Source organism: Ochotona princeps, chromosome 2 (assembly GCF_030435755.1).
Source record: "Ochotona princeps isolate mOchPri1 chromosome 2, mOchPri1.hap1, whole genome shotgun sequence".
Taxonomy (NCBI): Eukaryota; Metazoa; Chordata; class Mammalia; order Lagomorpha; family Ochotonidae; genus Ochotona; species Ochotona princeps.
In genome coordinates, this window is record NC_080833.1 from 23,152,227 (window position 1) to 23,274,122 (window position 121,896).

Sequence of the window (121,896 nt, forward strand, 5' to 3'; positions counted from 1 at the left end):
CTGGAACCTCTTCCGGGTCTCCCATGCGGGTGCAGTGTCCCAATGCATTGGGCCGTCCTCACCTGCTTTCCCAGGCCACAAGCAGGGAGCTGGATGGGAAGTGGAGCTTCCGGGATTAGAACCGGCGCCCATGTGGAATCCCAACGCATTCAAGGCGAGGACTTCAGCCGCTAGGCCACGCCGCCGGGCCCCTTGACACTCTTTAAGACCCAAATCAATATCCTCCTTTCTGAGGTCTACCTTAAACATTATCTCCAATTTTGTTTCATTTATTCTACATATTAAGTTGCCTAGGGAGTAGACCAAATTACCAATTTTTAATAACTAAAGTGAGGGAACATCCCAGATGCAGGTAATTGCTTAGATTGCTTTGTTCCTAGGCAAGTGTTACACAGCTGGGAGAAAAGCAGCCAAGGCTGGTGGGCATTCTGGGTCTGGTTAATGCCAGTTCTGTGTTAACAACATCAGTGTGCCAGCATAGTTGCTTATTCTATTTCATGTTTCTTTTTTCAAACATATATGGGGAAGGCAGGGAACACCAGCCAGAACATGCCACCCTAAAACCGAGACAGGGGGGCTACACATGGCTTGGGGAATGAGGTCTGGGATTTGTTGGAGTGGGAGCAGTTAAGAACATGTTTGACAGGGGAGGAATGACTTCTGGGGTCTTCCATGAACCTGGTCACTCACAGGTAGCTAAGACAAGCTGCTAAGCATAAAATCTGGGGCTGGGAGAAGACCTGGTAGGGAAACTGTGGGTACTCCTCTACTAGGCAACTGCTCCTGCTGGTGAGCACAAGAGCCATGCAAAACAGACCTGGCTAGGCTGCAGCACGTGCAGGTACATGCCCAAACTGAGGCTGGGAGCAGGCCTGCTGAGGGAGTCATCGGAGGTTGCTCCAACTAGGTCATAGCACCTGCTGATGTGCATGAAGACCAGGCTTTGGAAGGCTGGGCTGGGCTAGGCCACAGCACCCATCAATTAGCTTGAGAGATGGAGCTAGGAACAGAACTGACCAGGAAGCTGCATTCACCACTATGTGCATTGATTTTTGCAGGTTATGGAGCAAAACTGACCATGCACACAAGAGTCAAATCCATGCACACAAGAGTCAAATCCAAGGTCACCCCAGGTGAAGTTTCTTTGGAACTCTCCCCATTGATTGCTGAACTTAAACCCCGGCCACAGAAAAAAATCACAACATTTGGAGTCTGTCCTTGGAGTGCATGTAACAGGACTAGGTCTCCTCAGTTGCTGATTTCTGTGCAATATTCAGCATGACCAGATGCATGGGGGTGACATGACAGCCAGCTCATCTAGGCCAGCAGAGGACACTGAGTGCCTTGTCAAAGGATGGAAAGCAGAACAGGTTTGATCACTCTCCTGGCCAAGCTTTGCATCAAGTGTCTGGGAGTGTAGATATACTAAGGTGGACTTGCTCAGTCAATAGACCTTGCAAAGATTTTCTCAACCCTGGTGCAATAAAGTCAGACATCTCAGAACTGTCAAAACTACTCCAGTAATAGCCTTGGAGCATTCTGCACACATCTGGGTCTCTAAAGTGTCATTGAAGGACCAGCCCCCATCCCTGGGTGCTGATATAGTTTGATGGCAAAGAGAGGCTCCCTCCCCTTCCCTCCACTGCAGACACAGGAGGAAAAAAAAATCAGAAACTTTTGTCCCACCCACCTTCCTCCATACCTGATCCTCCCTGCTGTAGTTGGAGACCCACATGGACGTGCATCCCTCTCAATTATATAAACAATGTTAAAAATAAAATATAATTTAGAACTAAGGGCCAGTGCAGTGGCTCAACAGCCTAATCCTCCATCTGCAATCACCATCATGCCATATGTGTGCTGGTTCATGTCCTGGCTGCTCTACCTCCCATCCAGCTCGCTGTTTATGGCCTGGGAAGCAGCGAAGGATATCCCAAATCTTTGAGACCCTGCAGCCATGTGGGAGACCTGCAAGTAACACCTGGCTTTGGATTCACTCAATTTTGGCAACTGCAACCCCTGGGGAGTAAACCAGCAGATGGAAGGTTTTTCTCTGTCTCTCTGCCTATCAAATAAAAACAAACAATATATATTTTTATAAAAAAAAACTAGAAAAGTAAAATATTATGGAAAGAAATAAGGGAATATGAAATTTTTTTCCTCTTATTCCCACTTCTCAAAGGTAACCACTAGGGACACTTCGGCAAGTTTCCCCAAGATCTTCTCTTATACCAGGAATTAATATCCTGTACTCAGAAGGAATATGAAAATAATCTTTTAAAAATAATTGTGTTTCTGCTAGATTTTATGTGTCCCAAAATGGCCATTTTCTGCAGATGAGATAAACTATAATTAATCTAAGATGTGAAATAAATGAGTAAATTTCACATTTTCGTCTAATGATAACTATTAGATAATGTTTATCACACAGAGCAGTTTATATACACAACTATCTCCCTTGTACACCAGGCAGCAACTGACATTAATTTTTATAATGCCAATATCTAATTTGCACAGAGTAAGTACTCAATGTAGTAAGACTTGACTGAACCCAACGCAATAGCCTAGTGGCTAAATTCCCACTTTACATCCGCTGGGATCCCATATAGATGCCAGTTCGTACCCTGGCTGCTCTGCTTCCCATCCAGCTCCCTGCTTGTGGCCTAGGAAAGCAGTAGAGGATGGTCCAGCATTAGGACCCTGCACCCGCATGGGAGACCCAGAAGAAGTTTTTAGTTCCTGGCTTCAGATCAGCTCAGTACCGACCACTGTGGACACTTGGGGTGTGAACCAGAGGACAAAAGATCTTTCTGTCTCTGTATCTCCTTTTCTCTGTAGATTTGCCTTTCCAATAAAAATAAATAACTCTTAAAAAAATGGCTTGGCTGCCTTCTCCTGCTCTCATCACCGCCCCTCTCAGCACCCATATTAGAGTCGGACGTGTGCAAGGTGAGGGCTTTGGCCACTAGGTTATTGTGCCTGACACTCTCCTTCCCTTCTTAATACATCTTATGACTTTATCATTTAATCTAAATAATAAAATCAGATTTATTTTTTAGGGTTTTAAAAAATTTAATTAATTACATTGCATTATGTGACACAGTTTTATAGGTACTGGGATTCCCTCCACACCTCACCAAACTCTCCCCCATGGTGGGTTCCTCCACCTGTTGCATTACCACAGTTCAAGTTCACATGAGATTCTTTCATTGCGAGCATATACCAAGCATAGAGTCCAGCATCCTATTGTCCAGACAAGTTCAACGGCTTGTTGGGGAGACCATCTCTGGTCTGAAGGTATAGCCGGCTGAGTATCATCCCTATCAATTAAAAGCCCTGACATAACATCAGCAACAATTTATAATGTTATGGAATTAATTGACACAGCATTGAGTAACTAACATGTTAAAAAAAATGCAAGTTCTTTACCACATCCTGTGACACCTTCATTGACATTTTCAATTTTAGTTTATACACGACCGGGTTCTATACACCTTAAAATGGCTATAGATTACTATTCAGCTGTCTCGTGTCTATTTTCATTATAGTATTTAGCATTTAATATAGTGTTAAAGCATAATTTTGCTGAACTTGGCTTTTGTTTTTCAGGTAGTCTAGACTGGCTTATAACTCTAACAAGACATATGTCAACAATTGAGGTGCAGAACAGTTTTAGGAGGGGTGTACAGAGAAATCTTCAATACCCTAGTTACTTTAAAAAAAAAAGATTTATTCATTTTATTACAGCCAGATATACACAGAGGAGGAGAGACAGAGGGGAAGATCTTCCGTCCGATGATGCACTCCCCAAGTGAGCTGCAACGGGCCAATGCGCGCCAATCCGAAGCCGGGAACCTGGAACCTCTTCCAGGTCTCCCACATGGGTGCAGTGTCCCAATGCATTGGGCCGTCCTCAACTGCTTTCCCAGGCCACAAGCAGGGAGCTGGATGGGAAGTGGAGCTTCCGGGATTAGAACCGGCGCCCATGTGGGATCCCGGGGCGTTCAAGGCAAGGACTTCAGCCGCTAGGCCACACCGCCGGGCCCCCTAGTCACCTTTAATTGGTCACAGTCTCAGCAGGAAAGAGAACTCAGCTAATTCAAGAAATTGCACATATAACCAGTGAGAGTAGCAATATGTCAAAAAGTGTTAAATTAAAACTGAAAAAAAAACCCTGCCTCTTTAATGCTTTTTTTTTTTAAATATTCATTCATTTTTTTAATTGAAAGGTTGTTTTACAGCGAGGAGAGACAGAACGATTCCATCAGTTAGTTCACTCACTAAACGATCATGACCACTGGAACTGAGCTGAGCTGAAGCTTGAAGTCTCCTCCAGGTCTCCCACGCAGGTGCAGAGTCCCAAGACCTAAGGCCATCCTCTGCTGCTTTCCTAGGGCGTAAGCAGGAAGCTACATGGGAAGTAGAGCAGCCATGACATGACCCAACACCCACACAGGATGCTGGCACAAGATTAGCTTGCCATGGCATCAGTCCCATGATTTTTTTTTTTTAATAATTAGCTATTTGGGGCCTGGCGGTGTGGCCTAGCAGCTAAAGTCCTTGCCTTGCACGTGCTGGGATCCCATATGGGCGCCGGCTCTAATCCCGGCAGCTCCACTTCCCATCCAGCTTCCTACTTGTAGCCTAGGAAAGCAGTCAAAGACGTCCCAAAGCCTTGGGACTCTGCACCTGTGTGGGAGACCCAGAAGAGCTCCTGGCTCCTGGCTCTGGATCGGCACAGCACTGGCTGTTGCAGTCACTTAGGCAGTGAATCATTGGACGGAAGATCTTCCTCTGTGTCTCTTCTCCTCCTCTCTGTATGTCTGACTTTGCAATAAAAATAAATAAATCTTAAATAAATAAATATTTATTTGAAAAGCAGAATAGAGTGGCAGAGAGGGAGAAGGAGAGACAGGGAAAGATTTCTCAACTGCTAGTTCATGCCCCAAATGTCTGCAATAGCCAGAGCTGGGCCAGATCATAATCAGGATCCAGGGGACTTTTCTGAGTCTTCCACATGAGTACAGGAGCCAAGGGCTTAAGTCACCCTCCCCTGCTTTCCTAGATCCTTAACGGGGAGCTGGATCAGAAGTGAAGCAGCCAGGACTTGAAGAAGCACCCATACGGGATGCCAACACCACACATGGAGGCTCTAGCCACTATGCCACAGAACTAGCCCTCATACATTAAAAAAAAAAAAAGAAAAGAAAAGAAACTTTACAAGAAGTATGAACAGGATTAAGGAGATGAAAATGGGAAGTTGGAGCTAACCACAGCTAATAATAGCAAGAAGCTATTGCCATGCCTACTAGAGAAGGAAATAGAACAAAATCAAGTTCCTGAACCCTGTGAGATATCACCCACCCCTCCCCTGGCCGTGGAAGAGCTTCCAACAAGCACTGTTGTCTTGAAAGCAGTAAATGTAAAAAATCCATCCCCCAACAGGGGAAACACCCAAACTCTCTTTCCTCCTACACATTAATCTCTTATTCCTGACAGCCCAGGAGATGCAGCCCTGGGGGTCAGCCTCATGGGGCATGGGGGATTCAAAGTCAGAGCGTGAATCGGTTAGCCAGCCCAGTGGAGGCCCCTCGTCCATCAGTGAGCAGCCACATCATTGCCAGGGGATGCTGCTTCACTTACTCTTCTGTCTGGGACATAAACTGCAAAACTAGTCATTGGCATTTTCTGTATGAAGTTGGCAAAAAGCAGTTACAGTAAATGACTACAAAGCATCCCTGGTTCTCACAGAGCCTGCCTCCATAGATGGTCCTGAGGCTGCATTGGCACAACCATCTTCCACCGACTAGTCCGTGTTCCTTAATCTACTGTCAACATGTTTGCTATGGTGAATTCTTTGTTTGATGGGGTGGCTCAAACTTGCATTTGCATAGGATGTTCAAGTCATGAATGGTTCTGTCTTTATTGCTCTGTTTGTTATATTTGTTTACACTTATGGCTACTGGGTGTGGAGAGTACTAAGGGATACCCTGAGGAATCTTTTAGGAAGACATGCAATCCTCCTCACCTCTAGTCCATTCTGTAAACTCCTTTTCTAACATGGCTCAGTAGCATCCACCAGGGATCCCCAAATCGTTAGAAGGGGCTCAATGCCTTGTTTCCTGGAGAAGCATTCCTGTCTTTGGAAATATGACTTAAATCCACTGAACCCTATGTTGCAGGGATAGACAAGTTCAACGGCTTGTTGGGGAGACCATCTCTGGTCTGAAGGTATAGCCGGCTGAGTATCATCCCTATCAGTTAAAAGCCCCAACCTAATATCAGCAACAATTTATAATGTTATGGAATTAATTGACATAGTATTGAGTAACAGACATGTTTAAAAAATTTAAAAATGCAAGTTCTTTACCACATCCTGTGACACCTTCATTGACATTTCAATTTTAGTTTATACACGACCGGGTTCTATACACCTTAAAATGGCTATAGATTACTATTCAGCTGTCTCATGTCTATTTTCATTATAGTATTTAGCATTTAATGTCAAATTTTTCAGGTTCCTGTTTTCTATGTGACCCTCCCAGCTGGTTGTGATTTCCCAAGCTATTTTCTTTCTTTCTTTTTTTTTTTAAAGATTTATTTATTTTTATTGCAAAGTTAGATATACAGAGAGGAGGAGACACAGAGAGAAATATCTTCCATACGATGATTCACTCCCTAAGTGAGCCGCAACAGCCAATGCTGCGCCAATCGGAAGCCAGGAGCCCAAATCCTCTTCCGTGTCTCCCACACGGGTGCAGGATCCCAAGGCTTTGACCTGTCTTTGACTGCTTTCCCAGGCCACAAGCAGGGAGCTGGATGGGAAGTGGAGCTGCCGGGACTAGAACCAGAACCCATATGGGATCCCGGCATGTTCAAGGTGAGGACTTTAGCCGCCAGGCCATGGCGCCAGGCCCTCCCAAGGTATTTTCATTCCATCCAGACAGTTTAGGGTTGCATTATCACCTCTCTGTAAAAAGTATCCAAGGGATATTTTAACTGTTTGAGAGCATTTTGCATTTTCCTTACCAAAAACCAAGCCAAGACAATGGTAAGGATTCTTTTTCTGTGCTTTGCTGTTTTGGCTCCACAGGCAGACCCCTCCCTAGGACACACGGTGGTTGCTGCATGAGGTGATGTCTAATTGTCACTCACATCTCTGCTCTCGTTGCCTCACCCTGTGCCACAGCCAACATGTTCACTTTGCCTATTTCAGCAGTTTGCACCAAGATGCTTTCAATCTGCTATTAGGAGCAACTGCTGTAATGACAACCTGGTAATTGTTTCTGCAGTATCATAAAGTGTGATATGCTCTGTAGCACAGCAACAAAATCTCAAGTGGGTTTCACATTGAAGTCAAGAAAAAAGATAATGGTCCTCTAATGCTTCCCATTTCATATTTTGATCTGATATCTTAGATTAAACTGAGGGGCAGTTTGGGATGAAAGACAGAGTCCAACTTGGTGTTCAGAACTGTGAAAGAAATACTCTCATTATAATAATCACCCTCATGTATCTAGATAAGTACCTCTTCCTTAGAGCAAATTTCGACAACTATTTGTGCTCTAATGGCTTAGGTTCCGCGCCTCATTTTGTCACTTGGACAGATTACATAATCTCTTTGAACTGCAGTTTCCTGTTCTCTGAAAAGTGGGTATCGTCTTTCTCCTTTCTCCTAGACTTGAAGCCTTAATACATCCTGGAACACACTCCCAAAAGTTAATAATTATAATTTGGGCGGCTGGCATGTGGCATAGTAGGTTATCTCACTACCTGTGATGTTGGCTTCCTATAGGGCATTAGTTCAAGCCTGGTTGTTTCACTTCTGATCCAGCTGCCTGTTGATGTGTGTGGGGAAAAAAGCAAAGGATGGGCCAAATCCTTGGGACTCTGCATCAGCATAGGAGATCCATATGGGATTCTGACTTTTGGCCTGGCTCAGCCCAGGTTGTTGTCATTGGGGAATGAAACAGTGGGTAGAAGTTGTGTGTGTGTCTTTCAAAAAATAGAGAGATATAGATACTCTACCGCCCCTCCAAAGCCAGGATCCTGGAATTTCATCTAGGTCTCCCACACGGGTGGCAGGGAACATCAGGCACATAGATTAGATGTAGAGCAGCCAGGACATGAACCATCCCTCAGATGGAATGCTAGCATTATGGTGGCAATTTAGTCTATTATGCCACAATGCTGGCCCCATAAATAAATCTTTAAAAAGAACACATATAGCCAGCCGTAGGCAAGTGTCTAGATTGTCTTGTACCAAGACAAGTTACACTGCTAGGAGAAAAGCAGCCAATAGCTGGAGGGCATTCTGGGCCTGGTTAATGCCAGTTCCGTGTTAACAACATCAGTGTGCCAGCATAGTTGCCTGTTCTGTTTTTCTTTTCAAGATAGGCAGAGAACTCTGTAGACAACTTCTGTGCGACATGGCAGAAGGCAGGGAACAATGGGCTGGGACACATGTGCCATATGGCAGAGGTGTTGCAGATTACTCAAGGAAGAGTGTATGAGGTATATTGGAGTGGGGACTGCTAAGAGCGTGTTTGATGGAGAGAAATGACTTCTAGGGGTTTCCACGAACTGGGCCATTTGCACTCACAGGTAGGCAAGGGAGCTGAGATACGGAGGTTTAGAGGGGATAAATCAGAGGGTCTGTTTGCATCAGGCTAAGGCATCTGCCCACAAGGGAGACCTGAGCTTGGCTAAGTAGCATCACCTGATACCCACCGATGAATGCCAAGGCTGGTGCTAGGGAGCATACGTGGCTGGGCTAGGTCACAGTGCTTCCTGCAAGTATGAGGGCAGGGGGTGGGCCACACCAGGTTGGACTATAGTATCCACCAGATTGTGGGAAAGCAAGATCTGGAGCAGATTCTGTAGATTTGTGAGCTTGCCTCTGTAGGACTGAAGCACCTGCTGGTTTTCACAGAGCTGGGAGTGGTTATGGGCTAAGCCAGGCTAGACTGCAAAAATCACCAACAATCACAGGAGCCAGGGCTGAGAGGAGGCCAGGTGTGGCCAGGCTACAGCACCTGCCAGCACATGTGTAGGTCAGGACTGAGGGCAGACCATACAAAGCAGGGCTGTGACACCCACTAGCCTTCATGAGATCTGAGGCTGGGAGTGGATCTGGTAAGGAAGCTTGGGGAACACCTCTGCTAAGCTTCAGCTCCCACTAGGGAGCATGAAAGCCAGGGCCAGAGGCAGGCTGGGGGTATGCTGGGCTGGGCCAGGCCTTAGTAACTGCTGGCACACATGAGAGCCAGAATGGGATGCGCTGCACCAGGCTGGGTTAAGCTGCAACACCTACTGGTGAGATCCAAGATTGGGGCCTGGTAATGCCAGGCTGGGTCAAAGCACCAACCAGCATGCACAAGATTTAGGGCTGGGATAGAGGAATGTGAAACCCTCTTTTCTAAGTCCCAGAGTAGTGTGCTGACTTTACGAGTACCTTATCTTACAGTGCAACCTTATATATTGCACAGCAGTGATTTAACCTTTGGATTGGTTTCTCAGTATAGTGTTGGAACAGTTTCATTTTAGATAATCTAATTGCTAGGAAAAAAATTAAAGACATAAAAATTAAAAAGCAGCTTGAGATCTAAAAATTATGTCTTCTCTTTTAAAAGGTTTGGCATTAACCAAGCCCAGAAAGCCTGCCAGCTATTGGCTACTTTTCTCTCAGTAGTATGAGACTTGCCTAGGTACAAGGCAACATAGGCTGTTGCCTACAGCTGGGGGAGCTCACTCATCTTAAATCTCCCTGAGGCATGAAAAAGTTAAATGTGGGCTTGGCCCAGTACGGTAGCATTTGTCTTGTTAAAAATGCCAGATTTGATCTCAGGTCAACACGTTCTGTTTTTGTCTTCTTTCCAAACCTAAACAAAATTTCTGCTGGTAGAAGAGGGATGCTAGGTTCTGAAGATTACCCCCTCCCAGCCATACATCAGGGAAGAGTGGGTTAGCCTGCTATGATGACATCCCATATGGACCCTGGTTCAAGTCACAGCTGCTTCACTTGCAATCCAATTCCCTCCTGAGACACCTGGGAAGGTCCAAGTACTCAAGGCCCTGCCACTCATGTGGGGATCCCCAGATGAAGCTACTGATTCCTGATCATTTGGGAAGTGAGCCAGCAGCTGGAAGATCTCTGCCTCTCTGCCTTTCAAAATAAATATATTTTTTTTGTCCAGCCTATTAGGAGAAGAAACTGGGATATGATGCAAACCAAGACCCAGACAGGGTGCAGGTGTCGCAGGCTTTACCAGCTATGCCACAACAAAGACCCCAAGAAATAAGCCTTAAAAAGACAAAGAAAAACTAAAAGTTTTTTTTTTGACAAATTGTGGGGGCGGGGGGCAGGAATTCACTGTTTATATGCTGACAACCAAATAGCTGTCTCTCTTTTTGAATTGGGTAAGCTGATTAAAACACATGCACTGGCCAGTTACGGGCCTGCTCAACTCTCTGTCACTTTCTGAGTCATTTCACTCAATCACTGACATTGGATTTCCCCACCCAAGTGCCAAGATCCAGACTACCTTTTGGTTTCATCGATCTTCCATGCGCCACTCCCATCCACCCCAGTCAGGGTCACACTTCACTGCTTGCCACTCACAGGGACCCCTACTAAATTTGCTAATGTTTTAGTGTCTCCACACACAAGTCATTGAGCCAACAAATGGTTATCAGTCTAGCCCTGTTAGGGATGTGGGGGGAAGCAGGGAGACCCCTCTCCTCCCCCGAGGAAAAAGTTCATCCTGCCTTCATAGAGAAAGCTGCAGAGATGCAGGCCCCTCAGCGCATCACCACAAAGCAACTCAAAACATCACCCATTGGGAAGGAGCCATGATGGGGCTGGTGCAGTGGGTTAAGCCACCACGAGGATCCCCTAGCATCCTATATCAGAGTGCTGGTTCTTCAAGGCCCTGGAGGCCACAGACGATGGCCCAAGCCCTGGGGCTCCTGACACCTCTGTGGGAAACCTGCATGGGGTTCCCAGATTCTGGGCTCAGCCTGGCCCAACTCTGATCATTTTGAACAACTAGGGAGTAAATCAGCAAATGAAAGATTATCTATTTCTCTTCTCCCTGTCTCTGTATATCTCTGTCACTTCTTTGAAATAAATAAACGAAACATAACAAAAAAAGAGCTGCCCCAGAAGAGCTGCAAAGTCTCCCCAGAAGGATGATGTGCCTATCTAAAAGATACATAGGGGTCACAGTGCCTGAAGAACAGAGCAGAGAAACGCTGGCCTTGGGAGAAGTAAGCAGGGATGGGAGTTTTAGGTTAACCAACCAGAACTGTGGTCTGGGGAGGGGTAGGGATGGTGGTGGCAGGCATCTGGTTTATTTGAGGAACTGGAGAAGGCCAGGGCTGCTTAGCAAGGAAATTACTGAGGAGTGATTGAGATAAAGTAAGAAAGCCAGGTGGGACTGTCACGCAGGCAGAGACCATCGGATCTGGCAAGAATTCTGGTCTTTAGCCTAAGGGCAATGGGAAACCATTAAAAAGGTTAGATGAGGGTGAGAGGGAGAGAGAGAGACAGAGAGGTGGGGGCAGAGGGAGTCAAGGTGAGACCGCATCAGATTGTCATTTTTGAAACTATGCTGCATTCTGCTTTGGGCATGGAAAGGAATATAGGAATGAGAAAAGGGAGCCTGTTCTGAGATGACAGGAATGCAGGTGAGGCCCTGTGGCATCTCTGATTGAAGCAGGGACAATGGAGACAGAGAAACATGACTGGGACTTGGAGCAGCCATGAGGTACCCAGTAGGACTTACCAGTCGTTCGCATATGGCAGAAGCAGGGTACTGAGGCTGAGAGAAGTTAGGACAAGTCTCAGACTGTCACCTTGTGCAGGGAGTGAGGGTGCTGTGACCTATGCGGGGACCCTGACAAGGAGCAGACACGGTAACTGTTCTGCATCCGTGCAGTCAGCTCACCATCCATTCCCAAATAAATGCCCACTCTGGGAGGCTTCAAGGGACTTTTCACCTGTGGCTGTCACTCAAAGCTGTGAGGGGGCATGTCAGCCCCTACCCATTGCCCATTCCAAAGGTACCTCCTGTGGGAATGCTAAGGGTAGGATTACAAGGAGGCAGGCAAGGAGCAGCCCCCACCCCTGCCACCGACAGCAGGGTCCTCCGGACAGACGTGTGGCTGATTCCAAGGCTCAAGCTCAGCAAGGTCAGTCGGTCCTGCAGCAGCTGTTCTGGTGCCTATGCTTGGAGTTCTATTGGGAACACACGGGTGAGAGGGCCCTCCCAGACATCCAAATGAGGCTATTGGGGATGCAGCTGTCTGGCTGAATTTGGAACTCAGGCGTTTGAGTTAGAGGTCTAAATTGGAGCGCTTTGAACATGGAGGAGGGAGTAGATGCTACAGAACAAGCTCTGCTGAACTCTCACCCATGTGAGTGTCCTGGCCCCACTCCACCTGCGACTTCCCAGCTCATCTTGTGGTCTGTCCCTCTTTCCTGTGTATTTCCTTGCTCTTCCTATAGTGCTCCATCAACATTCATCAAACCAAATGGGGACTTGCTTTACATTCTGGCTCCTTCAGCAAACAGTAAGCGTGGATGAGGCGCAGAAAGAAAGAGATGGACCACTAGGATTCCATGATGATAGTGGACTATGCAATAAAGCCGTCCGCTTTATTTAAGCAGAATCAGTCAAACTCTGGCTCAGACTTTCCATGTCATGGTCAAGTGGGTGTTTCTAAGGACAACCCTGCCACCTGCTTTACCCAAAAACAATAGAAGTTCCTGCTACAATTCTTTTTTTTTTTTTTTAAAGATTTATTCATTTTGGGCCCGGCGGCGTGGCCTAGCGGCTAAAGTCCTCGCCTTGAAAGCCCCTGGATCCCATATGGGCGCCGGTTCTAATCCCGGCAGCTCCACTTCCCATCCAGCTCCCTGCTTGTGGCCTGGGAAAGCAGTTGAGGACGGCCCAATGCATTGGGACCCTGCACCCATGTGGGAGACCCGGAAGAGGTTCCAGGTTCCCGGCTTCGGATCGGCGCGCATCGGCCCGTTGCAGCTCACTTGGGGAGTGAATCATCGGACGGAAGATCTTCCTCTCTGTCTCTCCTCCTCTGTGTATATCTGGCTGTAATAAAAAATGAATAAATCTTTTTTTTTTAAAGTCAGAGGACTTTAGCCGTTAGGCCACGCCGGCCCCCTGCTACAATTCTTATTCTACAACTTAATCTTGTATCACAAAGAAAAGGAGAAACTAAAGATTAAGGAAAGAATGAAACCCTAAATACAGGTCCCTTGATTAGCATAAGGTGAATGGGGACAGCCAAGACAGTAGGAATAATAGAAGGCCCTTTTGTAAGACATTATTGTTGACATTAACCTCCAAGCTCACATTGTGTAAAAAGCCAGTCTCACAGCAGCAAAAATGCCTGGACAGATTAGAATTCTTCCGCAGGGTGGTCCCGTATCCGTGCAAAGGAAGGTGGGAGCTGCATCCAGGTGGCTGTAGATATCCGCCGGGCCCTGCCTCAGCAGGAGGTTCCTTGCGGCCCTGCCAGCAATGGAACAATGTCTTCACACCCTCGTGTCCCCCACATCCACTGCACGGACCCCAACAGTATCCCAACCCTGGAGACTCCCGGATCCTCACCAAGGAGTATCAGTACAGACACCAAGGACTACATCCCAATTGCCAAGGAGACCACAGGGAACTGGAGTGCCTTCAGAGGCCGAGAACTCTGAAGTCATCCACTCCCACTTGAATCTCCCACATGGGATGGAAGAAGCCCAAATCCTTCCTCGCAGGACCCAATGTCATCGGAACAACAGCCAGGAGCCCTGAGCGGTCTGCAGAAACAGAAGGACTAGGGAGAGGAGCTTTCTCTGGTCCTTACTTAGTTCCTACTTTGGATCCCCACCCTCTCCTGCAATGACCATCAGGGTCGCCCCGGAGCCCCCCTAAAAACAAAACAAAACAAACAGCAACAACAACAAAAATCAGAATAGATAGAGAACAACAAAGAAACCTTAAAACCAGACAGGAAACAGTAAGCGGGGACTCACATATACCTCACTAGGTAGGACACGAAAATAAGTTGCTTCTCACTGGGGAATTGAAGATTTCTCTGCACACCCCTCCTAAAACTGTTCTGTGCCTCAACTGTTGACATATGCCTTATTAAAGTTATAAGCCAGTTTGGACTATCTGCCAAGTTCAGTAAAAATTAGCTTCAATACAATAAACTGCTAAATACAAAAATGAAAATAGACATGAGACAGCTGAATAGTATCCTATAGTCATTTTAAGGTGGATAGAAGCCGGTTGTATATAAACTAAAATTGAAATGTCAGTGAAGTAGTCACAGGATGTGGTTAAGAACTTGTATTTTCTAACATATCAGTCACTCAATACCATGGCAATGAACTCCATAATGTTGTAAACTGTTATCAATGTTATGTTATGTCTTTTAATTGGTCGGGACGATATTCTGCCAGCTCTGCTTTTAGACCAGAGATGGTCTCCTCAAGAAACTGTTGAATTTATCTGGACAATAAGATGTTGGACTCTATACATGGTACATGCTTGCAATGAAAGAAGCATGACTAGATTTGATCTGTAATACTGCAACAAGGTGGAGGAATCCACCATGAGGGGAGGGAAAGGGGAGGGGTTGGGGAAACCTCAGAGCCTATGAAACGATGTCATAAAATGAAATGCAATGAAAATTAATTAATTAATTAATTAATTAAAAATGTGTATTATAAGGCCCAGCGTGGTAGCTCAGCAGCCAAAGTCCTTGCCTTGCATGCTCCAGGATCCCATATGGGTGCCGGTTCTACTCCTGGCGACCCTACTTTCCATCCAGCTCCCTGCTTGTGGCCTGGGAAAGCATTCAAGGATGGCCCAATGCCTTGGGACCCTGCACCCATGTGGGAGACCTGGAGGAAGCTCCAGGCTCTTGGCTTTGGATTGGCTCAGCTCTGGTCGTTGTGGCTACTTGGGGAGTAAATCATGAGATGGAAAATCTTCCTCTCTGTCTCTCCTCCTCTGTGTATATCTGACTTTTTAATAAAAATAAATCTTTTTTAAAATGCATATTATGGGCCTGGTGTGATAGTGCAATGGTTAAGGTCCTCACCTTGAACGTGCCAGGTTCCCATATCGGTGCATTGGTGCCGGTTCTAATCCCAGCAGCTCCACTTCCCATCCAGCTCCTTGCTTGTGGCCTGGCAAAGCAGTCGAGGATGGCCCAAGGCCTTGGGACCCTGCACTTGTGTGGGAGACCTGGAAGAAATTCCTGGCTCCTGGCCCCGGATCGGCGCAGCACCGGCCTTTGGGGACATTTGGGGCGTGAATCATGAGACGAAAGATCTTCCTCTCTGTCTTTCCTCCTCTCTATACATCTGCCTTTCCAATAAAGTAAATAAATCTTTAAAAAATGCATATTATGAAAAAAAAGTTCTGCATGGATTTCGAAAGTGTTTATACTCAAATTTATCTTTGAATTCCATTTTTCCATGAATCTTTTGAAGTATCCTTGCATTTGCCACCAAACACATGACTGAATGGAAGAACTACACCTTAGAAAGGGAGAAATACCCAGGCTGGGCACCTTTCCCTCCTGAGAAGTGGGTTGGAGGCAGGCGGCTTGTGGAATCCAGTCTTCGGTTGGAACTTGCACAGGTCAGGCAACTAGCTGCAGGTAAACTTCAGTCCTCTCAGTCCATCAGGTTAGGGACTCACATGAAACTGAAAGTACTCAATAAAAATGGCGGCTTATCAAGCACCTGGTAATTGCCCTTCACCTTAACTCTAACAGCCCTGAGGCAGCTATTGTTATCAGCTACTTTATAAGTCTACTTGGCCACTCAACAGGTAAGAGTCCCAGCCTGACCCCACCAGAATGAATGCTTTCCCATAGTGAAGCCCTATCTTCTTCCTAATCCCACATCTAGAAACTGTATTAAGGAAAGAAATAAGGTAGAAGAAACCATCTTTTTGGAACTCTCCCCTTCCAAAACAGTCTAGCCAAAGTCACAGGCACAGTGATAAATAACAGAGAGCCAACATAAAGCACCCCCAAATCTTCATTAAACACTCCGGGGCATAATAGTAAGGATTACTTCCACTTGTAGGCCCTATTGTGAGGAGGCTGACACTGGGATTTGTTGACGTCCATGACAAGCCTGCAAGGTAGTCATCATGAGCCCCACTACGTGGAAGAGGAAACAAACGCATAGCCACATGGTGAGGAGCAGACATTGCTGCGTTTGAAAATGACTTTCCACCCGACTGTTTCTCGGTCATGATGAACCTGGAGCACCCTACTGTGGTTGACATAAGAAGGGTTCCAGACCCCTGGGCTCCCAGGCTGGGAGCTACTCCTCCCTACCTCCGGAAAGGCCCCCAGGGGAGGCACTTAATCTGGTGGGCACTTGGCAGCCTATGCCACTCTTTCTCACCAAGAAGAGCTCGTCCCTCCCCTCACCTGAAAAGACCTTTATTTTTAAAAAAATTGTATATAGATATATATGTATATACAGAGATTTATTAAAAGGTAGTGTGAAAGAGAAAGAGACAGATCTTCCATCATTTACTGGTTCACTCCCCAATGGCCATAATAGCCAGGTCACAGGCTGAAGGCAATGCCTGGAACTCCATCCAGATCTCCCATGATGACGTCAGAGGGACATGTCTTGGGACATCTTCTGCTTCTTTCCCAGGCCATCAGCAGATAACTGGAAGAAGAGTAACAGGACCTGAACTGATGCTCTAACATGGAATGTGGGTGTTGCGAATGGCAACTTACCCATTGCACCAAAACATAAGCTTCTAAAAATTGTATATTTTTTAAATAATTATTTTTATCTGAGACGCAGATTACAGAAAGAGGAGAGACAGAGATATTCTGTCCATTGGTTCACTCCTTAAATGGCCACAAAGGCCAGAGCTCAGCCAGAATCCAGAAGCTTTGTCGGTGCAGGGTCTCAAAGGCCTTGGACCATCCTCTGCTGCTTTCCAGGGCCACAGGCAGGGAGCTAGGTCAGAAATGGAACAACCAGGACTCTGGGACTCAAACATAGGGGATGCTGGTGCAATAGGCAAAGGATTAGCTTGCTGAATCATCACACCAGCCCCCAAATTACACATTTTTAAGATGCATGACAAGGTGTGTTGATATACACCTGAAATGACTACAGATTCTATTCTAGAAAACCCAAAAATAACACTCCCAGCTCCTGGGACATGTCTTCACCAGTTTTATTAGGCTCCGTTCAAGGTACTTCTGTCTGGGTATCTCATTACCAAGCAAGGACATTTCAGTCATTTGTAACACCACCATCCAAGCAGTCATCAAGGACAGAGCACAAATGAGCTGCAGGGGAGCTATAAATCATCTAGACCCTCTCTCCTCCGTCAACAGCCCTGCTCTCACACCCACTCCCAACCTGCCGTCTAGTCCTTCATGGTGTCAGCATGCATTCCTCCTATTTCTAAAATGCCACTCTTACAGTTTCATTTCTGCCCATTTGTTCATCCATCCTTTAGCCTGGAGTTCTTATGCCTCCCTGACCAACGTCTATCTTCTGCTTTGAACCCCAGTAGAATTTAATTTCACTTATCTTTTGGCAATAGTCATATTCTATTCTTGTTTATAATTTTAAAAAGAAATATTTTGGAGGGAATCATTCTATTTATGAAATGAATCACAAATCAATGTTGAGATCTTGATAACTGAATTTGCTCTAATGTTGTCTCTTGACAATTCTGGTGACCAATGAAGGGAACCAAAACTAGTCACTGCTTCTGAGATCCCCTGAGGGCCACGGGAGAGGCACCTCTGAACCTGTTGGCAGCACCCCTCTTCCTCATGGAACCCCTGGGGCTGTAAGTCTCTCATTCAGGCCAGATTCTGCTCCTTGCACCTTAAGTCCTCCTACTTTTTCTCCCAAATCCAGGGTTAGTGTGGGCTGTGGACAAACAAAGGAACTTTGGGGGTATATGGCTGCAACAGAAACATGAGTAGGTTCAGAGGCAACGCCTTTTATGGGCCTGACTGGACCAAACAGAAATTGACGGTAAGTGGCAGCTACGACAGGGGAAGTAAATTTGGCCTTTGGAAGTTTATATGAATATGTGTTCTATTTTATTCATTTCATTTTCTTGCATCCTTAGAGAAAAGCATTGGCTGCACTGGTCAAGTAGATCTCAGGGCCAAAGCCACAGCAACCTGAACTTAATAGTAGGTGCCACTATTAAGAAGCTAATACAGAGGTCTGGCGCCATAGCCTAGCAGATATAGTCCTCACCTTGAATGCACCAGGATCCCATATGGATGCTGGTTCTACTCCTGGCAGCCCCACTTCCCATCCAGCTCCATGCTTGTGGCCTGGGAAAGTAGTCAAGGATGGCCCAATATCTTGGGACCCTGCAACCATGTGGGAGACCCAGAAGAAGCTCCTGGCTCCTGGCTTCAGATTGGTTTAGCTCTGGTTATTGCGGCCAATTGGGGAGTAAATCAGTGGACGGAAGATCTTCCTCTCTGTCTCTCCTCCTGTCTGTATACCTGACTTTACAACAAAAATAAGTCTGTTTTTTTTAAGAAGCTAATAGAGGATTTGCCACAAATAATGATCTAAACAGGCTGGCACTTTGGTGCTGTGGGTTAGACTACCACTTGCTTCACTGGCATTCCAAATCAGAGTTTTAAGAGTCCAAGCATCTCTAGCTGTGATCCTGCTAATGGTTCTGGATCAGAAGGCAGCCTTTTCCAGGTCTCCCACATGGGTACAGGGTCCCAAGGCTTTGGGCCATTCTCCACTGCTTTCCTAGGCCACAAGCAGGGAGCTGGATGGGGCCACCAGGATTAGAACCAGTATCCCTATGAGTTCCTAGCTCATGGAAGGTGAGGACTTTGGCCATTAGGCTACTGCACCGGGCCCAAGAAATGATGTTTTTTTTGAAGGTTCTGTCTTTGGATAGATTAAGGGGTTCAGGAAATCTTCCTCTGCTTACTTATTGGTAATCAACATATCAAAGAAACATGCATTTCTTTTGGGGCAACATATTTTTAAGGTGGTACCTTCAATGGCTAGCTCTGCTTACTAAGCAATTCAAGCAAAATTATTAGCAATGATGCATATAGAGATAATGATGCATAGAGGGACAGAAGTTTAGTACGTGAGCTTGTCATAGTTTTAGTGACTTGAAATCCTAAAGTCACATTATATTAAGTAGCATGTGCTTATGCCGTGTCTGAGTCACATCTAAGTAAGTTAAAATGCTGAACCATCACTTGCTGAACATAAATTTAATTATTTGGCCTCTTGTTTGTGTATGGAATAGAGAGGCTAACTATATCTGGAATAATTCTCACGAAGAAGCATGTTCCTGAAAATGGTAAAATATGCTCACCTGCAAAATGCTGATATAAAACAGTCCAAAAGTGCCTAGATCCTGGGTTTTCCATAGAGATTAAGGTTAGTAAAAATTGTAAATTATACTTAGTATATGGTAATTAAAATAGAAGACAATAAACAACTCCTTACTAAAGAACAGTAAGACATGTTTTTGTTAAACCATATGAAAAGTGTGTTTTATCAGAGGGGGAAAGAAAGTGATTTTTTGGTCATAAAATAGAATGCCTGGTTCCTAAATGAGAAGTAGAAAAAAATAGAATAAAATCTTAATGGAGAAGAAACTATAGAAGGTTTCTAGAACCTGGTGCATTTTATGTGTGATCAGGCTGGCTAAAATCAGAAGAGGATTTAAGTCTTTCTAAAAACTGGGCTTGGGCCTGGTGCCGTGGCCTAGAGGCTAAAGTCCTCTCCTTGAACGTGCCAGGATCCCACATGGGCACTGGTCCTAATCCTGGCAGCCCCGCTTCCCATCCAGCTCCCTGCTTGTGGCCTGGGAAAACAGTCATCAAGAACGGCCCAGCGCCTTTGGACCCTGCACCCGCGTGGGAGATCCGGAGGAAGTCTCTGACTCCTGGCTTTGGATTGACTCAGCTCCAGCTGTTACAGCCACTTGGGGAACGAATCATTGGACAAAAGATCTTCCTGTCTGTCTCTCCTCCTCTCTATATATCTGACTTTGCAATTAAAAAAAATAAAAAAATAAAAACTGCACTTTACTATCAAAAGTACACTGAAGGCAAAACTCTAATTTAGTCTTCTCTGTTAAGACAACAAGGTTTACATGGATATCGATCTTCCGTTATTTGGGAAAAAAAGGGGGGGCTTACCTTTTAGGTAATTGACCTAAGAAACAATGATAATGTTTGTGTATGCTTTATTTTTTAAGACTTAGTTTTATTGGAAAGACAGATTTACAGAAAGAAGGAAAGACAGAAAGATCTTCCATCAGCAGGTTCCCTCCCCAAGTGACTACAACAGCTGGAGCTGAACTGATACAAAGCCAGGAACCAGGAACTTCTTCCAGGTCTCTCATGCTGGAAGGGAAGTGGAACCTCCAGGACACAAACCAGTGCCCATATGGGTTCCTAGCTCATGCAAGGCAAGGATTTAGCCACTGAGCCATCACACCAGCAATTGTGTATGCTTTTAAAATTTTTATTTGAAAAGCCAAGGCAGAACAGAGACAAAGATAGGGAAGGTAAAGACAGAGTGTGCACACAAAAGCCAAGCTCAGTTCAGGACCTGTAAATTCCATGCAGTTTCCCACGTAGACCCAACTACCTGAGCCATCACCTAGGGCTTCCAAGGGCGCCCAGCAGCAGAAAGCTGGAGTCAGGGAAAAGGACTCAAACCCAGGCCTGGGCTGGGGACATCCCAGTTGGTGCTTTAACCATTAGTCAAACACCAACCCTTCAGTGCATGTTTTATCAAGATAATTTCTTGTGCATTATGCTATCATATACAAGTCCTTTATTAATTAAGAAAAATTAGTGTTTTCAATATTTTTTAAAAAGCCAAGCTTTTGTTCACAACTGTGACCTTCTGCATTTGCCTTTTGAAATCTTCAAGTGTCCTGTGACCCCATTTTGGAGAAATGTTTTAAACCTTTGACTTTTAAAAAAGGATCTTTTGGGCCTGGCGGCATGGCCTAGTGGCTAAAGTCCTCGCCTTGAACACACTGGGATCCCATATGGGCGCCGATTCTAATCCTGGCAGCTCCACTTCCCTTCCAGCTCCCTGCTTGTGGCCTGGCCTGGGAAAGCAGTTGAGGACGGCCCAAAGCCTTGGGACCCTGCATCCGCGTGGGAGACCTGGAAGAGGTTCCAGGTTCCCGGGTTCCGATCGGCACAGCACCAACCGTGGCGGCTCACTTGGGGAGTGAAACGCCGGATGGAAGATCTTCCTCTCTGTCTCTCCTCCTCTCTGTATATCTGACTTTGTAATAAAATAAATAAATCTTTAGAAAAAAGAAAGAATCTTTTTTATTTGAAAGGCAGGGAAGAGAAACACACACCCCATCTTCTGCGTCACTCCTCCAATGTCAGCAACAGCCATTGCTGGGACAAGCCAAAGCCAGGAGCTAGTCCCCCTTGTGGGTGGGAAGGACTCAATTATTTGAGCTATCACTAACAACTGCTGGGATACACCAGGAGGTGAAGCCTGGACCAAAGCCCGGTGCTCTAACAAGAGATGCAGCTAACCCACTGGGCAGAATGCTTGACCCCATTATGAGGTTTTTTTTTCAAACTTCTCCAAAGCAAATCCTAAATTAAGTCTTTGTTGATCTCCAATAAACTTGGGATTTTCTAGTAGAGCCCCAGAAAAACTTCAAAGTACATGATGTGTCTCACACTGTAAATCAGATACATTTGAGCAATTAAATAATTTATTCAATGTGTTAAATTATATGGGAAGCATTGTCAAATATTGATATTTAACTTAGGTTTATGGGTATGTTATTGATGCAAGTGTTCCAAAAATTGTATGAAACTCATAGAAAATTGATGTTATTATTTGCAGGTTTTCTTGTTTTTGTTGATGCTATATGTCACAGCAATAACAATAAGAAACCATTTTCTTCCTAATGTAAACTAAGAACCTGAGGACCAGAGTAGTTTAAATGGACTCAATATACACCAGACATACAACACAAACACACACACACACAACCACCATCACCACCTCCACCTCATGTTACCTTTTAAAAAATATTTTATTTGAAAGGCATTTTAAAAAATTATTTTTAACGGAAAGGCCGATTTAGAGAGAGAGAGAGGTCGATCTTCCAGCTGCTGGTTCACTCCCCAAATTGCCTCAAAGAGTGGAGCTGAGCCATTCTAAAGCCAGGGGCAAGTAGTCTCTTTCAGGTCTCCCAAGGACTTGTGCCATCATCTGCTCCTTTCCTAGACCTTATGCAGGAAGTTGGGTGCGAAGTGGAGCAGCCAGGACTTGAACCAGTGCCTATATGTGAAACCAGTGCTCTAAGCAGAGACTTAGCCTATTACACAGGATGCCAGTCCCCCTCCCCCGATTTTTGAAGACATATTTTTATTGAAAGGAAGATTTATTTTGTTCTTCTTCTTCTTCTTTAGAAAGGTAGATTTATAGAGATAACACAGAAAGATCTTGCATTCACTGGTTCACTCCCCAAATGGGCACAGTTGCCAGAGCTGAGCCAATCTGAAGCCAGGAGATTCTGGATCTCCCACATGGGTACAGGGTCCTAAGGCCAGAGCTAAGCTACTCTAAAGCCAGGATCCAAAGATCTCTTTCAGATTCACCACTTGGTACAGGGGCCCAAGGACTTGAACCACCCTCTGCTGCTTTCCCAGGCCACAGGCATGGAGCTAAAATGGAAGTGGAACAGTCAGGACACAAACCAGTACCCAGCTGGGATCCTGGTACTTGAAGATGAAGGATTAGCCAATTGAGCCACAACACCAACCCCTAAAATTTTTTTTTGAAAGACAGTTACACAGAAGAAACAAAAACCATCATAGTTTTTTAAAGATGAAGGAAAATAAGAGTTAAAATTTACCTGTGCAAAAAAAAACCTTGAACCCATACATATAAAGGATCTTCAAAAAAATACACCAAAAGCGACTATTATGAAGAAACTACATAAGAATTTCAGAAGGGCTTGGTGCCGTGGCCTAGCAGCCAAAGTCCTTGCCTTGAACACGCCAGGATCCCTTATGGGCGCTGGTTCTAATTCCGACAGCCCCACTTCCATTCCAGCTCCCTGCTTGTGGCCTGAGAAAGCAGTCAAGGACAGCCCGAAGCCTTGGGACCCTACACCCAAGTGAGAGACCTGTAAGAGGCTCCTGGCTCCTGGTTCCTGGCTCCTGGCTGGATCAGCTCAGCTCCAGCTGTTGCAGTCACTTGGGGAGTGAACTATCGCACAGAAGATCTTCCTCTCTGTCTCTCCTACTTTCACTATGTCTGACTTTTCAATAAAAATAATTTTTTTTAAAGATTTATTCATTTTATTACAGCCAGATATACAGAGAGGAGGAGAGACAGGGAGGAAGATCTTCCATCCGATGTTTCACTCCCCAAGTGAGCCGCAACGGGCCGGTACGCACCAATCCGAAGCCGGGACCAGGAACCTCTTCCGGGTCTCCCACGCGGGTGCAGGGTCCCAAAGCTTTGGGCCATCCTCAACTGCTTTCCCAGGCCACGAGCAGGGAGCTGAATGGGAAGTGGAGCTTCCGGGATTAGAACCGGCACCCATATGGGATCCCGGTGTGTTCAAGGCGAGGACTTAAGCTGCTAGGCCACGCCGCCGGGCCCAAAAATAAATTTTTTAAAAACATGTTCCATCTTTTATTTTTCACTTTCTGACATAACCTCAAGTACATTTCTTACATATAACCCATAATATGTAAATATGTAACAATAAATTTTATGTATTTCTGTACCTTATGATGGTTGCTGCAGGTGCAGGTGGGGGGCTGGGCTTACTTCAGACCCGACTGGTCACTCCAGCCTCAGTCCGGAACTGGAAAGGGCTGCATGGGCCAGACACATCATGGGACTAGCAGGGCTCCAGCCAGACTATGATGAGCCTAGGTTGACCCTGCTTACTAATTAGGACTTAAACAGAGTCTGTGCCAGCTTCCATGTTGGAAGGGGTATAAACTCCTCTCACATGTCCTTCTGCCTGCCTTTGTTCCCTTGCAGTTCGTCAGACCCTGCTCTCTGCCTTCTCTTTCCCACTGTGTGGGGTAAAGGCCCAAGGGCATATCTCAAATAAAAGCCTCTGTGCATCTTTTTTACAACTGGCCGATATTTTCTTTTCACAGATGGTCAGCAAATCTAACATTATGGTGTCGAAAACAGGGCAGGGTCATCAGGCCGTCTCCACCTGTGGGGCCAAGGCCTCCCCCTCAACCTCCGAACAGCTGACCTCCCAGGACCCATGCCTGCCACAAAACAACAGACATGAGAAAGTAAGCCCCTCCACCTAGCCCCTCCTGTTCTGAAAGTCCTTTCCATTCCATTCCAGACTGCAGGATCATGAGCACACCAATCCTCCAATTTTTGGACCTTCTGAAAGGTGGGAGACATCCCTCGTGCTGGTCCTCTGTCTCTGGAGCCCTCAATGATTCGGGAGACGTCCCTTTCATTGACCTGCCCACCTAATTTGGGAACCAGGTCAGGTTTCCTTCTAGCTCGGACTCCGAGGTGGGAAAGTACTATCCGAACTTGTCATATCTGAACTAGTAGTGAAGCACTTGATTGGGACAGGATGAGTCCCAAGCCTATGCTCCCCAGACGCCCTTGGGGTGTCTATTGGCTAATTTCAAAAATTTGGGACTAGGCTAGGACTTATGCCAAAAATGACTTATCTTTTATTCCACCGAAGCTTGGTCACAGTACCCCTTACACAATGATTCAAAGTTACCGGTAGAGGACACATTTTTATTTCAATGTCCTCACATATTTGGACAATTTCTGTTGCTGCAACAGCAAGTGGTTTAAAGTGCTATATGTACACACTTTTAGAGATCTGTTCTCACCCCACCCTGTGCTCCTCTTGCTCCATTCCTCATGTCCTCCTTACCCTAAGTCTGAGAGATCTGTGCTGTCACACCCTCTCCCCTCATTTTCACTGATTCTCTGGAAATCTCTCTTCCCCCTTTCCTCTTCCCGCTCAACTCACTTTCTATCCAGAGGCTGTGCAGCTCCCCGTCCCCAATTTCCTCACTCCGAGATTCTGTGCCTACTCGAAACCAGCCCTTTGATTCTCTGCCATCAACTTCAACCGCCCCTCACTCCCTCCCCCCACAGTGCCATTACCCTGCTTGTTCTGCCACCAGCTCCTTACCAAACAGAAACTTCTCCAACAACTCTGACTACTCCTCCACCCTCCTATCGCCTCCTTCTGCTGTCTTGCCATCTGTGGCCTTGGATCCCAGGCCTGCATCGCCTCAGACAGTAATTACTCCTCCTTCAGTCATGCTTGCCTCCTGGCACTAACTGGACCCTCTTCCTCCTCCTGTCACTCTCTCGAAGAAAAACTTCATAGCCTCTGAATGATTGCTGACACAATATAGTACTTCAGTCAGATTAACAGTGGCCTGCTACTCGCTGTGGGTGGCAGATGACTGTAACTTCTTCCCCTTCCAACAGGTTCCTTTGCACACATCAGTTCTCAAACTTCACCCTCCACATACATCTGAAGTTGCACTAATCTTACCACCTTCGGCTCTGAGCATTCCAAACAGGCTGGAAAGTTCAAGCCCCCACAGAGTTGCCACTTGCCTGCCTTCCCGCCAACACCAAAAAAAAAAAAAAAACAAAAAACAAAAAACAAAAAACTCAGAACCCATACTTCCACATGGCCCTCCTCCCATCAGCAACCTCAGGGTTAAACTCTTTCTCCCACTTCCTCAGCAACGGTCACTATCACTTCTCCTGTCCTCCTCCTTTCTCTGTTAAGCCACTCCACCCACAGCTGCAGTTTTGTTTTTCTTTTCCCCAAGGACATTTTTACTTTTTTCTGCTCTCCTTATCAAGTCCCTCCCCCTGCCAGCCAAGAGAGGCAAAGTATAAGATAAACACACAAACACAATATGTAGCCTCTTGTGCCCTATGGACAATGTTTATATAAAATTAAATATATAACTCTTTTTTAAAAAGATTTATTTTTATTGCAAAGTCAGATATATACTACGGAGAGGAGGAGAGACAGAAATACAGAGAGAAATATCTTCCATCTGATGATTCACTCCCCAAGTGACTGCAACAGCCGGTGCTGAGCCAATCCAAAGCCAGAAGCCCAGATCCTCTTTCATTCTCCCGCACGAGTACAGGGTCCCAAGGCTTTGGGCTGTCCTTGACTGCTTTCCCAGGCCACAAGCAGGGAGCTGGAATGGAAGTGGGGCTGTCGGAATTAGAACCAGCGCCCATAAGGGATCCCAGAGTGTTCAAGGCAAGGACTTTAGTTGCTAGGCCACGGTGCTGGGCCCTGAATATATAATTCTTAAAGTATTCTCTCAAGAATATGTTTATATCAATGATAAACTGATACAAAATTAAAATCTAATCTACTGTTAAATTGTTCCAGAGTGCAATCTACCAATTTTTCTAAATATTTATCACTGATACCTGAATTAAAGTCTGATCCTCTGTTAAAACATTTTGAAATACACGTTATTGTAACATCTCCTTTTAAATGGATTTTAATTAATGAATAAGTTTTGTAGTTACCGCCAGCAAAATTTAAATCTGACGCTATTGACTTGTCCCAGCATATAAGATAAGCCAGTGCACTACCTCTTATCTACAAATATTTTCATATTGAGGTAATCCATGTGTTCTTTGCCTTTCATTAGGTTCTCATTGCTTAAGATCAGCAAAATTATGTACTTGTTTTTATTCTTTTTTGTGTTTCTATTTGTTTTAAAGGTATTTGAGTAATCAGTTTATGTCTAATTAATCTGATCTATATTGTGTCATGTAAAGAGATTCTATTTCAACCAGTTATTTTAAGCCTTCTTGGCATCCTTGACAGGCATCCAAAAACCCCAAAAGTTTCAAAGTTTGGCATTTTGATATTTGCAGTAAGGTCTCCTGACTATGTCGAAGGATTTGTCTCTCATTTTGTAGAGATAACAACTGATTAGGCTATTTGGACCTCATTAACAATATTGTCAAGGTGCAAATCAGTGCAAAATTTTATTGTATTGGAGTACTCCAGCTGCACAGGTCTGGTGATCTTTTGTGTTGTCAGTCATGGTTGTTGTCTCCATTTAAAAAAGATCTAAAAATTACACCTTTTTGTACAATCCTGTATGTGCTTCCTAAGACGAGCAAACAGATACCTCTTGTTCATTATGAATGTTATGCTTCCAGCCTTACCTGTTCGAAAACTTTAAAATCTGTTTAATTATATCAACCAAGCTAATCATGGTCTTCTCGTTGTTTTTGCTGATGTACAATGTAAGTTCATTGTAAACCTGTACTCTTATCTTAAATTTATAGCAGACATCCACGTCATCCTCACTTCCTCACTGACCTGTGAGGAATGGATTCGCATCCTGCAGGCAGTCAAACACTATGCAGACCAACAACGCCTCACTGACATTGAGACCCTCCCACCAGGGGTTTAGGCAGTCCCTGACATGCCCCTAGACTGGGAGTATCAAGATGGCCAACGAGGCCGCCACAACATGGCCCGCATGGTCCAATACCTCCTGGCAGGTATGCACAGTCTCTAATAAGGTGGCCAAGTTTAATAAATTGCAGGAGGTCACACAGGACTCAGACTTGAATAAAATACCTCACACTGTTTCTGGACAGGTTGACTGAGGCTCTTATTAAATATACTAAGTCAGACCTTGAGTCTCCCTCGGGGGCCACAGTTTTGGCAACCCATTTCATTTCCCAGGTTGCCCTAAATATTAAAAAAAAAAAAACCCTCAAACGGGCAGACGAAGACGGGTAAAGAACCAAGAACTGGTAAAAATGGCATTTAGAGTCTACAACACTCATGAGGAAATGGCTGAAAAGCTGAGATAGGCAAAGCTGCAGAAAAAGGTCACTCTCCAGTCCCAGGCATTGGTGGTGGTCCTACACCCAACTGTGCCTCGTGGGACCCAGGCACCACCAGGAGCCTACTTTAAATGCAGGCAGAAGGAACACTGGTCCCCACAATGTCCAAACCGGTGCCCCCGCAAGCCTACAGAGCCATGTACACGCTGTAGGTTGATGGGACACCAGCAATCAATTGCCCAGCGTGGAGAGCTGGTGCTATGCCTCTACAAGGTGCTGCCCCCTCCCACCCCGGGCAGTCCTGCCAACCCAACTGATGCCTGAACCTTTGGGACTGACCAAAGATTAGCAGGGCCTGGGGACAGATACCCCCATCACCCTGATTGAAGCACAGGTCTCAATTAAGATAGCAGGTAACTTCATCTGTTTTCTGGTGGACACGGGGGCTACCTATTCCGTGTTGCCTGCCCATTCTGGCTGTACATATCCTTCCCAGATCTTGATTATGGGTATTGATGGAACTCCTTCCAAACAGTGACAGGCCGCTTGCTGTGCTCCCTCAAGGGAATACCTTTCACACATATTTTTTTTTCTGGTTACCCTGTCCTTCCCCACCCCTCCTTGTTGGGACTTGACATCTTGTCCACATTGGGTGCCTCTCTCAATCTATTCAGGACACAGCCTCTGTTAATGTCACTTCTCCCTCTACTGGAGTATAGCCAGTCAGATGAGTCATGACCTCTACCTTCTTCCAAGGTTGACCCCTCAGGTTTGGGACACCTCCACACCAGTTGTGGCTACCCACCATTAGCCTGTTCAGATATCCCTCAAACCAGATGGCCCCTATCCCTCTAGACCTCAGTTCTATAAGGATTACACCTTCCCTCATGCCATCCTACGTCTGGACCTGGCTGGTCAGGACTTGATTCAACTACCCCATTAAGATCCTCACAGAGCATAATTATGACTTCACTACCACGGCCAAGCAGGAGATTGTGTGTGACATCAAGGAGAGACTGTACTAGGTTACCCTTCGAACAGGAGATAGCCATGGCTGCATCCTCCTCCTTATTGCAAAAGAGCTATGAACTGCTTGACGGTCAGGTCATCATCATCATCGGCAATGAGCGCTTCCACTGCCCTGAAGCGCTCTTCCAGCCCTCCTTCCTGGACACGGAGTCAGTCGTACAACATTCACGAGACAACCTTCAACTCCAGTCCTCTTAGGTTGACCTACTCCCTTGGACTCTAACACATATCAGAGCCGCCTATGGTAAGCCCCTTAGACTAAGCCCCTTTGAACTTATGTATGGCTGACCCTTCTTAGTCACCCACCTCACCAAACCTCCTCCTTTAACTATTTACAGTACCTTACTCTCGTTCATAAGCTTCTCCAAAAACACACAGACCAATGCCTTCTAAACCCTTATCTGAACTCAGTGGGGGACCCTGACATTTCCCCTCTCTGACCAAAAGACTCGGTTAACCTCAGGACTCTTCATCCTGACTCACTCCAGCCATGGTGGACCAGACCTCATACGATAATCCTCACCACACCCACAACAGCCAAACTCCTTGGCCACATCTCTTAATTCATGAAAAAAAAATTTTTTTGTAAAGCCTCACGGGTCACCCTCAAACCCTGCTCCATCCCTACATTCCTTTTTTTTTTTTAAGATTTATTGATTTTTATTACAAAGTCAGATATATAGAGAGGAGGAGACACAGAGAGAAAGACCTTCTGTCCGATGATTCACTCCCCAAGTGACCGCAATGGCCGGTGCTGAGCCAGGAGCCAGGAACTTCCTCCAGGTCTCCCATGTGGGTGCAGGGTCCCAAAGCTTTGGGCCATCTTCAACTGCTTTCCCAGGTCACAAGCAGGGAGCTGGATGGGAAGTGGAGCTGCTGGGATTAGAACTGGCACCCATATAGGATCCCGGGGCATTCAAGGTGAGGACTTTAGCCGCTAGGCCACGCCGCCAGACCCCCATTCCTACATTCCTATACCCACAGGGCCTCCTCCGGACCTTGAATTCGGACTACACCCCTCCTCAACACGACTTTGTTGCCCCTTTTCCTATCATCAAGAGGCCAGAATGATGGCTGCTGCAGCTGCAGGAGGGGGCTGGGCTTACTTCACACCCAACTTGTCACTCCAGCCTCAGTCCGGAACTGGAAAGGGCCGCACGAACCAGACACATCATGGGTCTAGCAGGGCTCCAGCTGGGCAATGATGAGCTTAGGTTGACCCTGCTTATTAATTAGGACTTAAACAGAGTCTGGCTGTCTCCATGTTGGAAGGGGTATAAACCCCTCCCACATGTCCCTCTGCCTGCCTTTTTTCCCTTGCAGTTCCTCAGATCTTCTCTCCCCCTTCTCTTTCGCACTATGGGGGGGGGGGGGGAGGGAAGCCCGAGGACAAATCTCAAATAAAAACCTCTGTGCATCTTTTTTTTACAACTGGCTAATGCTTTCTTTTCATAGGTGGTCTGCAAATCTAACCTTATACATGTAATTCTTGGATATTGGTGTTTCGTTCTCATTTCTTTTAGTAACAAAGGCAGCCAGGCCTTACACTGCCTCATTTTGGGTATCTAAGCTTCTGATCCAGAAATCTCATTTCTAAATCCCCAGAAGATAATTTACAGAGGCGCTGTTCAAAGTCACAAGCTCACTCGGGAAACTGATTCAGGAGGGAAAAGGACAGAAAGGAGAACTTTGAATGGGCAAAGCAAAAGAGAAGAGGAAGAAGTTAGAGACCCTACAGGCTTTTGATGCTCCCTGGGAGAGCCCCAAGGCTAAGGCTTGGGAGGTGGTCCACCGTGGCCTTGGCCTCTCAGAGCAGGGCCCTCACGTTAGCACCGCCGATTAAAGACCTGGCCTCTAACTGAACTAACTACTTAACAAAGCGGAAAGCAGGTGGTGAGCCCAGTTGCAATCCTTCTTGTACGCAGATTTTTCTCAACAACAATGGCTGCCGTTTCAGAACCTATTCTATATCGGAAAGTTTGAGACAGGGCTTGGGGTCCCCTGCTAGACTTCTCAACCTCCCCTCTCGGCTCAAGTCCTCTAAGAAACGGCCTTCGGTCTCCCTTCTTCACTTCTCCATCAAGCGTCCCTTTCTCAGCTCCTGCGTCAGCCTCTCCCTGGGCCGGGCCTGGTCTCTTCCCCTCCTCGCGTTCCCCATTCTCTCACGCCGGCGGGCGGCCGGCGCCCACCCCGCAGGGCACAGCCCCCCGCCTCCCGGGATCAGCCGTTGGAGGGGGCGTGGCCCGCGAGTAACAGGTCTCTGCCCCCCACCCCTCCGCGGGCCCGCTCCCAGACAAAGACATTCCTCTGCCCCCGCCCCCTCCGCGCTCCCGGCCAGAAAGAGGAGGAGACACGTGTCCAGCTAGCGCCGAGTCACGTGGGACAGAAAAAAAAACGAACGGAGCCTACTGCCGCCCGCGCACGCGCACCACGCTCACGCCGGGCGGGCTCCGAGGGAAAAGAGGGGCGGGGAGGCGACGGGTTCGAACGCCACGGCAATGGGCAGGCGCCATGGCCCCACTGGGGACTTTGTTCTTCGCGGAGAAACCCAAAGGCGGTGCCGGTGTTTGATGCGCACGCGCGGCGCCTCACTTCCGGTGCTCGCTCGCTCTCTCGCTGGGTCGCTCGGGTCGGCTTCGGTCGCCGTCGCTTCCGCTCTGCCACCCCCGCCAACTGCCGCTCGGGCCTCGGCCGCTGCCGCGTCAGCCCCTCGCTTGTTTCAGCGTTCCTCTTGCCTGATGCAGCGCCGGGACGACCCCGCCGCGCGCAAGACCCGGTCCTCGGGCCGCAGCGGCTCCATGGACCCTTCAGGTGTCCGCCCCTCGGTGCGTCAGACGCTGTCTCGGCAGCCGCCGCAGCCTCTCCGGCCCCGGGGAGGCGGAGGGGCCAGCCGGGGGGGCGCCCGGGCCAACCCCGCCACGCAGCCGCCACCGTTGCTGCCGCCGTCCGCCACGGGTCCCGACGCGACAGTGGGTGGTCCGGCGCCGACCCCGCTGCTGCCGCCGTCCGCCACGGCCGCGGGCAAGATGGAGCCGGAGAACAAGTACCTGCCCGAACTCATGGCCGAAAAGGACTCGCTCGACCCGTCCTTCACTCACGCGATGCAGCTGCTGACGGAAGGTGAGCGGGCCCCGGGGGCCGTGGGTGGGCAGCGGCTTTTGTTCGCCTCGCATCCCGCCCCTTCCAGGCCCCAGGGCCGCTCGGCGGGTCCTCCCTCCTTCCCTCCCCGGCGCAGGGGTGGAGGGGCGAGGGGGCATTGTTAGCTTGTCTCGGGGAGCCGAGGGCGACTTGGCCATCTCCGCGCGCCGAGCTCCCCGCCCCCAGTCCCTCCCTCCCTCCGTCTCGCCGCTCGGACGGGTCAGATTCTTCCAGAAATGAACCTTTATCTTCCTTCCCCCGCTCTCGCCCCCCGTTCCTCCCAAGGGGGAAGACTCGGGGGTCGCGCGGTGATGCCGAGCGCCTCCACTGGAGACGGCCCGAGCCTGGCGGGCCTGGGGGGAGGCCGCAGGGCCCTGTCCAGCGCGCGGGCCCGGCCGGAACCGGGAGTTAACTTGTGGGAGCGTCAGGAGCGACTTGTGGGATTCGGAGCTTTCCAGGTTTTCGCTGTCAGCTCTCCCCAACCCAGGTGGAGGATAATGAGCACGTCGTGGAGAGACCTGAAGGGGGTTACCTTTTGATTTCGCACCATGCCTTCGCTGTCGTCCCTGGATCGGGGAAGTCAGATTAGGGACCCTGCTGAGACGAGTTGATGGGAGTCGGAAGGGACTGCAGGGTCACTCCCAGGACGATGTCCACCGAGGTGGACAGACGTGGGGAGAAGTTGCCCCACACTTGCCCGTGCAAGGCATGGTCTTTTGTGGTTTTGCTTCTTGCTTTGGTTCTGAATTAGACAAGGAACAGGAGTCTTTGTTCTCCGCAGGCAGAGCCCCGTTCCCCGCCAGCACCGTTCAGTCCCCTGGTCCCCTTGTCCTTCTGACTTCCCACGACAGCCTTCTTTTGACCTCTTCTTGTCATCGTTTTTTTTTTTTTTTGAAAGATTTTTATTGCAAAGTCAGATACACAGGAAGGGAGACAGATAGGAAGATCTTCTGTCCACTGATTCACTCCCCCAGTGGCCATAACGGCCAGAATAGAGCTGATCCGAGCAAGGAGCCAGGAGCCTCTTTCTGGTCTCCCACGCGGGTACAGGGTCCCACGGCTTTGGGAGTTCTTTATTGCTCTCCCAGGCCACAAGCGGGGAGCTGGATGGGAAGTGAGGCTACGGGATTAGAACCGTCATACATATTGGATAACAGCGCATGTAAGGCAAGGACTTTAGCTAGGCTACTGCACTGGGCCAACCAAAAACGTTCTTAAGAAGTGTTTAGTGAGTCTGTTACAGTAACGATTCACAGCCCTCCACACTGACATAGACAAGGTCCTTAGAAGAAATGTTTCATTAAGAACATCTTCTTTCCCTCCCTTTGTTCTCTCCGCCAACACTGGTAAGAAAGCTCTTCTAAATGCAATAAACAAAACGCGCAGTTGGTTGTTGAGAATTAGAAAAATTTGGTCTAACTCAGTGCTATGCTGTCCTATAACTTATTCACGTTGTTAGAAATGTTATTTTTGCTTGTATTTCTCTGACTAGCTGGTTGAGAGCAAGGATTTTTTTCAAATGTTTTTTGTACTGTGTTGTGCGTGACAAGCACCAAGTGTTTGAAAGGACATGTGCCGGAGTCCAGCTCCAGCCCAGGTTCGGAACTCGCGAAGGTTGTGTGGGAGAGGCGCAGAAAGAATAAAGAAAGAGACGGACCACTAGGATTCCATGATGATTGTGGACCATAAAATATTGCTGTCCGCCTTATTTAAGCAGAATCAGTCAAACTCTGGCTGTGGGTATTTCTAAGGACAACCCTGCCACCTGCTTTACCCAAAAAACAATAGAAGTTCCTGCTACAATTCTTATTCTACAACTTAATCTTGTATCACAAAGAAAAGGAGAACTAAAGATTAAAGAAAGAATGAAACCCTAAATACAGGTCCCTTGGTTAGCATAAGGTCAATGGGGACAGCCAAGACAGTAGGAAAAATAGAAGGCCCTTTTGTAAGACATTATTGTTGACATTAACCTCCAAGCTCACATTGAGTAAAATTTTGGCCAACTCCACAGTAGCAAACAATGCCTGGATGGATTAGAATTCTGCAGGGTGGTCCAGGTTCCATGCAAAGTAAGGTGGAGCTGCATTCAGGTGGTTGTAGAGTCATCCGCCCGCGCCCTGCCTTCAATGGAACAATACTCACACCCTCCTGTCCCCCACATCCACTGCCTGGACCCCAACAGAGACGCATACAGATCTGGCTAATTGGTAAAGGTTGATTTGACGGTCTTAGTATTATTCCTTGAAATCTTAAGTCAGTATAGATAAATGCATAAGAATGGAGTGCAGTGTGGAGCCCAGAGGGGCTGACTTACTCTTTGGCAAAGGTGACCCCTAACTAGCTGCCTGCTGTGGGGAAACCATCTGAGCCATGAACCTCACCTCTAAGGTTAGAATGGTCAGTTTGGAGAATTGAATGACCTGTAAAGTCATTTTCTTATAATCATTAGGCAGAGGCTAGTCACATTTTTCTTCTAATTATGAATCCATAGAATTGAAACAAAGTATGAGAGAACGCAAGACACATGTTTTGATCCTTGGTTACCTCTGTTGCCCAGTGACATTCATGATTTTTTTGAGTTGAGAAGCGTGTATGAATGTATGTATTGGAAAGGCAGTTCAAATTTTTGGAGAGAAGGAGAAACACAGAAAGCTCTTACATCTGTTGGTTCACTTCCCAAATAACTGCAATGGGCTGATCCGAAGCCAGGAGCCAGAACCTTCTTCCGAGCCTCCCATGCAGGTTCAGGGTCCCAGGGCTTTGGGCGGTCCTCTGCTTCTTTCCTAGGTCACAGGCAGGGAGCTGGATGGGAAGCGGAGCACTCAGGATATTAACCAGCACCCATGTGGGATCCCAGCATTTACACAGTGAAGATTAAGTCATGGAGGCTTCACACCAGGCCCAGTATTCATCTTTTTTTTTTCCTTTATTTTTGACAATCTTTACGCAGTTGATTAGGGCACAAAGGGTCAAGGACTACAGAGAAGTGGGTAAGACTATTATTTCAACATTTTTTAATTTCTGTAAACGGAGTAAAGGGGGAGATAAGGGAGAAGCCCCACCCGGCCTCCTACCCATCCCAGGTCCCTGATGTGGGGCCGTGCTCTGAGGGTCTTCCTCTCCACGGAAATCTTTAGTAAAAAGCAAAAGATTTATGCGATTTGAAGAGAAACCAAAGTATGCTCCGAGGGTCTTGCTCAACTGGTTTTGATAGTTCAGCAGTTCTTTTTTTTTTTTTTTTTTTTTTAAAGATTTATTTATTTTTGTTACAAAGTCAGATATACAGAGAGAAGAGACAGAAAGATCTTCCATCCGATGATTCACTCCCCAAGTGAGCCGCAATGGCTGGTTCTGCACCGATCCGAAGCTGGGAACCTGGAACCTCTTCCAGGTCTCCCACATGGGTGCAGGGTCCCAAAGCATTGGGCCGTCCTCGACTGCTTTCCCAGGCCACAAGCAGGGAGCTGGATGGGAAGTGGAGCTGCCGGGATTAGAACCGGCACCCATATGGGATCCCAGGGCGTTCAAGACGAGGACTTTAGCCGCTAGGCCACGGTGCTGGGCCCAGTTCAGCAGTTCTGAATTGCTGCCAATCTCACCATCCCAAGCACAATGAAGTCACTGCAGAATCCACTGACTGACATAGTCCACCCTCGAGTCTCCATTTGCCCAGATTCTCACTGCCATTGATTGATTTGTTCTGTCTTCCGTCCTCTGTTGTGGTACCAGGTATCCTCTGCAGGTTCTGATGGACTTCCATATCCTCCATGTGCACCTGGATATGCTGTCCACTGCTCTGTCTGAGCCTCTGAAGAGGCTTGACTCTGACCCTTGCACTCAATGGCAGAAGTATTCATCTTTTTTTTTTTTAATAATCTATTTTATTGTGTTGTTGACAATCTTTACATAGTTAATTACAGTTAAAGAAAGAAAAAGAAAAGAAGAAAAAAAAAAGGTTCAGGGAGATAGGGAAGTGGGTAATACTATTATGTCCATATTGTTTCCATCATGTATCTGAGGTAAAGGGGGATATTGAGGGGGAAGCCCCACCCGGTTTCCCGCCCACCCCGAGTCCCGGATGTGGGGCATGCTCTGAGATATTTGCTCAAGTGGTGTTAATAGTTCTCCGGTTGTGAATCGCTGCCAGTTTCGCTCGATGAGGTCGTCCACTGATTGATATGGTCCATCATAAAATCTCCGTTTGCCCCATATATCGCTGCCAACATATAGCTGAGATGAATGATTGATCTGCTCTGTCTTCTGTCTTTTCTTGATTAGAGTTCTGAGTCCAGCAGTTCGATTAGGGAGAGAAGTATTCATCTTTTAAAGGGTGGTTTTAGGATAACTATTAAGAGTCATTCATTGAGGGCCCGGCGGCGTGGCCTAATGGCTAAAGTCCTTGCCTTGAACACGCCGGGATCCCATATGGGTGCCGGTTTTAATCCGGGCAGCCCAACTTCCCATCCAGCTCCCTGCTTGTGGCCTGGGAAAGCAGTTGAGATCGGCCCAAAGCCTTGGAACCCTGCACCTGCATGGGAGACCTGGAGGAAGTTCCTGGCTGCTGGCTTCTGATTAGCGCAGCACCAGCCATTGCAGTCACCTGGAGAGTGAATCATTGGACAGAAGATCTTCCTGTGTCTCCTCCTCTCTGTATATTTGACTTTGCAATAAAAATAAATAGATCTTTAAAAAAAAAAGAATCATTCATTGATCGGGCCCTGGCATGATGGCTCAGTGACTAAATTTTTGCCTTCTATGCATTGACATCCCATCTGGGTGCTGCTTTGTGTCCTGGCTGCTCCACTTCCCATCAGGCACCCATTGGAAGACCTGGAAGAGGCTCCTGGCTCCTGACTTCGGATCAGCTGAGCTCTAGCCATTGCAGTCACTTGGGGAGTGAACCAGCAGCAGTCGAGATCTTTGTCTCTTCTCTTTACAAATCTGCCTTTCCCATAAAAATAAATTATTTAACAAAAATCGTTGGTCGTTAACTGTTATAGTAGTTGCATTCTTTTACTGTGCCTTAGTTTTTTAAGCAAATGAATGCTAATTTTTTTTAATATATTTTTTTTCATTGGAAAGTCAGATTTACAGAGACAGGAAAATCTTCCATCGAATGATTCACTCTCCCAAATGGCCGCAGTGGCCGGAGCGGAACTGATCCAAAGCCAGGAACTTCTTCCTGGTCTCCCATATGGATGCAGGGTCCCTAGGCTTTGTGCTATCTTTTTTTTTTTTTTTTTAAAGATTTATTATTATTGAAAAGCCGGATATACACAGAGGAGGAGAGACAGAGAGGAAGGTCTTCCGTGCGATGATTCATTCCCCAAGTGAGCCGCAACAGGCCGGTGCTGCACCGAGCCGATGCCGGGAACCAGGAATCTCTTCTGGGTCTCCCACATGGGTGCAGGGTCCCAAAGCTTTGGGCCGTTCTCCACTGTCTTAGGAGGGCCCGGGGTCTTGGGATCCTGCACTTGCTTGAGAGACCTGGTAGAGGCTGCAAGTCAGCCCAGCTCTGGCTGTTGTGGCCATCTGGCCCTGTGGCCACAGGGTGGAAGATGTTTCTCTCTACTTTGTACATCTGCCTTTACAATAAAAACAATTTTTTTTTAGATTTATGTTATTTTTTGGAAAGGCACATACACGAAGATGGAGGAGAGACAGAGAGGACGATCTTCCATCCAATGATTCAACTCCCCAAGTGACTGCAACGGCCAGTGCTGTGCCGATCTGAAGCCAGCAGCCAGGAACCTCTTCCAGGTCTCCCACGTGGGTGCGGATCCCAAGGCATTGGGCCGTCCTCAGCTGCTTTCCCAGGCCACAAGCAGGGAGCTGGATGGGAAGTGGAGCTGCCAGGATTAGAGCTGGCACCCATATGGGATCCCGGCACTTTCAAGGCAAGGATGTTAGCCACTAGGCCACCGCACTGGGTACAAACAAATCTTTAAAGGAAAAATAATAGAACTAAGTAGAAGATATAAAGGAATCTTTAGGCCAGCTAATACAACTATTAGGAAAAAAGAGAGAACAATTATCACTACTTGCTGCACCGACAGGACTGTTTACCTATGTTAGTGGTTAGTATTGTAGTTGATTATGAGATGGATGTATAAATAATTGTTTTCTTACGTAAAAGCAGTAGGCATCTGCAAAGAATTGGCAACTGCCCTCATTTTTAGAATATAAAGTAGCTTGAGAAAAGCAATAAAAATCAATTCAAAGTATTTTTAATTGTTAAACAGAAATAGACATTTACCTTTTGTAGAGCATATGCAGAGTTACGCTACTTGTTTCACACTCATTATCTTCTTCCTCTTGGCCGTTCAGTGACGAAAAGGATTTTTATCTCTGTTAGAGATGAGGAATATGTAATTACTTACGTGTCAGCCAGCATAATATTTTAAATGAAGGTGATAGAGAAAGAGCTGGATAGAAAGAGAAATCTTGCCCTGTCCTTAAGGTAAGAGAGGGAGATGCGATTAAAATTTAGCTCCCTGCTTGTGGCCTGGAAAGCAGTCAAGGATGGCCCAAGGCCTTGGGACCCTGCACCCATGTGGGAGACCTAGAAGAAGCTCCTAGCTCCTGGCTTTGGATTGGCTCAACTCTGTTGTGGTCACTTGCGGAGTGAATCGTCGGATGAAAGATCTTCCCCTCTGTATGTCTGACTTTGTAATAAAAATAAATAAATCTTTAAATATATATATAAAAGAAAAGAAATATATAGCTGCATGTGACAATGTGGAGAACTTTTGGAAGTGTAATGTTAACTGGCTGCTTCACTTCCTAGGCAGCTCTCTGTTAATGGGCCTAAGAAAGCAATGAAGGGGTGGCCAAGTTTTTTGGCCCCTGCCACCCACAGTGGAGATCCTTGTGAAGCTCCTGGCTCGGACTTAGCACATCCTCAGTCTTTGTAGCCATTTGGGAAGAGAAACAGTGGGTGGAAGATAGCTCTCTCTGTGTCTCTGTAATTCTGGCTTTCAGATAAAATCTTAAAAAAAGGAATGTGTGTGTGGGATAAATCCTGTAACTCTGCATGCAGTATAATACTCTTTTTACAGAACAATACTGTCAAGTTAAACAAAATATTATTAAGCAAACTTATAGTTGATAAGTCAGTTTTTTAAACAAAGCAGTGTATTTACTGTACAACTCAGCAATTGCACTCTCTTAGGTGTTTGTGCCAAAAATAAAAACGCAGGTTCATATAAAACCTATACTATACGTGAATGTTTACAGAATTTTTCTGCATAATAGCTCAAACTGGAAACAATCCAAATACAGTAATTGGATAAACTATTTCATTTATGCTGTGGAGTACTACTTGGCAATCAAGAGAAGTAAGCTGTCAATGGATGCATTGACTTGGATCTCAGGAAGATTTTACTGGGTAAAAAAACAAACCTAGGAAATGTCATGGGGGAGCAGCCGTTTGGCACAGTGATTAAGGTGCTGTCTGGAAAACCCGATTGTCATATCGGAGTGCTTGGATTCCAGTCCTCGCTCTGCCTATGAAGCCTGCTTCCTGTTAATTTATATCCTGGGAAATAGAGGTGATAGCTTTGTCCTTGAGTTCATACTACCCGAGTGTGATACATTAATTTTTAGCTCCTGGCTTGCCTGGTGCAGCCCCAGCCTCAACTGTTGTGTGCTGTGGGGCCCCAGCTGTTAACAGGCACTTGGTTAACAGACAGTAGATCTCTTTCTGTATGTGTCTGTTTTTTCTGCTCCCCCTCCCTCCTTTTTTAATTAAAAAGGTTTGGGCTGAGCCTAGTGTGCTAGCCTAGAGGCTAAAGTCCTGGCCTTGCACACAGAGGGATCCCACATGGGCACTGATTCTAATCCCGGCGGCCCCACTTCCCACCCAGCTGCCCGTTTATGGCCTGGGAAAACAGTCAAGGACTGCCCAAAGCTTTGGGACCCTGCGCCTGCGTGGGAGACCCAGAAGAAGCGCCTGACTTCATATTTATTTTTTTTTTTTAAGATTTATTCATTTCATTACAGCCAGATATACACAGAGGAGGAGAGACAGACAGGAAGATCTTCCGTCCGATGATTCACTCCCCAAGTGAGCCGCCGATCCGAAGCCGGGAACCTGGAACCTCTTCCGGGTCTCCCATGCGGGTGCAGGGTCCCAATGCATTGGGCCATCCTCAACTGCTTTCCCAGGCCACAAGCAGGGAGCTGGATGGGAAGTGGAGCTGCCGGGATTAGAACCAGCGCCCATATGGGATCCCAGGGCTTTCAAGGCAAGGACTTTAGCCGCTAGGCCATGCCGCCGGGCCCGGCAAAGCGCCTGACTTTAAATTGGCTCAGCTCTGGCCATTTTGCAGTCGCTTGGGGAGTGAATTAATGGACGGAAGATCTTCCTCTCTGTATATCTGATTTTGCAATAAAAATTTAAACTAAAGTTGGGGCTGGCAACATGGCATAGCATGTTAAGCCTTTGTGTGCAGCACTGGCATCTCCTGTGGGCACCAGTTTGAGTCCCAGCTACTCCACTTTGGATTCAAATCCCTGCCAGTGACTTAAGACAACAGCAGAAGATGGCTCATCCTTGAGAGCTTGTAGTCTCAAATATGACAACCTACAGGGGGTAAAAGAGAGTAAAGATAATACCACCCAGTTAGTTGGGGTAACTCTAGCTGGCTTAGAACAGAGGTCAGAACAAATCAATCAGCTACCCCAGCAATATGTTGGCAGTGGAAATCTGGGCAAACAGAGACTCTAAGGTGGACTATGTCAGTTCGTGGATTCTTCAGTGACCTCATCGTGCTTGGAATGGCGAGATTGGCAATAATTCAGAATTGTTGAACTATCAGAACCACTTGAGCAAGACCCTTGGAGCATGCTCCACATCAGGGACCTGGGATGGGTGGGAGACTGGGTGGGGCTTCTCCCTTTATCTCCCTCCTTTACCCCAGATACAGGAAAAAAAAAGTGTGGAAATAATAGAATTACCACTTTCCTGTAACCCTTGACCCTTTTTGCCCTGATTAACTACGTAAAAATTGTCAAAACAAGGGAAAAAATGGGGAAAAAAAGTGACTTGCAATTGAAAGTGTACTATATCAATAGCTGATTTTATGGTCTGCTATAATTTATGTAGCTTATGAGCACAGATTTCTTCATCTGTTAAATGAGGATAATACTAACTATAAAGATGAAATGATATAAAAATATAAAACTCAAGGCACTGGGTAAGATGTGGCAACTCTTAAGTGTCTTCCAGGAAAGAAATCGGTCATCTCTCTTGTTTATACCTCAGCTTTGCTGTCTTTGGCCTTTGGGACATACAAGGTCTCCAGAGACCGAGATGAAGATCATTTAAAAAAGAGTTGGTTTCAGAAACATTGTCTAGAAAGTGCTTTTACCTCAGGGTAAGACACTTTTACAAAGCTTCTTAAATTTTTTTTTTTCCTTCCTGTTACAGCCGACTCTAGCTAAGGGACAGGAGGCCAAGGAGAGAAATGCAGAGTTGAGAAAGAAAAGGAAAGCAGGGTCGTGAGAGCCCAGAGCTGAGGCCCCGGCCCTGCCGTGGACTTCAGGCTGCAGGACAGTGTCTGAGGATGGACATTGGGCTCCCCAATTTTATAAAATCTTTGTTAAATTACGTGTCCCACACATCATTGAGAAGCAAAAGGTGAGAGGAAGCTGGGTATTAATCTATGTTCTGGTACTTCAGCAACTTGGTGACCTGGAGACCGTTATACAAGCAACCTCTGGGTTTGTTTCCTCAGTTGTGAAATGAAGCAAGGACCAACTACTTCACTGAATTGTTTGGGGGAATAAATGAGATAATATTTCAACAGTTTGATAAATGATTCATTGGTTCCACCACCTCCCAAGTGTGTATACCCCTCCTTGACGTTTCCGGTTACTTAGTCTTTTGCTTTCTAAGTTAGACCCTTCTGGTCTGTGTGATTCCCTCCACCCTATTTCATTCCTGCTTTGTTAGAATAATCATACTTCTCTGAATTTTCTTTTTTTTTTTTTTTTTTTTTAATATTTATTTTCATCCAGAGACAGTTACATAGTGCTGGTTCACTCCCAAAGTGCTGCAACTGCCAGAGCTGCCCTGTAGCAATGGCCCCTTCTGTGAATTTTCTAAAAATAGTTTTGGAGCCTGTGTTGTGGGACAGCAAGTTAAAGCACCGTTTAGGATGCCGGCATCTTCATCAGATTCCTTGTTTGGATCCCAGGTGCTCTGCTTCCAATCCAGCTCCCTGCATATGCGCCTGGGAGAGCAGCGGATGATGACCCAAACACTTGGGGGCCCTGCCACCCATGTGGGAGAGCAGGATGGTAATCCAGGCTCCAGGCTTTGGCCTGGACCAACCCTGGCTGTGGAGGCCATTGAGGGTAGAGTAACCAGCAGATGAAAAATTATCTATCACTCTGCTCTTCAAACAAATCTTTTTTTTTTTTTTAAGATTTTTTATTTTTATTGGTAAGTCACATATGCAAAGAGGCGAACAGAGAGGAAGATCGTCTGTCCGTTAATTCATTCCCCAAGCAGCTGTAATGGCCGGAGCTGCAACAATCAGAAGCCAGGGGCTTGGAGCTGCCTCCGGGTCCCATGTGGGTGCAGAGACCCTGGCTTTGTACTGTGCTCAACTGCCTTCCCAGGTCACAAGCAGGGAGTTGGCTGGGAGATGGGGCTGCTGGGGTTAGAACCGGCGCCCATATGGGATCCCCGTGTTTCAAGGCTAGGACTTCAGCCACTAGGCTACCACACCAGGCCCAAATCTTTTAAAAATTACTTTGATTTTCTTTTAAAAATCAGGAAATAAATGGCAAAGGAATTCCAACTGTGTGTGTTTAAAGATTAGAGACCTTTAACAGGGAGCTGGACTGGAAATGGAGCAGTGAGAACTTGAATTGGTGCCCGTATGGGATGCCAGCATAGTACACATAGACTTACTCAACTATGCTATAATTCCAGCCCTTGTAAATATTCTTAACTGAAGTGTTCCCCACACTCCTGTTTTTCACTATTTGGGAAAGAAAGCAAATATGATTTTATAACCAGCAGGCTAAACGCTTCGTTCACCACCTACTTGTTTACTGTTTTGCTGGTGGTAGATTCTGGTCTCCACCCCTTCCACATACTGCTAATGTTAATTTTCCCTGGTTACTCTTTTTGAACCTACCATATCACTCTACAGCTTTTTTGAGTTTTTAGATTGTAAGACTAGGTACTCAGCCCTCAGAAATACTCTAGAAGGGCACAGAAGCCACAAACCCTACCTGAAAACATCAATAAGAAGCTTACAAAAAAGTACAGGATGGTCAAAGTCCTTGGCCCTATCCCTGCACCAATATGGGAGACCTGGAAGAAGCTCCTAGCTCCAGATGAGTCCAGCTCTGGCTGTTGTGCCCATATGGGGGAGTGAAGCAGTAGATGAGTATCTCTCTGTGTGTCTCTCCTCTTGTGACTGCCTATCAAATAAATTAATGTGTAAATTTGCCGTTAGGGGCTGGTCTTGTGCATCAGATTAAACACTGCCTATTAGACTGATATTCCATATCCAAGACCAGTTTCAGCCCTTACTTCCTCATTTGCATCAGCTGTGTGCTAATGCACTAGGAAAGCAGCAGAAATTGGCCCATGCGCTTGGGCCCCTGCCACCCATGTGGGAGAGCTGAGTGGAATTTGACTCCTGGCTGAAATTCAGCCTTGCCATATCTAGCTGTTGGCAATAATTTGGGGAATGAATCAAATCAGTTGATGGAAGATCTTTTTCTGTAACTCTGTTACTTGAATAGATGAATCTTTTTTTTAAAAAAAAAATTACCAATAAGTACTAACTTTGGACCTAGTGGTTAAAGGTGGGTTAAGATGCTTATGTCCCACATTTGGAATGGGTGGATTAGAAGCCTGCCTCCAGCTCTTGATTGTCGAGGCCTGCCACCATGTAGGAGGCCTGGATCCTGGCTTCAGCCCTGTGGGGAAGTGAACCAGTAGATGGTACCACTGGCACACTGTCTTTAAAAATAATATTTTTAATGTTTTACTTATTTATTTGGAATGCAGAGCCTTAGGGAAAAGGGGAGATCTTCCAGCCTAGTTCACTTCCCAAATAGCTATAACAGCCATATCTAAGCTGTACAAAGCTGGAAGCCAGGAACTCCAACCTAATCTGCCATGTGTGTGGCAGCTGCATGGACAGGAAGCTGGATCAGCAGTGGGATAGCTTAAAAACAGCACTGGAGTTTTTGAAGCCAGTGTTGCAGTTGCAGCGTAACCCATTGGTGCCATAACATCAGCTGTTAAGTAATTTAAAAATAACCAAGTTTCTAGGTTATGTTAAAACCATGATCACAATTGATTACTAGCTTTAAAATTGAATGAATGATTGATTGATACAACAAAGTTGCAGAGAGATCTTTTATCTGCTTATTCATTCCCCAGATGTCTGGGATTTCCTGGGAATTCTTCTGGGTCTCCCACTTAGGTGGCAAGAACCCATACATTTGGGTCATCTTGGGCTGCTTTCCCAAGACCATTAACAAGGAGCTGAATTGCAAATAGAGTAGCTAGGACACAAGCAAGCACCCATTTAAGATGCTGGTGTCACAGGCAGCAGCTTTACTGCTATGCCACCATGCCCTTAATTACAGCACTAGTTGTCAGGAAATCGAAGAGTGTATGCTCATCTTATGGTATAGGATAAAAGCTGAAGTTAGAATTTCAATAAACAGGGGTCGGTGGCATGGCCTAGCAGCTAAAGTCCTCACCTTGAACGCGCCTTGATCCCATATGGGCGCCGGTTCTAATCCTGGCAGCTCCACTTCCTATCCAGCTCCCTGCTTGTGGAAGGCAGTAGAGGACGGCCCAAAGCTTTGGGATACTGTGTCCACGTGGGAAACCTGGAAGAGGTTCCTGGTAATGAGCTTCTGATCGGCACAGCACCGGCCTGTTGCGGCTCACTTGGGGAGTGAATCATCGGACGGAAGATCTTGCTCTCTGTCTCTCCTCTCTGTATATCTGACTTCGTAATAAAAATAAATCTTAAAAAAAAATAGAATTTGAATAAACAGAACTTAGAGTTGGAAATTCTGATCTTTGAAGTCAGAGTCATGACTTTCCTTCACCTCTGTACCTGACAAACACATGTGATCCAGTTATTTTAAATACTTAAGAGCATAGTTTACAGAGTAGGGTTGAGATAGGATGTGTCCCTAGGCTGACATTATCAGCATCCCCTGGTACCATGTTAGAAAGTGCGATAGCTCAGTGGCTAAATCCTCACCTTGAAACTTCCAGGATCCCATATGGACTCTGGTTCATATCCTAGCTGCTCTGCTTTCCATTCAGCTCCCTGCTTGTGGCATGGGAAAGCAGTAGAGAACGGCACAAAACCTTGGGAAGAAGGTCCTGGCTCCTGGCTTTAGATTGGCTCAGCTCCAGCATCATGTCCACCTGAGGAGTGAAACCAGTGGACAGAAATCTGTCTCTCCTCTCTGTAAATCTGCCTTTCTAATAAAAAAAATAACCTCTCTAATTTAAAAAAAAAGAAAGGAATGAAGTAAGAATTGCAGATTTGTAATAGAAATCCCTAGTTGGGGTTGGGATCCAAGAATCTGTTTTAGCAAGTTCTCAGATTTGTGGTGATTCTGATGTATACTGAAGTTGGAGAGCCTCTGCCTTAAAACTGCTGAAGACAGAATTAGAACCAGGGTTCTGCCACTGCGTGTTAGGTCACTGCATGATATTGGTGTTCCCCTGTCAGGGGAATCACCTACTGCTGATGCACCTGGGAAAATGGGGAAGACGGCCTGAGTGCTTGGACACCTGCACCCGCGTGGGAGACCCAGAAGCAGCTCCCGGCTTCAGCCTGGCCCAGTCCTCGTTATTGTGGCCATATGGGGGGTAAACCAGCAGATAGGTCTCTATTTCTCTCTCTTTCTTCCAAAACTACCTTTCAAATAAATAAAACAGATTTTTTTAAGGAAGCACAACATAGGAATATTATATAGGAAAATTCTGCTATTTGGAATATTTGATGACTTTAGAGAGTACCAGTTTCTTGTTTGTGGGTTGTTCTTGTGACCATGTGTGCTTTCAGTTACTGCTCATTCTTTGAGGGTCTGCCCCACCTCTGTTAGAATTCCTGTCATAGGGCCCTGCGCCATGGCCTAGCGGCTAAAATCCTCACCTTGAACGCCCCGGGATCTCATATGGGTGCTGGTTCTAACCCCGGCAGCCCCGCTTCCCATCTAGCTCCCTGCTTGTGGCCTGGGAAGGCAGTAGAGGATGGCCCAAAGCTTTGGGACCCTGCACCTGCATGGGAGACCCGGAAGAGGTTCCTGGTTCCCGGCTTCTGATCGGCACAGCACTGGCCGTTGCGCTCACTTGGGGAGTAAATCATCAGACGGAAGATCTTCCTCTCTGCCTCTCCTCTCCTCTGTATATCTGACTTTGTAATGAAAATAAACTAAATCTTCAAAAAAAGAAATTCCTGTCATAGTGCCTGTCTATACTTCATTACTACCCTCATAGACTGAAATCTGTAGAATGTAAACAGGTGAAAAAAAAAAGGGGGAGGGTCTGTAGGGCTCGGCACAGTAGCCTAGTGGCTAAAGTCTGCTCCTTGCTTGTGGTCTGGGAAAGCTCAGCTCCGGCCGTTGTCCCCATTTGGGGAGTGAACCGGTGGATGGGTGATCTTTCCTTGTTTCTCCTCTCTATAAAATCTGACATTCCAATAAAAATAAGTAAATCTTTTTTTTTTTTTTTTTTTTTTTTTTTAACGGGGAGGATTGTATTCCACCTAGTGTTTGTAAGTCCTGTTGTTTACAATGTGGATGACTGGTTCTTGCCAAGTCCCCCTTCCTGGCTAATGGTCTAATGGTCTAATGGTCATGGCTGTAACTCTCTCTTAATCTGCCTTTCAAAGAAAGCACTTAGGGGCCCACAAAGCAGGCATTCCATATGAGTGCAGTTCAAATCTGCTGTTCTGCTTCTGGTCTAGTTCCTGTTCATGCACCTGGGAAAAGCATCAAGTACTTGAGGCTCTTGCTGCCTTTGTGGGAGACTGTGGTAGAGTTGGATGCCTGGCCTTGGCCTGTCTCAGCCCCAGCTGTTGCAGCCATTTTTTTGTTTGTTTGTTTTGTTTTGTTTTGTTTTTTATTAAATTTATTAATTAATTACATTGTGTTGTAATTACATAGAATCTGGGATTCTCCCCCCCACTGTTGCAGCCATTTGTGAAGTGAACCAGCAGATGGAAAATCTCAGTCTCTCTCTCTCTCTCTCTTTTTTTTTAAAGATTATTTTTATTACAAAGTCAGATATACAGAGAGGAGGAGAGACAGAGAGGAAGATCTTCCGTCCGATGATTCACTCCCCAAGTGAGCTGCAACAGGCCGGTGCACGCCGATCCAATGCCGGGAACCAGGAACCTCTTCTGGGTCTCCCACGTGGGTGCAGGGTCCCAATGCATTGGGCCGTCCTCAACTGCATTCCCAGGCCACAAGCAGGGAGCTGGATGGGAAGTGGAGCTGCTGGGATTAGAACTGGCGCCCATATGGGATCCTGGTGCGTCAAGGCGAGGACTTCAGCCGCTAGGCCACTGTGCCGGGCCCAGTCCCTCTCTTTAACTCTTTAAAATTCAGTAATGTTTAAAGGCAATAACATGTTAAGAAATTTTCCTGGGTGCTACGGTATTTTTATTGAAGATGCATTTATGTATTTATTTGAAAGTCACTGAGAGGAAGACAGAGATCTTCCATCTGCTGCTTCATTCCCTAAATGGCTGCAGTGGTCAGGGCTGGAAAGGTTGAAACTGAGAGCCAGGAGCTCCATCAGGCTCACTCACCTGGGTAACAGAGGCCAAACCTTGATTTTCTTGGGCCATTAGCAGGGAGTTGGATGAGAAGTAGAAAAACCAGGACAGGAACCAGTATTCATAAGAGATGCCTGTGTGACAGGTGGTGGCTTTACCTGGCACACCTTAGTGCTGATCCCTGGGTGCTAAAGTTTTATGAGCTAGAACTATCTTGCTCTTGGAATTGAAAGTTCCTTAGGGAGTAGTGTTATGGCATGGTTTGTTAAACTGCCTCCTGTGATACTTCATGGGAGCAGTGTTTGAGTCCCAGCTCCCTACTTGTAACCCAGCTCCCTACTAATATGCCTGAGAAAGTGTTGGAAGGTAGCCCAACTGCTTGAGCCTCTACCACCCATGGAGGAAACCTGGATGGAGTTTCAGGCCCCTGGGTTTGGCCAGATCCAGCCCTGGCATTTTGGGACCATTTGGGGAGTGAATCACAAGATGAGAGATTCCTCTCTGTCTTTCAAATAAATAAAAATAAATCTTTAACTGAGCCCAGCTGATGACTTAGTCACTAAATCCTTACCTTGTAGGCACTAGAATCCCATAGGGGTGCCAGTTTGTGTCCCAGCTGCTCCCCTTCTCTTCCAGCCTCCAGCTTGTGGCCTGGGAAAGCAATAGAAGACAGCCCAAGGCCTTGGGACCCTTCACCTGTGTGGAAGACTCGGAAGAAGCTCCTGGCCTCAGATCGGCTCAGCACTGCCTGTTATGTCCATTAGGGCGTGAACCAGTGGATGGAAGGTCTTTCTTTGTTTCTCCTCTCTGGAAATCTGCCTTTCCAATTAAAAATTTTTATTTATTTTTATTGGAAAGGTAGATCAGATTTATGCAGAGAAGAGAGGCAGAGGGAAAGATCTTGCATCCGCTGGTTCACTCCCCAAATGGCTGCAATGAGCTGTTCAAAGCCATGAGCTTCTTCCAAATCCCGTCATCCTTTGCTGCTTTCTGAGTACACAAGCAGGGAGCTGGATGAGAAGTGAAACAGTTGGGACACAAACTGGCACCCATATGGGATCCTCGTGATTGCAAGGTAAGGATTGAACCATCGCACCAGGCCTTAAGTTACTGACTTTTTAAAGATTTATTTATTTTTGTTGGAAAGTCAGATATACACAGAAGAGGAGAGACAGAGAGGAAGATCTACCATCCATTGATTCACTCCCCAAGTGGGCACAACGTCTGGAAATGTACCAATTCAAAGCTAGGAACCTGGAGCCTCTTCTGGGTCTCCCATGTGGGTGCAGGGTCCCAAGCCTTTGGGCCATCCTTGACTGCTTTCTCAGGCCACAGGCAGGGAATTGGATGGAAAGTGGGGCAGTCAGGATTAGAACCGGCACCTATATGGCATCCCAGCACGTACAAGGTGAGGAGTTTAGCCACTAGGCTACTGCACCAGGCCCAGTTCCTGACTTTCAAATAAAAGATACGTTATTTGAAAGGCAAAGTTATAGAGAGGAAAAAACAGAGTGAGCTTCCATTACTGAATCATTTCCAAAATGGCAAAACAAAAACAAAAAGAAAAAAAAACAGTGCTAGTTTGTGCCAAAGCCAGGAGCCTTTTCTGGATCTCCCACATGGCTGACGAGAGTTCAAGAACTTGGGCCATCTTCATTTTCTTTTCCCAGGCCATTGGCAGGGAGTTGAATTGAAAGTTGAGCTCCACGACTTGAAGCAGCATCCATTTTGGATGTTAACACTGCAGTAGCGGCTTCACCCTTTGGTACCACAGTGCTGCTCCCAGACTTTTTGTTTGTCAAGATGTACCTTTCCTCTTTTTCCTGGTGTAGATTTTTGGTTTTTTAGTGCCTTAATTTCCCTGTTCCTCATCTCAGTGCATTAGTTTTGTTAAATCTAAATCTTTTAAAAATTTTTTGTATTGGAAAGCTGGATTTATGGAGACAGAGGGAAAGATCTTCCGTCTGCTGGTTCACTCCCCACATGGCCACAATGGCCGGAGCTGGCTGATCCAATGCCAGGAGCCAGGAACCTGGAACTTCTTCCAGGTCTCCTACACAGGTGCAGGGTCCCAGAGCTTTTGGGCCATTCTCCTCTGCTTTCCTAGACCCGTAATCAGAGAGATGGGTCAGAAATGGAAGAGCCAGTACACAAATCAGTGCACATATGGGATGTGATGCTTGGGGGTGGAGGATTAGCCAGTTGAGCCAACACGCTGACCCAAAATCTATTTACTCTTAACTCAGGTAAGTTTGTCTTCATTATGTGGTATTCCATGCTATTGCTTTGATGGACTTGGAAATTTTCCTTTATTTACCAGACCAAAAATAATTTTTTTCCTATTCAGAAATTGAGAAAATTCAGAAAGAATCAAAAAAGGATGATGAGGAGAATTACTTGGATTTATTTTCTCATAAGAACATGAAGCTGAAAGAACGGGTATTGATTCCTGTCAAGCAGTATCCCAAGGTAGGACAAATTATGCCCCTCTTTTGAGTTTCTTTATGATGTGGGTGTCATTGGCTATAATAAGGACTTCAGAGGAGGGTGACAAGGCAGAAATTTAAACTTGTAAAGCTACTCTTATACTCACACTTCTGTTTCTGGTAATTGAAGCATGTATACCTATAGCTAATAGCATAGCTATATCAGGGAGAAGGAATAATCATCTTATTGTCAATGAGTTATATATCATTTTACCCAAAGGTTTATGGAGGCTCTAGGTTAAAGGGGGAAGAAAATTAAACTCCTCAAAGTTACTCATAGTCTAAAGATTGGCCTGAACTTTAAATAGAAAGGAAATCATTTTTCTTGCTCAAAATTTGATACCTTCTCCTCCTCTTTCTCCTTTTTAAGAAAAATATAATTTGCTAACCGTACTACCAAGAAGTGCTACATGTCTGTTGTGAAGTCACTGCCTTAAAAATGTCATGTGCCATATGTTAAAATGTTTATGTATGTTAAAATAATTAGAGATAGAGTATGTTATGGACAGCGCACCAGCCTGCGTCAGGAAACCCACTTCCAAGTCTAGGAACTGCATTTCCTGGTTGAGTTTTATCAGCACAGCTTTAGTATATTCTTCAATAAAATGGGAATAGTATTACTCTACCTGTTTTACAGGGCTTTTGAAAATCAAATGAGAATGCAGGATATATGTGGAATTTTTAATGGGAACATGTGTGTTTAGAAATGTGTTTTATTTTCTGTCAGTTCAATTTTGTTGGAAAGATCCTTGGACCACAAGGAAATACAATAAAAAGACTGCAGGAAGAGACTGGTGCAAAAATCTCTGTGTTGGGAAAAGGCTCGATGAGAGACAAAGCCAAGGTAAGCTCACGTTAGTGAGACAAGAGGATAACTCGATGTCTTCTTGCTCGGAGTCCAGGATGGAATGCCTTGGAAGCCACTGATTTATGTACAGAATGTGACTCTTTAAGTTTCTGTTGGCTGTAAGAGGTTGTAGATGAAATTAGCTAATTTGGTTGACAGGAATTGATAAACTCATCTGTGAAAACTTGTAAGTGGAGCCAGGTGTTGTAATGCCTACAGCTTAAAGAGACTAGGACATGGACGCTCCCCTTTTCAGTAACAGGAAAGCGTGGGAAGAGTTACCATTGTGGATGAGTTTGAAGACTGGTAGTTTTATGTTTCATGTCCACTTGGACTGGGAGGCCCCATGAAACAGCTTGTGATCCCAGGGTACCCTAAATAGTCCTGACAACAGAATCTGAGGCATCGGTCTTTTTCTATGGCATAGCCCCTACACTGTGAATTCTTTATAATTGCCAGGAAACTTCCCACTAGAACAAAATTGTTCTAGCCTTCTGTGGTCAGCTTTTTAAAGGAGACATACTTGATACCACTGAAAAGCTTTTTTTTTGAAGCTGGCATTGGAACAGCAGGTTAAGCTGCTGTCACCTGCAGTGCTATCATCCCATATGGGTGAGTCCCAGTTTGAGTCCCAGTGTTCCATTTCTGAGTCAACTCCTTGTTAATGTGCCTGGCAAAGCAGCAGAAGACGTTCCAAGTGCTTGGACTCCCTGACATTCATGTGGGAGACCCAGGTAGAGTTCCAGGCTCCTGGCTTCTGCTTGGCCCAACATTGGGCATTATAGCCATTTGGGGGAATGAACCGTTGATAGAAAATCTCTCTAATTGTGACTTTCAAATAAATCAATCCTTTAAAAATTCTTGAAATTTGTGCCCGGCGGTGTGGCCTAGCAGTTAAAGTCCTCGCCTTGAACGCACCGGGATCCCATACGGGCACTTCCACTTCCCATCCAGCTCCCTGCTTGTGGCCTGGGAAAGCAGTCGAGGACGGCCCAAAACTATGGGATCCTGCACCCACGTGGGAGACCCTGAAGAGGTTCCTGGTTCCCTGCTTCTGATCGGCACAGCACCGGCCGTTGTGCTCACTTGGGGAGTGAATCATCGGACGGAAGATCTTCCTCTCTGTCTCTCCTCCTCTCTGTATATCTGACTTTGTACTAAAATAAAAAGTAAATCTTAAAAAAAAAATTCTTAAAACTTGCCCTTTCAGGCCTCTTTTTTTATAACCTAATTAACCAGCATGATTTTTCTCCAGACCTTCTTTTATCTACTTAGATTTATCTGTCACTAGCTGTGTACAGTAATGGCTAAAGTATGTTATTCTAGCTAATGAGATTTGCGCAGGCTTTTCTTTACTCTGACCTGGCTTTTTTTCCTCCGTAAGAACTCTACAGCATTTAAGCAGATCAGTAGAGTTGATGATTAACAGCTCTACCTGGGATTTGAAAACAAATTCCTGGCTATAAGTATATGAATGCATGCAAATGCTTGGCAAGTGGTTGTTACAGTGTATAAATGTCGAGGGTTTTGTTTTTTTTCTTAGCATTTTATTTGAAAAGCAGAAAGAGAAGGAGTGCTTCCATCTGCTGGTCTGCTTCCCAAATTAACGCGATAGCTGGGGCTAGTCCAGGGGAAAGCCAAGAACCTGAAACTCAGTCTAAGTATGCCATGTAGGAAACAAGAAAACAAACATTTGAGCCATTACAGCCACCTCCCAGAATATGTATTATCAGAAGTCAGAATTGGAGTGGAGCTAGTACATGAATGAGATACACAGGCAATACTGGGGTGGGGTCCAAGTAGTGTGTTTTTTTTTTTTTTTTTTTTTACTGCTGTGCAATATGCACACCCCGTTTTTGTTTTTACACTTTCTCAAAAGAGCTCCAGTCAGTTCCCCAGGAATTAAAGACAACAGTTAACTGCTTACAGCAGACCAAATACAAATTCAGTGGATTGTGTATGTTATTATTTTCCAGGGTTTGTTCCTTCTTAAGCTTTGCTATTTTTCTTAGACATTGAGATTATCTCTTATTGTCCCTTCAGCCTGGAGATAAAAATGTTTTTTTCCCTTGTCCACACGGTGTGACGCTTCTGTACATTTTTCCATAGGAGGAAGAACTGCGCAAAGGTGGAGACCCCAAATATGCTCACTTGAACATGGATCTGCATGTCTTCATTGAAGTCTTTGGACCTCCGTGTGAGGCTTATGCTCTCATGGCACACGCCATGGAGGAAGTCAAAAAGTTTCTTGTGCCAGTAAGGAAATCCATAGTGTCTATCTTCTAAGTAAGGGGGATGGCAATCTTGGGCTGTTGTGAAAGCAGGATCTCTGCATTGCCTGAAATTGTGTGCTACATGTGTGTTTATTTGTATTTCATTAATCATCCATATTCGCAAGGCACTGTGCCACAGGGCTACTCTGTTCATCCTGTCTAATGTGACTTTCCATTGTGTGCCATATCTGGTGTTGGTATTATGGATTCACAGCTAAATAGTCTGATACTGGTGTGGAACCTGGAGGGTATGCTAGGAAAGCCACTAAGGTGGGCTCTGAAATCTGGAGTCTATAACACCAGAGAGTATCCAGTGGTAATAGATTCAATTCTGACGTGGTTGCCCTCATGGGTTTCTTGTCAAGAGAGTTATTTTATTAGAGTTTGGTTTGGAAGAAGCATGGTTGTTACACACTTCACTATTGATAACATTAAAATGGATTGGTGTGCAGGTCCTTTTAGATTGTAACTGAGGCCCAGGAAGAGTTGGAATAGGCTGGAGTATCTGTCTTGGCTTATTACCACCCCGTCAATTATCACTTTGAATGGGTAGTGTTTGTCAGGATTGCTATACTATTGTTATATGTTTAATATTAATCTGGAACCTTAGTAAAGATTTGGAATACTATTGGTTTTCTTGAATGTAAAATGAAAGATTTGGAACTAAATATGTCAGAGAATGTTGGTATTGGTAAATTAAAAATTGATAGTTTGGACCCATAATATTGAATTCCAAAGATTCCAGTACAAAAGTCTGAACAGTGGGCTAGCGTTGATTATTTGGTTTGCCAATGGGAGTCTCAGACAATAATGATGTGTAGTGTAGTGTAGAAGCAGGTGAAAAGCTAAGGGAGACATCTTTGTAATACCTAGAATCTTATGTTATGAAGCTATTTCCACCTGAGAATATATACATTCATGAAGTATTGAAACAAAATCACTGTCAATAGGAAATCTGTGGAAAGGTTTGCAGATGGCAAATGACTGTTTTTACTTGTAGTGAAGGGAAAAATTGTCAGCCTGTATTTGCATCCCAGTCCTAAACATCCACTTTCCTGTTAGAACCATTAACTACCAGTGAAGTTTTGCTCACTCTAGAAGGAACACTAGACCAGAAGCTCAGTCTTCAAGTTACCTTTTCATTTTTCTGAGCCTCAGATTCCTGTTTGTCCCAAACCCTTGTTAAATATCTGGTAGGTGCCCAATACTGTGCTACCTGGGCAGTTTCTGTGTGAAGTTTCCTGAAGAGCTCTCAGTAAGAAGAAAAACATGGTATAAAGTGACGTGCAAAGTGCTTAAGTAGGGAGAATTATCTGGTGCTGTGGAACGAACTGGTATGGAGAAGACATCAGGGGAAGTTTGTCAAAAGAAATAGTGTTTTAGGTAAGCTTTGCAAGAGTTAAAGAGAACCTTGGGTATATTCCATCACCACCCCTATCCTTTCCCCATCCCTGGGAAAAAAGTTATAGCTTGCTGATTCAAAGCCTGAATTTTGGAGAAAGTTAATACATAGTTCACATCTGGAATCTGTCACTTAGAAGCTCTGTGTTCTTTTTTTTTTTAAGATTTGTTTACTTTTATTGGAAAGGCAGATTTATAGAGAGAAGGAAAGAGAGAGAAAGCTCTTCTGTTTGCTGGTTCACTCCCTAAGTGGCCACAAAGACCAGAGCTGAGGCAATCAGGAGGCGGGAACCTCCTCCAGTGCTCCCATGCAGATACAGGGTCCCAAGGCCTTAAGTCATCCTCTAGTGCTTTCCCAGGCCACAAGCAGGGAGCTGGTATTCGGGAAGCGGGGCAGGACATGAACCTGGTCCCAAGCTGTTTCTTATGCTGGCTGATTTATATTTGCTGAATCTGTTTTCCCAGTTAACAGAAATGGAAGTCTGCCTACTTACTTCAGGGTCATTTTGAAGATTAAACTGAAAAATCTTTATAACGCTTATTCTTTAATGCCTAGTTCATACAGCTCCATTAATGGTAGTGGCTTTTATTATTCCAGGCAAAGGAAATAATTTGCCAAGGATGGGTATGTGAAAATCAGGGTATGAACTGCAAATTCTAGAGGAGGTTGTATATGGACGGTGGCTTGCAGGGACCACATCATGAAGAGCTCTGCCTAAATAATGGTGCATCTGACATCAGGACTTTCCTCAAAGAAGTGACAGGCAGGGTGCTCTTTAACTTCAGAAAATGAGTGATCTGGGCCTTTAAGCTTTTTAAGCACTTCTCAGCATCCAAGGCTCATGTGGGCGAGATGACTTCACAGTAAAAGGTGAAAGGGTTGTACAGTACACCTTGTTATCTCTCATTCCCAGGATATGATGGATGATATCTGTCAGGAGCAATTTCTAGAGCTGTCCTACTTGAACGGAGTTCCTGAGCCCTCTCGTGGCCGAGGGGTGCCAGTGAGAGGCCGAGGAGCTGCACCTCCCCCCCCACCTGTTGCAAGGTAAAAATAATGGAGACAGAAATACAGGGTCTGAATTGACGTCTAGTGCCTTTGTTCTCTTTCAAAAGTATGGCTTTGACTTCTATTGTGGGAGGGCTGGGATTCATACATTACACTGAGAATAAAACTGTAGATCTTGGGCACTTCGACCATAGTTAAGTGTGCTATATGACTGCTAAAACCTTTAGTCTCTTGATGTTGGACAGTCTTAACCATTTTTGGTTTTGTTTATTTGTCTTTAGGATTTATTTATTTATTTAAAGATTTATTTTATTTTTATTGGAAAGGCAGATTAACAGAGAGAAGAGGAGAGAAAAAAAAATCTTCTGTCCGCTGGTTCACTCCCCAAGTGACCACTGTGGCTGGAACTGAGCCAATCTGAAGCCAGGATCTGGCAGCTTTTTCTGGGTTTCCCATGCGGGCACAGGGTCCCAAGGCTTTGGGCCGTCCTCAACTACTTTCCCAGGCCACTGCAGGGAGCTGGAAGGTGTGGAGCAGCCAGTATACGAACCTGTACCCATATGGGGTCCTGGAGCATGCAAAGCAAGGAGTTTAGCCACTAGGCTACTATGCTGGGCCCAGATTGGTATATTTTTACTTGAAAGGAAGTGTTACAGAAAGAGAAGGAGAGACAAGAGAGAGAGAGATCAGTCTTTCATCCATTGATTCACTCCTCAAAAAAGGCAGCAGTGGCCAGAGCTGGGCTGGTCCAAAGCTAGGTGCCAGGAGCTTCTTCCAGGTTTCTTACATGGGCACATGAGCTCAAGCAGTTGTGCCATCCTCTGTTGCTTTTCCATGTGCATTAGGAGGGAGCTAGATGAGAAGTGGAGCAGCTGTGATTCAAATTGCCAACCATATGAGATGCTGGTACCGCTGGCAGAAGCCCAACTTGCTGTGCCTTGGCACCGACCCTACGTATTTTGTTTATAAAGGTTTATTTATTTATTTATTTATTTATTTTAAAGATTTATTTTATTTTTATTACAAAGTCAGATATACTGAGAGGAGGAGAGATAAAGAGGAAGTAGAGCTGCCGGGATTAGAACCAGCGGCCATATGGGATCAAGGCGAGGACCTTAGCCACTAGGCCACACTGCCGAGCCCCAGGTTTATTTATTTTTATTTGAGAGAACTTCTGTCTGCTGGTTTACTCCCTAAATGGCCACAGTAGCTGGGCCTGGGCCAGACCAAAGTTAGAAGCCATGAACTTCTTCCAGGACTTCCTCGTGGATGACAAGGGCCTCAAATACTTCCTTCCACTTGAGACATCTTTCTCTGTTTTTCCCAGGCCATTAGCAGGAAACTGGATTAAAACTACAGTAAGAAACACTTCAGCTAGCATCCCACTTGGATGCTGGTGTTGCAGGTGGCCTCTTCACATGTTATGTGTTAGCTTTTTTTGGGGGGGGTGTTTTTAATGTTACTGGGAGTTTTTTTTTTTTTTTTTTGAAAGGCAGATTTTACAGGAAGGGACAGAAAGAGAGGTCTTTTGTCTTTTGTGTCCTGGTTTGCTGCCCAGATGGCTGGAACAACTGGTACTGAGCTGATCCAAAGCCAAGAACCAGGAACTTCTCCAGGTCTCCCATATGGGTGCAGGGGCCCAAGAACTTTAACTGTCCTCAGCTGTTTTACCTGGCCATAAGCAGGGAGCTGCATTGGAAGAGGAGCATCCAGGACACAAATTGGCATCCATATGGGATGCTAGTGCTGTGGATGAAGGATTAGCTTGATATGCCACTGCATTTTTAAATTTTTTAATGGCTGCCCTTAAGATTTAACTTTTTTTTGTTTTTAAGACTTATTTAATTTTTATTGGAAAGGCAAATACACAGAGAGAATGAAAGAAATATCTTCCATCCACTGGTTCACTCTCCAAGTGGCCACAACAGCCAGAGCTTAGCTGATTCAAAATCAGGAACTTCTTCCACGTCTCCCATTTGGGTGCCAGGATCTCAAGGCCTTGGGCTGTCCTCTACTGCTTTCCTCAGCCACAGCAGGGAGCTGAAAGGGAAGTGGAACAGCCAGGACATGGACCAGCACCCCTATGGGATCCCACAGATGCAACGAAGGATTTACGACGACGCTGTCCCACTGGGCCCAGTGTTTTAACTTTTTGTGACTGACCTATATAAACTAGGCCTTCTTTACCTGCCCAAGGATTGTTCTGTTTTGGAATTTGAAGAGCCTTCCAGTGTAGATCCCTTTCCCAATTGCATGTGCCTGTATGCTTGACCAGTGCTCTATATAAAGCATGATAAAAATCTATCTAGAGTTTGGTGTTGTGGCAGTGCCGGTTAAGCTGCCACTTGGGATATTAGCATTCCATATCAGAGTTCTAGTTCAAGTTCGGCTGCTCCACTTCCCATTTTGCTTCCTGGTAATGCACCTGGGAAAACAACAGAAGATTGCCAAAGTGCAGCCAAGTACGAGATGGAGCTCCTAGCTGCTCACTTCAGGCTGTCCTGGACCTTTCGGTTGCAGCAGATAGACGATATCTGGCTTTCCCTGTATCTCTAGATATCTGTCAGAAAATAAAGAAGTAAATCTTGTAAAAATCTATCTAGCTCTACATTTTGCAAGCCAATCTGAAAATGGAAGTGGCCTGTTTATAATATAAGATGAATTTTCTCTTTGCAGAGGCCGTGGAGTTGGACCACCTCGGGGGGCTTTGGTGCGTGGTACCCCAGTGAGAGGAGCCATCACCAGAGGTGCTACCGTGACTCGGGGCGTGCCACCCCCACCCACTGTGAGGGGCGCTCCCACATCAAGAGCGCGGACAGCAGGCATTCAGAGGATACCTCTGCCTCCACCTCCTGCCCCCAAAACCTACGAAGAATATGTAAGAATATTTTGAACAAAGTGCTACTTCCTAATACTTACAAGATTGCCAGGGAAGATTGATTGACAAATTCTTGGCCCTTTGTGCAGGGTGGTGACTGGTCTTTAAGATTTGGAATCTATTCATGAAATGAGTGATGAACTATGAGCAGAGTTCCCATTTGGGCTTGATTATCTTTTTGGAATAGGCGGGGTGTAAGCTGTACCTCACTGTGCAGTGTAAGGAAGCTGCTGCTTCTGCCAGTGATACTAACGCTCAGTTTTGTGTTACTTCCTGTCTCCACCTGTCCTGAACTATTTTGGTTGGGTTGTTTTTTGTTTAGGTTCTGGGTTTTTTTGTTTGTTTTTAGTAACACATTCTTTTAATTATTCCTCAGTAGGTATTAATAATATGAAGGCAGTTTTCATGTCCTGTTAATCTGAAAGGCTGTTGTGCCCACAGGAGGTAATCAGTTCTGACTTTGCTTGTGTTTTATGTGTTCTAGGGATATGATGACACATATGCAGAACAGAGCTATGAAGGCTACGAAGGGTATTACAACCAGAGCCAAGGGTAAGTCAGGCAACAGGACTGCTGTTTGGGAAGCTAGCAATAGAGTTGGGAGAAGCTTAGTGTGATTTGGGAGAAGTGTGGCTCTGCTGTTAAGGCATATCCTCTGCTTTGGGTGTCTGTGAGCCACACAGTTAGATGTACAGGTTTGGCTGACTCTGAGTTTTCTAATTAGAAATTAGAAATCTAACTCTGAGATTCTAATTAGAAATCTGGGAAAAGCAGGTGAAAGATTTCCAAGTTGTGACTACATGGAAGCAAAGAGAGGAAATAATCTAAATAATTGTTTTTGTATTTTAAAAAATCACAGCTACATCAAATTGTATATGGAAAGAATAGCTGTTTATGCTTCTGTAGTGAGCACTGTAGAGTATGTAGTGTATATGGTGTTTTAGAACTGTTTTGGAGTGTAGGGATAGGGCAAAATGAATAGTTCCTTGTGTTACACAGTGAGATGGCAGAAGCATCTGAAAGGTAGAACTGAAGGTTGTTGCTGTGAACTTTCTAACACTCTGGCTTTGGCTTGCAGGGACTCAGAGTATTATGACTATGGACATGGGGAGGTTCAAGATTCTTATGAAGCTTACGGTATGTATTTCTGTGGTGGGACAGATTACACAAGTAAGAGTCAGGGAGAATGTTGGTGATTGATTATTGGGAGTCAGACACATCTGAAGAAAAGCCTTTAGAAGGCCAAGGTGTTGGTAGATATGATAATAGGAGTGCCCTCTTACTTGAATTCTATGGTTTCTGGGACAGAGAGGGACTACTAAAGTGAGGTGGGGATCCTTGGCAGGCTAAGTAAACATCTTGGTCCGGGCTCAGCTTCAGCCTGGCCTGCTTGCAGCCGCAGACTTCCTCAAGCTCAGACTGATTCTGTTAGGGGACAGTTAGTCCTGGATTATGTTTACGACCTCTCCTGCTGATATGTAGACCACTTTAGTATATAAGAACCTCATCTTATGCAATTCTAGTCCTCTGCTTCACATATGTCGAACGTTAGAATCTTGGGCCTGGCATGGTAGACTAGCATATAACATCTTCACCTTGAACACGCTGGGATCCCATGTGGGTGCCGATTCTAATCCCGGTGGCCCCGCTTCCCATCCAGCTCTCTGCTTGTGGCCTGGGAAAGCAGTCGAGGACAGCCCAAAGCTTTGGGACCCTGCACCCGTGTGGGAGACCCAGAGGAAGTTCCTAACTCCTGGCTCCAGGTTGGCACAGCACCAGCCGTTGTGCTCACTTGGGGAGTGAATCATTGGATGGAAGATCTTCCTCTCTGTCTCTCCTCCTCTCTGTCTATCTGACTTTGTAATAAAAATAAATAAATCTTAAAAAAAAAAAAGATAAGTCTTTTGAAAAGAATTTTATTACAGAGAAAATGCTAGCTGAAAGGGACCTGGATGGCAAGCAGCTAGTCAGACCAGGTTGGGGGAAGAGTATTCCCCTTCAGATCACATCAGAGGCAGTAGGGGCTGCTGCCCAGGACAGTGCCAGCGGGTCAGGGCAAACCAGCTGCTTGTTGGCTTAGACAGCTCAAGCCTTGGTCCCAAGGGAGCCAGAGAGGCTGGCATGGCGGCAGGACCAATCTGCCTTCATGAGCTTTGGTGAAAACATGCTGCTCAGGTGTGGCCTCGAGAGCAGGTGATGATCCCAGGTGAGTGAGCCCTCAAGGGAATGCCGCAGCAAGGGATGCAGACAGTGATTGCTGTGATGTGAGGTATTTGCAGCATACCAAAGGGCTTAGAGCGAGTGCTTGGCAAGGGGCTCAGCAGTTGACAGTTCATCTTAAACATTGGTTGAGTTTCCTCTTACCCCATCTACAAAAGAGGAGCTTCTTAGGGCCTCCCTCAGACACGCTGCCTGCAGTTCCTTGATGTGGTATTGAATAGCCAGACAGCTGCTTACCCAAGGAAGCAGTAGAATTCAGTGGTCCTGGACAGTTGCCATCAGTAACACTGCACCTCTGTGCTTGCATGCCGCTGCTAAGGGTGTTTCCCCCACCCGGGAGGCAGGACAGAAAGGCCTCTGTGTGTGCTTGACTAAACTATGTTTCTGTTTTGCTGAGGAAAGGACTGAACCAAAAGAGGCCAATCCTTGTGTGATGTTGTTGTGGTTAATCTATTCTAATCTCTGTCCTTATAAGAAGAATTAGAAAAATAACCTACATGTTACCCAGAAGCCATCTGGACAGTGTGTGGGCATGTGTCGTATACTGAGAGTCGTCTGAACTGCGTTCTGTGCGACTTGCAGTTTAAGACAAAGAAGTATGAGAAGTATGTCGGGAAGGAAGTGCATATGAACTAGTGGGAAGGAAGGACGACAGTGTATCTCATTATTTGAGAGTGTAAGCCATGCTCTTTGGCCTCTCTGGAGCATTGTCGTGAGACAGGTGCTTACGGGATCCTCCTTAGCAGTTCTGTGAATGCAGTATTTGTGTGACAGTACCCTCCACTGGGGCAGTGAAGCCCAGCTCTGCTGTTGGTAGGGGGCCTCATTAAATGTGGCGCTTGTTTGCTGCTCCCAGAGAGCCTAGGAACACTTCACAGGAAACTTGCCTTACTGTCAGCTTCCAATGTGAAAGACTTCTAGAATTGTTGTCACCTTATCTGAAGCTGCCTGCCAGAATTGCTCTGGAAATGGGAAAGGCTGTTGCAGGCTGTTGAGTTTAATGACTCCCTGACTGTCTCAGGTCCTCTGTTGGGTTAATGCAGGTTAGGAACTTGGATTGTCAGTCGATGTGCCTCTGGAAAGCATCATGGCTGAGCATTCTGTAGTGTTCAGTGCCAGCCTTCTCTGGGCCATTCCCTTCCTCACAAGACTACTCAGGAGGGCCACCCCAACTGAGCAAGGAGCCTCCAAGAAGGTGTCTGGATGCTAGAAGAAAGGCAGGGTTTGGGGTGCTCTGTACCGAGTGACTGACCCTGCTCAGCCCCAGATGCCTTTGGCTCACATCTGATGAATTGTATTTGCTTTCTTCACAGGCCAAGACGACTGGAATGGGACCAGGCCATCTCTGAAGGCCCCTCCGGCTAGGCCAGTGAAGGGCGCATACAGAGACCATCCATATGGACGTTATTAAAAACAAACAGGAGGGGAAAATAGCAGTTATGAGCAAAGTTGTTACTGATTTCTTGTATCTCCCAGGATTCCTGTTGCTTTACCCACAACAGACAAGTAATTGTCTAAGTGTTTTTCTTCGTGATCCCTTTCTTCCCACCTTACTCCATTCTTAACTCTGCATTCTGGCTTCTGTATGTAGTGTTTTAAAATGAGTTAAAATAGATTTAGGAATATCGAATTAATTTTTTTAAGTGTGTAGATGCTTTTTTTTCCTTTGTTGTTTAAATATAAACAGAAGTGTACCTTTTCTAATAAAAAGTTGAGAAAAAAAAACACAAACCTGTTAGTTTCAAAAGTGACATTGCTTGCTTAAAGGTTCTGAAGTAAAGGCTTGTTAACTTTCTCTTAGTTTTGATTTGAGGCATCCCGTAAAGTTGTAGTTGCAGAATCCCAAACTAGGCTACATTTCAAAATTCAGGGCTGTTTAAGATTTAAAAAATCACAAACGTTAATGGCAGTAGGTGCCACCATGCAAAAGTGAGCTCAGACGTCTCTAAAAATGTTTCCTTTAAAAGCACATGGCGGTTGAACCTTAAAGTTAAATTTTAATATGAAAGATCCTCTTGAATTAAATAGTTGATGGCAATTTTTTAATGTTAATTGATTAAAACAACAACAACAAATTAGGTTTGTAAAACTGACTTTTTCATTATGTGGGTTTTGAAATCTAGCCCCAGACATACAGTGTTGAGAGATACTTTGGGGGGAAGTAGGTTCTGAAGAGGTCAATCGAGGGAGAGGGGCCGGCCACCTGACTTGAATTTGATGGAAGGCTTTTGAGCCAGTCTTTTGATGATAGTACCAACTACTAAAATTTCAGTATTTAAAAAGACAAAGTGTTTTGTCCATCTGAGATTCTGCACTCCATGAAAAACTCACTTGGACATTGGGGTCAAAAGGCAATGATTTTCTTGAGTTGACGATTGTCAATTTTGAGCTGTTTCCAAAGTAGCCAGTCAAGTATGTCTCAACACTAGCATGATATAAAAAGGGACACTGCAGCTGAATGAAAAAGGAATCAAAATCCACTTTGTACATAAGTTAAAGTCCTAATTGGATTTGTACCGTCCTCCCATTTTGTTCTTGGAAGATTAAATGCTACATGTGTAAGTCTGCCTAAATAGGTAGCTTAAACTTCTGTCAAAATGTCTGCAGCAGTTTGTCAATAAAGTTTAGTCCTTTTTTAATCAAAGTAAATGTGATGAATTGTCATTTTTTTGGGTGGACAATAAAATAATTTTCTATTTCAAATAAACTTAAATTAATTCTAAAGTTAATGGGCTTGTTAAAATTTGGAGACATTCTTAAAAGTGGTTGGGGGGTTTATTTTAAGTTTACCAAAAAAAAGTTTATTGAGTTGTTAAGTTTTAGTTTAAAAATAACCAAAGCTTTTTCACCCCCTGGAAGTTGTTGAAAGCAGTTTTATTCAATCATATCAAAAGTTATCATTTCTGGAGAGAAGAAGCCAACTAAGTCAGGACCGGGGTTGGTTTCCATGCATAGGTCTCAGTATTTAAAGTGCCAGCTACCCTAGTTGATATCTTCTGTAGAGTCCCTAGGTGGCCCTAAAGAGTGACATCAAATCGTCTGTGACTTTGGAAAAGGATATAGTGCCTGCTTTTAGATCTGGCTATTCAGCAAACTTTGGATGCCCTAAAGGGTGTCCCTTCCAATCCTTGAAATGCTCTTAAGTACTCCACTGGGCTGGGCTGGATCTGGCCTGCTAGGCTGGCTCTGAACTCGCTCCAAAGAGACCAAGACAGGAAATGATGGAATTGGTGGCCCTGCTTCCACTTTTCTGTGCTAATTCTCAGGGTTCTCAGGTCTTCTCTAAGAGAGCCACCTAAACTGCTCGGGGGTGAAAAATCCTCTTGTATGAAGTGCCAAGCTGCCTGTAGCAGTGCATGATGGGCATTTTTTTTCTTTTTAAAACACACCAACAAAAAAAAATGTATTTGTAGAATGTGATAAAGTGTAAATAACTGAATTTTCAACCATGGTTTGAAGTCAGCTTTCAGGGCATTATGTCTTGTTTTGATGAAAAGAGATCACTCTATACCCCCCTTTTTAAAGGAAAATTATCGCAAGAGAATCAGGATGTGTAAAGCTAACATGCATCGCAAAAAACCAAAGGTAACCTAAATGTCTGATTTTAATAGCACATATTTCTCTTTTATATAAACTGTGACAGCAACTTGCATAAACAATTCTCTAGCTGTTAATTTTAATGTTAAAACTTTGCAAAACTTGTTTAATAAAAGTAGCTGTAAAAAGAAAAACCATATGCTGCCGCATAAATTAGCCATAACTCTTAATAATCCTGCCCATCACAAGTGAACTGTAATGTAACCTGGGCACATAGTCTGACATCTTAAATGACACATTGTAAAATTTCAATGACTGTAGATTAGACCTTCTGCACCCCAAAGTAAAGCTTTCTGCTCAGTTACTTTAAAATGTACAAGGATGAACCCCTATAGGTCCCCATATTGATATTCACAATGAAATGTTACTTAAAATTTCTCAAAAGTTGCATGTTTCTCTCCTGTAATGTGTAAACTGCATGCAGGATCTCTTTATCTTTTATTTTTTGTGTCTTTTTGAAACTTCCTCTTCAAAAGACTGATCTCTTCTTTCTCAATTTTCAGGTGACTGACAGCTCCATAGGCACCTGCCAGAATAGGATCGGTGATGAAGATGGACAGCAGGTACGTTGAGGTGCCTCCAGTCAGGGATTGTAGGCTGTGAATAGCCACCCAGTGGTGGACTGGGGGGTGCTCGGTGGACTGATCTTTTCCTACAGGCATTCATTCATCCTTAGACCATCACTAGACTTGTGTATTGGTTTAAAGTCCATATTAAATTTACTTTTGTAGTGTCAACTTACATCTGTTGAGTTTCAATAATTTATCCTGTCAGTGACCTGAGGAGGCAGTAGTTTGCTTTGAGTTCATTAGACACAACGAAGTGACTAACATGAATAAAAGGGAATGTATTAGAAAGATGATGTTAGGGACTCACAAATTCAGTGTGAAGGCTAGGAAAGCTGGCTTGAGAATTGCAGTGACAGCAGAAAACTGGGACAATTTTCATAATTGGGAGGCAGGGGAGTGCTTGACTGGATGTTGTCACTAGCATAAGCAAACTCTTCCCTACATTTGGTTTTTCTCCCTTTAGGCAGTGACCTAGTGGTTAGATGCTGCTTGGCATGTCTGCCTCTCGTACTACAGTGTCTAGGTTCAAATCCCACCTGAGCTTCTTAGCAGCATATACCCCGGAAGGCAGAAGGTGATGCTTGAAGTACTTGGACTGTGCCAGCCGTGTGGGACCCCGTGTAGTCTTGGCTGTAACCCTAGCTCCTTGTTTTGGCCTGGCCAACCCCAGCTGTTTAAGGGATTTGGAGAGTGAACCAGATATGAGATAACCTCCTTTTTTCTCTTCTCCTTCCTCCTTTCTCTTGATTTAAAGAAGATTGAGATTTTGCGAGGGGGGATCAATGTCAGACTGGATTAACTTGAGTCATGTGCCCTTCCTTCAGCAACATTCAGTAAGAACTAATTCCTCAGAAGGAAGTTGGGGTATTATTATTATTGGATGTGAGGTGCCAAATAACCAGCTAGGCAGTGATAGCTTATTTTGCAGAAGAAACTACAGGCTTAAGTGACTTCTCAGAATTTTCCCAGCTCATAGACTCATAAGGAAGCCCAAGTTCCGTGTGTTGCCAGGCCTTGGGCTCTTGACTCCGGGCTGTACTGCCTGTAGCCTGAGGAGGGACAGTTCTCTGACCCTGAGTAGACCTTTTGTATGGCCGTTATGCTGTAGTAGAAGTGGGACATGGAATGTGACGAAGTAGATGTGAATCTATAGACTGCGTTATCTAGTGTCCAAAAAATCTTGTCATATGTGGAGAAGGAAGGCATGACAGTGTGCACATCACACTGATTGGCCCCTTTTAAGTGTGTACACATGGGTATGGCCAGCCAGTTTAGGGTTGTCTGTATGGTAGCCAGCCAGTAGTGTTCTTTCCAAGAGAACACTTGCCCCCAAAAGTTTCTGGTTTATATTATTAGGATTCCTGAACAGCCTACATTTTTAGGCTTAGGATAGCACTGAGGGAGGGGCTTTCACCAGGTCAGCCTGGGAGGCTGGAGTGCAGCTCCTCAGAGCGTCCTTTGAGCCTGCCTTCCAGCCAGCGCCTCTATATGCTGGAACCTTTCAGAAGGGCCATGTGTATGAAGTGTGGCTCTAGGCATGCAGGAATTCCTGCATTTGATAGAGCTTACGTGAATGGCTAGGGAATTTAGTGGGAAATTCCTAAATGCAGAGAATTTAGTCCAAACTGTTCCCGGGGTCTTTTAAAAAGAAATGTGTATGTTGTGTACATGTATCTTTAAGGTCTGCCACATGATGTGATAGGATACAATCAGGAAATAAAAAGGTTATGGTACTTCTCTCTCATCTTAACATAGTTAGCCACCTTTGTTTTTGTGGCCAGAACAGTGAAAATCTAATCCCTGAAGTGTGAGCACCACACACAGAATAGTTGACTAGCTGTAGTCCTCATAATATACCTCACATCTCCAGACAGCATGTTTGCTGCTTTGTGTCCTCTGACCTACATCTCCAATTTAAAATTTGGGCGAGTTTTTGGTTTGGTTTTTAATTTTATTTACTATATTGTAGGAAAAAGAGAGAGCACTCCCATTTACCACTGATTGACTCCACAAGTGGGCACCAGTAGGGCCAAAGCCAACAGCTTAGGACTCTATCCAGAGGCCCCCATAGGAACCCAACCATCTGAGACTGACCAGTGCATTCTGGAGGTAGCAAAAGCAGCAAGTTCAAGTCAAGAGCCAAAGCTGAGTATTGAACTCAGGCCCTCCAGTGTGGGATGGGAGTGTGCCCAACCACTAGACTAAAGCCCACAAGGACAACAGGTTTTTGTTTTAAGATTTATACTGTGATTTATACTTGGAAAAGTAGGCTGTGCTATCCATAGACTCAGGCCTGTTGGTAATGATCTGTGGGTCTGTGTGTGTTAAATATATAGCTTGGTGGGTTAATCTGAGTGTAAATCTAATTTTTTTCTTTTTTCTTTTGAAAATTCACATAATTTGGGCCCAGCGAAGTAGTCTAGTGGGTAAATACTCGCCTTGCTCATGCCAGGATCCCGTATAGTCACGGATTCATGTCCCCACCATCCCACTTCCCATCCAGCTCTCTGCTTGTGTCCTGGGAAAGTAGTCAAGGACGGCCCAAAGCCGTCCCATGTGAGAGACCCAGAAGAAGCTCCTGGCTCCTGGCTTTGGATCAGCTCAGCTCCAGCCATTGCAGCCGCTTGGGGAGTGAATCAGACAGAAGATCTTCCTCTCTCTGCTTTCTGTATTTCTGACTTTCCAGTAAAAAACAATAATTAACCTTAAAATATGAAAGATATATATATATCTCACAGTATATATAACACTACGGTGTAAAATCAGAAACATGTTTCTTTAAAAAAATAAATAAAAATTTTTAAAGTATATTCACCATGTTATGCACTTACATGAGTTTTCATTCAACAGTGTTTTAAGCGCCTCAGAAAGGAGCCCTGTAGCTGTTAGTAGTTGCTCTCCATCGCCCGGTGCCCGTCTGTTACTAAGCCTTTTCGTCCTAAGGATTTACTTTTGCCTTTTCTCTTTCACTGTCCATATTTTCAAAGTTCAGCCTGTTGACATCCTGTGAAATGCTTCATACTTGTGATACAAAACATGGCTGTGTTGAAAAGCAGCTGGGGCACGCTTTGTAGAACAGTGGGTCAAGCCACTACTTGCAATACCTGCATTTGCATTGGAGCACTGGCCAAAGTCCCAGTCCTGGCTTCCCAGCCCTGATACTTAAAGCTGTTTTTATATTCTCCGTCTTTCCCTCTCTCTCCTCTTCAAATGAATAAGTTTTTTAAAAGCAGCTCATTCATTTGAAACAACTCTTAAAGATTTATTTATTTTTTTATTACAAAGTCAGATATACAGAGAGGAGAGACAGAGGAAGATCTTACGTCAGATGATTTACTCCCCAAGTGAGCGCAACGGCCGGTGCTGTGCTGATCCGAAGCCAGGAACCAGGAACGTTTTACAGGTCTCCCACGCGGGTGCAGGGTCCCAAGGCCTTGGGCTGTCCTCTGCTGTTTTCCCAGGCCACAAGCAGGGAGCTGGATAGGAAGTGGAGCTGCCGGGATTAGAACCGGTGCCCATATGGGATCCCGGGGCATTCAAGGTGAGGACTTCAGCTGCTAGGCCACACCGCCAGGCCCCTGACTACCTCTGTTAGCACAAAAGAAAGGGCACAGCAGGGTTTGCTAAGTGGTACTGTTGCTTTGACCAGGGTTGAAGTGAGCAGTGGTATAGAAATCTGGGGTTGGACCAGGCTCAAGGGGAGCAGATGCTCCACTTCCCATCCAGCCCTCCATTTTCAGCCTAGGAAGGAGTGAGGTATAGCCCAAAGATTAGGGACCCTGCACCCATGTGGGAGATCCAGAAGCTTCTGGCTCCTGGCTTTGGATCAGCTCAACTTTAGCTGAGCTGTTATGACCATTTGGGGAGTGAACCAGCAGATGGAAGATTTTTCTGTCTCTCATTTTCTCCATAAATTTGCCTTTCCAATGAAAATAAGTAAGTCTGGGCCCAGCACAATTAGCCCTACTGGTTGAATCCTCACTTTGCATCTACAGGATCCCATATAGCCTCTGGTCCATTTCCCGGATGTCTTGTCCCCACCCATATTGGGAGACCTGGAAGAGGCTCCTGGCTCCTGGCTTTGGATTGACTCAGTTCCAGCTGTTGTGGCCACTTAGGGAGTGAAACAGGAGAGAAGAACTTTTCTCTGTCTCTCCTCTTTGTAAATCTGATTTTCCAATAAAAAGAAAAACTAATAAATCTTTAAGAAAAAAAGTCTTTAAAGCATTGGTCCTCCAAGAGGCTGAAGAAATGTTTTAAGATTTATTTGAAAGGCAGTTACAGAGAGAAGAGACAGATCTTCTATCCTCTGCTGGATTCCCCAAATGGCCTCAGCGGCAGGAGCTAAGCCCATCTGAAGCCTGGTGCCTCTGCCAGGTCTCTCATACAGATGCAGGGTCCCAAGGACTTGGGCCATCCTCTGCTACTTTCCCAGGCCACAAGCAGGGAGCTGGGTAGGAACTGGAGCAACCAGGACATGAGCTGGCACTCATGGAATGCCAGCAGTTAGAGACGGAGGAAGGCCCAGGATGCTGGTTGTTACCTATTTCTTTTGTTGCTTGTGCTTTTTGTCTCAAAGTCAGGAAGGTTTATATCCACAATTTTTTCAGAAAGTTCCCCCCTCTTTTCTTTTTAAATATTGATTTATTTTCACCTACCTAAAAGGCAGAGTGAGAAAGATCATCTTCCCTTCGCTGCTTCATTCCTTAAGTTTTCAAAACAGCCAGGACTGGGCCAGGCAAAGCCAGGAACCCAGAGTTCCATCTTCATCCCCATATGATGGGCAGAGACCCAGACACCTGAGCTCTCATCCGTTGCCTCCTAAAGAAGTGAGGTCGGACATGGGTTATCTGGGGCTGGCACTGAACCCTCTGGCACTCCAGCATGGAATGCAAGTGTCCCTGGCAGCCTAACCTGCTCTACCACAATGCCCACCCCACTGTGGGAGGCTTTTAGGTGGTAGTTTTCTGGTTTTAGGTGTGTTTTCTTGTTTTGTTTTTTGTTTTGTTTCTCGGCACGGGGGTTAATTTGTTTGAATGGCAGATTTACAGAGAGAAAAGGAAGGAGAACTTATCTTTGCAGGTTCACTGCTCATATGGCCTCAATGGCCAGGGCTGGACCAAGTCATAGCCAAGAGCTTCATGGAGGTCTCCTGCATGGGAGGTAGGAGCTTAGACACTTAGCCATCTGGCACTGCTCCTCATCTAGTACTGCTCCTCCTATGCTGTTAGCCCAGAGCTGTCTCTGTTATCAAAAAGACTGCTGTTTCCCAAGTGCATGATCATGGCTCCATGATCAAAAATCAGCTGAATGTAGATTTATAGCTCTGCCTTTTAAACTAAATCTTACAGTGGCCAGTGCCATTTGAAGAAAGTTGTAGCTGCTGGGTGCCAAATCTCAGCTGATGAGATCACTAGGCTTCACTGGGATCCTTAAGTGGTGAAACTGAAATTGGATAGCAGGTGAGGAGACAGCAAAGCATGCTGTTGCCCCGGGTGCACATGATGCTGCTGGCTGCCCAGGTGTGTGTGAGGCAGTTCTAGCTGCCATACCTAACCCTGGGGAGTTCTCCAAAACCCAGACTGTGCTCCAGTGTGCTCAGCCCTCACCATCACCTGTTCTCTGGCTGTCGCCACTTCTCTTCTACTTACTTCCCGTCTCTTCTCCCTTCCCTACAGTGTCCATACAACTTGGAGTGACTTTCCAACAGTTAGTGCTAAGGAAGCACTCAGCCCTCCTTACCTGAGGACCCTGAATTACTTACATAGCCTTGGGGTTTGTCCTTGCGCTCTCTCCCCCACCTGTTCCCAAGGTTAAAAATGAAGTTAGAGAGGCATCAACAGCTGCTTGGGTTTTCTGACAACCCAGAGTGAAGCAGTCTGGTGGTTTTTTGTTTCCATGGTTGGCACCCAGAAGCCTTGGTGCTCACAAATAGGCACAGTGCTCATGAACCAAACGAGCAAAGAAGGGATAGGGCATAGGGAAGAGGGTGTGGTTTGGCTCAGAGTTTTGAAACTTAATGACAGCCTCCTGGCCTCTGACCTTAGCGTGAGCTGCTGTTGGCTGACAGTGCCACTGGTCTAAGTAGGCATTTGAATTTGTTCTACTTGTTGTATTTTCAATATCTCATTCACTGTTCTTGACACAATTTAGAAGGGGAAAGTGAAACAGGGAAGAGGGGCAATTTGGCTAAGAAAGTGAAGAAAATGTGTGTGCCTACTGTGTGTTGCTGTTAGTGCTAAGGAAGCACTCAGCCCTCCTTACCTGAGGACCCTGAATTACTTACATAGCCTGCTATAGGCTATCACACGTGCACTCCCAAGAGGCTGCTATTGTGAAACAGATTGTGAAGTACTATAAAGTAAAAATTGTTCCCAGTTCAGTAGACAGAGCAGCTTCCTTTCCGCTGTTGAAGCATCTGTTGTTATCCCAAATTTCTAGAGAGAGACAGAGATCTTACATCCACTGGTTCACTCCGCAAATGGTCATATCAGCCAGAGCTGAGCCTATCTGAAGCCAGGACGCATGAGCTTCTTCTGGGTCTCCCACATGGGTGCAGGGACCCAAGAGTTAGGCCTACGTTCCTAAGCTGTAAGTGGAGAGCTAGGTGGCAAGTGAAGCAGCCACCCAGCCACTGGACATGAACCAGTACCCATACGGGATGCTGGTGCTTGGAGGCAGGGGATCAGCCTGTTGAGCCACCACATCAGCTCTAGTGATGTCAGCTCCAATTATTTTTCATCCTTTTGAAAGGTAGAACAACAGAAAGAACAAAGTTCTTCCAGATGCTGATTCACTCAGATGCCTTATACAGCCAGTGCTGGGCTAGGGGAAAGCCAGGAGCTCAGAACACAATGCAGATCTCCAACAGTGCAAGGGCCAAGCCCTCGAGCCATCATCTGTATGTTAGGCAGCATTAGCAGGGAACTGAGTAGGAAACGCAGTGACAAGCAACAGGACTTGCAGCAACACACTGATTCCAGGGTCTGGTGGCCTAAGCAGGGGTTCACCTGCTGCACCACACCTAACCCAAGAATTACCAGTTTAACATGAATTTTTCATTAATGGCTTTAAACAAGATACTTGGAAATCTTAGGTGAGCTATCCTCACTGATTCTTAATTCCGTCACATCTGAAATGGAGACATGGTTTACTCCACAACCTTTCTCTGAAGGTGGAGTGATCAGACAGGCAGCAGCACATGCAGTGAGCCCTCAGTCAATATCGGCTATAAATAGAGGCTGGAGCAGAGGGGAATGCTGGTGTTGGAAAGCTGCAGATGAGGTGAAGGGAGCTAATGAAGACCTTCAACTAGAGTGACTTGAGCCACACCGTGTTGGCCATTGTGCTGGCATGTGGTGACAAGGCAAATGCAGAGGAGCTTGGAAGTGACGCATACCTCTTCCTTGGAGGACAGAGGACGTGTCCTCCACTCCTGACCTGAGGGCCCTAGGGCCCTGCCTTTTCACAAACAACAGTCGAGCAACGGGCTGTTTGAGGAGGAAGGGGAGGCCTCCCCTCCGCCATCGCTTACGGGAGTCTTTTCGTGTCCTGTACCTTTCACCCACCAGTGACTGGGAGACCCTAAGTCTAAGTCTGCTCTCGCAGGAAGTTGGCCCTAGGAGCTGTTTCCCCTTCCTGAACAGATGAGCTCTCTGCCCCTCTGTTTTAGCCCTGAATGCTGTGTGAATACAGTGTCTCGTGTCATGCAGCCGGGACAGCGAGGGCAGTCCTTTGCATCGAGAGATGAGCACAGGGTCTGACTACCATAGTTTGGACCCGAGACTGCACACGCTTAACTATTCAGCTCTGGAAATAGGTCTGTCCCTTCTAGGCCCCAGAGGAGCCAAGGCCTGGGGTGGGTACTGGGTCCCAGTCCTGCCATGGCCTACCTGCTGCCCTCTGCCCCCACAGAGGTAGCACTCAGAGCAGGTTGAACCCTGAGTGAGGGGATGTGAGCAGGTTTCCCTGACACCTGCGCTCCACTATCTAACCTCCTGGGCTTGAGGCCTGCTACTTTGTCAGAGCTTCAGGCTTTGGGCTGAGCATATGTTGTCATCCAATATTCTGCCCACTGCAGCTTCCCCCAGAATGAGGGAGATGGTCATATGGAAGGGACTGGCAGCCCTTGAGCCCAGTTGCAGGAGGCTGTGAGGGAGAAGTGGACTGTCAGCCCTTTTGTGCTCAGGCACTGCCTTTGGGCAAGGAGTGGGCAACAAGTGTCTTCATACAGATAGACCTGCTAATGTGCTTCTCGCCACTCCCCACGTGGGGAGTTTCCTCCTCTCACTTTGTCAATTCAAGGCAGAGTTGCGGAGGTCTTGAGACTGCTGGACAGAGATCATTCATCAGAGATGCTTATAAGTGGAGCATGAGGCACAGCGAACCTGTCAGTCCTAAACCAACAGCTCCATAAGACACAAGGCTAAAGGTGTCCTCAGTGCTGTGTTCATGGGCCTGCACTAGCTGCTGCCTGGTCAGCTCAGCCACCAGCCTCCGTGTCCACCTCAGGGGCACAGCCTCGCTTTCCCCGGCTCCAGGGTATGAGCATTGGGATTCAGACACATGGCTCACTGCCCTGGGGGGTCTTCTGGCTCAGCCTGCAGCCTTAGTTACAAGATGAGTGTTCTTGTTTGTTTTTGTTTTTTGGTCTTGTTTGTTCTTTTGGCTTTTTGTTTTTGTTTTTGTTTGGTAGGCATTTATTTAAAAGTGAAAAAGAGATCTTCCAATTGCTGATACACTCCCCAGGTGCCCACAGCAGCCAGGAATGGGCCAGGCTGAACCCAAGAGGCAGGGTTTGGGTTTGGGGTGTTTCCCCTGTGTGTCTTGCCATTTCTGCTGCTCTCCTGAGCCATGAGCAGGGAGCTAGGTCAGAGCGGAGCAGCCAGGACCTGTTGGTGCTCCAGTATGGGATGCTGATGCCACAGGCGACAGCTTAGCCCGAAGACCACAGTCGCAGCCCCTGCATGTACCTCGGAAAAGGCAGGCCTTACCCTCCACAGTACTGCTCCGTAAGCTGCTCTTCCTAACTCAGTACAAATGATCGCTCTGAGCTTCCTTTTTATTTATTTAAAGACTTATTTTTATTGGAAAGGCACATTTACAGAGAGGAAAGACCAAAAAAATCTGCTGGTTCATTCGCCAAATGGCCACAATGGCCAGAGCTGAGCTGATGCAAGAGCCAGGAACTTCCTCCAGGTCTCCCACATGAATGCAGGATCCCAAGGACTTAAGCCACTGCCTTCCCAGGCCACAAGCAGGAAGCTGGATCTAAGGTAAAGCAGCTGGGACACAAACTGGCACCCATGTGGGATCCTGGCACTCAGCGGTAGAGGATTAGCCTGTTGAGCCACTGCACTGGCACCTCTCCTTTTTAGCTATGCTAGTGTAATTTGGAGCACTGACTCTGATGGACACTGCGGGTTGCAGTGGCAAGTGAAGAAGATGAAAATGATCCCCAACTTCATGGACCTTACAGAATATTTAGGGAAATAGACATTAAACTGATAATGTCATTCATAGCAAACATTTTAGTTTTATTTTTGTTATTCAAATAATTCACTTATGGTAAGTCTATGAAAAGAGGGCTGTCCTGAGAACATGCCACCTACCTTCAGGGCTTTCCTTAAAGAGATGGTGGTTAAGTTAGACCTAAGGGAAAACCTGGCTAGCAGAGGCCTGGGGAGGAGGTTGGGAAAGGACATGGCACATAACGTGGGCAGAGAGTAGATTGGGCAGGTTCAAGATAAAGTCAGAATTGAGAGCTAAATTTGAGGACAGCCTTCAAGGCCACTAGGTCGCGACATGGCAGAGAACTGCATTCAGTTTCTGTTTTTAACACTTGCTGATAAATGAGTAGGGAATCGTTATTGGGGGACCTGTTAGAAAACTTCACTCAAGCCACGCAAGAAATGAGAAGGCTTTATAGTAGGGTTGTGGTGGTAATGTACAGAAATAGTGGGTTTAAGAACTAACAAGAGAGATCAACATGGGGACAGCTACCTGCAACACTGGCATCACAGGTGGGCCTGGTTCAATTCCCAGCTGTTTAACTTTCTGTGCAACTCCTCAGCTAATGCACTTGGATACACAGTGGAAGATGCCAGGGCCATAGAAGAACCTGAGGAGGCCCCTGACTCCAGATTAGGCAGCACTTTGGAAAGTGAACCAGTGGATGGAAGGTGGATTCTTTTTCTTTCTGCCTCTCAAATCAAGAAAACAACAACAATCTGTTTTCTGTCTCACCTGCTCTCTCTAAATCTGACTTTCCAATAAAAATAAGCCATAAATAAATAAACAATGTGAAATAGAATGGAGCCTAATCTGGTGATAAGGTACAGAAGAGGCTCTACTAAATTCTGTAAAAACTGGACAAGGGATCAGGTGGTAACACTTCTTAGGATTTATTTGTAAAGATTCTACTTTTATTGGAAAGGCAGATTTACAGAGAGGAGGGGAGACGGAAAGTTCTATCTGCTGGTTCATTTCCCAAGTGGCTTCAACAGCTGCAGCTGAACCGATCGAAAGTTAGGAGCCAGAAGCTTCTTCCAGGTATCCCATGTAGGTGCAGAGTGCCAAGGCTTTGTGCCATCCTCCACTGCTTTCCCAGGCCATAATTGGGGAGCTGGATGGGAAGTGGAGTAACTGGGTCCCACATTGGCATCCCAATGGGATGCTGGCTCTGTGGGGTGGATTAGTTAGTTGTCCTACTGACCCCTACCATCTTAATTTTTTATTTGAAAAGCAGATTTACAGAGAAGGGGGAGAAATATCTTCATCTGCTGGTTCAGTTCCCAAGTGGTTGTAATGGCTGGAACTGAGTTGATCAGGAGCTTCTTGGTCTTCCACACAGGTTCAGGGTTCCAAGGATTTAGGCAATCTTCTGCTACTGTCCCAGGCAGAGAGCAGGATCCGAACTGGAGCAGCCAGGACATGCGCCAACAGCACAGGTGGAAACTTAGCCTAATAAGCCACAGCACCGGCCCCTGGTGATAGCGCTGTGTAAGTGAAAGCACTACTTCATGTTTTAATCTGAGATCAGGTTCCTACAGGTTCCCCCAGATTAATTTGCATCTCTCCTAAGCAGCCCTGAGCATTCAAGGCTGGAATGAATCCATGAGACCCTGAGAGACAGAGCCCTGAACCAAGAAGCAGGTTGCTGATGGAACAGTGAGAAGAGGCAGGTCAGGGAATTCTGTCCTAGGAGACCTGCACCCTTTGGTCTGTCTGATTTACCCAAGGAGAAACTTTCTTCCAGACTTTTTTCCTTTTTTTAAACAAAGACATTTCATTTGAGAAGCAGAGATTTTCCACCTGCTCATTCATTCCCTAAATGCCGACAGCTGCCGGAGCAGGTGGCTGGAGCCTGGAGCCTGGCCCTCCAGCTCACCAGTGTGCCTCGGGTGTGTGCACAGGAAGCCGGAATGGAAGCCAGGGGAGCCCAGCCCACACTCCGACCCGTGCCTTAGGGAGGGTAGAAGGCACGCTGCTGTTGGTGGGCTAGAGGCCGCAGAGGTGGAGCTGATTGCTCCCCAAATCACTCAGCTTGGGTTGGCCAAGGATGGAGCTCATGGGCATGGGCTCCTCTGCAGGTCTCCCACCTGTGGGCATGTCACCCCACGTCCAGAACAAATCCTGTGGAGCAGTGCCACAGGGAGAGGAGTGTGTGAGGAAGGCAACCCGGCCATAGGAGTGAGTGACAGGAAGCCCTCAGAGTGGCTGTCGCACATGAATGTTCTTCTCCCTTGTGTTTTTGCAGCCGCCGCCGAAGACTCGAGCCCCGGAGAGCTAGCTGCTGGCCTGAGAGCCTGTGCTGAGCCCGGAGAACCCCCTGGGGAGAGGAGAGCAGCACCCCCCCATCCCTCTGGTTTACTCACAAGCCAGCCAAGATCCCAGAATAGAAACCTCAGGGTTGTAAGGGGCAGTGCCCTGTCAGTTCAACCTACTCCAGAATTCACATCGAGTGTCAAGGGCACCAACAGTATTCCCACCGGGCCACTCCTAAGGAGCTGTTCCCAGCCTGCCTGCTCCCTTTACTCAGCTTCTTGCGCAACTGATGGGAACACCAGCCGCTGCCTCCTACTCCCTCACCACACCCACGTTGCCAGGGCGGCTCTGGGAGTCCTGGGCACTTGCAGAGAGAGCGGTCGCCCCTGGGGAGAGGGAGCCGGCTCCTGGGCCCCAGGCAGGGTGTTCAGTCTCAGAGCCAGCTTTCTCTTTGCTGTTGAGGACTCCCCATGTCTGACAGTCCCCCAAAGAGCAGGTGACTTTTCTGCGTCCCCTGTACTACCATCTCGTCCCCAGCAAGCACCTGCCCTGCATAGCTCAATAAAGATTTGGTCCAGTGATGTACCACCCCACCTGGGGAGCCTCTTCACCTTGGGGAGAGCCAGAGCCCCCACTCTCCACCCCCTTCCACTCCAGTGGTACCAGGCTGGCTCTGTGTCCCAGCAACTCTGCAAGGACTGGGAAATCAGCTCTGTGACACAGACAGCTCAGGCTTCCTGGTGCGCTTTGCTAACAAAAGAAGGCTAAGTTCCCAGACAGCCTGTCTGCTCCCAAGCCTTGGCTTCGTTCCGTGATTTACAATGGGCAGACTGTTTAACCTCCCCGCGGGTTCTTGTCTGAGTGCTTGATGACTAGAAATAGCTAATCATTTATTGATTGGTTGGAGTGAACCAGGCACTGCGTTAAGCATTCCTAGGCACGGTCCACATGATTCTCGGATCCCTTCTGCTAAACACAAGTGAGGCTGAAGGAGGTAAGTGGCACACCCACGGGGAGAAGACCATTCTGCTTGACCTTCATCCATGCCCTCTGACCTTGTGCCTCCCACCATGAGTGCTTTGAGACCATGTAGGGTTGTGTTAGGGTGAGTGCGTCATCCAGGGTGACAGAAACCGGTTTCTGAAGTATGGAGCTCCTGCCCCTGCTGGTCCTAAAGGCCAAGGCCAGGAATAGCCACCATGGCAGCCCTTGCCTAGCTGCCTGGTCTCCTGGGCCAAAGACCCTTGGTCTGGTGTTTTGAGGACTGCTGCAGTTTGCAGGACAAGGGAGGGGTTTGCAGTGGGGAGCTAGGGCCACCAAGCGCATCCTGGCTGCAGATGCGAGGAGGCTCAGCCTGGCATCACTGTGGGAAGAACTTTCTGGCAGCCAGGCAAGGTGCAGGACACCCACTCTGAGTCATGTAATTTGCAGGAAAGCTGTTCATGCTGAAGCCAAGCAGATCTTACTCGAATCCCAACTCACTGTGTGTTAGCAGGGCCTATGTACCCCCACTAACTGATCCGAGGGGCCACTGGTACTGGTTCAGGGCCTGGACAAAGAAGCTAACCCCATGCTGCTTGGCTCCTGGCTTCCCCAGGGCTCTCACGTGTCATACGGGATGCACTGGCCTCGTGGGCTTGGCCAGCCCACTCAGCTGCCCTGCTTGTCATTCACCTCCCCTGCGAGCTGAGAAGGAATGAGGCCTTGGGACTCCTGTGAGCCATAAATATTGCAGCTGGGCCTTTCTGTGGCTGTTGCCAGGGAGATGGGCTCTCCAGGGACTGAGGTGGGAGTGTGGAGGAGGGGCTGGCAAGCCAGGGCCCGGCCGCAGGTCAGCCCCAGGAGTGGCTTAAGACCTGGCTGAGTGCCTGCCCGCCTGCCCTCTTCACAGACCCCTGAGCTGCCACCTAGGCTGCCAGGCTCAGCTGTACCCATGAGTGCTGTGTAATGCAAGGTCCATTGTCAGGGTCTCTGAGCGTTGGCTTTACCAAGATCCCTGCTAAACACTTAGCCCTGCAGGTGAGTGGAGAAGACAAAGGACGTTTGGTAAAAATGCTGTGACAACAGCTGCTGGGTTGGGATTGGAGAAGCTAGGTCATCCTGCACATTCTGATAAACCTAAAGGCAGTGGGTGCCACCGTAAGGCCTGGCCTGCATGTGGGCCCTCCACCTCCCTCACTACAGCCCCACCACCCCTTTCCACGTTGAGCTAGGGTGCCCAGGGATTTGGGCACGGCACTTAAAAGTAGCGTTGGTGACAACTTTTTGAAATATAGAACCCAGGCATGCAGATCAGCTCTGGCCCTCATCTCAACCCCCTCACCTCCCTTGTTCTTTCCTAAAGACCTTCGTCAGGATAGGGATTGAGCTGTGAGTTGTGGTAGCATGCCCCACCCCACAACCTCAGGATGAAAGGGGAAAGGGCTGGGCTCCAGCAGTGGCTCCTGAGTCCCCACCTTACCACTGAGAAGCCTTGTCCCGTGCTACGCCCAGCTTTTATTTCCCTTTGCGCTAGGTGCTCTGATTCCTTTGTCAGGGGCGCCCTCTGCTGGTTTCGATGTGCATTGCAGGAGCACAACAAATGTAAAGGCTTTCTGGGCGGGGCCATTCGCGCCCCCATAAGGTTCTAGCTTTTCCAGCTCACATGGAAAGTTGCTCTTTTTGGGGTCCGGCGCGGTAGCCTAGCGGCTACAGTCCTCGCCTTAAATGCGCCAAAATCCCATATGGGCGCCAGTTCTAATTCTGGAGGCTCCACTTCCCATCCAGCTCCTTGCTTGTGGTCTGGGAAAGCAGTCGAGGCCCAAATGCTTCGAACTCTGCACCCACGTGGGAGACCCAGAAGAATCTTCTGGCTCCTGGCCTCAGATAGGTGCAGCACCGGCTGTTGCAGCTGCTTGGGAAGTGAATCAACGGATGGAAGATCTTCCTCTATGTCTCTCCTCCTCCTCTCTGTATATCTGACTTTCCAATTTAAAAAAAGAAAAAGCTGCTCTTTTTCATGTAGCTCTCCCCATCTGTTTGCTTCATCATCAATCCTCACCTCAATGACAGGCTTCCAACTTTACAGATGTATTTAACCAGTAAGAAGTCTAAATTCCTGGGCCGGCGGCGTGGCCTAGCGGCTAAAGTCCTCACCTTGAACGCACTGGGATCCCATATGGGCGCAGGTTCTAATCCCAGCAGCCCCACTTCCCATCCAGCTCCCTGCTTGTGGCCTGGGAAAGCAGTCAAGGACGGCCCAATGCCTTGGGACCCTGCACCTGCATGGGAGACCCGGAAGAGGTTCCGGGATCCTGGCTTCAGATCTGCACAGCACTGGCCATTGCGGTCACTTGGGGAGTGAATCATCGGATGGAAGCTCATCCTCTCATCTCTCCTCCTGTCTGTATATCTGACTTTGTAATGAAAATAAAGTAAATTTTTTTAAAAAAATGTCTAAATTCCTTATTGTATGTAAAGTGCTCCAGATTTGTCAGTGATCTGAAGTGAACTTGGCTTCTCCAAACTCTAAGTCCTTTTGCAAGCAGAGCGGACAAGTTCTATGGAACAGTCTGTCTCAGGTCTTTGCACATTCGGTTTGCTCTACTTTTACTTCTAAGTACGTGACCAACCCAAACTAAGATTCATTTTTATTGGGAAGTCAGACATATAGAGAGGAAGAACTTCCATCCGATGATTTGCTCCCCAAGGTGCGCCTATCTGAAGCCAGGAGCCTCTTCAAGGTCTTCCATGTGGGTGCAGTGTCCCAAGGCTTTGGGCCGTCCTCAACTGCTTTCCCAGGCCACAAGCAGGGAGCTGGATGGAAAGCGGGGCTACCAGGACATGAACAGCACCCATATGGGACTCCGGCACTTGCAAGGCTAGGACTTTAGCTGCTAGGCTACCATACCAGGCCCTGCCTATAGCTTTTAAATACTACATAAGACATGGGGAAACGTGTCTGACTGCCAACAGGTGATTGGGTGAGAGGTAGAGGCTGCATGGGGAGGGAAAGTGGCCCAGAAACCAGGACAGGAAGGCTTCTCTTATGGGCTGTTGTGAAAATCACCTGTGTTGTGGGTCTGAGAAGGCGCAAGTCCCCCGGGGGGCCAGAGTAAAGATAAGGCAGCTGCTGCTTCTAAGTGGTCAGTCTTTCTTTTTTTTTTAAGATGTATTTATTGGAAAATCACAGTTACAGTGAGAGCTTCCATCTGCTGATTCACTCTCCAAACGGTTGCACTGGCAAGCGTTAAGTCAGACAGGAGCCAGGTGCTTCTTCCAGGTCTCCCATGTGGATACAGGGACCAGAGCATTGGGGCCATCTGCTGCTGCTGCTTTCCCAGGCACAGTAGCAGGAAGCTGGACCAGAAAAGGAGCAGCCATGACTCAAACTGGCACCTGTGTGAACTGGGATCACACAATGGATTAACTCCCTGTGCCACAATGCTGGTGCCTAGCTCTGTTTATTGTTGTTTTGAATTTTAAGATTTTATTGGAAAGGCAAATTTACAGGGATATGAACCAATGCCCATACGGGATTTAGCCAATTGAGCCATTGCACTGGGTCCTAAATCTGTTTCCTGTTCCCCTACCCCTTTTTTTTTTTTTAAGATTTATTTTTATTGCAAAGTCAGATATACAGAGAGGAGGAGAGACAGAGAGGAAGATTTTCCGTCCTATCATTCACTCCCCAAGTGACCACAACGACCGGTGTTGCACCGATCTGAAGCCAAGAGCCAGGAGCTCTTCCAGGTCTCCCACATGAGTGCAGGGTCCCAAGGCTTTGGACCATTCTTGACTGCTTTCCCAGGCCACAAGCAGGGAGCTGGATGGGAAGTGGAACTGCGGGATTAGAACCGGTGCACATATGGGATCCCGGGGCGTTCAAGGCAAGGACTTTAGCCACTAGGTCACCATGCTGGACCCTTTTAATTTTTTCCTTTTTTAGTAGATTTTTTTTTTATTGGAAAGGCAGATAGATCTTCATCTGCTGGTCCACTCCCAAAGTGACCGCAACAGCTGGAACCGAACCCATCCAAAGCCAAGAGCCCAAAACCTCTTCAGGGTCTCCCACGCGGGTGCAGGGTCCCAAGGCTTTGAGTCACCCTCAGCTGGTTTCCCAGGCCACGAGCAGGGGCTGGCTGGGAAGCGGGGTTGCCAAGGTTAGGACCGGCGCCCATAGGGGATCCCGGGGTGTTGAAGGCGAGGACTTGCGCCAGGTCCTAGATGTGTTTTCTCAATAGCTGATAGAAAAGCACGCGCCCTGCACCAGACACTTGTGTGTACTTTGCCCTGATTTGAACATTAGTCCGAAGAAGTTTGGATAGGAAAATCACAGGTGCTAGTATCGCTGCAGTGAAGGAGCCGAGTCAAGTAGAGGGAATCTCGCCACATTAAAAAAAAAAAGTCTTTGAAGGACAGATGCCTGAGTCCAGCTCCAGCCAAGTTCGGAGCTCGGGAAGGGTGCCTGGAGTCAGCGCTAAAGAAAGACACAGATTGGGCCCAGCAGCGTGGCCTAGCGGCTAAAGTCCTCGCCTTGAAAGCCCTGGGATCCCATATGGGCGCCGGTTCTAATCCTGGCAGCTCCACTTCCCATCCAGCTCCCTGCTTGTGGCCTGGGAAAGCAGTCGAGGACGGCCCAATGCATTGGGACCCTGCACCCGCGTGAGAGACCTGGAAGAGGTTCCTGGCTCCTGGCTCTGGATTGGCTCAGCACCGGCCGTTGCAGCTCACTTGGGGAGCAAATCAGTGGATGGAAGATCTTCCTCTCTGTCTCTCCTCCTCTGTGTATATCTGACTTTGTAATAAAAAAAATAAATCTTTAAGAAAAAAAAAGAAACACTGTCACTTGGTGCGGTCTCACTACAGCTCAAGAAGCTGTTTTTATTTACTCAGACACATTGCAAGCCTCTACACAATCAACTAATTGTTCTATTTTTACTTCAAGACATTTGGTCATTCCATCTGCACTTCAGGGCTAAGCAGGTGCCCCTAAAGATAATTCTACAAAATAACTGTATTTATATTCTTCAAAGCAAGCCATTATTCATTCTTCAATAGTAGCCATGGAGCGACAGCCAGGACTCCAAGGCCAAGGCACATGCGATTACCTGCTAATCAGTAGTACATTCCTACCACATTTCTATTTCTACAATTTACCCATTATTTAATGGGAAAATAGGTTACAAGGGGAAAAAAAAAAACATAAAATCCAAGACAGAAGTTTCAAATGTTAAATCCCTCTACAACTATAGGCTCTACAACCCCATAAACAATAAAACAATAATTAAAAGCATATTTACTTGATAAAAGCATCCTTAATTCCTCTAGCTAAAAATCATAAATGCAGCTAAAACAATTACATTTTCTATACTCCAAAATTTGCAAAGACAGGCTAGTCTTTGAGATAACAATAACTATTGCCATAGCGGTTTCACCTCTCACTCCCATCACTTTCCTTAATATTTAGGATATTTTCAAGCTCTTTCCCAGAAGGTGTGCTACATGTCTGGGCCAGATTCTCAGGCAATGGTTAGCACACTATAAGGTGTCCAGAAATGGCATGGGCTTAATTGTGCTCCTGTGTGTAAATTATCAAAGGCCCACACACCAAGACATTATCAGTGACATTAACTCTCAAGCTCACATTGGTTGCAAAAGCCATCTCACATGGGGCAAACAACAATGCCTCAATAGATTACAGAATTCTTAGTGGGGTGCTTGAGTGTCCATGCAAACGAGGTGAAACAGTGTCAAGGTGCTCAGAGAGAAATCTGCTGGGCCCTGCCAAACAGCTGGAAGCTGCCCCGGACCCTGTGGATGACCTTCGTGTCATCCACACCCACTGCACGGACCCCAGCAGACAGAGGCAGAGAGACCTCTCCAGTAGGCCAGTTTGTTTCTCAGATGGCCGCGCCCACAGCAGCCACTGCTGGCCGGGCCAGCCTAACGCAGCCTAAGGAGTGCTAGGACTTGCTGGGGCCATCCTCCACAGCAAGCCCAAGTACATTAGCAGGGAGCTGGGTCGGAAGCAGAACAGCTGGGACTCAAACTAGCACCCATGTGGGTGCTTGAATAAAACTGCAGAAAGCTCCCGTGTATCTTCCCATTGTCTCTGACAAAAGCCAGCTTGGGGAGGGGTTGAGAACCATTGGTTTGAGACCCGGTGTGATGATGGCTCAGTGGCGTAAGCCTCACTTTTCAAGCATGAACATACCATGTAGCTTCCGAGCAGCTCAGCTCCAGCCGTTGCAGCCATTTGGGAAGTTAAACATCCGATAGAAGATCTTTCTGCTTATCTTGGTAAATCTTATCTGCCTTTCCAAGAAAAGTAAATCTTGGAAAAAAGAAAGTGATGAGGGCCCAGTGCAGTGGCCTAGCGGCTAAAGTCCTCACCTTGAATGCTCTGGGATCCCATATTGACGCCGGTTCTAATCCCAACAGCTCCACTTCCCATCCACCTCCCTGCTTGTTGCCTGGGAAAGCAGTCGAGGACAGCCCAAAGCCTTGGGACCCTGCACCCGTGTGGGAGACCTGGAAGAGCCTCCTGGTTTTGGATCAGCTCAGCTCCAGCCGTTGCAGCCACTTGGGGAGCAAATCAATGGATGGAAGATCTTCCTCTCTTTGTCTCCTCTCTGTATATCTGACTTTGCAATAAAAATAAATAAATCTTAAAAACAACAAGAAGAAGAAGAAAGTGAGGATAGTCTAGTGGCTAAATCTACCTTGCAACCACCAGGATCCCATATGAGCACCAGTACATAACCCACTACTCCACTTCCCCTCCAGCCCCCTGCCTGTGCCCTGGGAAAGCAGTACAACATGGCCCAAAGCTTTGGGACCCTAAACCTGCATGGGAGACCCAGAAGAGCCTCCTGGTTTTGGGTTGGCTCAGCTCCGGCCATTGCAGCCACTTTGGGTGTTAACCAGCAGATGGAAGATCTTTCTGTCCTTCTCTCTGCATATCTGAATTTCCAATAAAAATAAATTAATTTTAAAAATAAATAAATAATCTTTAAAAAAAGAGAGACAGAGGGCCCGGCTCGGCAGCCTGGCGGCTAAGATCATATCCTTGCATGCACCAGCATCCCATATGGGCACCAATTTATGCCCCAGCAGCCCCACTTCCCTTCCAGTTTCCTGCTTGTGGCCTGGGAGGACAGTCTAGGGCAGCCCAAAGACTTGGTACCCTGCACCTGCATTGGAGACCTGGAGGGAGCTCCTGGTTCCTGGCTTCAGATCAGCTTAGCTCTGGCCATGGCAGTCCCCTGGGGAGTGAATCAGCCTACAGAGGATCTTCCTCTCTCTTTTCTGCAAATCTGATTTTCCAATGAAATATTAATAAAATCTTTTTTAAAAAAGGGGAGAACCATTAGTTTGCATGACAGACCTACCAGGGTTGGGCCTTTGACCCAGAATAACATGGTGATGCCAACTCTTCCAGGTACCCAATGATGAGGCAGACTTGGCCTCGAGCCAGGGGCACATCCCCAAAAACCCAAGAACTCCCAGAAGAGCCCATGGAAGGGAATGGAGGCAGGAAGTAGGGGCTTCCGGGGCACAAGACAGCGGGGTGCAGACGTGCACCAGGAGGAGACTGGCTCCTGGTATTTCCTGGGTCGGCGGTCAGACACATCCAGGACCTGGGGTGGGTGGGAAACTGGACGGGGCTTCTCCCTCAATAGGTCCCTTTACCTGAGATACATGAAGGAAACAATATGGAAATAATAGCCTTACCCACTTTCCTATAGCCCTTGAACCTTTTTACCCTAATTAACTATGTAAAGATTGTCAAAAATATAATAAAAAAATGAAAAAAAAAAGATAAGTTGGGGACTAGGCGTGGTAGCCTAGTGACTAAAGTCCTTGCCTTGCACGCACCAGGATCCCATATGGGCACCAGCCCGTATTCACTTTCCTTCCAACTCCCTGCTTGTGGACTGGGAAAGTAATTGAGGATGGCCCAAAGGCTTGGGACCCTGCATCTACATGGAAGAACTAGAAGAAGCTCCTGGCTTCTGGCTTCTGATTGGCTCAGTTCCTACCATTGTGGCGACTTAGGGAGTGGACCAGCAGATAGAAGATATTTCTGTCTCTCCTTCTCTCTGTAAATCTGCCTTTCCAATACAAATAAATAAAGTAAAAAAAAAAAAAACTCAGCATAGCAGCCTATTGGCTTAAATCCTCACTATGCATGCACCAGGATCCCTTATGGGCACTGGTTCTTGTCCTGGCTGCTCCACTCCCATCCAGCTCCCTGGTTGTGGCCTGGGAAGGCAGTGGAGAGTGGCCCAAAGCCTTAGGTCTCTGCCCCCTTGTGGGAGATCTGGAGGAGGCTCTTGTCTTCAGATTTGCTCAGCTTTGTGGGCATTTACAGAGTGAGCCAACAGACAGAAGATCTTTGTCTGTCTCTTCTGTCTGTAAATCTGACTTTTCAGTAAAAATAAATACATCTTTTTTTTAAAAAATATAAGTGGAGAATACCAGGCCTGGATATGCCACCCTGGTCCCCAGGCAAGGGGGATACAAATTGTCCAGGAAGCAGGTCTATGGGCATACTGGACTGAGGGCATGTTTGACGGGAGGAATGGCTTCTGGTGTTTTCCATGAACCAGGTCACTGCACTCACTGGAGGTCAAGGGAGCTGACACAGAGTGGTTTAGAGGGGGGAAACTGAAGGGCATGTCTGGGTGCAGCTAAGGCACCTGCCCATGTGGCAGATCTGGACTGGGATATATGTGATTGCTTGGTGCATGCCAAAGCTGGAGCTGGGCAGCAGGGGTGGGGGGGGGCCTGCCTGATTGGACTAGGACATAGTAATAACCTGCAAGTGTCATATGGGGGGGTGGGCCATGTAAGGCTAGGCTGAAGCATTCCTCAGCATTTCTGTGGGTCAGGTCTGGGAGCAGGCCAATCTGGGCCAGACTGCACTACCTGCTGGTACCCACGAGAGCCAGGACAGGGTATGGGCAATGCCTGACCCAGTTAAGCTGTAACCTGCCAGCAAGAGCTAAGATTGCAGGTGGGTTAGGCTGTTGCACCCACTGATGAGAGCCGCAATGGGTGTGAGCCAATTGAGCTAGGTCTCAGCACCTGCCAAAGAGTGCCAGAACTGGGAACAGGCCATGTCTGGCTGGGCTGCAGCACCTGCTGCCACACACAAGATCCAGACCTGGGAGTGGGGGGACGTGGGAGACTCCCCTGCTAGACTGCAGCTCCTGCTGGTGAGCATGATAGCTGTGGCTTAGGGGAAGGCCAAGCTAGGCTGGGCTGCAGCATCCATCACCATAGTGTGAGCCAGGTCTGGGGGACAGGCTCAGCTGCTCAAGCCCACAGCACACACTGGCATGAATGAGAGCCAGGATGGGATACAAGCCAGACCAGATAGGACTGCAACACCTACTAGTTCACATGAGAGCTAGGTATGAGCCAGGCTGGGCTAGGCTGATGCACTGACTGACAAGAATTGGGCTTTGGGGCAGGCTGGGATGAGCCAGGCCGTAGCACCTGCTAGTCAATGCCAAGACTAGGGGCAGGCTATCTCAGATTGGGCTGTAGCACCCATTGTCACGCCCAAGACCTTTGGCTGGAAGCAGGCCTGATAGGAAACTCTGGGGGCTCTCTTGTGCTACAGCTCCCACTGGTGAGTGAGAGAGCTATGACCAGGGGCCGGCCAGATTGGACTAGGCTGCTATACCCACTGTATACACAAGAGCTAGGATGGGTGCAAGGTAGCTGGGCTAGGCCACAACACCCACTGGCAAGTGCTGGGACTGGGTACCAGTCATGTCAGACTGGACCACAGTATCCCCATGGCAGGTGCAAAACCAGTTCCCACTGGTGAGCATGAGACCAGGTTGGGGGTGGACCAGGCTGGTCAAGACAGCAGCACCCTTTGGACATAACATGTGGGTCAGGTCTGGGGGTGGGTTGGCCTGAGCTAAGCTGTAACACCCATAGGTGTACACAAGAGCCAGATAGGATGTGGAACAGATTAAGCTAAGTCACAGCATATGTTGACATACACAAAACCCAGGACTGGGGGCAGGCCTGATGGGGGTCATTGAGGTTGCTCTGATTAGACTGCAACACCCACTGGTGTGCATGAAGACTAGGTTTGTGGTGGGCTGGGCTGGGCTAAGCTGTAGCACCCACCAGTTCATGTGAGAGATGGGGCTTGGAGCAGAACTGACCAGGTAGGTTGCATCCACTGGTATGTGCATTGGCTGGTGCAGGTGATAAACTGAACTGGACCTCATACTAGCTGGCTCACACAAGAGTAAGATCAGGAGTAACATGAGAGGTTTCGTGGGGGACTATCCAACTCGGTCACTGGACTCAAACCCTGGCCACAGAGAAAATCACAAAGTATGTGGTCTGACCTTGGGATACATATATCAGGACTGGGCTTTCTCAGTTGTTGTTGTATATGCAGTGGTGAGCATGCCCAATTGCACACAGAGGACATGACAGCCAGCTCAGCTAGGCCAGCAGAGGATGGAAAGCAGGACAGGCTGGACCACTCTCTTGGCTGAGCCTTGTAGCAAGTGTCTGGGTCTGTGGGTACACTAAGGTGGATTTGATCAGCCTTGGAAAGATTTTCTCAACCCTGGTGCAATGAAGCTGGCAACGTCTCAGAACTATCAAAACCACTCAAGGGCCCAACATGGTGGCCTAGCAGTAAAGTCCTCGCCTTGAATGTGCCAAAATCCCATATGAACACTGGTTCTAATCCCAGCAGCTCCACTTCCCATCCACCTCCTTGCCTGTGGCCTGGGAAAGCAGTAGAGGACAGCCCAAAGCCTTGGAACCCTGCACCCACATGGGAGACCTGGAGGAAGTTCCTGGCTCCTGGCTTTGGATCGGCTCAGCATCGGCCATTGCGGTCACTTGGGGAGTGAATCATTGGATGGAAGCTCTTCCTCTCTGTCTCTCCTCCTCTCTATATATCTGACTTTGCAATAAAATAAATAAATAAATAAATAAATAAATCTTTAAAAAAAAAACCACTCCAATAAAACCCTCAGAATTCTTCCCCACATTGGTGTCTCTAATGTTTCATCCAAAGATTGCCTCCCATCTCTAAGTTATGACGTAGTCCTGGCAGCAGGGAGTGCCCCCAACACACACAGATACAGGAGAAAAATTTAAAAATTGGGGGCCCAGCACCGTGGCCTAGCAGCTAAAGTCCTCACCTTGAATGTGCCAAAATCCCATATGGACGCCAGTTCTAATCCCGGCAGCCCCACTTCCCATCCAGCTCCCTGTCTGTGGCCTGGGAAAGCAGTCGAGGACGGCCCAATGCCTTGGGACCCTGCACCCGTGTGGAGACCTGGAGGAAGTTCCGGCTCCTGGCTTCGGATCAGCACAGCACCGGCCATTGTGCTCACTTGGGGAGTGAATCATCGGATGGAAGATCTTCTTCTCTGTCTCTCCTCCTCTCTGTATATCTGACTTTGCAATAAAAATAAATAAATCTTTCAAAAAAAATTTAAAAATTGGAAACATTTGTCCTACCCTCCTTCTTCCATACCTCAACCCTCCCCATCCTAATCAGAGACATCCATGTGCATGCATCCCTCTCAACTACGTAAACAATATTAAAAATTAAATCAAATTTTGAAAATGACTTATTTATTTATAAGTCAGAATTACAGGGAGAAGAACAAAGATAGACCTTCCATCGGTTGGGGTCTCTCTCCAGATGGCTGCAGCAATGACCACGAGCTTCACTAGGTGCAACCTCTCCTGCCTTCCCAGACCATTGGCAAGGAGGTGGATCAGAAGCCAGGACAGGAACCTGCACCCATATGGGATGCTGGTGGCACATTGACCGCTTGACCACTAGCCGCAATGCCAGCCTCCTGGCCTGAGCTAAGGGCCTTGCTTTACTTTTCCTTGGGCTATTCCGGAAACCATTTCCCGGGAGGCTGCTGGGGGCTGCAGGAGGGAGTGTCTAGCTCGGATCCCGATCCCAGCCACCATGTGCCTGCTGGCCGCCCGGCCGGGGAGCTCTGGGGTATTGGTTGTCTGAATCGTTGCTTAGGTAGCTCCAGGCTGACCGCACTGTTTCTGGGATCTGAGTCAATCCTAAAGATTCCTAATGCCAGTAACTCTTCCTTTGAAGAACTTCTAATCACTTAACAATGCTGAGCTGTGAGATTGGTAATGGAACGGAATGTACTGGGCAGGACTAAGCAAACCTTAACCTACAAGCAAAACTAGAAACCAGCATGGAGCACAGGTCATATCGAGCTAGGCTGTTGCACCTACTGGTCCTCAGAGCAACCACGGGCAGGTGCGCGATTTACGGCTAGGAACAGGCCCAAATGGAGAGGTAAGGGGACACCCTAACTGGGTTGAGGTTCCCACCAAGGGGTGCGTGTGCTGGAATGGGGGCTGCGTTCTATCTAGGAAACAGTCGTAGTCACCCAAGGCACTAGTGTGAGCTGGGATTGGATGCACCAGGCCAGTTCAGACCCCAATACCATCTGGTGTCATGGAGAACCAGGGTAGACGTGGGACTGACTAGGCTGGGTCTCAACCCCCTACTAAGTCATGTGTGAGCTGTATGTGGGTATGGACGAGCCATGGCTGGGCTGAAACATCCAACAACAAGAACCAGAATGGGGTGAAAGCCAGCCAGGAAAAGCCACTGTTCCTGCTAGGACAGGAGGTGAACTGAGTAGGGATGGCTCAAGGACCCCCTGATATGCGCAAAATCTGGCATTGGGAGGGGTTCTGATGGAGGAGCCTGGGCAACTCCTCTGGCAGGACACAGTCCCTGCAGGTTAGCGCAAGAAGCATGATAGGAAACAGCCCAGAATAGGCCATGGAAAGTTTCCCACTGGCACACATTTGGCATGGGTCAGGGGCAGACCAGGCTGAATCAGTTCATGTCACCCACTGGCAAATCCGATCACCAGAACAGAGTGTGGGTTGAGCCGGGTTTGGTCGCGACAAAACCAGTATACATTACGGAATGCCAGGGCGTGGTTGCCTGTACTGGATTTGACAGCAGCACCCAACCAGCACACGTGAGATCCAGGAAGGGAGGGGCAGAGCTGGCAAGGGGATTAAGGGGCTGGTCCCCTCGCTGGACAGCTACTCCCACTGGAAAGCGTGGGCTGGGATGGGGACAGACCAGACTAAGCAAGGCTGCAACACCTGTGCGCTGCATGTGGACTAGATCAGGGAAAAGCCAGGCTGGGCTGATTATTCCTGCTGGTGCAAGCATAAATTAGAGTGGGTGCGGGATGTTTGGGTTTAGCCGCAGCATCAGCTGGCACTGGGGACTAATTCTGTCAAGTCAAACCACAGAACCACATAAAGAGTGCATAAACCGGGACTGAGAGACGTGGGAGGGAAAAAGTGGGTTCCCCCTTCTTGGGTAACTACTCCCGCAGGAGGACATGAAAACTAGGACAGGGGCTGGGGTGGCTAGACAGACAGGCACTCAACAACATCCGTGAGGGCTGGATGGTTGAGTTGGTTAGATGGAACTAAGCTTTAATACCCAGTGACAAGTACAAGAGCCAAATGGGCTGGGGGACAGACTGGTCTACTGCTACACATACTGGCAAACCAGGGTAGGGGGCGGGCCTGGTGGGGATTATTGTGGGTCACCCCAACTAGGCTGCAGCTCCCACTGATTGATGTAAGGGCCGAGTATGTGCTGGGCAGAACCAGACTGGACTGCTACACCCATTGGTTCCAGTGCAAATAGGGACTGAAAACAGAACCAACCCAGCAATTGAAACTACCAGCTGATCGGGGTGATGGACTGTGCCGGGCCCTGTGCTTGCTAGAACATACAAGAATCTAGTCTGGGAATACCTCAAAGTTTCTTTAAAGATCTCCCCAATCGAACTGCTGGACTCAGAACTCTAACCAAGAAAAGACAGAAGACAGAACAGGTCAATCATTCATCTCAGCTGTATGTTGTTGGCAGCGAAATATGGGGCGAACGGAGACTTTATGATGGACCATATCAATCAGTGGACGACCTCATCGAGTGAAACTGGCAGCGATTCATAACTGGAGAACTATTAAAACCACTTGAGCAAATATCTCAGAGCATGCCCCACATCCGGGACTTGGGGTGGGCGGGAAACCAGGTGGGGCTTCTCCCTCAATATTTCCCTTTACCTCGCATACATGATGGAAACAATATGAACATAATAGTATTACCCACTTCCCTATACCCCCTGAACCTTTTTTTTAACCGTAATTAACTATGTAACCATTGTCAACAATACAATAAAATAAATGAAAAAAAAAAAAAGAGGTGGTTTGCCATGACTCTGATTCCACTGGATCAACATATATTGAATGCCAACACATGCCAAGAAGAGTTGAAACTGGGGGCTCCTAATTAAGATAAATTTCAAATTCAGCACCCTCTAAAGAGGACAGAACCAGGTCCTCAATTAGAATTTCTTTGACTGAGGGTCAGAGTTGTGGCACAGCAAGTCAAGACATTATCTGTGCTGTGGTACCACATGAGGGCGCCAGTTCAAGTCCCAGCTGCTCCAGTTCCAATCCAGCTCCCTGCCAGTAGCCTGGGAAAGCAGTTGAGGACGGCTCCAATGCTTGGGATCCTGCCACTTGAGGGGGAAAACTGGAAGAAGGTTCTGGCTTCAAACAAGTCCAATTTTGGTCATTGTGGCCATTTGGGGAGTGAACCAGTAGATGGAAGATCTCTCTCAATCTCTTTGTCTCTTTGTAACTCTGCCTTTCAAATTATATATATATATGTATATATATATATATATATATATATATATGTATATATATATATATACATATTTTAAAGATATATTTATTTTATTACAAAGTCAGATATACAGAGAGGAGGAGAGACACAGAGGAAGATCTTCCGTCCGATGTTTCACTCCCCAAGTGAGCTGCAACGGGCTGGTGCGCGCCTATCTGAAGCCAGGAACCAGGAACCTCTTCTGGGTCTCCCACGTGGGTGCAGGGTCCCAAGGCTTTGGGCTGTCCTCCACTGCTTTCCCAGGCCACAAGCAGGGAGCTGGATGGGAAGTGGAGCTGCTGGAATTAGAACCAGTGCCCATATGGGATCCTGGGGCTTTCAAGGCAAGGACTTTAGCTGCTAGGCCATGCCACCAGGCCCATACATAAATATTTTTTAAGATCAAATAATTTCTTTGGCTGGAAAGACATCTAAATCCTAGATTTCACTTTGTATAGTGACCTGGGAGGTGGTATTTTTCCTTCCATGGCCTCTTTCCACAAGGGAAACCCTGATTTAGTATAAGAACCATAATAATAAACATGTGAAATTGGATATATATTTGTATTTGTCCAGCCTAACAACAGTGAAGCATTCCTTTTTGTGGTATATGTCTGTGTGTGCTTACGTATTTCTTTTTTTTTAAAGATCTGTTTATTTAAATGGTTGAAAGGCAGAGTTATAGAAAGAGAGAGAAAAATATATTTCATCTGCTGATTCACCCCCCCAATGACTGCAAATGGCAGACTGGGACAGGCCAAAGTCACGAGTCTACAGCTCAATCCAGATGTCCCACATGAGTGTGGGGGCCCCAGCAATCGGGCCACCCTCTGCTGCTTTCCCAGGAGCTAGGAGCTGGCTTAGAAGTGGAGCAGCCGGGACTTGAACTGGCACTCATCACAGATGGTAGCTTCACCCATGGTGTCACAACACCAGCCCCCTTTGCTGATCTCTCTCACACGCATGTCAGCAACTGCTTTCACCTCCAGAATCCAGCCATTTCTGACCACGTAAGCCCACCTGCTGCAGAACATCAGCTTCACTGGCCGAGGTCATTGCTGTGGCCTCCCATCTGATCTTCCCTGCTTTCCCACTGCACCCCTGCTGCCTCACAGAGCAGCCAGAAATGGACATTCAAGGGTGGGCACTGGACACAGTGGTTCCAAGGCTGTCTACCTGGAACATCCTGTCCTTTGTCAGAGTGACTAGGTTGAAGTCCTGTCTCCACTTCCAAATCCAGCTTCCTGCCCGTCTTACCCCAGGGGGCAGTGGGTGAGGTCCCAAGAATGTGTCCTGTCACCCATGAGGGAGACTGGGCTGGAGTTCTGGACTCCTGGCTTCAGCCAGATCCTGTCCTGACTGATGTGAGCATTTGGTCAATAAAGCAGCAGGTAGAGGAACTGTGTGTGTGTGTCTCAAATGAGTAAGCAAATAAAAGAAAACCAGGGGCTGACCCTGTGACAAAGTGAGTTAAGTCAGCCTGCAGAGCAGGAATCCCATAGTTGAGCACCTATTCCAGTTCTGGCTGTTCCGTTTCTGCCCCAATTTATGGCAGAAGACAGTCCAAGTGTTTGGGCTCCTGTCACCCACATGGGTGACAGGCTCATGGCTCTGGCCTGGCCAAGCCCTGACCATTATGGTCATTTGTAGCCTTAATCAGAAGAAGGTAATTCTTTCTCTCCCCCACTTCTCTCTTCCTCCCTCCCCTTCTCTCTGTCATTCTGCCTTTCAAATAAATAAATTTTTAGCAGTCAGTGCTGTGGCTTAGCACATAAAACATACAGCCTGTAGCTCTAGCATCCCAAATGTGGCTGGTTTGGGTCTTAGCTGTTCCACTTCCTATCGAGCCCTCTGCTACTGCACCTGGAAAAGCAAAAATAAAGTCCACAGGCCCCTGGAAGAAGCTCTCGGCTCCTGGCTTTGGATCAACTCTGGTGGTCGTTGGAGCCATTTGGAGAGTGAACCAGCAGATGGGGGACTTCTCTCTTGCTTTCTCTGGAACTGCCTTCCAAGTAAATAAATCTTTTTTTTTTTTTAATAAATCTTAAACATCTGTTGGAATAAAAACGGGCATTCAAAGCCTCCATTAGCTTGCCATTTCAGTACGACTAAAAGCTTTGGAGCCGTCCCTTCTCACCTCCTATCCCAGGTCTGCTAAGCCAGCCTGTTCTGGTGCTTGAGCCGATGCCCACAATTCCCTCTGTCCACCTCCGATGTCCAGCCGACTGACCCAGGTGTCTCCTCCACGTGTCCCCTGCACTTTGCCCTGTGAAGGCCCCTACACCTGCCCTCCTCCCTAGGGTGGCCGGCAGCTGACCTCTGGCTTTCTGGGTTACTGGCTCGGGCTTCTGTTCCAGGTTCCCGCGAAGGCAAGCCCTGGAGAAGCAAGGGTAGCTGGGGTCCTGCCATCCACACACGAGGCATGGCTAGTTCTTGGTCTACAGCCTTTGCCGGCACCTGGACAGCGAACCAGTAGATGGAGTTGTAGGTCGACCAGAATTCCTCTCTCTGCCTCTCCAAAAACAAAAACAGAAAGTCTGCAACCTGCCCACCCCACTTTGCATATTTTCCTCCTTGTCGATCCCTCCCTTTCATGTAATTTACACGTTTGATGTCTACCTCCTCCCATTTAACAGGCTCTGTGAATATCTATTAATTAATTAAATGCTAATTCCTTCAATTCACTGCACATGTGCCAGGCACCGTGGTGTTCCGTGATGGAGCTGGGAGGTAATTAAAACTGCTTCGAAGTCTTGGGAAGGAAATGAAAAGCAGGTCGCGCATCTAATGCTTCCTCGGTGTCAGCTGCTTGCCAAAGCACCATCGTGACAATAAAACAGACCATTAGGGCCCAGCGGCGTGGCCTAGCGGCTGAAGTCCTCGCCTTGAAAGCCCCGGGATCCCATATGGGCGTTGGTTCTAATCCCAGCAGCTCCACTTCCCATCCAGCTCCCTGCTTGTGGCCTGGGAAAGCAGTTGAGGACGGCCCAATGCATTGGGACCCTGCACCCGCTTGGGAGACCCGGAAGAGGTCCCAGGTTCCCGGCTTTGGATCGGCGGGCATCGGCCCGTTGCGGCTCACTTGGGGAGTGAATCATCGGACGGAAGATCTTCCTCTCTGTCTCTCCTCCTCTGTGTATATCTGGCTGTAATAAAATGAATAAATCTTAAAAAAAAAAAACAGACCATTCTTTGCGCCTCGTGGCGCCTAATCCTCACCAAGAGCTATAAAATGACCATTAAGAGCTGCACGGATGTGGCAGTGTGTACAGCAGTCAGACCTGTTCCCGGGGTAGATGCAGGCGAGGGGCGAGCGGGCCAGGACAAGGGTTGAAGGTTTCCCAGGTTCTGAATGGGGTGGACGGGAGAAAAAGCCCGGCGTGGGGCGCGCTGAGCTTGAGCTGACTGTGGGCCACTCGTGGACAGGCCCGAGGAAGGACTGGGGGCAGGCACCCGGAGAGACAACGGGAGGTGGGTGGGTCCCCCTGTTCTCTTCAGCAGCAGCTGCAGGAACAGCGTCGGGGACTGGCAGACAAAGAGCACCGACTTGGTTTTCCCGGCGGCCCCTTTAAGAGGCGCGCTCCCGGCGCCCAGCCCGCCTTGTATGCAAATGCGGCGGCGAGGCGGGAGCGCGCGGTGGATATCCGGGGATTGGGCTCGGGCGGTTAGTCCTCTCCCGGCCGCCGTCGCCTCCGACATATTGCCCGCAGGAGCTGCGGCGGCGAAGCGGAGAGCGCCGGGGGGAGATGGGTGAGCAGAGCCGGCCCGGCCCGGCTGCGAGCGGGCGCGAGGTGCCGGACGGCCCAGCCGCACCCCGCTGACCCACGCGGACAGCCCTGCGGGGGAAGGGGATGCGGGCGCAGGCGGGACCCCGCCCCTCGCGGCGCCTCGTGGGGCGGGGCCTCGGCGGTGGGGGCGGGGCTTCTGTGGGGTAGGGGGACCTGGGTGAGGGGCCGCAGGTCTGCGCTGGAAATGGGGCTTGGGGGACCCGGCGGGGGCGTGGTCGTCGCTCTCGGGGGCGGAGCTTCTGCACGGCAGGCCCCTGCGCGGGTCGGGGTGGCGGGGGCCGAGTTTTGCCGGCTCCGGGAACTGAGGTTGGGGGCGTGGGGCGGGCGGGAGTGTGTTCAGGCTCTGGGAACCCGTCTCGCTTCTGGGCGGTTGAGGGCTCGGATTGGCCCGTGGGCGGGGCTTCTGGGCTGACAGTTGTGCGGGGGTGGGGCTTCTGAGCTGAGGGTCTTCTGTGGGTGCAGAGCTTCTCCAGCTGGGAGAGTGGGTAGGAGGGGAGTTTCCGGGATGGTGCAGGGGCTAATGGAGGGCAGGGTTTCTGGACATGGGAAAAGTTTGCAGCCCAGGAGTTAGGACCTGTACCACGTGTAGCTGGAGACTGCCGGGTTGCTGGGATGGCTTGTGTTCGGTGCAGGACGGCAGCTGGGTGCGTGGGATGGGTGCTCAGCCTCAACAGACAGGTTGTGGGTCTAGAAACACAACATTCTCTCAGAGCCCACCTTCTTGACCCTGTGTTTGGACTGTGAGTCCAGCCGGTGAGGTACCAGGAGGCCCACAAAGCTGGATGTCAGGGCATGCGGAGCTGTGCAAAGGTGCCTGGATTTGTCTGCCTCCAGAAACTTGTGTCTGGATGGGGTTCGGTGCATATCAGAGCTGGGAGCATGGGACTCACAGCTTCATCCTGTCTGTGACACAGACACACACACGTGGTTTCCTAACCTTGCTGGGGCTCCCTCAGTCATGTACCTGTACTTGCTGGGTGCTGTGGGAGGGGTTAGCAAGTGAGGGGTGTGACCCCACTGACCACAGGCAGCGTGTTCATACATCAGTAAGACAATTATAAAGAAAATTGTTGGGGGAGAGGGATGGAAAGCAAGTAGAGCATGATGACTAGCTACTTCCCAAATGGTTCTGGAGGGAAAAACTGTCCTGACAGCAAGTCTGGCAGGTGCAAGACGTGGCAAGCCTGGTTCACCAGAGAAAGGGCAAGATAACCAGAGCCTGAGGTGGGGCTGGAAGTGATGAGGTTGACGGGATTAGGCAGGGAGCAGATAAAGAGAGACCTTGGTGAAAGTCAAGTGGTAGAATGACCCCCCCCACCTGGGGAAGGGGTGGCCAGCATGATTGCAGTTCCACTTGACCAGTGCCACCTGCCTTGAGGGTCTTCTGTCTGTTGAAACCTGCAGGAGGACGAAGAGGTCCTAACAGGACATCATACTGTCGGAATCCACTCTGTGAGCCGGGATCCTCGGGGGGCTCTGGCGGGGGCCACGCATCCAGCACATCGGTGACCAGCGTCCGTTCCCGAACCAGGTCAAGCACCTCTTTCTTTCTCATGCTCCTCCAAGCTCTTAGGAGCACCGTGGACAAGGCACTCCCTGATCAGGTTCTAGATGGCAGGTGGGGACTGATGGGGTATGTCACATCAGAAGAGACCTGCAGGCGATCACACGGACAGGCAGTGGGAAATGGCAGGAAAAAAAAAAGCCTTAGAACCTGGATTCCAGTGTACAGTTCTGCACTTTCATCGCTAGTCAGCGAGTTCCCCCCTCCATGGGCCTCTCTCTTCCTCTGTAAAATGGGCTGATAATTCTCTTGTCCCTGGCAGTGTTGGAAGGCCTGAATAAGGTTAGGAACAGGAAGGGGTTTATGTTTGTCAAACAGAATCACAAGGATCCCCCTCACCGTGAACTGTTTGTCTAGCCTCACCCCACCATCCTGGGCCCAGGAAGAGTCATTTCGAATAGGGATCTCAAGTTAGCTTGCTTCCTTTTCTCTGCCTCCTTCCCTCTTTCCCTTCTTCCCTCCTTTCCTTTCAGATCAATTTAAAAGACAGAGTGGGGTGGGGATTCTCCCTCAATATCCCCCTTCACCTCAGATACATAAATAATATAATAAAAAAAAAATATATATATATATATAAAAAAAGGACAGAGTGATAGAAGAGGGTTAGGGGGTGGGTGCGGAGATCTTCTAGCTGCTGGCCACAGATGGCTGCACCAGCTAAGGGATGGGTCAGGCTGAAACAGGGAACCAGGAACTCCTCTTGGGTCTCCACTTCCTTCCACTGGCAGGAAGCTGGACTGTGACCAGTACTCGGCTATGGACTGACTGCACCACAAGCAGCAGCTTAACCCACAGCACAACGCCAGCCCCTCTGCTCAACTTCTGATCTTCCCTCCCTCCTGTAGGAGCAGTTCTGGGACGGGCCTCTCCAGCCCTCCGCTGGCCACCCAGGCGGTCGTGCCCCTGCAACACTGTAAGATCCCCGAGCTGCCAGTCCAGGCCAGCATCCTGTTTGAGTTGCAGCTCTTCTTCTGCCAGCTCATAGCCCTCTTCGTCCACTACATCAACATCTACAAGACAGTGTGGTGGTATCCACCCTCCCACCCACCGTCTCACACCTCCCTGGTAAGGTGGTGCCCTGCCAGGGCATGTCTGTGTGGGTGTAAGACATGTTCAGCTTAATGGAGGCTACAAGGCACCGCTGTCATGCTCTTGGTCCTGTGCTGGGCTTGGCACAGGGCGTGTAGATGGACCAAAAGCCGATGGTTCTTGAATGCTCTTAGTTGCCTAAGAGTCACACTGAGCATCTGAAGGGTAGAAGAGGTGATTGTGGTGCAGGTTTTGGCTAAAGGAGCTCCAGGTCTTAAGGCCTGTGGGGGAAGCACATGTTTCTAGGGGTGCAGAGAGCACTGTGAGGAAGAAGGGGTCAGGGGCAGGGGCCTGGGTGTTATAAGCAAGAGGGCTTACACACCGCCCTCTCATCCGCAGAGTCTGCCCTCCTTCCCTTCCCCGGGTCCTCTTCTGCTCTAGGTAATTTCCTGGCCTTACTCCACTGGAGGCCTGCAGAGAATGGGGACAGTTTTTGTGGCATTGACCAGGCGGGTAGGGAAGGGGAGATGGTGGTGAGGGGGGAGAGGGTCTGCAGAAATCCCATGTGTGAGTGAGGGGATCACATTGACCACCGGGCCTCTGCTCCTTGACAGAACTTCCACCTGATCGACTTCAACTTGCTCATGGTGACTACCATCGTTCTGGGCCGCCGCTTCATTGGGTCCATCGTGAAGGAGGTGACCAGACCCTCGAGGCTGGCCAGGGTCTTTGGGGCTCCTCTTTTCCCTTGGGGGTACCCCAGTTAACACGTCCTGCCTTTCCACCCTGCGCCTTCCGTGGGACTCCCCTTGGTCTTGCGTAAAGAACATTAGTCGTATCCCAGGGGCTTTGGGCATTTCTGGAGGCATTGCAGAGAAGGGTTTCCCGGGCCAAGTTTTGCCTAGCCTGCTGTGCCACCTGCCCCTGGGGGGGGATCACAGGCCACACCGTGGGGGGTTGGGGTATAGCCCCTGTGGCCCCACCCAAGGCCCCATCCTGCCCTATCTCGTCCTGACCCAGGCTTCTCAGCGGGGGAAGGTTTCCCTCTTTCGCTCCATCCTGCTGTTCCTCACCCGCTTCACCGTTCTCACGGCAACAGGCTGGAGCCTGTGCCGGTCCCTCATCCACCTCTTCAGGACCTACTCCTTCCTGAACCTCCTGTTCCTCTGCTATCCGTGAGTACCCTCCCCTGCCTGCTGGCTGCCCGGCCCCGGGCCCCACCCTTGGTGTCCATGTGGTTGTGACACCAGGCCTCCAGCACTCAGCACAGTGTCCCCACACATTATCTTGATGACAACCCCTGAGATCAAGACCCTAAACCTTCTTTTGTGGGAGAAACTGAGGTGGCCTGATTTTCCCAGGTTGCCACCCACCACTGCGTCCCCAGGGGACTGCGCAGGCTTTCTCTCCCCCACCCCTCCTTCCCCTCCCCTCTCCTCCCCTCTCCTGTGCTCCCTGGTCCCCACCCACTTCCTCTGTGTCTGTGTATGTCTCAGTTTGGGGTAATGGCTTGATGCTTCCCTGGGTCTGGATCTTGGCATGTTTGCGTGTGTGTGTGTGTGTGTGTGTGTGTGTGTGTGTGTGTGTGTATGCCTCTGCATGCATGTGTGTGTCTCTTGCACTCCCTCCTCCTGTCTCCCCCAGGTTATTGAGGGTGGAGAGATAGTGTCTGGGAGGAGATTGGGACTGCCCCCTTCCTGGCCTAGCCTAGGGGAGGATGTTACCAAGGGTCCAGTCTGGCTACTGCGGAGCAGGCTCCTGGTGCCTGGGCACTGGCAGCCATCTTTCCACCCTGGGCTTTCTGGTCAACCCTGGTCCCTGGGAGGCTTCAGACCTGGACCACTCCTCCCTCTGCATGACCAAAGCACCGGTATGGGTGTCCCATCGTCCTTGTTTCACTTATATGTAATTTTAAGCATGACACGTATGTCTTATGTAAAAACATTGAACTAATGGAGATTTTTAACAGAAAATGAAAGTCCCATCTAATCTCATTCCTCCAGAAATCTATTGTTTGCAGTATATTCTCCCATTTTTTTCAGTGCTAGAACATGCATATACATAATTTTAAAATAGATGGGATTGTGTTATGCATATTATATAATTTGCTGCAGTCTTCACATAATCATGTGACTTGGATATTTTTCCATCGTAAAACATACGGGTCTGCCTCATTTCTTTAATGACCTCATGGTATTTTGTATTATTTTATTTTATTTTTGATAATTACATAGCTGATTAGGGTGGGAAGGATCTAGGGTTAGGGGAAAGTGGCTGAGAGCATTGTTTCCAAATTTTCTTTTTCTTGTTCCTGTATCTGCAGTAAAGGGGGAGACGGGAAGAAGTCACACCCAGCCTCCCAACCCCGTCAGTACCCAGGGATGGGGGACAGCTAGCTGATACGGAGAATGTTCTGAGGGTTCTGTTCAAGTGGTTTCGATAGTTCTGACATGCTGTCGATCTTGTCAATCCAAGGATGGGCCTCGTAGTGTTTATTGTGTAGAATTTTAACAATTTGTGTCATCTGTCTTCTATTGGTAGACTTTTGAGTTATTCATATATATGTACATTATTTATAACAGAGTCAGGGAACATTCTTTTCTGTACACTTTTCTAATTATGTCCATGTAGCAGATTCCCAGAGATATTCTATCAAATGATGTGTTCATTTACCTTTTTTATAGCTATTAGCAAATTGTCCTTCCAAAGGATTGTACTGGTTGAAACTGTTATTGATTGCCTTGCCTTAACTTGACCCTTTCTGGTTACTGTCTTGTGAGCTCATGCTTTGTAGGCACTTATATCATCCAAGTCCGTATGCTGGTTTCTTTTTTTATTGCATAATTTTAAGTTATTGTTGTGGGATAGGTATGTTATAAAAAGTGAAAACCAGAGTATCAGAAAGGCCAGTCAGGCACAGCTGCTCTTCAAAGCAGTCTCTCTTACACTCTGATTATAAGTGTTTTACAAGTTCCTGCTCTAATTCTAGTGTCCGTTTACCTTTGTTTATTTCTCTTAAGCATGTATTAGTTGAGTTTGTAATTGGATTACAGGCTCATTGTGTTAAAATGTGAAATGATTGAGAGTGTAGATAAGGAAGCCTGCCCTGCACTGCTGCCTCCCAGCCGCCAGTGCCCATGGAAGAGGTGACCCCAAGCCCCCAGCATCTGTGGTTTCTTGGATATCCTAGAGCCAGGTGTTTCCCCGTGTGCAGGCACACCACACACCTCCCATCCCTGCTGTTCCCAGGATTTGAGAACTTAAAATTTTTCTTTTCTTTCTCAATCTCTCTCTTTCTCTCTTTTTGTCAAAGTTACACAGAGAGCAGCAAAGATGAGAAAGATCTTCCATCCGATGGTTCATTGTCTAAATGGCAACGACAGCAAGGGCTGAGCCAAGCTGAAGCTAGGAGCTAAGAGCTACGAGTTTTTTATCTATCTAGCTAGCTATTTATTTGTAATGATTACATGGTTGATCAGGGTGAGAAGGATCGAGGTTTAGGGAAAATTGGTTGAACTCATTGTCTCCAATTTTGCTGTTTCTTCTTGGGAAAGAAGAGAGACAAAGGGGGAAGCCACACACGACTTTCCAAACGTCCCAGTACCCAGGGATGAGGAACCGCCACTTCATATCAAGCCAACGCCTCAATGCGTACATGTTCTGAGGGTTCTGCTCAAGTGATTTGGATAGTTCTGAAATACTGTCTATTTCACCAATATAAGGATGTCACCCTCCCAGTGACCATTGGCTGACATAGTAAGCCTCAAGTCTCCATTCACCAAGATTTTTTGCTATTATTGTTTGGGGTAGTTGTCCAGGTTGTTCTGTTCACCTCTTCCTGATATGGCACCAAATGTGCTGCAGTATTCTCCTGTTACAACAGGGCCTGTGTCCATTGCTCCGCCTTTTTCACCTAGTAGGACATGTTCTTGCAGGTGAACTCAAGGACCTGGGCCAGGCATCCCAAGCCTTGCCAGATCCCTCACCCCTGGGGATCATGCACCCAGCACCCACCTAGTAGGCGGGCCCCAGGACCGGGCCTGGTGACCCAAACCCCACCAGACTCCTTCTCTGATCCCTGGGAGCAGCTAGAAACTTTATCTGGATCTTCTATCTGGGTTCAGGGACCTGGGTACTTGGAGTGTGTTCTGCTGCTTTCCCACGTGTGTGGAACAGTCAGGACTCAGACAAGCACCCATAGAGGTGCCAACATCACAGACAGCAGCTTTACCCATTCTACCACAGCGTTGGCCCCCTTATTTTTAATCTTGTGTTGATTATCTTGAATCCCTTTCATGTAAGACATTAGGAACTCTACCCTTCCATCTTTTAAAAAAATATATTTATTTTTATTGGAAAGGAAGATACACAGATATACAGAGAGGAGGAGAGACAGAGAAAGATCTTCCATCCAATGATTCACTCCCCAAACGGCCTCAGTGGCTGGAACTGAACCAATCTGAAGTCAGGAGCCTCTTCGAGGTCCCATGTGGGTCCCAAAGCTTTGGGCCAACCTCCACCACTTTCCCAGGCCATAAGCAGGGAGCTGGATAGGAAGCGGGGCCACTGGGATTAGAACTGGCGCCCATATGGGATCCCTGCACATCCAATGCTAGGACTTTAATCACTACGCTATCATGCTGGGCCCTACCCATCCATCTTTATACTCCTCTCACTTTCTAACAGAACAGCTATCATTTTCCATTTTTTTCCTTGTTTAAAAGTTTATCTAGTTGGAAGGTAGTGGGCCCGGCAGCGTGGCCTAGCGGCTAAAGTCCTCGCCTTGAACGCCCCGGGATCCCATATGGGCGTCGGTTCTAGTCCTGGCAGCTCCACTTCCCATCCAGCTCCCTGCTTGTAGCCTGGGAAAGCAGTTGAGGACGGCCCAATGCATTGGGACCCTGCACCTGCGTGGGAGACCTGGAGGAGGTTCCTGGTTCCCGGCATTGGATCGGTGCGCCACCAGCCATTGCAGCTCACTTGGGGAGTAAATCATCGGATGGAGGATCTTCCTCTCTCTCTCCTCCTCTCTGTGTATCTGACTTTGTAATAAGAATAAATCTTAAAAAAAAAAAAAAAAGAAAGGTAGTGAGAGAGAGATTCTTTCATTCATCCACTTGTTCACCTCTACCCCCATCCCCGCCCGTCCACCCGAATGTCTGGAACAGCTAGGTCTGAGCTAGGCAGAAGCGAGGAGGCTACAACTGATATTTGCATGTGGGTGGCAGAGGGCCCAAGGACTCGGTCCTTCTGCTGCTGCTTTACCAGGAACATTGACAGGAAGCTGGATCAGAGAAGCACCAACCAGGAGTCCAACCGGGCTCCTGTACCAGATGCTGCCACCATAAGCAATGGTTTAATCCACTTACTGGAACGCTGCCCTTGTACTCCTATCTTTGTGTTGTCAAACTTGACAACTCATTTAAGTCTTATCTACAGCTAATTCTAAATGTCATTAATACTACTGTGTATATGAAAACATCATTCGCTGGGCCCAGAGCAATAGCCTACTGCTGAATCCTCGCCTTGCATGCACCGGGATCCCATATGGGCACCGGTTCGTGTCCCAGCTGCTCCGCTTCCCATCTAGCTCCCTGCCTGTGGCCTGGGAAAGCAGTCAAGGATGGCCCAAAGCCTTGAGACCCTGCACCTGCATGGGAGCTTCTGGCTCCTGACTTCAGATTGGTTCAGCACCGGCTGTTACAGTCACTTAGGAAGTGAACAAGCAGATGGAAAATCTCCTTATCTCCGTAAATTTGCCTTTCCAATTAAATATGTGTCATTCATCACAGGGCCCAGTTATGTGCACAGATGACATTTCTTCTCTAGTTAACGGAATTACAATCTTGGGCTTCTTAAAAAAAAAAAGAATGTTCCTAGTGTCACAGTCAAATTGTTTCTTTTACACTCCACCAATTGCTTTTTAGTTTGCTTCATATTGAAATTGTAACTTTCTTATACAGCATTTTTCTTTTTCTTGGAGTTCTAACTGCCTTTCTTTTTTCTTGTTGACAAAAGAACAATGGGCCTTAACATACCCTCACATTTACCTCGCCTCTTAGTCATGCCAACTGTTGCCTCAAGTACATTTTACCTCCACAGACATCCCTCCTGGAGTCCCTCATCCTCCCGCTGCAGTCCGGAGCGGCTGCCCTTTGGGCTTGCTCCATGGCCCTCAGCCTGGGACTTGCCTTCGCTGACCTCCTGGGTTGAATCTCCTGTCTGCCTCTTTCTTGATTTTCTCCCTTATTTTGCTGGACTATATTATCAGGTGGTTTACCTAATAATGGGTGAATGGGAGGTACCTATACATTCTGAATCTTTGCATGTCTAAAACATGTTTTTATTTTGCCGTCATATTTGATTGATAGTTCAGCTGAATGTAGATATGTAAGTTGCAATTCATGTTCTCTCTGGATTTTGAAGATACTATCTGTGACAATCAGTGTTGCTAGTGAGAAGTCTGATGCCAGTTTGATCCCAATTTTGTAGATGACCTGCTGCCCCTCCCACCCTCTTCCTGAAAGCTCTTAGGAATATTCTGTTTGTCTTGTGATTATTTGAACTTACACAGTGATGCTGCTGGTGTGGAACTTCTGAGATCCCTTCTGTCAGCAGCTAGAATGTTTTAAACATGGAGACTTGGGTACTTCTTCAGCTTGGAGAATTTTCTTCTGTTATTTTTCTTAGAGATTTATTGTTTTTATTGGAAAGGCAGATATACAGAGAGGAGGAGAGACAGAAAAAAAATAGCTTCCATCGATGGTTTACTCCCCAAGCGGCCGTAGCGGTTGGAGCTGAACCAATCCGAAGCCAGGAGCCAGGAACTCTTCTGGGTCTCCCATGTGGGTGCAGGGTCCCAAGGCTTTGGGCCTTTCTCAACTGCTTTCCCAGGCCACAGGCAGGGAGCTGCATGGGAAGGGGGGCTCCTGGGATTAGAACTGGTGCCCAAATGGGATCCCGGTGCATGCAAGGTAAGGACTATAACTGCTAAGCTATTGCGCTAGGCCCTCTTCTGTTAGTTCTTAAATAGTATCTTCCTCTGTTTTTTTGTTTTATTTTTTTTTTCCTGTTCTCAGATGGCAGACCTTATAGGTGGGTCATCTTTCTCTTACTTGTTGCCTGTTTTCCATATCTCTCTCCTCATTTTCCCCTCTCCTTCTTGCTTTCCTTCTTTCTCTGTCGATTTGCTTTGTTTTCAGAGAAATTTCTTTAATTTTACCTTCCAGCTTTTTATTGAGAATTTTTGGCAGCATTTTTTTTTTCTGTTTTTTTAAGATTTGTTTATTTTTATTGGAAAGGCAGATACACAGAGAGGAGAAGAGACAGAGAGGAAGATCTTCCATCCGAAAATTCACTCCCCAAGCGGCTGCAGTAGCTGGAGCTGAGCCAATCTGAAGCCAGGAGCCAGGAGCTTTTTCCAGGTCTCCCATGTGAGTACTGAATCCCAAAGCTTTGGACCGTCCTCAACTGCTTTCCCAGGCCATAAGCAGGGAGCTGCATGGGAAGCGGGGCCACTGGGATTAGAACTGGTGCCCATAAGGATCCTGGTGTGTTCAAGGCGAGGACTTTAAGCACTATACTACTGCCCTGGGCCCTATTTTTTGGTTTCTTAGACCTCTTTCTTGTTTTCTGATTTTTCTTTTCTCATAGCATTCTGTTCTCTTTTTTAAAATCTTATGTTTCTTTAATTTTGTCTTTCCACCACAGTTTTCCTGTTTCATGCTTGTTTTCGAAGCATAGTTGATTTCTGTGGTATCCATTATGTGTAAGAATGACAGGCTAAGTAGCAAGAGTATATTTTTTTTCTCCCTCTGCCCTTGTCTAGGTGCGGGGAGGTTTGTCAGGGAGTTCCAGGTACATAGGTAGGGCGCACTTGTCGACAGCCTTTGCCTTAGGATGAGTGAGTGAGATGCTGCCCATCAGGCTATAGGACAGGAGGCAATAGGGTATTCTAACACAGCCCCACCAGAAGGGCAGGCATTGTGGTGCAGAAAGTTAAGTTGTGCTTTGGGATGGTGCCTGCATCTCGTATTAGAATCCCTGGAATCGAATCTCACCTCTGCTTCCTGTCCAGTTCCCTGTTAAATACACACCCTGAGACAACAGGTAATATGTCAGATGCTTTTTACTTTTTTTTGGTCATGTTTATTTTTGTTTTCATCTACTTGAAAGGCAGAGCTGCAGAGAAAGCATATACCCCAAAAGCCCACGACAGGCATGGCAGGGCCGCATAGAAGCCAGGAGCCCCGAACTCTGGCTGATCTCCCACACAGGTGGTGGAATCCGAGTGCTTGGGCCACTGCCTTTCAGGATGTATTAGTAAGAAGCTGAATAAGAAGTGGAGTGGTCGGGCCTTGAACTGGCACTGCAGTGGGGCATGTGGTGTTGCAAGGGGCAGCTTGACTTCTGTACCACAATGCCCTTTGGGTCTGACTCTGAAATCGCAGGCCTTTGTTAAATCTCATATTTTCAGCCTTGCTGCTGACTGGTCCCCTCTGTCACATGTGCCCATTTCAAGCCAGGGTCTCTCTCGGATCACTCCACACTCCGTGCAGTCCTCTCCTGGTGTAGTCTAGCCTTAGGCCACCCAGGCTAGTAACTGCCAGCTGCTGGTGGTTACTTGGCATTGGCACTGGGATACTATGGTTGAGTTATACTTGAAGTATGAAATATTCACTGGATTCTAAAGACTTGGCACATGCGTGCCCACACACACACACACATAAAACGTCTCACCAACAAATATTCAGTAGGTGTTGAAATGATGACATTTTGCCTATATTGGGTAAAAGTAAAATAAAATAAGGAAATCAATTTGATCTTATCTCTTAGTGGGGCTACTGGAAATTTTGTTTTATTTTTTTAAGAATTTTTTAAAAAATGTTTTCATCGGAAAGTCAGATATACAGAGAGGAGGAGAGACAGAGAGGAAGGTCTTCCGTCCATTGATTTACTCCCCAAGCAGTCTCAAAGGCAGAAGCTGCATCGATCCGAAGCCCGGAGCCAGGAGTTTTTTCTGGGTCTCCCACGCGGGTGCAGAATCCCAAAGTGTTGGGCCGTCCTCTACTGCTTTCTCAGGCCACAAGCAGGGAGCTGGATGGGAAGCAGGGCCACCAGGACATGAACCAATGCCCATATAGGATCCCGGTACATGTAAGGCAAGGACTTTAGCCACTAGGCTGCTGCTCCGGGCTCTTCTAGAAATTTTATTTTACTAGTGACTTGCTATATTTCTGCTGCAAAGCGTTACTCCAGAGCAGAGGTGGGGACATCTGGACCCTGGCCGGATAAGGCCTGCAGAGTCCTTCAGTCCAATCCTGCCAAAGCAACCTTGGGCAGGCTCACTTTGAGGCTGATAATTTCGTATGGTCCTTCAATGAAGCTATAAATATCCATGCGGCCCTTGGCAGGAAAAGATTCCCCAGCCCTGCTCCAGGTGATGGGTTGCTATCTGTGAGCACACTTCCTTCCAGCTGCTTCCTAAATTTGTCAGAATCACTTGTGTATGTTGACCCCTGCTCCTATTTTTTTTTCAATATAGATTCATTTCCCTTGTTTATCCTGTTACGTACTGGCTGGAGGCGATGGGAGGAAATTTGCCCTCTTGCATATGAAGGTACTTCTAACTCCCACAAAGTAGCAGTCATTTGCTGCTACCTAGTAATTAAACTGCTCATAGCAGCTGGAGACCTGTAGATCTGGAGGCCTTCCTATGTACTTGCCTTTAGAGTCCCAGTCCCGGGCCCGGCGGCATGGCCTAGTGGCTTAAAGTCCTCGCCTTGAAAGCCCCGGGATCCCATATGGACTCCGGTTCTAATCCCGGCAGCTCCACTTCCCATCCAGTTCCCTGCTTGTGGCCTGGGAAAGCAGTCGAGGACGGCCCAATGCATTGGGGCCCTGCACCCGCGTGGGAGACCCAGAAGAGGTTCCTGGTTCCCAGCTTCGGATCGGCGCGCACCGGCCGTTGCGGCTCACTTGGGGAGTGAATCATCGGATGGTAGACCTTCCTCTTTGTCTCTTCTCCTCTGTGTATATCTGACTTTGTAATAAAATAAATTAATAAAAAAAAAAAAAAGAGTCCCAGTTCCGGGTCCTGGCGCAGTAGAGTAGTGGTTAAAGTCCTCGCCTTGAATGCACCGGGATCCCTTATGGGCACCAGTTCTAGTCCCAGCAGCCGTCCTTCCCATGCAGCTTCCTGCCTGTGACCTGCGAAAGCAGTCCAGGATGGCCCCAGGCTTTTTTAACCCTGTACCCTCATGGGAGACCCGGAAGAGCTCTTGGCTCCTGGCTTTGGATTGGTTCAGCTCCAGCCGTTGCGGCCGCTTGGGGAATGAACCATTGGATGGAAGACCTTCCTCTCTATATATCTGCCTGTCCAATTAAAAAAATAAATAAATAAATACTAAAAAAAAAGAGTCCCAGTCCATTGTGTGCTCAGCTAGAGGTCCCCTGCCACGCTTTCCCACAAGGTGTCCTGCAGCGTGCCAGCACCATCCCGCAGTCCTTGATTCTTGCCAAGTTGCTGGCCTCCCTTCTGAGTAGATCTGGATTGGTCTTCACGTCGGAGCCAGTTGCTGTGCTTGGGGTTGATTATGAGGACTGACAGAGTACAGCGTGAACACCCTTAATCTCCAAATCCAAAATCAGAGATGCCACATATGGAAAATTCCACATTGTAGAATTTTGTTTTATGCACAAACTTATTCAGAATGTTGTATAAAATTACTTTCAGGCTATGGGTATAAGGTATATATGAAAAATGAATTCATTTTCTATTTAGACTTGGTTCATATCGTTAGTCAAGCTCACTCATTATGTATACTACAGTATTCCCAAATGCAAACTCTGAAATTCCTTTGGTCCCAAGCAGTTGGGATAAGGCTTACTCAGCCTGTATTTCTGAAAACACAGGGTAGAGGAACAGCACAAACTGTAGCTTGGAGCACATCAGGGAAAGTAAGGCATTAGAGTAATGTGCCTTCAATCACAGCTAGTAAGTTACAGAGCTGGAATTCATCCAGGCTAGTTTGACCGTAAAAGTTATGCTGTTTTAAAAAAAATATATTTTATTTTTTATTACAAAGTCAGATATACAGAGAGGAGGAGAGACAGAGAGGAAGATCTTCCATCCAATGATTCACTCCCCAAGTGACCACAAGGGCCAAGCTGAGCCAATCTGAACCCAGGAGCCAGGACTTCCTCCAGGTCTCCCACGCAGGTGCAGGGTCCCAAGGCTTTGGGCTGTCCTCGACTGCTTTCCCAGGCCACAAGCAGGGAGCTGGCTGGGAAGTGGAGCTGCCGGGATTAGAACCGGCGCCCATATGGGATCCTGGCACAAGGCAAGGACTTCAGCCGCTAGGCCACTGTGCCAGGCCCAGGTTATGCTCTTGAGTGTAATTCTCCAACATTTTATTTAACCTTAACTTAGGAAGGATCAGCCCATCTTATAGACCCGAAAACAAGGAAGTTATTTGTTCAAGGATACTTGAAGATCCATCTTGAAACTCAAAAAAGAAAAAAAGAAAAAAAAGGAAAAGAATACTTAAGAAATGCAGCATTCAGTATTAAAGAGAAAATTTTTAAATCCCTTTCAGCTGTGTAAACAATATTTTTTTACAAGAAATGCAGCATTGGGGCTCGGCAGCGCGGCCTAGTGGCTAAAGGTCCTCACCTTGATCCCATATGGCCGCTGGTTCTAATCCCGGCAGCTCCACTTCCTCTCTGTCTCTCCTCCTCTCGGTATATCTGACTTTGTAATGAAAAATAAAATAAATCTTTAAAAAAAAAAAAAAGAAATGCAGCATTGTCATGTGCCTTAAATCCATGGAAGCCCAGGGACCTTTTTCAGATTATGTGATTCTGGGCACCTGAGTAATTTGAAAGGCCCTGAAATGAGGGAAATGCTTATAAGAGGACCTACCAAAGTAAAGCAAAAAGAACATAATAAACGAGGAAGAAAAAGAATAAAAATACAAAAAACAGCAACAACAACTGCTGGGCCCAGTACTATAGCATAGTAGCTAAAGTCCTTGCCTTGCATTCACTGGGATCGTATATGGGTACCAGTTTGCATCCCGGTTGCTCCACTTCCGTTGCAGCTCCCTGGCTGTGGCCCGGGAAAACAGTAGAGGACAGCCCAAAGCCTTGGGACCCTGCACTCTGTGGGGGACCCGGAAGAAGCTCGTGGCACCTGGCTTTAGCTCTGGCCATTGTGACCACTTGGGGAGTGAACCAGCAGATGGAAGATATTTGTCTCTCCTCTCTGTAAACCTGACTTTCCAATCAAAATAAATAAATAAATCTTTTTCTTTTTTTTTTTTTTAAAGATTTATTCATTTTATTACAGCCAGATATACACAGAGGAGGAGAGACAGAGAGGAAGATCTTCCGTCCGATGATTCACTCCCCAAGTGAGCCGCAATGGCCGATGCGCGTCAATCCGAAGCTGGGAACCTGGAACCTCTTCCGGGTCTCCGACGCGGGTGCAGTGCCCCAATGCATTGGGCCGTCCTTGACTGCTTTCCCAGGCCACAAGCAGGGAGCTGGATGGGAAGTGGAGCTGCCGGGATTAGAACCGGCCCCATATGGGATCCCGGGGCTTTAAAGGCGAGGACTTTAGCCACTAGGCCATGCCGCCGGGCCCAATAAATCTTTTTCTTAAAAAAAAAAAAAAGGCACCTATTGTGGCATCAGCATCTAGCATAGTAGATTAAACTTTACCATGCAATGCCATCCCATATGGATGCTGGTTCAAGTATTGCCTGATCCACTTTTGATTCAACTCCTTGTTATAGCCTGGGAAAGCAGCAGAGGATGGTCCCATTTCTTGGGACCCTGCAACCATGTGGGAGACTGGAAGAAGCTCCTGGCTCCCAGCTTCAGATCAGCTCAACCCTGGTAGCCATTTGGGGAGTCACCTAGCTGATGAAAGACTTTTTTCTCTTCTCTGTAAATCTGCCTTTCAAATAAAAACAAATTTTATATATGTATATGTGTGTGTGTGTGTGTGTATTTTAAAGTACCTACCATGATATATTTTGCACTCTGCCTGGTACTCATTCACCCACTGCATATAATAACTCTTGGAGGGTGTCTTTTTTTTTTTTTAAAGATTTATTCATTTTATTACAGCCAGATATACACAGAGGAGGAGAGACAGAGAGGAAGATCTTCTGTCCGATGATTCATTCCCCAAGTGAGCCGCAACAGGCCGGTGCGCACCGATCCGAAGCCGGGAACCTGGAACCTCTTCCGGGTCTCCCACGCAGGTGCAGTGTCCCAATGCATTGGGCCATCCTAAACTGCTTTCCCAGGCCACAAGTGGGGAGCTGGATGGGAAGTGGAGCTTCCGGGATTAGAACCGGCGCCCATATGGGATCCCGGGGCTTTTAAGGCGAGGACTTTAGCCGCTAGGCCACGCCGCCGGGCCCAAGGGTGTCTTTTTTTTAAAGATCTTTTATTTTATGTTCCTTTGAAAGAATAAGAGAGAAAACAAGATCATCTATCTACTGGTTCACTCCCCAAATGATTGCGGTGGCCAGACTTTGGCCAGTCTGAAGCTGGGGGCCAGGAGCTTCCTGAGTCTCCAATGGATCCAAGCACTTGGGGCATCCTGCACTGCTTTCCTGGACACATTAGAAAAAAGCTTGATCAGTCCTGGCGTGATAGCATAGCAGTTAAAGTCCTCACCTTGCATACACCAGGATCCCTCATGGGCGCCGGCTCTAATCCTGGCTGCACTTCCCATCCAGCTCCCTGCTTGTGGCCTGGGAAAGCAGTCGAGGACGGCCTAAAGCCTTGGGACCCTGCATCCGTGTGGGAGATCCGGAGAAAGTTTCTGACTCCGGGCTTCAGATTGGCTCAACTCCAGCCGTTGCAGCTGCTTGGGGAGTGAACCATTGGATGAAAGATCTTCCTCTGTCTCTCCTCCTCTCTGTATATCTGCTTTTCCAATAAAAATAATAGATAAATCTTAAAAAAAAAAAGGAAAGAGCTGGATCAAAAGTGGTTTGCCTAGGACTTGAATCAGTGCCCATATGGGTATGGGTGCTGTAGGTGACAGTTTAACGTGCTGTGCCATAGCACCAGGTCCATGTTCAGAAAAAAAATCCAGCCGTGCTGTAGGGTGCTGCTCAGAGAAAGGGAGTGTGCAGGTTGCAGAGCCCATTTTGGTGTCTGGCACATGACAGACCAGTGGTAGATGCCTGTTCTTGATCTTCTCTTCTCTGCCAGCTACAGAGCCGCCTCTCTCCTCCATAACTGCCATGCCTCTCTTGTGGCACTGTTTACATTTGAACTTCATTCATGACTCTTGGTGATTTGTCGCGTATCTGTCTCCATCTGCGACCAGTCAGTTCAGCTTTGAGCCATGCTGTTTCTCCCTTTGCCGATTGTGCAGCCTCTGGGACGTGACATCACTTCTGAGACACGGCTTCTTCAGCTGCGAAGGGGACAGAGTGATGGGGGCCTGAGGCTTAGTGTTCTGACAGGCTTAGTGTGAGGCATTGCAGCACAGCGGGTGGGCAGGGGCTGTGTCCTGTAGGTGTCCACCTTTCTGCTTCTTGTCAGGTGTCCCTAGGCTGTGAGGGCAGGGACTTGTCTGGCTTTCTACTGCTCCCCAGTGTTTGGCATGCACTCATTACTGAGGCACGTGTTGAATGGCTGACGGTGGGGTGAGAGGGTGAAGAGGCTCCATCCTGCCCACCGGGCAGGCCTACCCTGACCACCGTCTTCCCCAGCAGGTTTGGGATGTACATTCCATTCCTGCAGCTCAACTGTGATCTCCGCAAGACAAACCTCTTCAGCCACGTTACCTCTGTGGGGCCCCGGGAGGCGGTCAGCAGCCTGGCAAGGAGCCGGGACTACCTGTTGACGCTGCGGGAAACCTGGAAGCAGCATACGCGACAGCTGTATGGCCCAGATGCCATGCCCACCCACGCCTGCTGCCTGTCACCCAGCCTCATCCGCAGTGAGGTGGAGTTCCTCAAGATGGACTTCAACTGGCGCATGAAGGAGGTGCTGGTCAGCTCCATGCTGAGCGCCTATTACGTGGCCTTTGTGCCTGTCTGGTTTGTGAAGGTGCGTAGCTCAGCCCAGGGAGCTCAAAGGCTACGACTTCACCTCCCTGCCTGCCCCAGGGAAGGCCTCCTGATTGGATAAATCACTACTGCGTTTTGAAGGGATTCCCTATCTGTTCTCCCCTGGCAGACTAAGCCAGGTCACCAAGGCCGCCAGGGAGACCTGCTGATGTTACTTAATTACAAAGGGCAGTGGCTGTATCCCAGTGGCTCTTTTGACATGGGCACACCTACATGTGAAGTAGGGAAGCCAAGATCGAGCTAGATCTGAGTAACGCCAAGACCTGTGCTCGTCCTCGCTCCTCTGACCTGGGAGAAGCCGCCTCTGCCGCATTGGCTTTGAACTCTAAGTACTCCACTGAATGGCCTACGTGGATGGGACTACAGGTCCCTCGGTCAACCCCAAGTGCCAGGAGCTTTCGTAGACTCCCCTGTGCTCACTCAAAAGATGCAGAAACTAATTCACAAAGAAAGTAAATGACCCGTCCAAAGTCCCGTTACCAAGCAGCAGTGGCAGGATGTGAATCCAGGTCCACAGGACCTGGAAGGGGGAGGCCGTGGGAGCAGAGAACTAACTAGTGCAGTGGGCCCGGGCCCAGGCCTTCCTCGGGAGGTCTTTGATTTTTGATTTCAGGAGGTGTCCTCAGGAATGTCCTACCTCTGAGGCGAACAGAAGGAGGGGACGGAGGGAGCGGAGGCCGTTACGGGCATCCCAGCCTCACTCCGCTCTCGCTGCCCACCCCCGCCCCCCCAGAACACACATTACTACGACAAGCGCTGGTCCTGTGAGCTCTTCCTGCTGGTGTCCATCAGCACATCTGTGATCCTCATGCAGCACCTGCTGCCCGCCAGCTACTGCGACCTGCTGCACAAGGCTGCTGCCCACCTGGGCTGCTGGCAGAAGGTGGACCCAGCACTGTGCTCCAACGTGCTGCAGCATCCGTGAGTCGCCTTACTCTGCTCTGCCCCACCCTTGGCCTTTCAGTGAGTGAGTGAGTGAGTAATTGTTGAGCTTGTCTTGTATGTTAGGCCTGTGTCTGGGGTGGGGGAAGATGGGACCCAAGATAGCCATGTTCTGTGTTCTTGAGTACCTTGCATTGTACGGAAGATAAAATGGGGACAGGTGGTAATTGACAGACTTACGGACCTTGTCATTCACTTTTGATTCACTCATTGTTGTGTTGGTGGATTGGATCTGCATTCAGTCTTCCATTGCTTCCCTCCTTTTTCACCTGCTCATCCACTCACTGATTAGGTCACCTGCCCTTGGAGCAGACTTGACTTCCACATTTCCATTAGAAAATCCAGACCATTTCCAATGCTTATATTAGGTCAAGGAGAACCATAGAGGATTTTGAACAGGGAGGAGACCTATTCACAGGTATGCTTTGCAAACCTCAGTGTGGTACCAGGGTGTGGTGTGGCGTTAGCTGATGGTGAATCCTGGTCAGGGAGGGGGAGCCACGGGGCGGGCGTGGCAGACAGGAGCCGTATGAGTTCACAGTCTGGTCAGGGAGATAGGTGTGCACACAAGTGTTTGGATATGTGGGGTGAAAAGGCCAAGATGCAGGTGGCACCACACCCAGACATCACTTGCCCAGGAGCCCTGAGGTGCTCAGCTGCGTGCTCACAGCCCGGCTCATCCTCCTTGGGGATCTCTCAGTATTCCTGTCGCCCTTGATCAAAGCATTTGTCACTCCTGGTAATACTAACCTTCCTGCCTGTATTCCCTCACTAGACCGGAAGCTCCTCCAGGCCAGGACCACCTCTGAATCACCTCTGAGTCATGGGCCAAGGACAAGGCCAGGCAGAGAGAAGGCCCCTAGGACAGGTTTGTAGAGGGCAGCCCCTCGAGGAACAGAGAGGCCAAGCGAGGCCACACAGCCAAGCCTGCTGGTGTTGGCCCTCCACGCCACTCAGGCCCAGTGGTTCAGGAGAGCAGCTAACTGATGCTGAGTGGGCCAGAAGAAGGGCTGGCGTAGCCTCAGGCTCTGAGGGATGGGGGAATAGAAAGGTACAACTGGAGGGGGTATTTGGCCTAGAGGTTAAGCTATCACTTGAACACCTGCATCCCATTTTAGAGTGTCTGAGTCCAAGTCCCCTTCCCTCTTCTAATTCCAGCTTCACGCTGACACACACCCTGGGAGACAGTGGATGATGACTCAGGCAATTGGGTCCCTGCCTCCATATGGGAGACCAGTTGGATTGCTTGGCCTGGACCAGCCCTGGCTATTCTCTCCCCCTCTTTCTCTCTCTGCCTTTCAAATAAGTAAAAATAAATGTTTAAAAAGAAAAAGAGCGTAGACCTTAGCTGAATATGTGGATAAACTAGCCCATGGCTGCTTTAGTCATCAGATAAGAGTGAGGTTTATCTGCGTGGCTTCCGGGCTTTTCTGCCTCGTCTCTCACCATGCCCCAGCTCCCACGTCACGCCTCATCTCTCACCATGCCTCAGCTCCCACGTCACGCCAGCCAGATGTACCTGGAGTTCCTCACACCCCTTCCCCATTTCCATAGCCAGGCTTCTGTATGTGTCGCTGCTGGGAATGCATCCCAGCGTCCTCTCCCAGCGGGCTCCTCTTTATCCTCCAGCACTTTGAATCCTTAAGGAACACTTCCCTGACCAGCTGGAGTGTGCCTGGGCCCCTCCCTTTAGTGCCCCTGATAACCGTGAGCACTGCACGTGACTTTGTTCTGATGCTGCTGTTTCCTGTCTGGCATTCCTGGAAGCCAGGGTCCTTGCTGTCAAGCCCCAAACTGAGGGCCTGATTGACAGTGGATATGCTGTGAGCTTTTTGCAATTTTTTTTTATATAGTCTTTAAAAAAAAGTATGTGTATTTTACATGCAATGAAATATACAAATCTTAAAGTGCACAACTTTTTAAGCTTTAATGAAGGCATGCATTCCCATATAACCTGCCACCCCCTACATTAAGAAGTAGAGCATTTTTGGCGCCTCAGAAAATTTTCCAGTGACTCCCTCCTCTTTTTTCTGTGATCATCTAGATTGGTTTTGCTATTCTAGAACTTGATAGAAATGAAATTAATACAGCTTTTCCACTCCTCATGTCATCTGCAAGGTTCATCTTTGTGGTTGTATATAATATTACAACTAGATTTGCTTTTTTAGATGTCTTTAATCTGTTTTATTATTTATTTGGAAGGCAGAGCATGAGACAGAGAGGTTTTACATCTGCTGGTTCACTGTGGAAATGGCCACTATAGTCATGGTGGGGTCAGATCAAAGCCAGGAGCTAGAAAGTCCATCTGGGTCTTGCACATAGATAGAAGGAACCTAAGTACTTGAGCCATCTTTGGGTACTTTCCCAGGCGCATTTGCAGGAAGACGGATCAGAAGCAGAGCAGCTGACTGCTAAGCAGCACTCTGACGTGGGCTGCCCGTGTTGCAAGCTATAGCCTAACCTGCTGAGCCACGTCTTCGTCCCCAATAGCTAGTTATTAATTGAATGAGTAGGACAAGGGAGTGGGATTAAGGAAGGTACTGCTTGTGTCCTATGGCCCAGGACCCTGGAGTTTCTGGGAGATCTCTCTCACAGAACGTAGGAAGCAAGCACCATGGCCCTGCCGCTCATTCCCACCCTCCCTGGGGCCTCTCTGTGCCAGGCTTTGTGCTGTGCTCTGAAGACACGGGGTGAATCGGAGACCACCCCCCCGAAGAGCTGCCGGCCTAGCGAAGCATACAGGAAGAAAGTCAGAAAAGGAGAACCACTGGGAAATGCGGACCAGTAGCAGGCAATACAGGGAACAGTTCAAGGGCATTGAACTCCAGGCGGTTTGAGAATGGTGTTTGGGAGGAACTTATCAGAAGGATGAGGCCCCAGGAAGCACAGCCTGGTTGTAGGCACTGGCTCAAGCAGAGATGTGAAGTGGTGCTGTGGGTTGGAGGAACCGGAGCTGGCTCAGAGCAGCCTGAGTCGGAGCCTGAGCCATGTGGTGGGAGCTGTGGGGAGCCACGAGGATCCAGGAGGATCTCACCGTGTCAGGTCTTGGGGCCTTGACCCCAAAGTCACCAGGAAACCCTCAGAGCATTTTTAAGCAAAGGTTGATCAGGCTCAAGGTGGCATTTTACAGAGACCTTTCAGGTGGTTATGAGGTGGACAGAGTAGAGGCCAGTGAAGAGACTGATGAAGCAGATATACCCAGAGAGGAAGAAGCTTTCTTGATAACCTTTAGTCATTAGTGTCAATTCTAGACTTTTTGGCACCCAACAAAATGGATTTCTTGTGCTTCTTACCCATTTTATATAAGAAGCGGCTGAGGCCCAGAAAGGGAAAGTCATTGTCTCTAAGCGATAGAAAAGAGGCTAAAACCCTGGTGATCGCCTTGTGGCCCATATTCTGTTGCACCTGAGCATGGATGACCTAGGAGTAAGGGGCGCTGTTGGCTATGCCTCCAGGTGGACTGAAGAATGCATGTGGCCGCAGGGGGTGCTGGTGAAACACAGCAAGAATGTCTACAAAGCAGTAGGCCACTACAACGTGGCCATCCCCTCCGATGTCTCCCACTTCCGGTTCCACGTGAGTCTCTTCCCTTGGGAAGGAGGGTTGGAGCCCATTCCAGAGGGCTGAAGGATGGGCACAGCCGGAAGGTGATAGCACAGCAAGAGAAAGCCCTTTTGAGGATTTCCCGAGTCTAAACAAAGGCAGTACCCACATGCAACACAGCATGCAGTCATACGAATCACTGCTTAATAATTACAGATCCCTTTGTGACAGATCTTTGAAATACTGGTTCCAGGTGGGGGTAAAATGCACATATCTCAAATCAGAGTGCCTGGATTTGATATCCAGCACTGGCTCCTGACTCCAGCTTCTGGCTGAGATAGATCCTGGAAGACAACAGTGATAGACAGGCTCAAGCAATTGGGTTTCTTGCAACCATGTGGGAGGTCTAGATTGATTTCCTGGCTCCTAGCTTCAGCCTTTGCCCAGCCACAGCCTTTGCAGACATATGGGGAATGAAGGACACATGAGAGCTCTCTCCCTTTGTCTTTCACTCTTTGTCTCTGTACCTCTCAAATGAAAATGCAAACAAAGATTTAAAAAGGTAAACATTGAGACCCAACATGGTAGTCTAGTGGCTAACGTCATCACCTTTCACGTACTAGGATCCTGTATGGGCACCGGTTCTAATCCTGGCAGCCCTGCTTCCTATCCAGCTCCCTGCTGTAGCCTGGGAGAGCAGTCCAGGACGGCCAAGCCTTGTGATCCTGCACCCGTATGGGAGACCTGGAAGAAGCTTCTGACCTCAGATTGGCTCAGCTCAGCAGACGGAAGATCTTCCTCTCTGTCTCTCCTCTCTATATCTGACTTTCTTAAAAAAAAAAAAAAAAAAAAAGTAAACATTGGATAGAGGGACAGAATTGCCGGGCACCCTCGCATTTCGATGTCCTCAGAACTTGAGAGAAGTGCCATGACTGTCTCTGCTTTCAGACAGCTGACATTGGCTGAGAGAGTTAAACCCAGCCAAGGGTGCCTTACTGGGAAACCTTGAAGTTGATGCAGTGGTACAGGCACTGTGGCTCACAATGGCGGTGATTCAGCACTATGGATAGGGCTGATCAGAATCATCTGGCTAGCCCTCTCCATCTTATTTATTTATTGTAGTCCAAATTTTTTCCTTTTTAAAAGATTTTTTAAAAATTTTTATTGGAAATGCAGATATACAGAGAAAAAGATCTTTCATCCACTGGTCCACTCCCCCAGTGCCACAATGGATCTGAAGTCAGCAGCCAGGAGCTTCTTCCAGGTCTCCCACATAGGTGCAGGGTCCCAAGACGTTGGGTCGTCCTCTACTGCTTTTCCAGGCCACAAATGGGGAGTTGGAAGGGAAGTGGAACAACCAGAACACAAACTGTTGCCCATATGGAATCCCAGCACATGCAAGCCACTAGGCCATTGTCCCAGGCCGCCAAATTCTTGTTTTCAACACAAAGACCAAAGCCTAACACTTAGGACTCTTCTGGCACAGCTGTATTTGAAGAGATGGGAACCCCTTTTGCCTCCTGCCTGTCCCTACTGTAGCTCCTGAGGGACCTGTTTGGACCCTGCGGGAAAGATAGTTTGCTGCATCATTGATCTGCGCCGATAGCTTCATCTCACAGTTAAGAAACCTGAGGCCTGGAGATGGAAGGGGCTTGCACACAGACTGGCAGCTTGTCAAAAGCCAAGGCATCCTGGCCTCCGAGCAGCAGCTTCCTACTTCTCCCCCCAGCCTGTAAGCAGCTCTTACAAAATCGGGATCCCTAGACACTGGGCATCCTTTACAACTGAACACGATTTCCTCTTTACTTGCTCTGAAATTCCAGGTAGGACTGAGGTAATACCATGTTCCCTAGGAGAGTCCAGACTCTCTAGGGCTGCTACACATGAAGCAGTAACTCAAGCTAGAGTCTACAATAGCTTTCCATACCTGGGTGATAAGATTTGAATCTCTTCTGGTCTGACAATACCCAGAAGGATGACACATAAGCACGTGTTGGTTTTAGACCATACGGAAATTAAGACAAGATCTTCCCAGGAAGACATCCTGGAGGAGGTGTAGCTAAATAGGATCTTAACCAACTTAATGTGGGAAGCAGCAGTTCTGTCAAGGTGAACCATAGCAGATGAGGTGGCCAGGTCCACACCCAGCCCTGCAAAGGTTGCATAAGGCACAGGAATTTGTCCCTTTCACTGGCCCACGTGGCCAGAACCCTCCACCCAGGAGTAGAGTTTCTGGGGCATACTGTCTATCTGTACCTGTGCCTACCCTTTCCTGACAGTTCTTTTTCAGCAAACCCCTGCGGATTCTTAACATCCTGCTGCTGCTGGAAGGCGCTGTCATCGTCTACCAGCTGTACTCCTTGATGTCCTCTGAGAAGTGGCACCAGACCATCTCCCTGGCCCTCATCCTCTTCAGCAACTACTACGCCTTCTTCAAGCTGCTACGGGACCGCCTGGTGTTGGGCAAGGCCTACTCATACTCGGCCAGCCCCCAGAGAGACCTAGACCACCGATTCTCCTGAGCCCCCTGGGGAGGGGGTCCCTGGGGAGGGACATGGAAGAAGGGGAAAAAACAAAAAAAGACAAAAAAAATCCACCAGAGCTTTGTATTTTTGTTACGTACTGTTTCTTTGATAATTGATGTGCTAACAAGGGGGAAAGAAGTCCTATTTTTATACAACCAGCAAGCCTGTGTCCTGTGGTTCTTTGCTTCCTTCTTGCCTGTCTGGAAGATTGCAGGACAGTGTGGGAATCCAGGGCTTCTGCCCACCCTGCCTTCTCCAGTGGACAGCCAGCTGATGAGGGGGCACCAGAGGCCATGGCGGCAGTGATAACTCGTCAACTGAACGCCAGCCACACACTGCCACACACCACATGCTGCCCTGTGTATGTCTCTTGCCTTCTCAGTCTAACTTAATGACAGCTCCAGGAGGGAGGTGCTGCCACTCCTATAGATGAAGAAACTCGGCTCATCTCTAGTGACCTGCCCGAGCTAACACAGCTGAAAGGGGCCACCACTGTCCAGCAGCGTATGATGTGTGATTCAGCATGCAGTGCTGGGACTGCCGGGGCAGGTGCTGTGGGAGCTGGTGAGGATGCCACAGTACAGAAATACAACTACCCTGGGGTGAGTAGAGCAGTAACAAGGTACGGAGGGATGCCAGGGCAGGTTTGGGGTGTGGGTGGTGAGAAGCAGGGTATATACTGCTCTCTGGGCTTCTGGAGGAGCAGGGCCTGAGCTGTGTTAGCTACTGGAAGGTAGGCCAGGAACAAAGGGATTTATTTCAGCGA

General features: G+C 47.6%; 2 protein-coding genes and 1 pseudogene across 5 annotated transcripts; 2 read left to right on the plus strand and 1 right to left on the minus strand.

The window, feature by feature from the left end:
• Positions 1-31,502: 31,502 nt before the first annotated feature.
• Positions 31,503-77,498, plus strand: KHDRBS1 (KH RNA binding domain containing, signal transduction associated 1). Its single transcript, XM_004591628.3, has 10 exons — positions 31,503-32,053; positions 50,207-50,328; positions 51,073-51,189; positions 53,302-53,448; positions 55,781-55,914; positions 58,552-58,753; positions 59,238-59,305; positions 59,832-59,890; positions 62,287-65,133; positions 76,898-77,498. The coding sequence occupies exons 1-9, from the start codon at positions 31,504-31,506 to the stop codon at positions 62,382-62,384; spliced, it is 1,497 nt and encodes a 498-aa protein (XP_004591685.3). The 5' UTR covers position 31,503; the 3' UTR covers positions 62,385-65,133; positions 76,898-77,498.
• On the minus strand, positions 35,174-35,254 carry LOC118758642 (U5 spliceosomal RNA; annotated as a pseudogene).
• Positions 77,499-97,060: 19,562 nt separating the features above from the next.
• TMEM39B (transmembrane protein 39B) lies at positions 97,061-121,300 on the plus strand. Of its 4 annotated transcripts, none has more exons than XM_058678207.1 (9): positions 97,061-97,179; positions 97,831-97,957; positions 98,836-99,055; positions 99,634-99,717; positions 100,040-100,194; positions 113,764-114,100; positions 114,854-115,041; positions 118,518-118,638; positions 120,885-121,299. In XM_058678207.1, exons 4-9 carry the CDS (start codon positions 99,664-99,666, stop codon positions 121,125-121,127), a joined length of 1,098 nt encoding a protein of 365 aa, XP_058534190.1. In that variant the 5' UTR covers positions 97,061-97,179; positions 97,831-97,957; positions 98,836-99,055; positions 99,634-99,663; the 3' UTR covers positions 121,128-121,299. The 4 variants fall into 4 exon arrangements, with proteins under 4 accessions (XP_058534190.1, XP_058534184.1, XP_058534195.1 ...); XM_058678201.1 differs by having other exon boundaries at positions 97,076-97,236; positions 120,885-121,300; XM_058678212.1 differs by having other exon boundaries at positions 97,093-97,268.
• Positions 121,301-121,896: the final 596 nt, after the last annotated feature.

Coding starts and splice junctions, on each gene's coding strand:
- TMEM39B (XM_058678201.1), top strand. CDS start 97,209: ATGTCAGGGCATGCGGAGCTGTGCAAAG. Junction 99,056..99,633: donor CACCGTCTCACACCTCCCTG/GTAAGGTGGTGC, acceptor GCTCCTTGACAG/AACTTCCACCTGATCGACTT. Junction 99,718..100,039: donor TTGGGTCCATCGTGAAGGAG/GTGACCAGACCC, acceptor GTCCTGACCCAG/GCTTCTCAGCGGGGGAAGGT.
- KHDRBS1 (XM_004591628.3), top strand. CDS start 31,504: ATGCGCACGCGCGGCGCCTCACTTCCGGTGCTCGCTCGCTCTCTCGCT. Junction 59,306..59,831: donor TATTACAACCAGAGCCAAGG/GTAAGTCAGGCA, acceptor TTTGGCTTGCAG/GGACTCAGAGTATTATGACT. Junction 59,891..62,286: donor AGATTCTTATGAAGCTTACG/GTATGTATTTCT, acceptor CTTTCTTCACAG/GCCAAGACGACTGGAATGGG.